The sequence below is a fragment of the Rhineura floridana genome, chromosome 2 (assembly GCF_030035675.1).
Source record: "Rhineura floridana isolate rRhiFlo1 chromosome 2, rRhiFlo1.hap2, whole genome shotgun sequence".
Classification (NCBI taxonomy): domain Eukaryota; kingdom Metazoa; phylum Chordata; class Lepidosauria; order Squamata; family Rhineuridae; genus Rhineura; species Rhineura floridana.
The window spans coordinates 106,275,015-106,417,039 of record NC_084481.1 but is presented as its reverse complement, the minus strand read 5'-3'; the positions used below and the strand labels follow the sequence as shown (position 1 = coordinate 106,417,039).

At 43.0% G+C, this 142,025-nt stretch overlaps 2 protein-coding genes across 10 annotated transcripts; one reads left to right on the top strand and one right to left on the bottom strand.

Moving 5' to 3' along the window:
• The first annotated feature begins 67,129 nt into the window (after window positions 1–67,129).
• IRF7 (interferon regulatory factor 7) lies at window positions 67,130–114,590 on the top strand. Of its 6 annotated transcripts, none has more exons than XM_061610006.1 (12): window positions 67,134–67,387; window positions 72,306–72,414; window positions 76,222–76,384; window positions 76,859–77,054; window positions 81,403–81,494; window positions 89,501–89,609; window positions 100,007–100,147; window positions 100,495–100,713; window positions 101,685–101,885; window positions 102,522–102,905; window positions 106,278–106,396; window positions 107,496–114,590. In XM_061610006.1, the coding sequence occupies exons 2-12, from the start codon at window positions 72,392–72,394 to the stop codon at window positions 107,646–107,648; spliced, it is 1,800 nt and encodes a 599-aa protein (XP_061465990.1). In that variant the 5' UTR covers window positions 67,134–67,387; window positions 72,306–72,391; the 3' UTR covers window positions 107,649–114,590. The 6 variants fall into 6 exon arrangements, with proteins under 6 accessions (XP_061465995.1, XP_061465990.1, XP_061465993.1 ...); XM_061610008.1 differs by having other exon boundaries at window positions 67,143–67,387; window positions 89,501–89,552; XM_061610007.1 differs by lacking the exon at window positions 67,134–67,387 and adding an exon at window positions 67,511–68,041.
• Window positions 112,702–141,737, bottom strand: LOC133376959 (malignant fibrous histiocytoma-amplified sequence 1 homolog). 4 transcript variants are annotated; one of them, XM_061610004.1, is made up of 12 exons: window positions 141,670–141,737; window positions 139,401–140,280; window positions 137,691–137,982; window positions 132,948–133,137; window positions 130,951–131,141; window positions 127,742–128,226; window positions 126,728–126,881; window positions 122,374–122,376; window positions 120,369–120,529; window positions 117,524–117,594; window positions 116,527–116,627; window positions 112,702–114,745 (listed from the first exon to the last, which is right to left on the bottom strand). In XM_061610004.1, the coding sequence occupies exons 1-12, from the start codon at window positions 141,686–141,688 to the stop codon at window positions 114,728–114,730; spliced, it is 2,565 nt and encodes an 854-aa protein (XP_061465988.1). In that variant the 5' UTR covers window positions 141,689–141,737; the 3' UTR covers window positions 112,702–114,727. The 4 variants fall into 4 exon arrangements, with proteins under 4 accessions (XP_061465988.1, XP_061465985.1, XP_061465986.1 ...); XM_061610001.1 differs by lacking the exons at window positions 120,369–120,529; window positions 122,374–122,376 and having other exon boundaries at window positions 126,724–126,881; XM_061610002.1 differs by lacking the exons at window positions 120,369–120,529; window positions 122,374–122,376 and having other exon boundaries at window positions 126,750–126,881.
• Window positions 141,738–142,025: the final 288 nt, after the last annotated feature.

Genomic DNA, 142,025 nt, shown 5'->3' with positions numbered 1-142,025 from the left:
AAAATGTGCACAGAGTCTTATGTGATGCGTGCTGCAATATATAGATTCTACACTTTCTGAACTGGCTGCATACTGACACACTAATAGCACTACCAGTCCTCCTATAAATTTCTACTGCGTTCTGAGATATTTTTGTTTTTCATCTTATTTGAAAAAATCTGAAAAACCAGTATATGCCGTAGGGCTATGCAAAATCTGTCCACCATCCAGTCCCAACACACATGGAGGGCTGTAAGGAGGATGGAAGCCAAGGAGAGGCACAAGGGGGATGTGGCAGGGGGTAAGGGATTAGGCCAGCCTGGCTGATCCCCCTGCTTCTTCCCCTCTTTCTCTTGGTGCAAGAAACTTACACAGGCCAAGTTCCTGGGCAGTGTAGTAATCAGATCCCCAGGAGGAGAGTCTTAAAACCAAAATAAAAATCTGAATATAAAATGGCAATCTATTAGAGAGAGTGAGGGAATTCAGGGGCCTCCGTGGATCTGGCAGGGGGTGGGGGTGAGAAAGTCCCCCTGTCTAGAACGTGGGCATTCCAGTGACCCCTTTACATGGTCTCTTCCTATTTCCTATAATTAAAAATACAAAGAAATTTTGAATGGTAATAATAATTATTGTCATTCAGAACAGCTCAGCCAGCAGCAGCCTACAGGCTTTAACTAAGATAAAAAGAGGAAACAATAAATCGCCATTTAACAAATGCTATCAGCCAATCATGATTGATCTCAGAACTCAAGATGTCCTCTGCTGGGTTGTCTCTTTCTCCATCTTCCCAACATTTTATTTTCTTTCAGACTACGAGAGTAGTATGCTCCTGTGCTCTTCCCTATGGTGCAAAGTATGATGCCAAGTACACACTTAGCTGTATGCCACTTTAGTACGCTATGTGAAAAGCTCTCTGTGTGTGTTGTGTATCTTTGTAATCAATTCTGAATAAAATAAATAAAACATTTGACAATCATCACTCATGCTTTTGAAATCTCTCAGCTTGGCTACAGTAACAGACCATTTGTGGGGCTGACCCTGAAGAGTCTGTAGAGTTTAAGTGGCACTGGACTTACAGTATGTGTATCTGAGTGGAGTCAGGGGTTTCTTGTTGCTGCCTAGTTCTTGTAGGAGAGAGACAATAAAGTTCTTGTCCTGCCTAGTGTGCCTTAAGCCTTCCGTGACTCAGACTGTTCAGAAGCTGCAGCCGGTGCAAAACAAGGAAGCCTGCCCCTTGAGACAATACTCACTGAGTTCCATTAGTTGTCAGTCTCATTTCAGATTAAATTCAGGGTACTAACATTTGAAAGTAAAATAGTCTTGGTCTAATATATTTTAGAGGTCACCCAATGCCCCACAAGTGTCTCCTCCTCCTCCCCTCAACTGATGAAATCAGCTGCTGATGCCCAACTTCTTTTAATCCCCATCTTCAAAGTGCTTTGGCAGTATTGTTGGATTGTACTTTGGATTCTGTGTTTGTTGCCTCATCTGGGTCTCCATGGAGCAGCTCAACTACACACACACACACATACATGGAAACTGCAACCTTGATTTGAATCTGTTATAGCCACAGGAAGAAAATTTCTATCAGAACAATAACAGTTTCCAAGAGCAGTTTCTGTTATCATTTTGCCATCCTCATTGAGTAGCTGTGCCACCGTGTCTTTTCTCTGTCTTTTACTATGGACATACCTGGAGAAAGCTTTTTTGTTGCTTTTAGCATCCCTCACTAACCTCAGTTCATTCTCAGCTTTAGCCTTCCTGACACCATCCTGGCAATTCCGTGATACCTGCCTGTACTCTTCCTTTGTGGCCTGGCCTTCTTTCCACATCCTGTATGTGTCTTTTTTTGTTTTCAGGTCATCTCTAAGCTTTTTGTGAAGCCACATTGGCTTCTTCTGCTGTTTCCCCCTTTTTTCTTTGTTGGAATTACTTGCCATTGCGCTTTTAGAATTTCCTTTTTTAGAAACTCCCACACATCTTGGACTTCTTTTTTCATTAGAGTGGCTTGCCATGGAACTGTACTTACAATGATTCTGAGTTTATTAAAATCAGCTTTCCTGAAGTCCAGGGTGTGCGTATGGCTACTCTCAGCTTTTGCTTCTGTTAAAATCAAGAATTCAAGTATGGTATGGTCACTTTCCCCCAGAGTTCCTGTAACTGCCACTTCATCCACCAAATCATCTCTATTGGTTAGAATCAAGTCAAGGATTGCTGATCCTCTGGTTGCTTCCTCCACTTTCTGGAGGAGAAAGTTATCTCCAACACAAGTCAGAAATTTCTTGGAGGGGCCGTGTTTGGCAGAATTTGTCTCCCAACAGATATTGGGATAATTGAAATCTCCCATTACTACTACATCATGCCTCCTCGAAACATTGGCAATTTGCTTTTCAAAAGTTACATTCTCATCTTCTCCTTGATTGGGTGGTTGGTAGTAGACTCCAAGCACCACATTCCTTTTGTTACTTGCCCCATTAATTTTAATCCAGATACTCTCTGTGGAACTACCAAGCTCATCTTCCTGTATTTCTGTGCAGGGATATATATTTTTAACATATAGCACGACTCCACCTCCCTTTTTATTCCTTCTTCTTGAACAAGTTGTATCCTTCAATTGCTGTATTCCAGTCATGGGAGTCATCCCACCAAGTTTCAGTTATACCTATCAAGTTGTAATTGCCCTCCTGTATTAAGAGTTCAAGTTCGACCTGCTTGTTTCCCATGCTCAGTACATTAGTATACAGACCTCGAAGACCATGTGATTTATGGCTTGGCTTCCTTATTACATTTTTCTGAGGGCTGTTACTGGGCCCTATTAGAGCTGATCTCTTTGGTCCCGCTACTGTACATAAGCCTTCATCAGTCGTTACCACCAAGTTTACATCTCCCTCCCCCTTAGGATTCAGTTTAAAGCCCTTCTGATGAACTTCTCCATGCTGTGGCCAAAAACATTCTTCCCAGTCCTTGTGAGATGCAACCCATCACTTGCCAGCAGTCCATCTTCCAGGAAGCATAGCCCATGGTCCCAGAATCCAAATCTCTCACGTCGGCACCACCTTCGTAGCCATTCATTCACACGGAGTATTTTCCTTTCCCTTTCTACTCCTCTTCTAAGTGCTGGAAGGATGGATGAAAAAACTATCTGGGCCCCAAAGTCCTTGAGTTTCCTTCCGAGAGCTTCAAAGTCTGATGTGATTTCTTCATAGCTCCATTTGCAGTGTCATTTGTTCCCACATGGATGAGGAGAAAGGGATACCTGTCGGTGAGCTTGATGAGTGATGGCAACCTTTCCGTCACATTTCTAATCCATCCTCCTGGTAGACAGCATACCTGGTGAGTCCACAGATCTTCTCGGCATACTTGGGTTTCGATCCCATGCAGTAGAGAGTCTCCCACTACTAGTACTCTTCTCTTCTTGTTGTGGGGCGTTGTTTCATTGTCCCTGCTTGATTGAGCTTCAGCCTCTTGCTCGTTGTCGCACAGGGTTTCCTGTAATTCTTCCTCCACAGGCTGTCCTCCAGTCTCATCCTCGAGTGGTTGAAAGCGGTTCCATAGCTCCACTGGTGAAGGGTGTCTTCTAGTTCTTCTGCTTCTAACTGTCACCCTTTCCCACGGAGCTTCCTCCACTTCATTATTCCTCTCCAAAGCAGTCTCCTCTTCTGCTACCACATGATGTTGCTCTTCCACCTCCACGTCTCTTTGCTGCTGTTGTTCCAGCATTCTGTCTAAGAACTCTTCATCTTCTCTTATAGTCCTCAGTGTGGCCACCCGCTATTCCAGGCCTCTCACCTTTTTTTCCAACAATGCCACAAGCTTGCACTTGTTGCAGGTGTACGCCATGTTGTTCTCAGGCAAGAAAACAAACATGGCACAGACCTTGCAGGTCACAACCACTGGAGAATCCTTCCTGTTCATACTCTCTTCTACCTTTTGTTTCTTTCTAACTATTTGTTTTGGAGTGGCCTGTGCTTTGTCCTGTCCTACTTCAGGGTAAACTTGAGAGTCCCACTAGTATGCAGTGCGCTGTACAAGGAGAATTAGTAATTTGTTTGGCTTGTGTGTTTTTTTATGGACCTCCCCCTTGACCTCCCCTGTGGAACTCCTTTGTCAAACTCCTGTTTGCTCTGCCTGTTCGCTCGCTCTGTTTGCTCGCTCTCTGAAAGCTGGCTTGCTTATATGTCCTCACCTGTAGATCAACTGAGACAGCTTCCTCTGCTCTGCTCTGTTAGGAGTCAGGAAGCAGAATCAGCGCTAGATTTGAAAGATCTCACCCAATCCTCAGCTCTGAAGCTCTGCAATTGTCCTGAAGATGCTAGGGAGCGTTGATAAGAAAAGCAGCTGTTGGAGCCCTCTAGATGAGGAACTGCCGTCCCCTTCAAACCCCTCTTGTTTTATACCTTTTTCTAACTAAACTGACCCCATTGTAAACCCAATGTAAATGTCCCCAGAAAGATGTGGACGTGACAAATAAGAACAATGAAAGAATTTAGGATCATCAGTCAAGGAATTTAGTTTTTTCCAGTAACCATTCCTTGATGAATTCCCAGATAATGACTGCAATCTCCTACCTGTGAATTCCTGATGTTCTGTCTCCTTCTAAAGGTTAAGATTACCATAACAATTATGCAGACCATTTCCTTATGCAGACCATTTCCTTGTTTGAAAGAAGTGCCTGTTCTTACTGGGTGACATTCCCCAAATTTCCATAGGAATCAGGAAGTCTATGCCTTCAGGCTTTCAAGATATGTACTCAGGGGTCACAGAGAGGCTGTCTCTCAAGAATCTTTGCTGTTGCAGGTTTTCCAAACTCTGGTTCACTGAGGTGAATCAAGGATCCCCAATATTTGATTCCTCATTACAACGCTTGTAGGCCAAACTGCAACTCAGAACTGAAACAAAACTGCCACAGCCCAGGGCAGACTCAGCAGTTCCTTGTAGGCAAGCCTGGAGGGCCAATACACAACAGTATACACCCACCCACAAAATCAATGAATAGGTGTGGATATACTCTCCATTGCCAGGAGACTACATTTGTTTTCACTTATTTTCAAATGGACTCACTGCAAGGTAACGCAGAATTAATCTGCAATAAGCTTTTATTTTCAGAATCAAACCAGTTTCTCACAAAGCACTTTTATTAATCTTAAGGTTTTAATTTAATTATTTCAACATTACAATTAGTTCTTTTTACAAATACATGAATCTCTGTGCATACTTTTTCCTGAAATATACATTTTTTGTATGCATTTTTTGTTGGAGGCTAGAATTGCCTTGTAAAATCCAGAGAAGTGTGCATTTCAAATGATACCTGCATTTCAGTTCTTGTATTGGTTTGGAGTCATGAGAGTTTGCAGTATATGAGATGGATTCGTATTGCAAATGGAACAAAAGTCTCCCCCATCCCTAAAGGCATGCCACAAGTTCCTTCCCTGTTCCCCTGCCCCATTCAGAGTGCTTTGTTATCTGAAATAGCTTTTCCCTGAGTTTTGCCTTTCTTGTCCTTTCCTTCTTTGTTCTGTGACTTGCACCTCTTCCTTGACTAAGCACACCTTCTGCAGCAACATGAAAAAGACTTTCAGCTGTCCTCCCCCTTGCATTGTTTCCCTTGGACACAAAATTCGGCTGTTCCTTGCCCTTGCAGGGGAACTGGCCTGGGATTCATTGCATGGGAACTGGGATAGTGTTTGATATGGTTTGTGCTAAGAGAGACAAGCATTGTTACCCCCTCCCTGGAGAAAAGGGCATCCTCAGATGTCTTCACTGATATTGGTATGAAACATTTTGGAGTAAATAACAGAAGACCTAAATTGCTCTAAAATGTGTATCGTTGTTATGTGCCTTCAAGTCAATTATGACTTATGGCGACCCTATGAATCAGTGACCTCCAGTAGCATCTGTCATGAACCACCCTGTTCAGATCTTGTAAGTTCAGGTCTGTGGCTTCCTTTATGGAATTGTTAGGATGGAAATGTATTTGGACTTGATATGATTTTAATATCGGTTTATTTCCCTGTGACCTGACTTGTGACCTTCCAGTGGCTCACGGTTAATAAAAGCCTATTTCAGCTGGATTTCATTTCCTCTCCTATATCAATATGCATAGTAGTAAAATGGCTCATATACAGTTGCCATGCTGTATCACAAAAACATTCTTGTATTTGATTCATATGCTTATAGGCCTTGACACGTATACCCCTGCAAGTGTAAGAGTGATTTAATGGTTCTGCTTGTAGTTATTCCTCCCACATTATCTGTTTCTGTGTTCCTTTAGTTGCATTGCTTATCTCAAGGCCGCATACCTATGCAAACCCCTAACTGAAAAGAAACCAAGATGTGCCTTTCTTTGTTATTCTAAAAGCACCCCTTTCCTGCTATCTACACTGTTACTTTGTCTAGTAGAAAACCGAATGTCTGGAGCTTTCTTATCTTAAGCACCCCATTTCTAATGTTTTGATATTATCATGACCAGCAGTTTTCTTGAATGTAATGACGCATAAACCCCCCAGTTTTATTATCTTTGGGGGAAACTATATAACTCTCTGCCCTTTCAATAAACGGGGTTCCCACTTCTGAATAGCATCTTGCTTGAAGGTACTGGGTCCCCTTTGCAAAGGTAAATATTGTGTGTGTGTATTATTTTAGCCTCTGGTAGTGGATCTTGCACTCAACTCCACACCTCCCCGGGTGTTTGCCGGCTGAGGAGACAGTGACGGCTCGCGTGTTGGGTTTGGACCTAACAGAATCAATCCATCTCTTGTTTGGTCTTCCTCTTTTTCTACTTCTGTTTTTCCCAGTATTATTGTCTTTTATACTGAATCATATCTTTTTATTATGTGTCCAAAGTATGATAACCTCAGTTTCATCATTTTAGCTTCTAATGATAGTTCTAGTTTAATTTGTTCTAACACCCAATTATTGGTCTTTTTCTCGGTCCATGGTATCCGCAAAGCTCTCCTCCAACACCACATTTCAAATTCTATTTATTTATTTTATTTATTATTTAATTTGTATCCCGCCCTTCCTCCCAGCAGGAGCCCAGGGCGGCAAACAAAGCACTAAAAACACTTTAAAACATCATAAAAACAGATCTTAAAATACATTAAAACAAAACAGTGTTAAAAACATTTAAAAAACAACTTTAAAAGGGTTAAAAACATTATTTAAAAGCATATTAAGCAATTCTAACACAGATGCAGTCTGTTGAGTTGATTTTTCTCTTATCGGCTTTTTTCACTGTCCAACTTTCACATCCCTACACAGAGATCAGGAATACCATGGTCAATGATCCTGACTTTAGTGTTCAGTGATACAACTTTGCATTTGAGGACCTTTTCTAGTTCTCTCATGGCTGCCCTCCCCAGTCTTAGCCTTCTTCTGATTTCTTGACTATTGTCTCCATTTTGGTTAATGACTGTTTGATCCTTGACAAGTTCAGTGGCCTCATTGTCAATGTTAAAGCTATATAAATCATCTGTTTTCATTACTTTAGTCTACTTGACGTTTAGCTGTAGTTCTGTTTCTGTGTTTTCCTCTTTAACTTTCAACAGCATTCATTTCAAATCATTACTGGTTTCTGCTAGTAGTATGGTATCGTCTATATATCTTAAACTTTTGATATTTCTCCCTCCAATTTTCACACCTCCTTCATCTTGGTCCAATCCTGCTTTCCGTATGATATGTTCTGCATATAGATTTAAAAAATAGGGTGATAAAATATACCCCTGTCTCACACCCTTTCCACTGGGAACCAATTGGTTTCTCCATATTCTGTCCTTACAGTAGTGTACACACCAGACTCATAAAAGAACAACAGTAATTTCCATCACCCTGTTTCTGACAATACTGGTGAAGTATTTATGATCACATGAAACAATAAAGACTACTCATCTTCACTCTCTACAGTAGCAGGTATTAGACAGTGTCACTATTTGTCTTTTTTTCTAGCTGTAAGTATGACTTCTTACATACTTCAGTTTCAGTAGATCAGCATAGACTCTTGATTAGAACATCTCAAACCATACCCATTTGCATCCATTCATCTAGTCTTTACATGGTAAATTTGTAAGGTCAACACATCAAAGACTGACTACTGTAATGCATTCTACATGGGGCTCCCCTTGCAGACTGTACAGGACCTATAACTACAGAAGCAGTGGGTCTCCTTTCAAGTGCACCACTGGGATCATATAGATCTGGTGCAATAGCAATTACATTGAAATCAATAAACTTTTGGGTACCATTTTGATATTACTTTTAAAGCCCTGTACAGCCTGGCTCTAGCATACCTTTGGGAGCACCCTTCCCCCTATGAAACTTCCATCAACCCATTCAGATCTGTGATCCTGCTCAATGTTTCGTCTTCCTTTGTAAGTCACCTCAATACTTTTTTGTCATACACCTAACAAATGTAATTAATTAATTAATACCATGTGGATTAATCCATTACAGACATGGAACTAGGCCTTTCCAGTAATAGTCCCAGTCCTGGAGAACTCCCTCCCAAGTAAGAGACATTTGAACCATATGCAGTACTGTAATTGCAACAGAAGTGCAGGGTCCCTTCATGATAATCACAGCCATGCCCCTATCTGTTTTTTTGCTGCTGGGTTGAGAATGAGATCCTTGTTAATGCCTTTTCCCACAACAGATGCCCCTAGAAGCCAATAAGTATGAAAGGGGAGAGTCTTCTCAGTGGCTGATTCACCTCCTTTCACTCCGATTGGCTCCAATCAGCAGGAAAGGACAAGGAAGCATGTTAGATGACACTTCTCAGTGGCTAACACACTCCCCTTTCATGCTGATTGCCTCGTGGAATGCTGTCCTGGTGCCCACTTTGTGGGCTTTGGAAGGGTGTGTGGTTTTTAGAAAGAAGAGAGTGGGTGGGTGGCAGTGAAGGATCACCTGCCCTTGCAACTTTCAAATGTGTCTTTTGGATCACAGGGAGATATCCTTCGTAAAACCAGTCTTTCAAAAAACCCTAGCCAGGACACCATCCAACCTCAGGCTCATGCATTCAGCTGGGCTTGCTATCAACCCCCCTTTTACCTAAAGTGCGACCCACTCTTTCTGGGCATTTCTTTCTTCCCATACTGGGAGGCTCCAGAAGGGGGGAGGGTGCTTGGCTCTCTCCAGCCTCTCTCTTACTCTCTCTTTCTCCAGCATCTCTCTCTTTCTCCAGCATCTCTCTCTTACTCTCTCTCTCTCCAGCATCTCTCTCTTTCTCCAGCATCTCTCTTTCTCTCTCTCTCCAGCATCTCTCTCTTTCTCCAGCATCTCTCTCTTTCTCCAGGATCTCTCTCTCCAGCATCTCTCTCTTTCTCTCTCCAGCCTCTCTCTCTTTCTCTCTCTCTCCCCAGCATCTCTCTCTTTCTCCAGCATCTCTCTCTTTCTCCAGCATCTCTCTCTTTCTCTCTCTCTCTCCAGCATCTCTCTCTTTCTCCAGCATCTCTCTCTTTCTCTCTCTCTCCAGCATCTCTCTCTTTCTCTCTCCAGCCTCTGTCTTTCTCCAGCATCTCTCTCTTTCTCCAGCATCTCTCTCTTTCTCCAGCATCTCTCTCTTTCTCCAGCATCTCTCTCTTTCTCTCTCCAGCATCTCTCTCTTTCTCCAGCATCTCTCTAGCCTCTCTCTCTTTCTCTCTCTCTCTCCAGCCTGCCACCCACAGCAGCAGTGGACGCCGGATGGGGCCAGCTCCTTCTTAGCCCCGAGGACGCCTGGCCACTTCACCCCTCGTGCTGTGGGGGCTGCTGGGTGGCAGCGGCTGCGATGGGCCCCCCAGCCAGAGACGCTGCGGCCGCCACCGCCGCCACCACTGCCGAGCTCCATTGCGGCCACTCCCACCCAGCGGCGCCCACAGCAGGAGGGAGAATGACAGCGCCACGCTTGCCCGACCGGCCTTTTAAGCAGCGCTCGCCTCGCGCGCCTGGGGCCAGCCCCTCGTTGCCGCTCCCGCCCGCCCCTGTCCAAGACAGGCTGCACCTCTGGCCTCGGCCGCAGGGCTTCTCTGGGCACATGCAGAGTGTCCTGGCCTTGCCGCCCAGGAAGACAGAGCCTGGCCCCGGCGGCACCAGCTCTCCCTGCCTCAATGACAAAGGGCGGGAAGGCAGCCAGCCACACCCGTCACGCATGTGTGTCAATCACGCATGCTTGGCTGAGGGGGCCAATGAAAAGCCGGAGATCATCCAGTTTAAACAAAGTATTGCCAGAGGCCGGAGACAGCCCCCTTTTGCCGGAGACTCCTGCAGAAAACCGGAGACCTGGCAACTCTACTCTTCAAGTACTTGAAAGGTTGTCACACAGAGCAAAGCTTGGAAAAGTTACTTTTTTGAACTACAACTGCCATCAGCCCAGTCCAGTGGCCATGCTGGCTGGGGCTGATGGGAGTTGTAGTTCAAATAAAATAACTTTTCCAAGCTCTGACACAGAGGAGGGTCAGGATCTCTTCTCAATCGTCCCAGAGTGCAGGACACTGAATAATGAGCTCAAGTTACAGGAAGCCAGATTTCGACTGAACATCAGGAAAAACTTCCTGTCAGAGCCATAAGACAATGGAACTAATTTATTAGGAAGGACACTGGAGGCATTCAAGAGGCCGCAGGACAGCCACCTGTTGGGTATGCTTTAACGTGGATTCTTGCATTGAGCATGGAGTTGGACCCATCGCCGTATAGGCCCCTTTCAACTCTACTGTTCTATGATTCTAAGGCTCTAGCCCAGAAAGGTTTATGCCACACCAAATCCATTACAGCACAATCCTATGCATATCTGCTCAGAAGTAAGCCTCATTGAGATCATTGAGGTACAGGATTGCAGTCATGGGATGGTATTCAGTATTAGTCAGAGTAGACACATTGAAGTTAACAGACATGCCTAATTTAGGCTTATTAATTTCAATGGGTCTACTTTGAGTAGGACGTAGCTGAATACAATCCTTAGTCTTTAAAACTAGTCATTCTTTTTACAATATGGGCAGGCATTGAAAGAAGCAAATAAATGTCACATGAGTATTGTACAAGCAAGCATTGCAAAATTATTTAAACTGAACTTTATGTTTTGAGGTTCCATCTTATTTACAAAGAGTTGAGATGAAGGTTCATTCCCTGCATGTTCATCGTTTTACATACACAATTTCAAAAAAAGATTGGCTCATAAGGATATGAGCGCCACCTAGTGGTGGAAGCAGGAATTTCCACATGTCATAAAATAGTTTTGTATTAAGGAGGTTTAACTTTCTTCAATAATTAGGCCAGCGCATTTCAAAACTTGAATTCTCATGTAGAAGTCTTAGCTCTATTCTCAGTGCCACTTAATTTCATTGTGAATCTTTTGCTATGTCACTCAACCACTTCCAAACAAGCAATTTCTGTCAACAGAAGTTTTCTCATTTTATAGGAGTGAGAAAATATATGCTGTTATGTGATGTCGTAGAGAACATTGCTCAACAGTGTATTTTTTTTAAGAATTCATTTGCTGAACCTGAAAATTGTATTAGCCTAACAAATGGCAGGATTTAACTACACAGAATGGAAAAATCAGTTCCATTGATAGTATTGTGAATAATGAATACCTCACTTTCTTTGGATTGTGCCTCTAGGTGGTGTTAGAGTCTTCCAAGGCATATGGATAACTCTAGATTGAAGTGGAGGACACTGAACAATCAAAGTTAATAAGGGAAGTCAGTTTACCAAGCAGGTGGACAAGTTAACCTAGAGATGTGTTTCCCTGCAAACTGGTGATTTGCCTGTCAACTGTGTTCCTGATGTCACTAGTGTGATGCATTTTGGAAACTGTAGCAAGCCTCCTCCAACTCAGGAGCTGCATGTTCACATGCATATTCTACAAACATCTGCATGGATCAATGCACAAATCATTGTGTGCATGAAATCAGATTACACATGCATTCAGACTATGCACTGGAATGCCCAAAACTTTTCAGGATTACTTTTTAACAATTACTTTTATCCTCTAAAGTTGCTACCTATATCAAGCACAATATCTACAATAAACCACCAATAGGGATAAAGCATAAATTGCATTTAATTTGATTTGATTGTGTATATGCTTCTGAAGTTGTCAAGAGATTTATAACCCCATCTGGCCCAGAACAGTAAGATTATCTCTGGTGATAGCCAGAGACACAGGAGTTTATACTTGAGGAGATACAACAGTAATTGACCATTTGTGTATATGGAGTTGTTATCCACCAGAGACAGTAAATTAGCAAAACCTTGTTCTCCCATGAACCACAATAGTTAACTATGGGTCGTTTCAGACATGGATGATTTAGCAACACCCAGTCATTGGACTGGAGAGAACCCTTCATCTGTTTACAATGAATGATATTAAAAAGCCAAAGCAATATTAAATTTGCCCAACCAATGCCTCTAGCTGATGTGGAAATACAACTGAGACCCGCTTGGAGTGAATGGTCGATGACCTGCTCAAGAGCACTGCTTTGATAACAGCACACATGCCCACACCAGTTTATTATTTTATTTATTTATTACATTTATATACCGCCCCATAGCCGAAGCTCTCTGGGAGGTTGACAGTTGTGTTCTGACATAGTCTGGGGATCCTCCAGACATCTTTTTTATTATGCATTCATGATTATTTGTGCTGGTGATGGTATCCGGGGGGTTACATGCAATGCTGCTTTCAATACAGTTTGTGCCTGCAAAAGTTTTGGGGCAGACATACTGGCTTGTTTCCAACCAGTGAATGTCTCATAGCGTCCTGCTGAAATCCTGTAACTTTTCATACCACAAATGTTCTTGGTTTGGGTTGTGTTTGATCCTGTTTTTGTTGCACTGTAGCGCAAGCGTGCCCCACCAGACGGCAATAATGTGGTCACACTGAGGAAGCATTGCAGAACAACTATTAAAGAGGAACTATGTGTGGACAGCCCAGTATAAAGTCACCGCATTATTACATTAGGGCCATGTTACGGAAAAACCTCACCAGTCTGGAAGGGGCCCTGGCTTGGTAGTACTTAGCTCACAAATAATGCAATATGAAAGGATAATGGGTGATATCCAACATTAAGTCATACTCATAGTAGACCATTAAAATCAGTTGGCCTCTTCAGAGTATGTCTTAGTTGGATATCACCTTATGACTTTTCAGAATGTTGAGTAGTATACTACATGACAAGAAAAACTAGAAATGCAAAATAGAACTGCTTCCTTGCCCAGTAAACAAACATGGATATAATCCTACAGGAATCACAGTGACATCTATAGGTCAGAAAGCATAAGCAAGAATACACTTTAAGAAAAGCATAACAGCTGAAATAGAGCAACAGGGAACAAGTAGAGGAGGAAAATGATAGGTTGGAGGAATATGCTGAAAACATTTACCCCTAAAAGAGGAACTCTTTTCCTACATACTGCCTTCTTGCTTGGCTGAGACTGGCTCGCTGGGTGACCTTAGGCAAGTCACAATCTCTCAGCCTAACTTACCTCACACGGTTGTTGGGAGGATAAAATGAGGAGAGGGAGAACCATGTATGCCACCTTGCGCTCTTTGAGGAAAAGGTGGGATATAAATATAAAATAAATAACATCCAGCCATTCATACATTTCCCAAGAAAAGTGGGATTTCCTATTGACTTGCATTCCAGTAAAGCTACCTAAGAAGCCTGATGAAGCCATGCTGATACTGATAAGGCCTAAATACACTGTAACATCTATGGAAATGAGATAAAACAGAGAACAATTGTGGTTATTATTTATTTATTTATTCAATTTGTATGCCCCTTTTCCACATAGATGTGCTCAAAGCAGCTCAACACACAACAGAAAAAAATGTATCAATATATTATTACAATAACAGTCCAATGGCAAGGCAAACACAATATAACAATCCAAACAAAGAATTCATTCTAATAATACAAATGTTGTAGCATATAAAATACATTATAAAGTAAGTTATCAGAACATATGAACCAGAGTCAAACATGAAAAACATTTCCAGTACAGTCAAATATCAAGCCTGAAGCAGAATGTTTTCAACCTTTTCCACCAGGGCACTGTTGCCAATTTGGTGATTTCCCACTAAATCTAGTGTTTTTAGCTTTGTCTGGCGGCGAACTTTTGTTCTAGTGGCTAATGGGAAATCTAGTAGATGTCAAACATTTTATGGTCAGAATCTGGTGGTTTTTACAAATACTTCAATTTCATTCTCTCCCCCCACCCCCCGCTATTATGTATTTCATGAAACTGTCTAACTCTAGCCAAAAATCTAGCCTTTATAAAAAAAAATCTACTTTTGGATATTTTCATGTATTTTTCATTGTTTGCATTTCTGTTCCTATGTACATTCTCTAAAGTGCTGCTTGACTGTTGTTTCATTTCTGCTGTAAGCCATGGCTACCCCTTTGATTGAAAGGATACTAGAGAAATTTACCCAACACAACACAATGAGCTAGTGACAGAGAGGAGGATCTTGTGGTCTGCTTGTTTTTTAGGTTGTTAATGGGTCTCTCAGGTGCCCAGCAACTGGTGAATGGACCAGGGAGATCCTTTTGTCATTAAAACTCTTCAGGAGAGCCTTCCCCCCCCCCCCGCGCCTCCTGGTGGCTAGGAGAGGTTTGTGTTTTTAGTGTGTGTAGTGGTGTGTCTAGACTAGAGAATGGCTGGGGACTGGAGGCAGGGAGAGAGGCTGTCTCTCTGCACCATGGCTTTAGGATGCCTCCTGTAACACTGATGGAAAAGCTGGATGTTGGACTGCTGATGCCTTGGGGAAAAAAACCATCCTAAGCTCAGTTGGAATGTGTGTAAATAAACCATATTTCATAAAGACACCACAGTCTCCACTGACCTTCTTCCCAAGGAAACCAAGCCTAGGACGAGCGCAGGGACCCCTGGAATCTCACCACTTGGAGATTGGGGAGGTGCGCAACAGTATAAAGACAAGGAGGTTCTTGCCAATTGGCTGACTGAGAAGGAAAATGTGCAGGCAATTTTCTACCCAATCAACATGTGATATGCAGCCTAAGCACCACCAAAGGAGACATGATTATTAGGAACCACAAGCCTCAGAAATAAATGGCCTGAGCATGCACAGAGTGCGCTTGCCTCACATTGTATTTAATGTGATTCCACAACATGTATCCTTGTACATCTTACAACCATCACAGGAACAGCCTGCTGGATCAGGCAAAGGTCCATTTAGTCCATCATCCTATTCTCAGAGTAGCCAACCAAACACACACAGAGCATTTTTTAAATGTAAAAAACCCAGGAATGTAAAACCTCCATACTTCTCTCAGATCTAAAACACATACACACACATATTTAAATCTGCCGTTCCAAACTTAGATACAACACACCAATGGTTGCTGGTACTGTTAAATTCTATTATCCACCTTGTGAAGCAATTCCTCATAACAGTGTTTCACAATAATGCAAAAATGTTATCAAACACAGGCTCTGGTGGGTTAAGGTCAGAATTTGGTGGATTTGGGGGATGGGTCTGGTGGGGAAAAAAAATCTTGTTGGTAGTACTGATATCCCCCTCCCCTGTAGTGCTCAGGCAGCCTCTGTAGGTGGGGGGTGCTAGTAGTGCATCTGGCCCATGTGCCTAGGCTTTTGGGTCTAGTCCAGGGCAGGACCTGAGAAGAAGCAGAGAGGTGAGTAAGCTTGCTCACCAAGACCCAGGAAGCATAATGAGACCTTACTAACATAGCCCAGGCAACGGGGAGCTAGAATATTGTGTGTGCGTGTGCATGTACGCACACGTGCGTGTCTGGGGGGCATTTCTTCCCTAGTATGGTAAAAAAGTTGAAAAAATACCCTTTCAATCTGGTTCCATTTCAAAATGGTTTTGAAGTAGGGTTGCCAGGTCAGAAGCATCCCAAACCCTGAGGTTTCAGGGCCAGACCCTAGTGATGTCATTGGGGTGGGCCCTATTGATGTCATAGTGGGCAGCCCTCATGATGTCACAGAGGGTGGCCCTAGTGATGTCATTAAGTATGATACATGAAGCATCAACCACAGTTGCTTGGAGCATACCACTCAAACAAAAAAAATCTGATTGGAAATTAAGATAGAAATCTTAGCTAAATGAGGGTGTTTCTAGATCCAGCTGAAGTGACAGGATCATTCCTTCTCACCTGCTTAGAGAGCCTGGGTAAGGAACACTGCATCTAGCCTACTTGCTTATGGCAAGAAGGTTTAAGTGCCCTCAGGCCAGGTCACTCACCAGAAAGCCGTTGTAGGAAGCAGGGAGCCTAATCTTGTGGAGATGTTAGATGGGAGCACTCAGGAGTAAAGACGGATGCCCCTAAAGGCTGCAGTTCTAGACATACTTACTAAGAGACTAAGCCCTATAGAACTCAACAGGACATACTTCTGAGTAGATACTGTTAGGATTGTGCTGTTGGTAAGGCTTGACTAGGGATCCTCTGCAATGATATCCATATCAAAGCAGGGTTGGCAACCCCCTGCCTGGAATGCCCTGCCTGCTTTTTAACATGGCTGCTCCAAACGTCTTTACAGACTTGACCCTTCACTGCAAAGAGAGATTTGAGAAATGAGTAAAGTTAAGAAGATCCTCTACTCTTTCCTGCCTACTCTGTGGACTGCTATAAACTCCCTCTGACAGCCGACCCAATTCCAATGAGTAAAAATTGGCAGAGAGAAAACACACATGGTTTGGCTACCTTCATAGGCAGTAGATTGGGAACAAAAGCAATTGAAGCCACACTTCCCAGTATGTGAACTACTATTGGTCAAGAAACAAACCATCATGCAAATAACAAGGTGCATCATCAGTGGGTTTAAGGGGGTTGAGCTGACCACATGGAACCACTGTTGTTGCCTCTGTAGATGTAAAGGAACAAGGGTTAGAGGTAACTGAAATGCAAATAGAAAAAGAAAAACAAAAAGACAGTGATGATTTCATGAATGCAATACCATACAGACCACAACAAGATTCCTAATGAGTAAGACAGAAAACTCAGCATCCCACAGCCAGTCAGGGTTCCTAATGAAAACTAAAAAAATCCTGGGAGCTGGTCAGCCAACGTCACAGAAATCCCCATGCAGCACAACCTGACCCAGGAGTTGTTGTTAGTAAAGAATGCTGCGGCACAATTGCTAACATGAGTGAGACTCTATCAGCACTTAATACCTCTGCTCTGAAATCTGGACTGGTTGCCAATTTGCTACCAGGCCAAGTTCAAGGTGTACTTTCCATGTAATGGGTTCCACATAGTACTTGTTCTGCTCTTGTAAGAAATTGATGCTTTAGTATGGCAGTACCTACACTTTGGAACTCCCTGCCTATTGACATTAGGCAGGCACCTTCATTGTACTCATTTTGGCACCTGCTAAAAACATTTTTGTTTAGGCAAGTCTGCCCAGGCATGTAGAAGCTATTGCAGTTTTTTATATCTGTTTTTAAATCATTGTTGGTTTTATTATTTTCAATATTTTTAAATACCTGTCTTTAACTGTTTTTGCTAATAATTTTATTGTTTTAATTCCTTCTCATAAATTGTATTAGTTGTTTTTTTTACAATAAAGCAGTATATAAATGTTGTAAATAAAATACATAAATTCCGGAGTCACTGTGGCCCTTGGGTCTCTTTCCTCTTTTGTACCGAGTCAGGCCATTTGGTTGCTTCTAACTTGACTGGATGGCCAGGACTAGCATTGGCTCTCCAGGATTCCAGGCAATAATCTCTTCCAGAGATTGAATTTTGGACCTTTCCATGCAAAGCATGTGCCCTACCACTGAGCTACAGCCCTGTTTAAAAAAGTATCTTTTAAAATTGTTCTTTTCAATTCACTAATGAGTGCACAGCATACTAGGGTAGATCCACACATTGCATTTAAAGCACATTCAACATTACATTTGAAGCACATGAAGCACAAGAATCCTTGGAACTGTAGTTTGTTAAGGGTGATGGGAACTATAACTGTGAGGGGAAAACTTCACTTCCCAGGATTTTTAAGGGAAGTCATGTGCTTTAAATGTATTATGTGGATCTGCATTACTTCATAAATTTTGCCTACGTATAAATCATTTTAATTAAATTTTAAAATGGAAATAAGCTACAAGGTGTTCTGGGTGACTATGGGCTACACACCATCTCTCAGCCTAATCTGCTCCTCAGGGTGAAAACAAAGGGGGACCATGACCACCCCAAGGAAGACGGGCACACTTAAAATGTAGTGTAGAGGAAATAATTTGTAAATAGTAATTTACAACCATAGTGTGAAATTAGATACATATTAAGACATAGTATGAAGAAATATTTATATAAGCATGAATGTCAAAGATGTTTATTATTTACACAACCTGTAAAGATATTTATAGTGCAATCCTAAATAAATAAATAAATCCTATGCAGAAGCAAGTCCCAATGTATTCAATGGGGCTTACTCAGACAGGGAAGCATGCACGGGACTGCAATTCAGTGATAAGGAACTTCATTCACCCAATCCAAAATTCAGAATCATGCCACTTTAAGCTGTTTTGCAATGGTTTTATATTTCCTTTACAATTATTGGGTTTTAAATGGCTTTATTTCTTGTTGTGAGGTGCCTTGGTTTCCAACCCTACCTCACAGGGTTGTAGGAAATATTCCATATACATACACACTGGAGATGTAAAAATACATACACCCCATATAATAGTTTATTGCCAAAACCAGTTGGTCATTGCAAAACATTTTTTTAAATCAGTATTAGTTTCTAACCAAATAAAAGCAGTGACACCTAAGTAAGCCCTGCCTAATTGCTTAAAAAAAAGGATTGGAGGGAGAGAGAAAGATTTACAACACAATACTTTTCTATATTCACTCAAAAGTCTCACTGATTTTCAGCACAATCCTAACCATGTCTACTCAAAATAAGTCCTACTGAAATCAACGGGGTTAACTCTCAGGTATGTGGGATTAGCATTGCAGCTTTACTCCCAGAAAAAATTCATATTGGGAAGGTTTTCAAAACAGGTTATGAATAAGACAAATAAGCTACCCTCTTCAACAGTCCAATAAAATTTAAACTTGTTTGACTCCTTCATTAGAAAAGCATCACTGCAGCATGTACACTTTTTTAAACTTCTGTTCAAAAAATTATTTGAAAGATAAAAAGTATAATATACCACTTTTGCAAGTAATTAAAAAAACCCTGCATGTACACTTTTATGCCTATCAAGTTCCTGCTGTGAACTTTTTTTAAAAAATTGTTTTTATTAAATTTCCATTTTCCAAAAGGTAATATAACATGGAACAAAATGGTAAAAGAAAAGAAAAAAAACACTTGGGAATAGCAGTCAGTAAGCAAAATTAGATACTTCATGCAATAGACTCATAATACATACTCAGACAGATAAAAAGGGATATAAGTATATTTAAGAGTCACCAAGAACCATGTAACAAGAGCTGATAGCATGGGAGATGATCTGACCAAAGTGGTAAGTGATCTGGTGGATGTACTGTGCAACCTGGAGACATAAGGTAAGTTAGAAAAGGCCACCAGCTAGCTTCAAAATTGTCAGCTTTTATCACTCCTCTATTTACTCTACTACACTGTGTCAACTTTTCTTGTAATACAATTGGCCCAAACTTTACACCACCAACCATCCATGGTAAAAATAGAGCTGTGGTTCCAAAGGTGAGCAATTTCCATTTTAGCAGCTGCTAAAAGAAAAACAATGAGAGTTTTATGCAATAATTTTCGCATATCTTCTGGGAAAATGGACAATAAAGCTACACAGGGATTAGGTGGAATAATTTGGCAGACAATGGAGGAAAATTCTTGGAAAATATTAGTCCAGAAAGATTGTACCACTGGACAATCCCACCACATATGGAAAAATGTACCTACTTCTTTGCATCCTTTCCAGCTGTGGTTAGATTGCCCAGGGGTAATTCTTGCCAATTTCACTGGTGTAAAGTACCATACAACTTTATATAGAGATTTTTTAATTTTTTGCAGAAGTACAGTAATCTTGATGGGGTGGGTGGGTTTGAGCCACATTGCTTTCCAAGATTGGTCAGTAATGTTAACTCCTAGGTCTGCTTCCCACAACTCCTTCAGGCTTGCACTGGATCCCATACAACAACTTAAGAGGCCCCTATCAATATGAGATATTCCACCTTTAAAGTTAGCAGATGTTGATTTACGATAATGCTCAAAGAATGTAAAAGGACACAGAGGACCTTTGTTCATTAGCAAAGAAGTAGTAAATGTTTGTACTTGGAGCATCTGAAACCAACTTGTATTAATGCTGCCCAACTTTTCCAATAGTCGTTCTTTGGGAAATGGGGCTTCACCCTCAAACAAATCACATAATCTGTAGATACCAGCTCTCTCCCATTTACCAAAGTGTATTTACTTAAATGGCTTTTGAAAGTGTGTGTGCTCCACAAAAGGCATTAATGGGGATATTGGTGGATCTAAATATTTTCCCCATCTTTTCCAAATCCTCAAGGTAGTTTTTAGAAATGGATTAACTGATTTATTTATAAGACCATAAGAGAGTTTTCCAAAAGGGATAATTCTATTTAAGGGTGTGTTGGTCTCTATTTCTATCTTTACCCATTCAATTTTTGGGGTATTCCAAGCAAAATAAAACAGTTGTTTGAGATTGCAGGCATCATAGCACAACCTTAGATTAGGAATGCCCAAACCACCATCATTATGTCTGTAACTGACCCTGTCAGTTAGTCTAGCCCTTTTCCCACTGTGTATGAATTTGTTGATAAGTCTTTGCCGGCGGGCTAGCTCTGGTATATCGATCCAAATGGGCAAGGTTTGAAATAAGTAGAGAAACCTGGCAGAACATTCATTTTCACTGCTGAGATATGTCCAAACCAAGTTAGATAAGTTCCTGCCCATCTTTTTAAATCTTTCTTTATTTGCTTAATTAATGGGCCAAAGTTATGTCTTTTTAATTGCAGTAAATCTTTGGAAATAATTACTCCAAGGTATTTAACGCTACTGGGTTGAAAAGTCAAGCCTGCTATCTCTGCTATCCTCTGCTGTAGATTCAAAGGAGTAGACACACGCAGTACATTAGCTTTTTGAAAGTTAAGCTCTAAAATGTAAAATGGCCGCTGCAGGGAGAGGAGTGTTTGCGTCATCTCTCCTCTTCTAAATTTATCAGTCCAATTACTTAAGATGACTGTTGCAATCTGAGGTTTGAGACTTGAGGCTTGAGGTTTGAAGACTGAAGGCGGAAGATTGTAGCCCCTGTTCTTTGTTTTATGTTATGGGCATGTAGCAATTAAAGATTACTCATTTTTTCCCCTCAAACACAACTGAGGTGCAATCTGATATGTTAACCTCCCCGGCTGCTGGCTCAAAAATAAAAGACAATGTTCATCTAGTTGACCTGTCTCATAATATCGAAGCTAGTATCCCTACTAGGGCTATTTTGGACTGGTCTGTGGATTCGAAAATTTTGAGCGGACTCCCGGTCTCTCATCTTTCTCCTGTGCAAAATTTGGCCATGGAACTAGAGCAGGCATACAATTTCTTACCTGCTTCCCCTTGTAACTCATTGGCAGTTTTAGATCCTACTGGGTTTACTCATGAGATTTTAAACTCCTCTGGCTTACTTGATTCTCCTCGGCTGTGTTTTTTTGGTTCCCCTCTGGGAAAGATTGCCAATCTCCATAGCCATCTTTTTGATGGACTACAATGGAATCAATCTCAGCTGGCGATAATCTCAGGAGAGATTGTTTGTATTAAAAACTTTATTAGGGAGGCCAACAATCTTTTAACGACCCTCACTGATGAATTAAAAAAATTACACCTATATTTTAAGAAGGATGATTTTACAGATATTCAACCTATACACCTACTTTTTAAGAAGGATGATTCTACAGATATTCAACCTATAACTCAGCTACGTAAACGTCGTCTTAAACCTAAAGTGGCTTTAAAAGTGAAAAAATCCAAAAATATTAAGCACTACAAACTACCAAGAACTAGAAAAATGAACTATTTTAAACGGTTTAAAATTCTGGAGATGCTATCTAAGCCTAACAGCTCTCCTAAAGAAAGTTCACGGACTTCTCTTAGAGAAGATTCGCAGTCCCAGGAGCACTATGGCTCACCTTCTATGCCTTGTCCTGAGATAATTCCTTCTCCTGTGGATCCGTTATCATTAGCTTGTGAAAACGTATCGTGTATGCAGCACTCAGAGCTGAGAATCTTCTCGGAACAGAGAAAGCATTGGATTTTACAGTACAGCCAAAATAAAATAGTTTTGCTTAATTATCGTGGGATCAACTTCAGAGACTCTTATGCTATGTGGAAGTTACATATTTTTAATTTTTTGCAATCACTTGATCAGGTCCAGATAAAGACGTCAGACATTGTTAAGGTGGAACATCTTTGTAATACCTCGACAAGATCAATGGTTTTACTTACCTTTAGGAATTCAGAGCCAGTAAGCCTTCTACGTATGAAATGGCATCTCTTATATAGGCAGGGCATAGTTTTACAAAGACACTTCCGAAATATAGCGGACCCACAGCCTTTATTTCCACCTCGGAAGCCATTTCCCTTAACATCAGATGTTCATACTGTTGACTTTGGTGCAAAAGTCCCAGACGAAGGATCATTTGCTACACCTATCAAGCCCCCCCAAAAGACTAATACAGCTGACTCTTCCTCTTTACTTCAGGCTTTGACACCCATGGGAGACGTGAACTTGGCCTCTACTCCTTCTTTTACTAGGAGGAGATTCAGCTCAACCCAAGGGATTGTATCTTATATTGATATTAGTGAAAAACAGATTAGCTCCTTTTGTGAGGAAGAGGAATTCCTTCTCACTAATTTTGCTGCTTTTCCAGTATATACCCAACGGGATGTCATTTCTAGACTGTATACTCTGTCCAACCACTGACAAGCATTGATGACTTCAGCTGACCCTGTTCTGTATGTGAGGATGGAATCTCAAATTCCTTTAGATGTGAAGGATACCTCCTCTCTTCCACATGACCATTATATTGAGACTGTTTATTCCACTCCTACCCTGTCTAGTGCTTGTTCTTACAGGGTATCTTTGAACACCAGTTTCGACTCATCTTGGTCTGACTTAGAGAATACAGCACAGGGGTCACCAGCTAGATGTCAAGGACCGACCCCATTAACTTTGCTAGCTTCTCTGAAGAGTTCTCCCCCTAATGTTTGTAGGCTGACACATACTTTTCCTTCTCCCTGACTGCCTCTGTCTCACTTCCCTAGTGCAGAATGGTCATTTAAGTCTGTGGATGAGTGGGCAAAGGAGGGGATCCAAGGGGTAAAGGAGGGGATCCAAGGGGCCACCATTAATGTTGTTGAAGGCAGAGGGAGATACGAAGTAGGGAGACAGCTATGCTATCGAGGAAGGGTAGAGTGTAACCGATTGTTGATAACCCCCAAGCTGTCTTCCCCCTCAAATAACCTGGATGGTCTCAGTGACAGTGCCTCTGGGTTGAAACTGCTGCTGGTGAATGCCAGGTCAGTGAACGGAAAATTGATGCTCATTCAGGATTTGGTCCTCGATGAGCATGCTGACCTGGCCTGTATTACAGACACCTAGTTGGATGAAGCTGGGGGGGGGTTAATCTCTCCCAGCTTTGTCCACCTGGTTTCTCAGTACAGCAGCAGGTGAGACGTGGGGGACGGGGAGGTGGGGTCGCAGCGATCTATCGCGACACCATTCCCCTGACCAGGTGCCCTCTCCCACAGTTCTCAGGGTTCGAGTGTGTGTATTTGAAGTTAGGTGGCCAGGACAGAATAGGGATTCTGTTGGTGTACCGCCCACCCTGCTGCTCCACAGTCTCCCTACCTGAGCTAGCCAGGGTAGTCTTGGGGTTGGTGTTGGAGTCCCCTCGGCTTGTGGTACTGGGGGACTTCAACATCCACGCTGAGACTGCTCTGTCGGGGGTGGCTCAGGACTTCATGGCCTCCATGACAACCATGGGTCTGTCCCAAGTATTATCTGGCCCCACTCATGTTGCTGGTCACACCCTCGACCTTGTTTTCTGTGTTGGTCGGGATGACGGTGATCTTGGTGTGGAAGAACTTGCGGTGGTTCTGCTGTCATGGACAGATCACTACCTGGTAGGGTTTAGACTCACTCGGACTCAAAACCTCTGCAGGGGTGGGGGACCGATTAGAATGGTCCGTCCCAGGAGGCTGATGGATCCAGATTGTTTCCTGACGGCCCTTGGAGATTTTCCTGTCACCTTGGCAGGCGATCCTGTCGAAGCCCTGGCTGATCTCTGGAATAGGGAAATGGCCAGGGCGGTGGACACAATCGCTCCCAAGCGTCCCCTCTTTCAGAGTGGAGCCAAACCGGCCACATGGTTTTCCAAGAAGCTGGTGGTGATGAAACGTGTCAGACGGGGACTAGAGCGACATTGGCGGAAGACTCAGAGAGAAGCTGATCGATCTCAGGCTAGAGCCTATCTGAAGGCCTACTCCGAGGCAGTGCGGGCTAAGAAGAAATTGTTCTTCTCGGTCTCCATTGCGTCTGCTGGGAGCCGTCCAGCGGAACTGTTTCGAGTAGTTAGGGGGCTTTTAAGTTCTGGTCCCCGTGAGGGTAATTCTGACAACTCAGCAGACCACTGTCAGGAATTTGCACGGCACTTTGCAGACAAAGTCGCTCAGATTCGCTCCCACTTGGATGCTAAAATTGATACGATCTCTGAGGATGTAACTTTGGTGCCTGTTTGTCCAATTAAAATGGATTCTTTTCAACTTGTTCTGCCCGAGGATGTGGACAAGATCCTTGGAGCGGCGCGTGCCACCACTTGTTCGCTGGACCCTTGCCCTTCCTGGCTCATTAAAAGTACCAGAGGGGGACTGGTCAATTGGGTCAGGGGAGTGGTTAATGCCTCTTTACAACAAGGCAGAATTCCATCATGCTTAAAGGAGGCAGTTATAAGACCACTGCTCAAAAAGCCCTCCCTGGATCCCTCTGTACTGGGTAACTACTGGCCAGTCTCCAATACTTCATTTCTAGGCAAGATAATAGAGCGTGTGGTGGTTGCCCAACTCCAGAGATTCTTGGATGATATGGATTATCTGGATCCGTTTCAATCTGGTTTCAGGCCTGGCTATGGGACAGAGACGGCTTTGGTCGCCTTGGTGGATGACATACGCAGAGAACTAGACAGGGGGAGTGTGTCCCTGTTGGTTCTACTGGACCTCTCAGCGGCTTTCAATACCATCGATCATGGTATCCTTCTGGGCTGCCTTGCAGAGATGGGACTTGGGGGCACTGTGTTACAGTGGCTTCAGTCCTTCCTGGAGGACTGAACCCAGAAGGTGGTACTGGGGGACTTCTGCTTGACCCCTTGGCCATTGACCTATGGGGTCCCTCAGGGTTCAGTTTTGTCCCCCATGTTATTTAACATTTACATGAAACTGCTGGGAGAGGTTGTCCGGGGTTTTGGGGTTCGGTGCGATCAGTATGCCGATGACACTCAACTCTATTTCTCTTTTCCACCTGAAGCCAAGGAAGCCATACAGGTCCTCAACCAGTGCCTGACATCAGTGATGGACTAGATGGGGGCAAACAAGTTGAGATTAAATCCTGATAAAACTTCCTGGTCAGTCAGAGGGCAGATCAGGGAATAGGGATTCAACCGGTGCTGGATGGGGTCACACTCCCCCTGAAGTCTCAAGTTCGCAGTTTAGGTGTACTACTGGACTCAGCTTTGAATTTGGAGGCCAAGATTACTGCTGTGTCCAGGAGCTCATTTGCCCAATTAAAACTGGTGCACCAGCTGCGCCCATTCCTGGACCTGCCTGATCTGACTAGGGTGATGCATGCCTTGGTTACATCCCACTTAGACTACTGTAACGCGGTCTATGTGGGGCTGCCTTTGAAGACCGTTCAGAAACTTAAATTGGTACAAAGAGCTGCAGCCAGAGTGCTAACTGGGGCTGGTTACAGGGACCATACAACTCCCCAGTTACAACAGCTCCACTGGCTGCCAATTTGTTTCCGGTCACAATTCAAAGTGCTGGTTTTGACCTACAAAGCCCTATACGGCTCAGGTCCAGGCTATTTGGCAGATCGTATCACCCTACAAGAATCTGCCTGGGATTTGAGATCTTCAGGTGAGGCCCTTCTTGTGCTCCCCACACCTTTGCAAGTACATATGACAGGGACACGAGATAGGGCCTTTTCAGTGGCTGCCACTAGGCTTTGGAACTCCCTTCCGAGTGAGGTGTGATTAGCTCCCTCTTTGCCGTCTTTCCGGCAACAAGTAAAGACTGTTTTATTTCAACGGGCATTTGGGATAGAGAACGGCCAGGATTAAGTGTCATAGGATGGGTGACTACATTATGATCTTATTATTTTAAATTATCTGCTGTTCTTAAACGTACGTTTTATAGTTTTTAATTTTTCTCATAGTTTAATTCTATTTTTAATCATATACATTTCTATGTTTTAATGGTGTGTTATCTTTTAGCTGTAAGCCGCTCTGAGTCCTACTGGAAAAAGGGCGGGGTAGAAATAAAGTTTATTATTATTATTATTATTGCTGTTGTTGTTGTTGTTAATCCAGAAACTTCTTTAAAAGTTTGTAATAAGTCTTTCAGAACAGGTAAAGAATGCAATAGATCACTCAAAAGCAACAATACATCATCAGCAAATAATCCTATGGTATGCTCTCTTCCCCCCACCCTCACCCCATGAATATCTGGATTTTGTCTAACCAGTTCAGCTAGCACCTCTACTGCCAATACCAACAATATTGTATTGATAGAGGGCAGCCCTGCTTGATTCCTCTGTGGAGGGAGGAGGGAGAGCTCACACCATTGACCCCTATTGCCACTTTAGCTTCAGAGTAGATGCCTTTAACAACATTCATAAAATGAGGACTGAATTTCATATTTTCCAACACTTGAAGGATATAAGGCCGTTCCACACTGTCAAAGGCTTTGAGAACATTGAGTGACACTATTAACACTGACACCTTGCTGGTAGTACTATAAGAGATTGCGTTTAGGGCTCTTCTAATAGCGTCTGCTTCTGCTCCCCCAATTTTTGTCTCTGCTCCCCCCAATGAAAACTGTCTCGCTACACCCCTGGGAATATCCCCCTATAGGTGCATCCCTGGCACCCACCTTAGTGAGATTTAGGCTAAAATCCTTTTCCCACTTACCTGGAAGTAAGCCCCATTGAACTCAATGGGGCTTATTTCTGGATAGACATAGAATCATAAAGCTGGAAGTCATCTTGTCCAAACTCCCTCTCAATGCAGGATCTCCATATGGATTGCACTATAAGGTGCCAGGGCGTTTTACTCAGGCTTTTAATAAACAATACATTTAATGTATTGTTGTGGCTGTGGCTGTTTTAGCTGTTTTATTGGGTGTCTGTGTAATAATTTAATGATGTAATGTTTTGATGATTTTGTTGTATGTTGAAAGCTGCCTTGTGCATTTATTAACTTGAAAGGAAAGGTATAAATACAATGAATGAATGAATGAACTAACAAGTAATGAATGACAATTTACTCTCCAATTCCTTAACTGGCAGAAAAACAATAATGTAAGGTGCTTCTACTTTAACCAGTTTCTCTGGAATTGATGTCAAATTTTCACTCATTTATTAATTAATTAAAAGATTTCTAGACTGCCTTTCAGTTGCCCTCACAGGGCAGTATAGAACCATTAAATCATAACCACATTAGACCTTTTAAAAATGAACAATTGATCCCTATTGAAGCAATTAATAAAATCGAGTTTAATTATTTTAAAAAGGTATTTATATTTTTCTTTAAATCTACTAATGATGAGGGCATGCCTATTTCCTGGGGAGACAATTCAACAAATACAAAGCCCGGGGTAGGAGGCGAAGCCCTGGCCTTGGTGGTACCTATAACTCTGGCACAGATGGGCCTGAGGTGAGCATCAAAGAAGCTGAACTTAATGCCCAGTAGGGCTGTGCACAGACCCCCCCTTTGCCCTGTGTCTCTAGTCTGGATGGGGGCATCAAGCTGACTCACCCTGGGTTGACCTGGGGACCACCAGTCCCAGCTTGGAGCCAGGAGACTGCGCTAATGTTTAATTAGGATTTTAAAAAACCTAATTAAACATACAGTGAGCCCACCCTTTGGACCCAGGGTGGGATTCTGAGCAGGTTCGCTCCCTCAGCTCATCATCTATTGAGTTCAGACCGATCCTGGGGGGGTTGCAAGACAAGGGGGCATCCATGGCACTCAGGTAGGTAGGAGAGGAGTGGCTGCCTTTTCTCCTTGCCTGATGCCCCACCTCCTGACAGCCCTAGGTACCTCTGGGCCATCCAATCCAACCTGTAACCATCTGTGGCTGTCAGAACCCTATTTGGCTGAGGCCCAAAAAAGGTTGGAATGGGCCCGACTGGGTCAGGCCGTGGACGAATTCGGTGCGCAGCCCTAATGCCTGGGCTTATGTAGTTTATGACTACAGCTGTTACAGAGAATCCAGATAACAACACTGCCAAATTGTAGCTAGCCTATCATACATGATGCAAGAAAAAAACAGGATGAAGAAATCCTAAATCACTAAAGTTTGATGTTGCATCATCTTCTATGGATTCATTAACGAATGTCAACTGATTGCCATAGTGGCTGTTGCCATTAGGTGACATTTCGTATGTCAGGCTGGCATTCCAGCACCATGCTGTAACTAGACTGAAACAGAAAATAAAACAAGGAGAGCTCCGGGTGGAGTCCAGGTTACAGCATGAGCTACGCAAGCAGAGGGACTTCCAAAGAAGCTTTGTGCAATCTGGCCAGACCCACCCACTCCTTTTATGAATTCTACATTCTCGTCTTTCAGATTTTCTGCCTTTTGCCATGCTCCAAAAGGAGTAAGAAGATCAGCTTTCTTTCACAAAAGAATAGGTTGTCACTGTAAAGTGTGTGTGTGTGGGGGGGATGTTCTGCATAAACTTCTAGGCTTAATTTGTGACAGAGCTCAGCAGAGTCCAGACTCAGAATCAGTTCTTAGTAACAGTGCTAGGACAGGTGAAATTCAAATAACAAAGGTACCTCTGAGCACATGCGGAATGTTTTTTCTCTGCACATGTTTAGGATTGAGCTGAATTTTCAGAACTGGCAGATTTGAGCCTCAGCACCACTTACTCAAAGCGATGCCTCAGTTGTTTATGAGTTCATGGAAACAGAATCAGTTACCATTATGATTGTCATTTGCAGATGAAGCAGAACTCCTGTCTCATTGCTGCTATTCCCTGACAGAAGTCCCCAGCACAGATGCTAGGATGGCATTTTATGTTCCAAGGGGGAACAGCCAGCATCTGTCTCTGTCTTCCATTGTCACTGATGAGTATTACAGACAGACAAGGAAATGGGGTGGCTCAGATATGCACGTTCAAAACATGTCAGCTACAACAGCAAAGGGGCATGACTTGTGTGTATAAATCAGTCATCACAAGACCAAACACCAGATGTAGAACATGCACATTCTACATACGGTGTCTTTTCAACAGATATTTTCGAACAGAAGCAATGCACACAGTCCCTTGTCACTGTGAGTACAGATGGGCAAAGACAAAAATTTCAGTTTCTCTCCATTTTTTATTTTTCCAGTGCAGTTCTCCACATTTTGCAATTTTTTTAATGTCCTCATGAAAATTCATAAGCATTTTAGTAGAAATGTCTCCCAATAAACCAAATTTTTACAAAGCAATTGTATGTTATTTTTACCTTATATGCATTTCTGTGCACACTTTACTCCACTATCTGCAGTTCTGCACACATTACTTGCCTAGAGAAGTGAACTGCAACTTTTGGAGAAATGCAGATTTCAAAGGTTGGCTGTGTTTGGGTTTGTGTACTGTTTTGGAAAGTGCAGGTGATGTTCCCCTTTAAATGGGAACGGAACTGAATTTCTCCCCCCACCCTACTTCTGAGCCATAGGGCCGGACTCCCATTAGGCGGAATGAGGTGCCTGCCTCAGGTGGCAGATGGTGGACAGTGCGGCAGAGCAATGGGTGGCAGCACCCCTGGCTGTTCCTCCTGAGCCTCCCAGCCGTTCCTCCCTCCTGAAAGGACAGCGCTGGGTGCACAGTCTGGCCAGTGCCTCTAAATTGGCCTCAGCTGTGGTGGGGGAAGTTGTTCCATCTCCAGTGTTGAAATATGATTCAGTTGCCAGTCTGGGAAACCTCTGTATCTGGAATTGGGAAGGAGATGTAACTCCTCTGCCTCAAACAGCAAAATGCTTTCAGCCAGCCCTAGTGAGTCATCCAAGTGTAACCAACTATGAGGAGGAGGGCATGCTTGAAGCTGCTCAAAGAGGACGGGACCAGGCACTTGAGGTCTTTTCACAAGTTGAGATGAGTGACTGGAGGGAGGGGGAAGCTGTGTTAGCCAGGGTGGTGTAATGGTTAGATTGTTGATATTTGACCTGGGAGTTGTTCTTGTTATGTGCCTGCAAGTCAGTTACGACTTATGGCGACACTATGAACCAGTGACCTCCAATAGCATCTGTCATGAACCACCCTGTTAAGATCTTGTAAGTTCAGGTCTGTGGCTTCCTTTATGGAATCAATCATCTCTTGTTTGGCCTTCCTCTTCTTCTACTCCCTTCTGCTTTTCCCAGGATTATTGTCTTCTCTAGTGAATCATGTCTTCTCATGATGTGTCCAAAGTATAACCTCAGTTTCATCATTTTAGCGTCTAGTGACAGTTCTAGTTTAATTTGTTCTAACACCCAATTATTTGTCTTCTTCACAGTCCATGGTATGCGCAAAGCAACACCACATTTCAAATGAGTTGATTTTTCTCTTATCTGCTTTTTTCACTGTCCAACTTTCACATCCATACATAGAGATCGGGAATACCATGGTCTGAATGATCCTGACTTTTGTGTTGAGTGATACATCTTTGCATTTGAGGACCTTTTCTAGTTCTGTCATAGCTGTCCTTGCCAATTCTAGCCTTCTTCTGATTCCTTGACTATTGTCTCCATTTTGGTTAATGACTGTGCCAAGGTATTGATAATCCTTGACAGGTTCAGTGTCCTCATTGTCAGCTTTAAAGTTACATAACTCTTTTGTTGTCATTACTTTAGTCTTTTTGACGTTCAGCTGTAGTCCTGCTTTTGTGCTTTCCTCTTTCACTTTCATCAGCATTTGTTTCAAATCATTACTGACTTCTGTTAGTAGTATGGTATTGTCTGCATATCTTAAATTATTGGTATTTTTCCCTCCAATTTTCACACCTCCTTCATCTTGGTCTAATCCAGCTTTCCGTATGATATCTTCTGCGTACAGATTAAACAAACAGGGTGATAAAATACACCCGTCTCACACCCTTTCTGACTGGGAACCAATCGGTTTCTCCATATTCTGTCCTTACAGTAGCCTCTTGTCCACAGTATAGGGTGCCACTCAGCCATGAAGCTCAGTGGGTGACTTTCTGCCAGACACTGTCTCTCAGCCTAACCTACCTCACAGGGTTGTTATGAAGACAAAATGGGGAGGGGAGAGCCATTGCAAGCAAAAGACCTCAGATTCAGTCCCTGGTAGGGATGGAATGATCTGTCTGTTTCGGTTCTCTCAGTTTCTCATTTTTCCAGTTCTCTACATTTCTACAGCAATCTGCAATTTTTTTAAAAAAAAACCTCATGAAAATTCTCCACCATTTTAGTGTGAATTTCTCCAAATAAACACCCTTTTGTAGGCAGTTTTGACAAGTACATATTTTTGCCACCCATTTCTCATCATTTCATGCCTTTCTGCATGTTATTTTCACTCATATATTCATTTTTATGCAACTTTCTCCTAATATATGCGTTTTTGTAAATATTGTTTAGTTAGTGAACTGCATTCCAAAATTCTAATAAATGTGAATTTCAAAGGATGGCTGTGTTTTGGTACTCATATTGTTTTGGAAATTGCAAATTTGATAAATTCTGCTTGAAATGCGAACTGAATCAAAATTTTCACCCATCCCTAGTCCCTGGTGTCTCAGGGCAGGCCTGGGAAAAGGTTCGTATCTGAAACCCTGGAGAGCTGCTACCAGTCAGAGTAGACAATACTGAGTTGCATGGACCAATCCTCTGGTTCAGTATAAAGTAGCTCCCTATGTTCTTTCCTATGTTCTTCTTATGCAAACTGTAACACAGTTATCTTTCAAAATCTGCACTTACCCGAATTTTGAGATGCAGTTCTCTAATCAAAGTGTAAAAAATGCATATATTAGGCAAAACTGATTTGCAAAAATGTAATAAATTTAATCATCCACCAAAGCCATCTTCATTCTTCTGGTCTGAAGCCAAGGACACTCCCCTCCACAGCCTCAGTATAGGTGCACTTGTTTTGGCTTTTTTCCTTTGGTCAGTATCAGGACTAGTGCATTTTGCTCCTGGAGGACGAACAGCAGCAAACCTCTAGACAGAGGCAGCTCTAAACTGAGTTGATAGTAGGGAGTCCTCCAGCTCAGGGGTGAGTTGTCTTTAGTCTTTCTTGGTCTACCTTTCCTCTTTTTTTGTTTGTACTTCCTTTAAAAACAACAACTAAAATTGCTGGGGTCCAGCAATATGTCTCAACTTACAAAACAAAAGTGCATACTCAGGCTCTCTCTTAACAGTTGACTCATCATAACACATCTTGCTTAAGAACATGAGAAATGCCTTTGCAAGAATCTCAGCAACTTTCAGGTACAGGGTCAGGGATGGGCACCCTGTGATCCAAGGCTTAATTTCATGCCTTGAAAAAAAAGGGGAAAGGGGGGGGGAGTAGAATGGCAAAGAGAGACGGAAGGAGTAACCTGTGTACTTTTGGCTTTAGTGTGCCCACTGCTGGTATGCAGCCCCCAGCAGAGTATCCCGGTCTTCAACAGAAAAAAAGTTTCCCACCCCAGCACTCAGTGATCCACCAAAAAACTAGCTAGCTGTCTTCCTGTAGACTGCACTTAGTTTCCATTGACTGGATGACTGTAAACACGTCTGACAACCAAATGTGAATTAGTGAAATGAGAAAAGGTTGAAACTGTCTCTGTGTTCTTGATAGGGTGGCCATGTGTCCTATTTCACAAAGGACTGTTTGAAAGCATCTTCTCTTTGAAGGGCTGTCTGGTTCAAGGCCAGTTTAAAGATAAAGTTTCCCATGAAGGGCCAGCAGGGGCCAGAAGGTGTCCATCAAGAGATGGCACTTGGACAAGCAGCCTAAGCAGGTACACCAGTCACCTGGGAAGATTGTATAGTGTTTCTATGTAAATTGTTGTCATTATTTCACAATGCATCTGCATCTGTGGACATAAATGAGTGTATATAGCTTTTATGCAATCAGTGTCCTCTTTTGCCCTTTCTTTGAGTAATGCGTTTCCTCTTCTTTTTTTGTCAGTGCTGAAGTGGCCACCCTAGTTTTGAATCTGTGACAGTCCATTCAATTTGCAAGTTGTCACTTAACACTGCAGTCCTCAAGTGAGGACAAAATATATGTGAACCATCCCAGTGATTACAGATATAGGCATGGATCCAGACTTGGGGTTGTATCCAATCCGACAGGACTCCTCTCCCCCCCCACCTCCCAAATCTGCTGCAGAGGGGTGGGGGACCCTTTGGAGCAAATTTTGAGGGTGGAGAGACTCAAAGGAAAAGAGGGGGAAGTTCTGTTGTGCAAGTGGAAATCTGTTGCATGAGTGGAACAGCAGCACTGGATACAACACTGCATTAGTTGCACTTCGGCCTCATGAAAATCAATGGGTCAACTTTATTTTCACTTAGGCCCCACTGAAAGCAATGGGACCTAGGTGCAACTAACTAGCAGCACAATCCAATGCATGTCTCCTCAGAAGTAGTCCCATTGACTTCAGTGTGACATTCCCATGTGTTTATTGGATTGTATAAGCTTTTGTTTACTCTGCATCCAGTGCACTCCCACCATTGGTTTGGGAAGTGGTGTACGCATGACAGAAGCAACAATCCATATCTTATCCTGTATCTAGCCTGTCACTTCTTATCCTGCATTTTGATGCATTTACCCCAAAACTAGCTTCGATCCAAATGGAGAAAAAGAATTACCTTGCTGACTTTTAAGCCAGTAATGTGTACACAACCTTAGTCTCGATCCAGCCACTAGGGCACAGATATAAGGGAACCCCCACTCTCTCTTTCAAGGGCTCTGGTGATTTAAACAGCAGAAATCTGGTTACTGTTTTGGATTGTTGGTTTTTGTTTTTGGCCTTTCCTTTTCAATTCGCTAAATGGTATAAAGCCATCATGACAGAAATGTACCCCTGAAGCCAGCAAGGTTCTTAGGAGCTGCATCTTCTACAACTGCCTGCCACCACCAACAGCAGTAACAAAAGAGGACTTTCCCCCAAATTAAAATCATTCCAAGTCAGAGAGAATTAGAGATAAGGCAGAGCTGAGCAGAGGAGTGTTTACTCTAAGCAGGGGGAAACCCACTGCGTGGGAGCAGGGACATGATTTATGTGTGTGCAATGCATGTAATCTCACCGCCTCTCCTTTGCAGCTGAATTCTCTGCCACCTGGGTATTTCCGTTTCTCCCAAGAGCTCCTCTTGCATCACCTTGGCACTTGTAGAAAGTTCTTGCAATGCAACGCCCAGAACACAGCAAGGACAGATTAAAACACTTTTGCATTCTTTTTGCTGCCTGAAAAGGACTCCTTTCAATTCACTGAAATTTCAATTCATTGCATTTTCTTGCAGCTACAAGTTGGTGAGTGATGCGGGGATGGTCTGAAAGCTCTGTTTGTGAAAAAGCTCTTGGTTATTCTCTTTTGTCTGTATTGAGCCTCTCGCCTTTGTTATGCCAATGTATCTCATGGGGGTGATTATCCTTAAGGAAACAATTGCTGCTCCCTTTTTTGTATATACATTTCTTTTCTTTTAAATAAACTACTCTTTTATAGATGGTGTGTATTGGCTTGAAACTAATGATTCTAAACCTAGTCCTTCATCGCTGAGCACTACTGATTGGTGTTGATTATTGTGGGTTAATACCCTTAGAACTCACATAGCTCTCTGAGATCCCCTCTCCCAGAGAAAGTAACCAGGAAGAGGGGTGGTGGCAGAACTACTGGGAACATAAGAACATAAGAACATAAGAAGAGCCTGCTGGATCAGGCCAGTTGCCCATCTAGTCCAGCATCCTGTTCTCACAGTGGCCAACCAGGTGCCTGGGGGAAGCCCGCAAGCAGGACCCAAGTGCAAGAGTTTAGGTGTGAAAAGGAGAAGGATTTGCCTGGGAAGCAGAGACCCAAAGGAGCTGGGACTGTTCTCGGAAGCAAAGAACCCCCCTTGGGGTGCTGAGGGCAAGGGACCCCAGGGGGACAATTCTTTGACATCTACTTTTTTGTGTGTGGAATGGGAGGGAAATGATCTGTTACTGAAAACAGCATAAAGAGCAGGTGGAATCTGTACCTCATCTCATGTCCTGACATTTGGCCAGGAAACAGGAAGCTGTTAATGTCAAACTATATATGACTTTCCATACATTATACTCAAGGTGGATTACATCAATAGCAACCCCCCCACAAAATCTCAGTATATAACTGAATAAGGCAATGCACTTATGTGCATTAGACCATAAAAAATATAAGCTTCAAGAGCAATCAAGCCAATTATTTCAGTCAATTCATGACTAGATAATATTTTCAAACAACTAAAATTAAATATTAAAAATATATTGTAATGAATAGGCAGTTTTTTCTGCTGGTACATAATGCTCATAGGAACTACATGGCAGGGCAGGGCATCCTGCTGTGAGCACGTTTTACAGTTGGCACATCAGAAATCTCTGTGCATGGCAATAATGCCAATGAAAGAGGAAATAAAGAACATAAGAACACAAAAGAGCCTGCTGGATCAGACCAATGGCCGTCTAGTTATCCTGCTCTCAGTGGCCAAACAGATGTCTATGGGAAACCCGCAAGCAGAACCTGAGCAAAACAGCACTTTCCCCTCCTGCAGTTTCCAGCAACTGGTATTCAGACGTATACTGCCTCTGACTATGGAGGCAGAGCATAACCATCATAGCTAGTAGCCATTGATAGCCCTGTCCTCCATGAATTTGTCTAATCCTCTTGTAAAGCCATCCAAGTTGGTGGCCATTGCTGCTTCTTGAGGGAGCAAATTCCATAGGCAAACTACATGCTGCATGAAGAAGTACTTTCTTTTGTCTGTCATGAATCTTCATTCAGAAAAGTAAAGTGGGATGATCATCTGGACACAAGCTGAGGAACATGCTGTTGCTATGTGAGGCCCAAATTCCAGGTGAGCAAGGCATGATAGTGCCAATACAGACCAATACCTTTTTAGGTGTATGAACTACAGTTCAGATGAGTGCAAACCATCGCACTATTGCTTTTCCATTCATCTGCTGACCATCGGACCAGGGGAAACCCTCCTGTTGTTTGTTTTGACATAGTATTTGCTCATACAATTCTGTCTTCTCTTGAAGATGCTCACCACAGAAATGGCTGAGAAGGACTTCACTTTCTAGTGAACACATCTTTCTTTTGTTTCACTTAGCTTCTGGTCAAACAGGTTTTTGGAAGGCAGGAGTGTTGCTCAGGGACAGCTAAGCTGATGACAGATGATAGTGTTCAACACCGATAAAAGCTGTTTGAAAGAGGACTCATTGCTTGTGGTGGCATATGCTCATTCCACTTTCCCCTCTGGTAATGTACACATCACAAGTGTTGGGTATGGAAATATTATTGATTTTGATATAACAGGGTTTGGACCTAACACAAGCAATTAATCCTTTTTTAAACAGCCCAACAATGGAGGCGGGGGGGGGGAAATAACCTGTCACCAGCCTGACAGTCCTGGAGCGGCACTCAGGTTGCTGATTCCTTTGTGTGAAAGCGAGCTCTTTTTGAAGGAGGTGCTAACCCTTCCTGTGATTTGTTTGGACAGACAAGTTGTCTTTGCAATGTCTCTCAACCCAGCAGTTGTTCCCTTTCCAACAATATTTTCAAATAACTGTTTTTACACACCTACCACTTTCTGTAGACACCTTGCTAACTTATTCTGATGGTGGAAAGAAAAGATGTTTGGAAATTCAGCCACCACCCTGACCCCTGGTGCACCCTGGAAATTAAATCTCACACCTTTATTTCACCATAAGCAGCCTTTGCCAAGCCTCTACATTTTGGGCTACAACTCTCAGCAACCCTAGCCAGCACCCTCATGCACCATGTTGGCAAAGGCTGATATAACAGTCACTGATGTGCACTGAAAAACCCCAAGCCATAATGCATCCTTGGTTTGCCAGATTAAGGCCATAATCCCATTCACACTTTACTGAAATAAGGGACATTGAACACAGTTGGGACTTTGTCTGTGTAGATGTACATAAGATCGTGCTACAAAAGTTGACATCAAATCTGGGAAATGAAAGGAGTGATTTAAGTATTATTCTTGCAGCTAATAGCAGCAAATGATAGCTTCAAGCAGGGAGATCCTGTGATCAAGGCTTTCTGCTATGTGGAGCTATACTCTGCAGAGAGACCTTGTTGTACTCCGGACAGACCTGTCGCTTCCTTCCTTGTTTCTCTTCCTTGTTATTTTTCCTCTCCAAAACAAAGTTTAAGAGGATAATTGAAACTGCTATGGCAGATAAGGCTGCTCACTTCTGCATTTTATTATTTGAAAGAAAAGAGAAACTCTAACCTAGAATAGCCATTCACAATCTATTTCAAATCCTGAGTCAGCTGGAAGATGGCTTGAAATAAACTTAGCCTGGCACATGATAATAGCAAATTAGGGCATTTCCAGGGGGGAAAAACCCAACCAACAGTGGTATCCTTTTTTATTTGCCAGGCTGTCCCCATCCAGATGGGGCCAAGGCTAGGCTACCAGCTGAAACTGATAGAAAGTGCTGTGTGCCATGCAGGCCACTACTGCCTCTAATGACAAAGATGGCTCCAAGAATAATCCCCCAACCTGCATACCTAAACCTTCAGGGAGAGTGTGTGACCCCATCCAGAACAAGCTGCACACCACTTACTTGAACTGAGGGAGATAGTAACCAAGCAGGATTGAACTCCCCACGCATCAGCTGATGGGCAGGAAGGTTTAATCCTTTTCCCAGAGTTCTCATGTGCGAGACAGTTCCCCGCAGGGAATACATTCATGCCCCCGAACCAAGCAAGATTGAACTCCTCACGCATCAGCTGATAGGCAGAGCGTTCAATTCTGCTTTCTTCAGGATTTGGGTTTGCAAGAGCAGTGCTGAACTCCCTGTCCATCAGCTGGCATGAGGTGCAGAGCAGGTGGGCGTGGATTGTAGACAACAACCTCACATGTTAAATGGGGAGGCCTGGTGGGCCAATTTTGGCCTATAGGCCAGAGGTTCCCCACTCCTGAGTTCATCACATGAGGCAACTGATAAATACATCAAACAAGCAAAACCTGCATGCAGGGGAAGGTATAATCAGGAGTGGGGGAACTCCCATGTCTTGCAGAAGTTCCAAAAAAGGTGGGGAGATCCATGGGGGAAATCCAAAGGAGAGCCTAATGAGGTTTGAGCATGCCCAGTGCCTAGGGAATGCTGAGTTGATTGACTGGGGTGGAATGAAATGGAGTATCCTGGAAAAGAGCTGTGCATTTTTCCCAACCAGCCACCATGAACAAGAGAACTCCAAAAAGCAACATTTTGTTGCAGGCCCTGCTTATATTCTGTTCCTTGAAGCCTTCCCATAGCAGAGGGCTACCAAAACTTTTAGCTAAGAAAAGCCTTGGTTTTATGTAGGTTTAACTACAAGCTCTGTTAAATGTCTCTTGTGGGAGTTTTGGCAAATGACGTACTGCCTGTCTGCACTGCAGATTACTTTGCCACATGATTGTCATACTATTGGTGGTTTGACTCGCTAGTTTTTTTATGGGGGCAGGATGTATTCTGCTCCCATTTCAACTGCACTTTTTTTTTTCTCGCTTTAAAAACTGGGAAAGGAAGCTGTTTGAGCCTTTGTCTGCAGCCACAGGAATGTCTTTGTTTACAAATTGTGTGCAGAAAGGCCAGGAGCCAGAGGCTAATTTCTGAAGAAATAGCTCCCCTACCAAACAAAGGTTTCTCTCTAGTGAGCAATTTAGATAGTGCTAGTAGTTTCACCAGTCTGTTTCCGTCAGAGCTTGGAAAAGTTACTTTTTTGAACTACAACTCCCATCAGCCCCAGCCAGCTCCATGCTGGCTGGGGCTGATGGGAGTTGTAGTTCAAAAAAGTGTTGCCACAGATGGATGGGTATGCGCAGCCAAGGTCAGCTCATTCAGGCTTCACTACAGCCTTTCACTGCATCTTTTCCCAAATGAAGATATCAGCAAAGTTTCAAATCTGTTTAGAGCCAAGTAAGGATAAGGCAGCCGGGGATGTTTCCTCACAGCTTAACACTGTTTTGTTAACATTCCCCACTTCTCTGAGTTGTGAGAAGGTCAGGGTAGCGCTACAAACTTGGTTTTCTTTAGATAAGAAAAGGCTGATCTTTGGATGAGAAAGCAACAAGGACTTATTTCTATTGTCAGAGGCACTATGTCTCAATACCTGTTGCTGGTAATCACAGGTAGGGAGAGTGCTGTTGCCCTGCTTTTGGGCTTCCCATAGGAATCTGGTTGGCCACTCTGAGAACAGGATGCTGGGCTAGATGGGCCTTTGGTAGAGTTGCCATATTGTCTGGTTAGTCGGGTTTTATCCGGATTCTAGCCATGCTATCTGGTGCTCGCTTAGGTCATTAGGTGGCCCAGATTCCCAGCTTTCATTAAAAAAAAAAAGAGCAAGTCTTTTATGCTGGATTTTTATACTGCTGCATTGACTTGTTTTATGTTTGTTTCTCTTTTGTGTTTTATTATGTTTTTATATTGATAGTGTATTTTTATTGTTTTTAGTATGTTTGTGACCTGCCCGAGCTCTGTTTTTAACAGTGGAAGGGCAAGATATAAATCATCTTAATAAATAAATATTCCATAGTGTTGGAAACGACAGTCTAGGCATTTACGGCTGAAAATATAAGTTTTTTTTAAAAAAAGAAAAAAAGATGCCTCACATTCTACTCCGGTTTTTGGTGGTAATTACTAGGCACAAAAATAATACAACTGGACAATGCAACCATTAATATGTTTAATTTGCATAATTAGAAAATAATTTGCATAATCTGCAAATTAGCATGCCTGGATTTGTGGAACTGGAATATGGCAACCCTAGTAGCCTTTGGTCTGATCCACCAGGGCAGTTCTTATATCCTAAAGATTTATATTCTATATGAAGCCATTGGTGTCAAAGACCCCTCAGGTCCATGACCCCTGGACTTTACGTCTGAGACGTATCACCAAACCCCTGGGCAATTGTTCCCAGGCAGACACTCTCCGTGCCTCTCCTTACCAGGGTTAGCTTACAACCAACACCAGCCTAATAAGGTAGGTACACTGCCACCACCCCTTAACCTGGCTTCCCACTCTGAATAAGGGGAACTCATGGAAATAGACTGCCTTCAAGTCGGCTACCCTATGAATAGGGATTTCATGGTAAGTGGTATTCAGAAGGGGTTTACCATTGCCTCCCTCTGAGGCTAGTCGTCCCTAGCCGGCCAGGGCCTGCTCAGCTTGCCACAGCTGCACAAGCCAGCCCCTTCCTTATTCGCAACTGCCAGCTGGGGGGCAACTGGGCTCCATTATGCAGCTTGCCCACGGCTGCACAGGTGGCAGGGCACATAACCCCTGAGCCACTCACTGTGGGGTAATCTTTAGCTGGCCCTTGACATCCAGGAGACACGAGCGGGGATTTGAACTCACAGACTCTGGACTCCCAGCCAGTACCAGCTGTACAAGGGGAACTCAGAGCACCAATAAGAATGATAGAGATTCCCAAGAGCAAGAGCTATGGTTACACTGGAGCCTTTTAGCCAAACCCAAAACAGTAATCAGTAGCATTGTGGTCAAGGTACTGGATTCAGAGCCAAAGCTCCAAAGGAACACACACCAAGTAATATGAGGAGGTTTATTAAATATATCAAAGTGCATATAAAAAGAGCAGCATACAAATTCCCTTAAGCCCAAACACCCCTAGCAGGACTAGGCATAGTCAACACTTACATAAAACACAGTGAGAGATTCAAACTGACAAAACACAACAAAGCTTGCTAGCCTAAACTAATATTTCAGAAAATATAAGAGCCTGGTTCCCTTTGGCTCCATATACCACAGAACATCCCATACATGAGTCAAGACAGCATAAGCCAGCAATCACCCTTCTTTTTATGGGGTTTTGCTTGGAAACAGCAAGAGGGCCAGTTAGCCAATCCTGACACCTCCTGATGATGGAATCACCTAGAAAGTTCATAGCAAGGGCAGGACTACTAATTTACGACAACTTAGGCCTCCTGACCTTGGTACCAGGCTGATAGATAAGGTTCAGCTGCCTCCCTTTAGAATAACAATCTGCAGTTGGCTGGTACGAGACACCCTAGATTCATAGAATCACAGAATCATAGAATAGTAGAGTGGGAAGGGGCCTATAAGGCCATCAAGTCCAACCCCCTGTGCAATGCAGGAATCCAAATCAAAGCATTCCCAACAGATGGCTGTCCAACTGCCTCTTGCATGCCTCCAGTGCTGGGGAGCACACTACCTCTCTAGGTAATTGACTCCATTGTTGTATGGCTCTAACAGTTAGGAAGTTTTTCCTGATGTCCAGTCGAAATCTGGCTTCCTGCAACTTGAGCCCGTTATTCTGTGTCCTCCACTCTGGGACAATCAAGAAGAGATCCTGGCCCTCTTCTATGTGACAACCTTTAAGTACTTGAAGAGTGCTATCATATCTCCCCTCAGTCTTCTCTTCTCCAAGCTAAACATGCCCAGTTCTTTCAGTCTCTCTTCACAGGCCTTTGTTTCCAGTCCCCTCATCATCCTTGTTGCCCTCCTCTGAACCTGTTCCAGTTTGTCGGCATCCTTCTTGATGTGCGGAGACCAGAATTGGACGCTGTATTCAAGATGAGGCCTAACCAGCGCCGAATAGAGGCGAACTAATACTTCACGTGATTTGGAAACTATACTTCTGTTAATGCAACCTGATATAGCATTTGCCTTTTTTGCAGCCACATCGCACTGTTGGCTCATATTTAGCTTGTGATCAATGACAATTCCAAGATCCTTCTCACATGTTGTATTGCTGAGCCAAGTATCCCCCATCTTATAACTGTACATTTGGTTTATTTTTCCTAAGTGTAGAACTTTGCATATATCCCTGTTGAATTTCATTCTGTTGTTTTCAGCCCAATGCTCCAGCCTATCAAGGTCCCTCTGAATTTTGTTTCTGTCTTCCACGGTATTAGCTATGCCCCCCATTTTGTATCATCTGTAAATTTGATAAGCATGCTCTGTACCTCCTCATCCAAGTTGTTAATAAAAATGTTGAAGAGCACTGGTCCCAGGACCGAGCCCTGTGGTACCCCACTCGTCACTTCTGCCCAGTTTGAGAAGGAACCATTGATAAGTACTCTTTGAGTACGATTCTGGAGCCAACTGTGGATCCACCTGATAGTTGTTCCATCCAGCCCACAGTTAGCTAGCTTGCTAATCAGAATAGCATGGGGCACTTTGTCAAAAGCTTTGCTGAAATCGGGGTATATTATGTCCACAGCATTCCCACAGTCTAAAAAGGAGGTTACCCGGTCAAAAAAATGAGATAAGATTGGTTTGGCAGGATTTGTTCTTCATAAATGCATGTTGGCTCCTTGTAATCACTGCATTGTTTTCAAGGTGCTTACAGATTGACTGCTTTATAATCTGCTCCAGAGTTTTTCCAGGGATTGATGTTAGGCTGACTGGTCTGTAGTTCCCCGGTTCCTCCTTTTTGCCTTTTTTGAAGATAGGGACAACATTAGCTCTCCTCCAGTCATCCGGCACTTCACCAGTCCTCCCTGATTTCGCAAAGATAATAGACAGCGGTTCTGAGAGTTCTTTAGCCAGTTCCTTCAACACTCTAGGATGCAGTTTATCAGGCCCTGCTGATTTGAACTCATTCAAAGTGATTAGATATTCCTTAACAATTTGTCTATCAATCTCAAGCTCCAATCCTGCCCCTTCTACTTCATGTTTCCCGGGAACGTCACAGATCCTTTTTTGGGAGAAGACTGAGCCAAAGTAGAAATTGAGGACTTCTGCCTTTTCTTTGTCATCTGTTATCATTTTGCCATCCTCATTGAGTAGCTGTGCCACCGTTTCTTGTCTTTTACTATGGACATACCTGAAGAAAGCTTTTTTGTTGCTTTTAGCATCCCTCGCTAACCTCAGCTCATTCTCAGCTTTAGCCTCCCTGACACCATCCTGGCCATTCCGTGATACCTGCCTGTACTCTTCCTTCTTTCCACTTCTTGTATATGTCCTTTTTTGTTTTCAGGTCATCTCTAAGCTTTTTGTGAAGCCACATTGGCTTCTTCTGTTGTTTCCCCTCTATTTTCCTTGTTGGAATTGCTTGCCATTGCGCTTTTAGAATTTCCTTTTTTAGAAACTCCCACCCATCTTGGACTTCTTTTTTCATTAGAGTGGCTTGCCATGGAACTGTACTTACAATGATTCTGAGTTTATTAAAATCAGCTTTCCTGAAGTCCAGGGTGTGCGTATGGCTACTCTCAGCTTTTGCTTCTGGTAAAATCAAGAATTCAAAAGTATGGTGTGGTCACTTTCTCCCAGACTTCCCATAACTGCCACTTCATCCACCAAATCATCTCTATTGGTTAGAATCAAGTCCAGGATAGCTGATCCTCTGGTTGCTTCCTCCACTTTCTGGAGGAGAAAGTTATCTCCAACACAAGTCAGAAATTACTTGGAGGGGCCATATTTGGCAGAATTTTCCTCCCAACAGATATCAGGATAATTGAAATCCTTCATTACTACTACATCATGCCTCCTCAAAACATTGGCAATCTGCTTTTCAAAAGTTACATTTTTGTCTTCTCCTTGACTGGGTGGTTGGTAATAGACTCCAAGCACCACATTCCTTTTATTACTTGCCCATTAATTTTAATCCAGATACTCTCTGTGGAACTACCAAGCTCATCTTCCTGTATTTCTGTGCAGGGATATATATTTTTAACATATAGCGCGACTCCACCTCCCTTTTTATTCCTTCTGTTCTTTTTGAACAAGTTGTATCCTTCAATTGCTGTATTCCAGTCATGGGAGTCATCCCACCAAGTTTCAGTTATACCTATCAAGTTGTAATTGCCCTCCTGTATTAAGAGTTCAAGTTCGTCCTGCTTGTTTCCCATTCTCTGCGCATTAGTATACAGACATTGAAGACCATGTGATTTATGGCTTGGCTTCCTTACTACATTTTTCTGAGGACTGTCACTGGTCCCTATATCAGCCGATCTCTCTGCTCCCGTTACTGTGCACAAGCCTTCATCAGTCGTTACCACCAAGGTTACGTCTCCCTCCCACTTAGGATTCAGTTTAAAGCCCCCTGATGAACTTCTCCATGCTGTGGCCAAACACATTCTTCCCAGTCCTTGTGAGATGCAACCCGTCACTTGCCAGCAGTCCATCTTCCAGGAAGCATAGCCCATGGTCCCAGAATCCAAATCTCTCACGTCGGCACCACCTTCGTAGCCATTCATTCACACGGAGTATTTTCCTTTCTCTTTCTACTCCTCTTCTAAGTACTGGAAGGATGGATGAAAAAACTATCTGGGCCCCAAAGTCCTTGAGTTTCCTTTCCAGAGCTTCAAAGTCTGATGCGATTTCTTCATAGCTCCGTTTGGCAGTATCATTTGTTCCTACATGGATGAGGAGAAAGGGATACCTGTCGGTGGGCTTGATGAGTGATGGCAACCGTTCCGTCACATTTCTAATCCGTCCTCATGGTAGACAGCATACCTGGCGAGTCCACGGATCTTCTCGGCATACTTGGGTTTCAATCCCATGCAGTAGGGAGTCTCCCACTACTAGTACTCTTCTCTTTTTGTTGTGGAGCAAGGTTTCATTGTCCCTGCCTGATTGAGCTTCAGCCTCTTGCTCATTCTCGCACGGGGTCTCCTGTAATTCTTCCTCCACAGGCTGTCCTCCAGTCTCATCCTCAAGTGGTTGAAAGCGGTTCCATAGCTCCACTGGTGAAGGGTGTCTTCTAGCTCTTCTGCTCCTAACTGTCACCCTTTTCCACAGAGTTTCCTCCACTTCATTATTCCTCTCCAAAGCAGTCTCCTCTTCTGCTACCACATGATGTTGCTCTTCCACCTCCACTTCTCTTTGCTGCTGTTGTTCCAGCATTCTGTCTAAGAACTCTTCATCTTCTCTTATAGTCCTCAGTGTGGCCACCCGCTATTCCAGGCCTCTCACCTTTTCTTCCAAGAGTGCCACAAGCTTGCACTTGTTGCAGGTGTACGCCATGTTGTTCTCAGGCAAGAAAACAAACATGGCACAGACCTTGCAGGTCACAACCACTGGAGTATCCTTCCTGTTCATACTCTCTTCTACCTTTCGTTTCTTTCTAACTACTTGTTTTGGAGTGGCCTGGGCTTTGTCCTGTCCTACTACATGGTAAACTTGAGAGTCCCACTAGTATGCAGTGTGCTGTAGAAGGAGAATTAGTAATTTGTTTGGTTTTTTTTTTTAGGGACCTCCCTCTTGACCTCCCCTGTGGAACTCCTTTGTCAAACTCCTGTTTGCCCTCCCTGTTTGCTTGCTCTCTGAATGCTGGCTTGCTTATATGTCCTCACCTGTAGACCTACTGAGACAACTCCCTCTGCTCTGCTAGGAGTCAGGAAACATAATGATTTTTCTCAGCACAGAGCACTCCAGGAACCTATGCAAAATATTCCCCATAATTCTCTTTGGCTGAACTATTTTACTTTGGTCACCCTTGGCTCAGCCTTAGCAGAGCTTGGAAGATTACTTTAAAAAGTAATAAATTACAGTTACAATTACATGGCCCAAATTACTGTTACAATTGGAATTGCTCTGAAAGTAACTGATTACTTTTTCTCAAAGGTAATCACTACAATTACATTTCAGTTACTTTTTTTAAAAAAAAGGCCTACAAGGTGCTTGCCTTGGCTGCTACACATCTAAGTAGCCTAAAACAGCATTAAAAATAAACACACACATACAGAGGTAGTAGAATAATTCTTTTTATCCGTAAGATAGCAATGGCGGTCTCTCCTCTGGTAAGGGAGGTGGGGAGGGAGGCAGACGCGTCTACTCAGATCTTTGCATGTCAAACTTAATGCAACCTCCCCCACACAGCCAGCAAGCATAATCTCTCTCACTTAATCACCTCCCAGACCCTGCCCTGCCACCAACTAAGGGACACTCACCCAGGCAAACATTTTCCCCTGAATGCAAAAGTGTTAAAATACTGCAAATGCAGCACAGTAGCCAGAGAAGGTGGTAGAGGCCACTTTGTGTGCCCAGTGCAAACAGTAATCACACACACATACACACATTGTCATCTTTCACCTCCACAGTTCGGGATCACCACCTCCACCACCCTTCCCTGTGGGACTTCTGCCTGGCAGACCTGCATCCTGCAGGACCAGGCCCCAGGTACCCAGCCAGCTGGGACTGACTGCTACCACCTGTCCCTCTTTGGAGGGATACATAAGCTGGCTGGCTGGGATAGCCTGGGAGACCCAGGGCCTGCAGGAAGAGAACATTGCCGCCCAGGGAAGGAGAGGCTGCTGCTGCTGCTGCTGCTGCTGCTGCTGCTGCTGCTGCTGCTGCTGCTGCTGCTGCTGCTGCTGCTGCTGCGGGATCACCACCTCCACCACCCTTCCCTGTGGGACTTCTGCCTGGCAGACCAGCATCCTGCAGAACCAGGCCCCAGGTACCCAGCCAGCTGGAACTGATTGCTACCACCTGTCCCTCTTTGGAGGGATACACAAGCCGGCTGGCTGGGGTGGCCTGGGTGGTTGTTTGTTTTTTGTGTGCTGCTTTTTTTTTTTTTGTGGGATTAAGGAGGATTAATTTTATGATGTTTTAATTGGAAATTGGTTTTAAATTGTTTAGGACTATGGTTTGTTTTTGTATATGTATATTATGTATAGCTTTTTGTTATTGTAAGTCGCCTAGAGTGTCCACTAACCTGGACAGATAGGCGACCAATAAATAAATTATTATTATTATTATTATTATTATTATTATTATTATTATTATCTCCATTCTGCTGCTGCCTCCTTCTCCTCCTTTATCCATGTTCTTGACCTCTGGATCCTTTTTCCCTCCACTCCATTCTTCACCACCACTATCCATTTTTTTAAACAATTGTGTTCTCCACTCCATCCCATCTCACTCTCCACCTCCTTCCTCGTTGCTTCCTACCCACCCACAGAGCATGAGGGAAGAGCGATGCTGCACAGAAGCCCAGTTTGAGGCACATTATTTTCATCCACCAATCAGAGGAGCAGAAGATTTCCCCTGCTTTCCCCCCCCAAAGTAATGCCCAAAAGTAATGCTGGAAACATTACAATTGCTCCACAAAAGTAATAAAATAACTCCTAGTTCTATTACAATGAAAATGAAAAGGAATTACCCACTCGTCCCTCAGAAAAGTAATGAATTACTTCCACGCTCTGAGCCTTAGCTATTCTTGACAACTGGTAGCAGTGATGATATGCTGATGACATCCAGCTCTATCTCTCTGTTCTATCTGTACCAAGAGAGGTTGTGCAGCTCCTAAATCAGGGTATGGAGGCAGTAATTGGCTAGATGTGGGCCAATACACTGAAGCTAAATCTAAAGAACATGGAGGTGCTGTGGTCAGTTCCTGCATCCTGAATTGGCAGAATGGCCTGTTCTTGATGAGATTGTGTTCCCCTTGAAAGAGCAGATGTGTAGTTTGGGAGTACTCCACAGGAAAGGCCAAATAACCATCACTCACTTGAGGCCCAGGTGACCTTGGTGGCTAGGAGTGCCTACACCTGGATTTGGCTGGTGTGCCAACTATGGCCTTTCCTGGATAGGGATAGCATGGCTACAGTCACTCATGCTCTGGTAACCTTCAGGGTGGACTATGTGGGGTCAATCATGAAGATGGACTGGAAATGGCAACTAGTGCAAAATGTGGCAGCTGGAGTGCTCATGGGAGTGGCAAGCCAAGTGCATATAACTCCCATTTTAAAACAACTACACTGGTTGCCTTTTTTTCTGGATCCAATTCAAGGCATACTTAGGTTTAAAGACCTGAATGGCCTGGGATCCAAATAGCTAAGAGAACAATCCACTTCTGCACCCATTTTTGCACTGGTTTTCACTGGTTCCAGAGACATTGCACCAGGCCCCTAGCTGCTTTTCCTTATCCCAATGGAGCTCAGTTAAAATCATTATATTGTGACAAGAAGGCATCCTTCCATTTTTGTGATGCCTTCCAAAGACAAACCAGATTTGCAAACCAGACTGCGACATTACTACTCCCCATTTCCCTATCTGGAACTACTATACCTGGGCCTCCTGTTATTATTTTTAAAAAACCCTTGAATTGGCTAGATTAAATCAACCCACATCTGTAGATTAACTAAATAAATTGTGTTCAGAACAAATGCTATTTTTAACATTGATATGGTTACTATGCATAGATGTGAAACATACACATTGTCATATTAATATAATCTAGGTTTTAATAATAAAATAGCAATTGTTTGTATTTGATGTAGTTCTTTAGATGTGCCTACAGTTATTTCTTTGATGATAGATGATGTTTAGTAAAAATTGTTGCCAAAGTTGCAATGCATATTTAATCAAAATTGTTGTCAAAGTTGCAATGTATGTTACTTCAGCATATGATTTATCAAAGTCTTAAATTTCTGTGTACTAAAGAGGAGGGAGGCTAACCTCTTAATGTGGCATGTTGCAGAAGGAACACTTAGAATTTCACTCTGCACAAAGCAAATTTGCTATATCATACCAACCTGCACGTACCTTAAGGTCAACAGATGAGACCCAGCTGGGGGTCTCTGTGCAGCATAAGTTAGGTAGTGCTGCAACCTGTAGAAGAATTGTGGAACCTGTGGAAGAGCCTTTTCAATGGTGTCTCCACATCTGTGGACCTCTCTCACCCAATGAAGTGCACCTAGCCACATCATTGTTTTCTTTTAGGAAACTGATGAAAACGTATCTCTTCAGCAGGCTTTTGGATGAGGGGAACTGTGACTGTAGTAATTTGCAAATAGTTTGACACTGCTGCTTATATCAAGTATTGAAATATTTTTTGTATATGTTGTATTGTTATGCTGTTTTTATGTTGTAAATCACCCTGTGGCCTTTCAATGAAGGGTAGTATATACATTTCTTAATAAAGAATAAATATGCATTTTATTTATATATATGAAGCAGAGTCTAAGTGAAGGGAAATAAACTGCTTCAGCAGGCAGCATAGTCACCGGTCCTGCACAAGACCCTCAAAGAGAAGTACTCCAACAAATCTTCAGCCAACTGAATGCAGAGAGAATCAGACAAACTGCAAACCTGGCTTTAGAATGTTCATCTGCCCCTCCCAGGGTGCAAACTCTGATGGGCATGACTTTCCCATCAGAAACCATGGGAATAATATTCTTTTGTTAAATCCTGAGCAACCCAATGGACAATGCTTTAGGCAAAGCCATAGCCCTAGACCAATTCAAGATGGCCAAATTCACAACAATATATTTTACAAGCCTAATCAAGGCCATTTTTTGGTTGTTGCTGTTGTTGTATCCTCAACAAATACTTGGTGATGGGGTAACTCTGTCCATAGTAGCTTATGCATAAAATGATGAACCAACAGGCAAGTAGGGAATTAGGAATGCAGAAGAGACATAATAATTTGACCAGTGTCACATAGTAAATTATTGACAATCAGCAGCAGACCTCCAAAATCCTTCAAAATGCTCACTTCCACGCTAGCTGTCAGGCAGAGGTTATTATTTTAAATAGGCTATAGAGCAATTAAAGCTTCCAAGGGATGCTGTTACAAGAGCCTTAGAGCCACCATGTTGTTAGGATCACTTACAACTTTGTGGGATGCTTCAAGACAAGCGGCTTCATCCATGATGACTTGCAGGAGCTCCATCATGGTCCATTCTATCACTTTGCCCCAGCATGCAACATCTGTGAGCAGAGCTTGGAAAAGTTACTTGTTTGAACTACAACTCCCATCAGCCCCAGCCAGAAGGCCACTGGATTGGGCTGATGGGAGTTGTGGTTCAAAAAAGTAACTTTTCCAAGCTCTGCCTACGAGGCCTTGTACCCAAGGGGAGACTTTTGAAAGAAAAGGAACCTCAGAAGTATGCTCTATGAGAAAGGACCTCTGATTGACTTAATATATTAAGCAGATGCCCAGTTGAGAAGAAAGCTATAATGCATACCAGAACTATTGGCAAAATCCTTGAAATGAGCAAATAAAGGGAGGGGCTTTTTTTATTATAGTAGGAATAGTAAAAGATATGGAAGTGTTTAGTGAGTTATAGTAAAGTGAAATGTGATCTGAGAATACTGAAATAGTATAAGATAGGACATAGACAAATGTCATAGCAAGAATATTATGATAAAGCTAGGTTGTCGGCTATACATCTGGAAGTAGAGATTATGAGTATGAGATGAGGGTGGGAAATCATAAACTGATGACAAGCTTTAGGGGTGCTGTTATATACATCACACACACACACCCAATTTTGGCAGGGAATTGTAATTAAAATGCTATAAAAAGCCCAATGATAGCTGAATGAGACACACATTTAGGGCAGGACCAACAGGGACCCACTTTTTATCAGAGAACCATACCTCACTACAGGTTGGGTAAGAATCTCACCTGATAGTTGGTCTGATCAACCAGCCTAGTAAGGTTTATGGTATGTTGGGATAGTGTGGGCAGTAAGTTAGCTGTAGGCTTCTAGTGCACCAGATGTGACTCAAGGTGTAAGACTGGAGAGACACCTTGATGGATTCTTGGACTCAGATATGTACTTCACATAAAAAAACTACTTTTACTATTAGAGCTATCAGTATAAAAGTCATCCAGCTGCAATGCAACTACTCAGGATAATTTAAGAGCTTTTGGGTTACATTGAAACTAGGAGGAGCTGTTTTTGGCAGCACTTCTCATTTCCACCGGTAATCCCCAACCAGAAAAACAAGTATAGTTGATATTCAAAACCCCACAAGATTTGACATTTAGAGTTTTGAATGAAAGTTAGAAGTAGATGTTATGCAATAAGAGAGTGATCCACTATTGAATCAGCCACTGTAGCTGCATCTTTCAGAGGGGTGGTTAGATGTTTATCTCCATGTCTGGAAGAGTAGCTAAATATCAGGTTGCTGTGAAGGAGACAAAAACAGACCAGGTCCATTACTCCCTCCCCATTAGTTGGCAGTTCTATAGGCATTTCTTTTGATCATCAGACTACCTGCCCCAGTCCACATTAGGGTGGCCAGATGCAGAAAAGGAGAGGGGCTCCTGCACCTTTAGTAATTGTGTAGAAAAGCAGTTTGTCATGTAAGCTACACCTGCTGAAATTCTCTCTTTTACAAAAGTATTAAAGCCCCTCTCCTCCTTTGCATCTCACCACCCTAGGCCATATTTTACTTTGTTTACTTTTTTAATGTTTACTTAAAAAAAAAACCTGTACAAGGCTTTAACCCCAATGTATTTTGGCTCACATTTACAGATGAAGAAATGTTTTACAAGCATATCCAGTCTGTCAAAGAACTACCATATTATAGCAAATGGCAGCCTGGTCCCTGCCACTTGTGGTTTAACAATCAGTACCACGAACTCTGGAAATTGTAGCTCTGTGAGGGGAACAGGAGTCTCCTAACAACTTTCAGAACCTTTAACAAACAAGAGTTCCCAGGATTCTTTGGAGGAAGCTAGCTATGACTTTTAAAGTGGAATGATCCTGCTTTAAATGCATAGTATAGATGGGCATCATCTTGCCGACAGACCAGAGGAAATGGCCTGGTCTGCAGTTTCCAACTGGCCACTGTATGTATGGTTTGAAGAGCAGCTTGGTGTGGGGATGTTTACATCCATAGCTATAAAAAACTTTACCTGCTGATTTTTGCACAGTCAGCTGCTGTTATAAGAGCAGATTGTATCATTTTTCCCAGTGAACTGCCAAGCCAGTACGTGTGTGTATAAAAACAGTCAAGGAATCTTGGAAGACTTTTATATGTCCCAGGTCTGGGTACTTGATACACACACAACCATACATTTAAAGCATATCCCCTCCCCCCCCACACACACACACCTCAGCACCGTTAACAAACCAAACTTCCCAGGATTCTTGGGAAAGGGGGATGTGCTTTAAATGTATGGTGTGTACACAGCCACAAGGGAGTGGTGGGCTGTCAAGCCTTTTGTGTGTGTTTCTTGTCCGAGTTCTTGTAAGTTTCTTTGTGTTCCTTGACCACAAAGCCTTTAGGTGGTCCAGGTTATCCATTTGGGTTTCTGTCCTAGAAGAAAATTTCCTTCTTGGAAACGTATACAGTGACTTTCACAAGAAGCTGAGAAGTTAACGAAAGATGCATACCCAATTAGCTGGAAGCAAGATTGATTGTTCTGATAATTTTGCCTCCAGCTGACCTAGTACATATTATGAATCAACTGCAGTCTAAGAATTATCCTTACCCGATCTACTGGGCAAGTACCAGGTAGGTGCATTTCATCATCATCACCCCAGCCAGTGTGTCAGGTTATGAGTCAGCCAGGTTATTCCTGGGTATGTTGTTGTCACTGCCCTTCTTCTTATGCTTTCAACAACAGCCTAACATTCAGAAACGAAGTAGGGGAATGTTTTCTTGGTGTGGGGAAGAATTTTGCCTGCCTAATGTATGCATCTGAGGCAACTATGAAAGGCAGAGGAGCAGAGATGGATTTAAAAGTTGCCAATCCTAGCTACTGGATTACAGTGCAAAACTCACTTCAGTTTCAGTATAATAGAAACATTCTAGGGAATAAGAGTCAAATTAAATATTTTAAATGACCAATCATACTGGCATAACTTTAAAGTTGTGTGAGTGTGTTTTAAAGTAGCACTTGTGAGGGAAATCAGATCTGGATTGGAACCATGGTATGCTGAAGGAAGAGGTTAACCCCTTTCCTGCTGTACAGTTTTCCAATAAAAATCCCCCCCAAGCTGCCCCTGAAGGGGAATCGCTGTTGGCACCCAGAGCAGCGTCCTCATGGGGCAATAGGGCATTGAAGAAATGGTGTGGTAGGAAAAGTTAACTTCCATACCACAGTCCTGATCAAGATTGGGGTCCTACAGCTGTTTTCTTTATTAAATAAAGAAAGATGGATAATCAAATATGTTCATTTGAGTGGGACTTTAGTTCTTGTTCTGCCAGCTGCCTGGCAGAGTTTTGCAAGGATTCGGACAAGGCAATGAACATGCTGAAAAGTTTCTCTATAACTTATTTTATTAGAGGATAGGCCATACAATATAAGAGGAGAGAAAACAGATATACAGACTCACATCCCTTCTGTCACTGAAGAACCCCTGGGATCAGCATGCTGCGGCCCACATCACAGTCCTGGCCCACAGAGAGGTTCCTCTTTGAAAGTGGCTGTCAAGGGTATATACATTCCCACCACCGTTGGCCATATACAGACTCATGGTTACATAACTAATCATACCTGACACTGACAAGCCCATCTCTCTTGGCTCTAAACACCTGGCCTTACCATCCACACTCCCTAAATTCCTATGCAAGATTAAAAGCAAAGAAATGGAACAGCAAAGACTTAGGCAAAAGGAAGGATTACTGTATGCATCCATTTCTAACCTCCTGGCCATATCTTCTGTGTGGTCCCCACACACTTCTTAATAAATGCCCATAGAACTGTCCTTAAGAGAGGCCAGCTGCAAAAGAGGAGAAGGAGCTCCTGCGCCTTTAACAGTGGTGTTGAAGAGGGGATGTCAGCAGATGTAGCTTTTCATGGTGTCTTCTTTTCATCTCCCCCCCCCCATTGTGCCTGCCTCTCTCTCTCCCTCAGCATCTTCCCAATTGCTGCCTTTCCACTCCCACGTTAGCAGATTTGATGACCTTCACATCTTTTCCTGGAAGATGTTTTGGCAAAGGCACAGAGTTCAGGCAAGTTTCATTTCCTTTCATCAGTCTCAGAGCAGCAGGCTCTGTTGAGCAGCATAACAGACAAAGGTGCCACCAAGAGCCGTTTTATCCATCCTGTATCTAGGGCTGTGTACACACAACACTTTATTTCTAGAATCAGTGGCGACTAAGTTCTTGTTTTTTTCTATCTAGTCCACACACAGTCTAGACCTATTGCATCTTCCCCCTCCCCCCAAAAAAGTGCTTCTTGACAAACTGGTTTTATTCTGAAAAAAGCTCACTGGAGATTGATTTGGCATACCCCATAGTGTGTCCGTCTGAGGACAGATGTAGGCAGTAGGGGGGGTGTATCCACATCTTCCCAATAACACTGTGGGTGGGTGACATATATCAAGATTGTAAGGGGAGGGTTTTCAAACACATATCAAAAGCGCTACCTGTTTGGACAGCAGGATCTACAATCAATCTTGACTGAAAGCAGCATGTTGGGGCTGAGCATGAATGATTCCATATTGAGAAAAACTGCATTTATGTGCTACAAATGGGTAAGTGTATATGCAGCCTATGTAAGTCTATGGCTTTGGGTAGCAAAATTCAGACACACAGCAACTGGGAAAGGATTGCTCCCCTGCCCAGTGTGTGTATTGCTAGCAAAAGCCGTGACTACATAACGCTATGGATATATATTTAATAAAATAGCACTGTGCACCAAGAAATAGTTCCCTAGCACAAAATATCACGTGCCCAGGTGGCCCTGAGAACAAGTAAATATTTCCCAAGCAGCTCACCCAATTACTTGTTGATCATTTCATTTTGGTCCACCAAAATGACCAATTCCAACAATGTCCCCCTCTCCTCCCTACCTCCAAGGGGCATATATTAACAACTAAAAATTGATGATGTCTTTGACAATGGAACCAATTGCCTAGAGAAGTAGTGGGCTCTCTGACACTGGAGGCATTCAAGAGGCAGCTGGACAGCCATCTGTTGGGAATGCTTTGATTTGGATTCCTGCATTGAGCAGGGGGTTGGACTTGATGGCCTTGTAGGCCCCTTCCAACTCTACTATTCTATGATTCTATGACTTAGGTAGCATGATGATGATGATTTGATTTATATCCCACCCTTCCTCCCAGCAGGAGCCCAGGGTGGCAAACAAAAGCACTAAAAACATTAAAACATCATAAAAACAAACTTAAAACAAACACATTAAAACAAAGCATCTTCAAAAACATCACTTAAAAAAAGCTTTCAAAACATCTTAGATTAAAAACATTTTAAAGAAGAAGGTTGAAGAACATATTAAAAAGCAATTCCAACACAGCCACAGACTGGGATAGGTCTCAACTTAAAAGGCTTGCTGAAAGAGGAGTCTTCAATAGGCACCGAAAAGATAACAGAGATGGTGCCTATCTAATATTTAAGGGGATGAAATTCCACAGGTACAAAAGAACTTGGGGTGGCTCCCATGCCTTTAATATCTGCATATAAGGGGTATGTTTGCAGTCACTATTTCTCTCCCTCAGAAGGTCAAGCTGCGCCTGTCCTTTCTGTGAAAGATTTTTAAAAAGCCTGTCCTCCTTGGCCTCTGATCACTGTACCTGAAACCACCATCTTAAGGGCTATTTCACACATTGCACAGAGCTAAGTCCAGATTTGCAGTTGTACTCAGAAGAGCTGCAGCCAGTTGCAAACCTATGATATATGTATTTGCAAACGCACAAGTGCACCCTTCAAAATATATGTTGTGAAATGACCCTTGCACGAGGGCAAGATTATTAGGAACTGGTGCTTCTCCTTAAAGTGTGGCTGAAAGTGGATGACATAGCACAGCAGAGTACGGATCACGCCAGATCCCTTCAAAGCTGGAGGGGAAAGACTTAAAATGCAACAAGAGCAGGTAACACACACACAAAGCCATTTTGAAGCCCCTTTTCTTTCCTGGAATGGGTTGCTTTTGGTCAAGGACCTTACAGTGAGGAAACCAGCTTTAACAATGATGGTGATGAGGAAATATGGAGGGTTCAGCTTTCCCCTGTTGCCCACCCACGTTGCTCTTTAAACCTCTCCCCCAATTCTATTGCATAGGGTTTTTAGCAATGGCCTGATTCTGACACAGGAGTGTTTCTGTTGTTCTGATACATACCTTTCAGATTCTAGTAAGATCATGAGATACCACTGAAAGAGAAGATTGTGGGTACCTTCTCAGTGTGCGTGTATTATGTTTTAGCACATTACAGAAATCAGTCAAAAGTGATTTTTTTGGACATTGCAAAACGGATGCAAAACCAGCTGTACTCATAGAAATGCTTCCTCTTTCTAGTACATTCATGTGTTCCGATGAAAAGGATGGTTGTGATGGCCACAAATTCCCCTCCTGCATGCGCACACATACACACACCCTATTGCTTTCAGACAGTGAGTGGGGGGAGGAGGTTGCTGGGTTCTTCTCTGCAGTATCTATTAGATGATGGCTCAATATATAGCTTGTTCTGGCCAAATAATATACCACAAACCAGCCCTGATTTCTTACTGCCATAACAGGCCGTTTAGCCTTATGACTGCCTTTGTGATCTAGGCTGATTTGTGGGGAGACACCTGCTTGTTCCCTTCCATCTCTGCCCGTCAGCCAAAACCAGTATGACCTCTTGGGGAACTGAGCAATAGTTTCCTTCTGAAAAAAGTCTACCCTCTTTGCCTACTTAGAATTTCCAGCTATGAAACAATACTCTCCTCCAGAAACCCTTCTTTCTCCCCATATTAACTAAACCATACATTGATGTGGTCACACTACCTTGTATGTAGAGTGGTCTCCATCTGTAGCTCAAATTGTTCTACAGACACAAAGCACTTTGCTTCTCAGATCAAATCATGATAAGTCAGCATATTTCAGCTTTCAAACTAAATTGAGAAAAAAAACCACAGAAATTTGTGGAACCTTAAAGGCCGAGGGCCCCTCCCAGAGATATTCTGCAAAATGCCATTGGCACAACAATAGTGCATTCGCAGAGGATTTATACTGAACCATCCATACATTATTCCGCTTTATTAGTTGTTCTGCAATGCTTACTGTATTATTGCTGGCTGGAGGGGGACTCTTGTGCTATAGCGCAACAAAAGAGGGACAAACATTACAAGTTACAGGTTTTCAGCAGGAAGCTACAGGACATGCACCAATAGGAAATGAAACAGTATGTCTGCCCTGAAACTTTTGCAGGCAAAAACAGTGTTGAAAACGGGATCGCATATAACTGCCCTAGCACTATCATGAGCATAAATCCCAATAAAAATCCCAATAAAAAGGACATCTGGAGGGGCCCTGACAAATTTATTGCGGCATAAGCTTTTCTAGAATAGAGCTCACTTCATCTAAGGCATGAGGTGTAATCCTCACTTGCATGTGATGTGCATATATTATACACATGAGAGAGGAGGGGGAGTCGACAGCAGTGAAGTCAGAAGGAAATGATGAAGATGAGCATGAAGCACATGCTCAGACCTCCCCTGAACCATCCAGCTAACTGTTGATAATCGAATAGTGTGCTGTTACCATTTTCTGTTCATCTCTATTACTACTTGTGCCTCCTCCTCTAGGTATAATCAACAGGGTTGTAGTGGGAAGGACCAAAGAATAAATGTTTGGAGAAACAAGATGGACAGGACACAAAAATACAGAAGAATATCTTACATCTTTATCTTTAGTTCAAAGGGCTTTGAAAGCCTTCTTCAAATTTCATGTGATGCATCTCAAGGAGGATATGCCTCCTAGTTTGAGTTGTCGCCCGTTTCCTGATATGCCTATGACAACTTCATGACCAGCAGAAATTCAACAGATGTAGAATCATAGGGAAATTCAAACCTGCTGAATTTTGCCTGCCAGGTAGCTGCTACACCCATTGCTTAACTTCCCTGTGGTTCTTTGTATCACCAGTAATGCTGGGATAAAATTAATTTCTATTTTATAGAGCAATTCAGGAAGCACACTGGAGACCTGAGTGAGCTAAAAGGCAGGAAATTAATCGCTGGTAAAATGAGGGCCTCGATTAATATTTTATGTAGTATGTAGTATTCATGTTGTGGTGGTTGTTGGTGATTTGATTGTTTTAATAGAATTGTTAGCCACTTTGGGCTTTTCTTAATTGGAGCAGAAAACGTTGACACAAATATTATAATTATTCACTAATAGGTAAAAAACCTTGCGGTTTGAGAATGTACTTATAGCCAACAGATATTTCTATCAAACTTTAAAAAGCAGGGAAATTGGGCAGCTATAGTGAATGCACCAGGGGAGCAGGAGACCTGACCTCCTCTCTGAGATATTGGACTGCCCTACAAATTTGTAAAAATGCAAACACAATTTGGGTTGGTCTTTCACAGTCCAATCCACTTTCTGTGTAGCTTGGAAGAATTTGGTAACATGTGCCTCTGAGCATATGGTGAGTGGTGGCAACACCTGCCATCTCCAAAGATAGAGAATTATATTTTTCTATGTTTGTTGGTGTTCTTACTTTGCTTCTTTCCTGTGTTACTAATGTTTCTACAGAGAATCTAAACTAGAAAATTTTATTTCCCTCATTATTCATCCTAGAAATCTGTGTCAAATTTATTTTTATTAATTTCAATGCCTTTTATTGGTCAATGCCATATGATGGTGAAGACAGCATTTTGTATTTCAAATTGTTGGTTATGTTCTATTTCTATTTTGAGTGCATTAACAGTTGAATCTGAAACTGCAGTTTGGTGTAAAATACTGATTACAATATGTTGCTACTTCAGCAATGACTCTAGCTGTTGGAAAAAAGAGGATGCATGTTTTCAGCCTGCTATGTTTAAACCACTTCATTTAAGGCAACATGGGCACAGTCAAAAACATACAGCACACCTAGAATTTTGCTAGAATATATTTCACCTCCCACTGTTTTATCTTGTGCAAATTGAGACACTCCTGAGGTCTACTGGAGACTATTCTGCAGAAGTCAGTGCCATTATTCCACAATTATGTTTGGAGGTTTTTTTAGTGTAAATCTTGCAAGGTGTTGCTTGTACTTCACATATTCACAGAAATAGAAACAAAAGAAAATGATTTCCTATAGGAAACTTCACTAAAATTGCAAAGTGAATCAGACATATTTAAAGTGACCATCTGAACTATATCAACTGAATAATGTTGCTTCCTCCCTGCTAAAACAAGATCAGCACAGCACGTTTTCTTTCTATTATTTGGGCTGATTGCAAGTGTTGCCACCACTCACCATATGCTCAGAGGCACGTTACCAAATTCTTCCAAGCTACACAGGAAGTGGATTGAACTGTGAAAGACCAAACCAAATTGTGTTTGTATTTTGACAAATTTGTAGGGCAGTCCAATATCTCAGAGATGAGGTCAGGTCTCCTGCTGCCCTGGTGCATTCACTATAGCTGCCCAATTTCCCTGCTTTTAAAAGTTTGATAGAAATATCTATGGGCTATAGGTACATTCTGAAACCGCAAGGTTTTTTGCCTATTAGTGACTTTCCCTGCTTTTTAATCCGGGAGGTAAGAAATGGGATCCTGTGCAAGCTTGCTGAGAATGGATTGATCATTTGCATGCTTATTGAGTTCAGTGGGATTTACTCCCCTGCAATCATGCTTAGGATAGGTGAAACTGACCACAGGGGATGGGGAGGGCAGGAGGAAGAGGAGGATGGGGAGGAAAGGCAGAGGGGAGGACTGGGATGGGAGCATGCAGGAGGGGGAGGGGAGGACAGGTTTGATCATTTGCATGTTTATTGAGTTCAGTGTGATTTACTCCTGTGCAATCATGCTTAGGATAGGTAAAACTGACTGGGGGGAAGGAGGGAGGGCTGGAGTGGGCAGGGGAGGAGGAAGAAGGAAGATGGGGGAGGAGGAAGGGAGAAGAGAGGGGAAGGAGGGGGAAAGCAGGTCTGATCATTTGCAGGCTTATTGGGTTCAATGGGATTTACTCCTATGCAATCATGGTTAGAATAGGAAAAACTGGCCATGGGGGAGGAGCGGGGGAAGGGGAAGGAGCATATTGGAGGGGGACAAAGGAAGGGGGAGGGGAGGGCAGGTTTGATCATTTGCATGCTTATAGAGTTCAATGGTATTGTTGCGCGCCTCTCCCAGTCACCGAGCGGTAAGATTTCCAGGGTCCCTGCGCTCCTCCAGGGTTTGGTTTCCTTTGGGAAAGAAGGTCAGCAGAGACTATGGTGTCTTTATGAAATATGGTTTATTTATTTCACACATTCCAACCTGAGCTTCAGAATGGAGGGGTTCAAGGCATCAGCAGTCCAATATCCAGCTTTTCCAACTGGGTTGTAGGAGGCACCCCAAAGGCCATGGTGCAGAGAGCCAGTCTCTCTGCCTGCCTTCCAGTTCCCAGCAAGGGGGAAGGAAGGGGCAAGAGGGAGGGGATAGGAGGGAGAAGGGAGGGTGGGTTTGATCTAGGGTTGCCAGGCTCAGGGCCTGAGAATGATTCTGTATCTTTAAGAGAAGAGAAAATTCAGCCAAGTGCAGGCTTTCTTGCAACACTGTCATGGGAAATACCACAAGGTGAAATTCTCCCTTCTCCTGCACAACTTTTAAAGATATAGAAGACCTCTTGGAGGCTGGGCCTGGCAACCCTAGTTTGATCATCTGCATACTTTTTGAGTTCAATGGGATTTATTTATGTGCAATCATGTTTGAAAATGGAAATGGATTGCCTTCAAGTCAACCAAACTTATGGCCACCCTTTGAATATGGGTTTCATGGTAAATGGTATTCAGGGGTGGCCTTCCTCTGAGGGTGAGAGGCAGTGACTGGCCCAAGGTCACCCAGTGAGCTTCATGGCTGTGTGGGGATTTGAACCCTCATCTCCCAGGTCATAGTCCAACACTGACCTGGGAGAGGGGAGGGGGAGGAGATTGGGTGGGTGGGCACTGGGCAGAGGGGAAGCCCCTTTCCTTTCCAAAAGGAAAACATTGTGAACAGTATCATTGTTTTTCAGTGTTTCCCTCACCTTTTTATTGTACATCAGGCACATGTAGCCTCCCAACCAAATTTAAACCAAAGCTGTCCCAGTCCACATCCACACCAGGCATTTATTTCACTTTGGACAGTCATGGCTTCTCTCAAAGAATCCTGGGAAGTGTACTTAGTGAAGGGTGCTGAGAGTTGCTAGGAGACGCCCTGTTCCCCTCACAGACCTTCAATCGGAGCTTCTGACTGTTAAACCACTCTGGCCGCTGGAGCTCTCTCAGTGGAACAGGAGTCTCCTCTCAGCACCCTTCACAAACTACACTTCCCAGGATTCTCTGAGGGAAGCCATGATTGTCTCCAGTGAAATCAAAGTCTGGTGTGGGTGTGGCCCCCTGATTAGCCAAGCCCAGCAGCTGTGAGGCTTTTAGAATTCTCATTTGGTTCTTTTTGAGCATGCCTGCCCTTATCATTGGCTTCCAGGCAAAATTTCTTAAATTAATTAAAAATCAGCCAGGCATATCTTTAACTTTTAAACTGCAGAAGATGAAGGTCAGAGTATGGGGCAAGGTCAGTATTAGGATTACAGGTACTCTGTGAACATGGCTGATTTTTAATGAATTTCAACAGATTATGAGAACTCTCAGAAAAAAGTCCAAAAGGGCTCTCGGGGTTTTTTCTCTTTTTAGACTTTGAACTCTCTGTTCTCTCTGACTGTTTTGTGTATCGCCATGAAAATTGAGAGTGTTGTTAAGCAAGCGTTTGAGTTCAGACTATAAGTCTTGTAAGATTTTGTTTTGAAATGAGCTTATGGGAAGCATCAGAATGGCATGGTTGTTTTTTTTTTCAATTTAACATTGCGGAATGTGAAAAATCCACGCTGGCAATAGTATACAGCCACTCTTGTGGCTGTATAATTAAGATATAAACAATTCCAGGATTTTTATTGATACCATTGGAGCCAATGGGTTTTTGAAGCCCAACTGTGGCAGCCACAGAGAAGTAACTTTTTGTGTGTATTTGTATGAGTGTGAGAATGTGTTGTATGTTCATGGTGTGTGCATGCATATGGGTGTGTGTGAGTGAATATATGACTTTCTTGCTTTGGCTCCAACAACTTTTGGCATGTGCCTCCCTGAGACCAAAATAGGTTCCCCATCCCTGACCTATAACATATAGAGTTGAGACAAACAGAAACCTATCCCCACTTTTGTAAAGGCAATTTCACATATTGGGTGGCAGCAAATGTAGGTTTGCCACAAATGTATACTTGACAGGGAGCTACAGCCAATCCTGTGTCTCTGCCAAGGATAATGTGCAAATGTGTTTTGTTTAATTCATGTTCTAAGGTACATGCTTATAACATAATATGGCTCTGAAACTATGCTGAACATGTATGCAGGCATCTCCATTGTGAAGGCAACCAGCATTTATCAAAGACCCAGTGACTGTTTTCTAGTCAAGGGAACTAAGAAGTTTGTCTCTGCAAGGCTAGTAAGGGTGGGAAGAATAGCGGGGGGGGGGGGATGAAGGGCCTGAGGGCAAGTCTCCTGAAGTCAAGTGCCTATCTAGGTTAATGACATGTTGCACAGAAACTCTGTTTCCAGTTCTTAGAAATCACTGGTCAGTATGCTCAATGGCACTGAGATGACTGCTCTAGTTAGCAAAAAGCCTAATTCTTTGTTTTCAGGCTTAAATCAGACGGTCACCTGATGTGATGGCTAACCGCAAAAGGGACAAAATGGAGGAAATAAGACCGAGGAATGGGTAATCCCATCTATGTAAAAATTAGAAGTCACCTGATAAAAGACTGTAGTCAGCTTTCCTACAGTTTCACTTAATCCTCATTCATGCGTGAAGCTGTGAATGTGTGGGCACAAACTGCAGACTTGGTGAATGGAACTTGTTGCTTTGAATGAAGGTTGCTGACTTTTTTTAAATGGCTCTACTCCAGTGCCTTTATCAGCACCAAAGGCTAGTGGCAAATAAATATCTGATCTGATCTAACAGCAGCTTAGCATGCAGAAACAGAATAAGTGGAGATTTTTTGTGGCATATAACAAATAATGGGGAAAAGTTTCACCATCATGGGGCCCCTCCAGACATCCTATTTTATTGTGCATTCATAATGATTTGGGCTCATGATGGTATCGAGGCAGTTATGTGCAATTCTGTTTTCAATACTGTTTGCAATTGCTGAAATTCTTGCTGAAATTCTGTAACTTTTCATGCCACAAATGTTCTGGGTTGTTTTTTGTCCAGCATACCCAGACTGTGATAATGTCACACCATTGGGGAAGCACTGCAAAACAATACAGTAAAATTGTGTGGACAGTCCAGTATAAACCCAGCACTAATGCATCAATGTCATGCTGCAGAATACACCCTCCAAAAACACCAGTCTGGATGGCCCCCTAACTTCTGTGTGTTGTGCTGCTGTTAAAGCACAGGAGTAGGGCTAGTAAAAAGATTAGCAGCTGCTTCTGGTGACAGCGGAGGCCATTGCTGCTAATCAGGGAACACATAAAAGGCATGACAAGAGCAAAGAGAATAAGATGCTGTCAGCTAGGTCACACGAACACAACAAGAGTATGATTTTCTGAAATTTTGTTTTTGAAATGCTTTTGACAATGCATTTTGCGTGTCAGTGAAAACTTCCACAGATCATCTGTCTACACTGTAACCTGTACCACAAATATTAGTTGCTCAGTTTGGTGATAGTATTATGCATGAAAGAGGAAGATATCCACATCAGGAAAGACAGAATGCTGCCCACATTAGAAAAGGAACCCAAACTGGAAGAACATAGGAAGCTGCCTTGTACTGAATCAGACCAATGGCTGATGTAGCTCATTATAATCTACAGTAACTGAGAGTAGCTCTCCAGGGTTTCAGGCAAGGGTCTCTCCCAGTACTACCTGGAGATGCCAGGGATTGAATCTGGGACCTTCTCCATGCAAGGCAGATAATCCACCATCCATCTAAAACATTTGCTCCCAGTAGTTCTCCTCTGTATAAATTACTTTCAAAGGCAATTTGATCACTCCTGCAATAGCTTAGTTTGTTCAGTAATTGCTTTCTTCCACTTTACTCCATCACAGAAAGAGAAAGTGAGCCACCAGACAGGGACCTGCATCCAAGACAATGCACACATCGGTTACAAAATCCTCTTCAGAGCCCATAGTGAAAGACACATTTCCTGTAGTAACTGATAGTGTTCTTCATTCACAAAACAGTTTTTACTAAGTCAGAGGGGAATCCCAGCAGACAACTGGTATTAGAATAAAGGCCAGAAGGCAAAAATGTGGCTGGAAAAAGTGCTTTAATTAGCTAAGGTACAGTTTAGCAACTGAGTGCATACCAAGGTATTAGCAAGAAGGAAAGCCATTCTGAGTTGTTTCATCCTTCCATGCCAACTGAGGATAACCTCTTATGGCTTCAATAATTCAGAAAATGGCCTGGAGCTATGTATGGATAGTCTGAATTAAGTCATGCCACGTTCAATGGGGCTTACCTGCAGGCAAATGGGCAGAGGTTTGGGGCCAATGCGACAAGCCATGACAACTTAATCATGAAATGGGCTGGGGGCCTGCCAAGAGACTGGATGTATTTGGAGAGTAACTTAGTGGCCGAAAAGTTGGGACAAATTTTGTTTAGCAACATTAATATTGCTTTTCTCACTGAAGTAACTCAAAGTGACTTACATTTTAAAAAAGATAAAAACACATAGTCAATAAAATCTAGAACTTATCACTACATTAAAAGCCAAACAAAGATAGGCATAATAATCAACAAAAACTTACTGAACTTGCTGAAAGCTTAAACCCCAACAAATACAGAAAGAATAGCTGGGATGTCATTGGGTATAAATTTGTGCTACTGAAGGATATTGTTATTTAGTGAACAAGCAAGAGTCTTGGAAAGGGCTGTCAAGCAAATTAAAAAGCAGTCTAGTTTGGGGCTTTCTTTTCAGACTAGAATGTGGTTTTCTGTGGTTCACAAATTCAGCTTATTCACAAATTGGGCTCTAATTCAGATCCTGCAGGGAGTGGGAGAGATAAGAACATAAGAAGAGCCTCCTGGATCAGCCCAGTGGCCCATCTAGTCCAGCATCCTGTTCTCACAGTGGCCAACCAGGTGCCTGGGGGAAACCCGCAAGCAGGACCCAAGTGCAAGAACACTCTCCCCTCCTGAGGCTTCCGGCAACTGGTTTTCAGAAGCATGCTGTCTCTGACTAGGGTAGCAGAGCACAGCCATCACGGCTAGTAGACACTGATAGCCCTGTCCTCCATGAATTTGTCTAATCTTCTTTTAAAGCCATCCAAGCTGGTGGCCATTACTGCATCTTGTGGGAGCAAATTCCATAGTTTAACTATGCGCTGAGTAAAGAAGTACTTCCTTTTGTCTGTCCTGAATCTTCCAACATTCAGCTTCTTTGAATGTCCACGAGTTCTAGTATTATGAGAGAGGGAGAAGAACTTTTCTCTATCCACTTTCTCAATGCCATGCATAATTTTATACACTTCTATCATGTCTCCTCTGACCCACCTTTTCTCTAAACCAAAAAGCCCCAAATGCTGCAACCTTTCCTCGTAAGGGAGTCGCTCCATCCCCTTGATCATTCTGGTTGCCCTCTTCTGAACCTTTTCCAACTCTATAATATCCTTTTTGAGATGAGGCGACCAGAACTGTACACAGTATTCCAAATGCGGCCGCACCATAGATTTATACAACGGCATGATGATATCAGCTGTTTTATTTTCAATACCTTTCCTAATTATCCCTAGCATGGAATTTGCCTTCTACTGCATCACTTAGTCTCTAAATATGCAGGTAACAACGGTGGTGCATTATACACTGCATTTATAGATTTAAAAAATGCCTTCGATACGATAGATAGATCTAGACTGTGGATAAAATTAACCAATTTAGGAATAGATAAGCGTTTATTAATTTTGATACAAGGTCTACAGTCATGACAAAGAAGACTGTATCCAAGATTCAAGGCTGTGCTTAGGGACCACCAGCACCCTCAAAGCCTATTAGGACTCTTTCATATCTGATACAAACAGACTTATACAGCTGGTATAGCACAGTGGGGAGGAGAGCCTGGCTGGGAGTCCAGAGTCCAAATTCCCACTCATGTCTCCTGGGTGTAAAGGGCCAGCTAAAGATCACCCCCACAGTGAGTGGCTCAGGGGTTACATGCCCTGCCACCTGTGCAGCTGTGGGCAAGCTGCATAGTCCCAAGGAGCCCAGTTGCCCCCCAGCTGGCAGTTGCAGACAAGGAAGGGGCTGGCTTGTGCAGCTGTGGCAAGCTGAGCAGGCCCTAGCCAGCTGGGGAGGACTAGCCTCAGAGGGAGGCAATGGTAAACCCCCTCTGAATACCTCTTACCATGAAAACCCTCTTCATAGGGTTAGCCATAAATCGGGATTGACTTGAAGGCAGTCCATTTCCATTTTTTCAAGCCTCACTGAATACAACGGGCCTTTATTCTGAGTAACCACAGAATTGGGCTGTAAATCGTATGTTTACTCAGAAGTAAAACGTATTTAGTCCTATTCCATGGATTAAAGACTTGCATCATCTTGTGCACATTTACTCAGGAGTTAAGTTCTACTAAATTCAGGCTGCAATTCTGTAAAACGTACTTGGGAGCAAGTCCCATTGAACTCCATGGGGCTTACGCCTGAGTAGATATCATAGGATTGCACCTGTGGTCCTTTAAGAAAAATGTAGAAAATTCTTGCTAGTACAGGTCGATGTATTTTGTTAGTCAAATTGCGTATGTCTGGCAGTCTTGCTCTTAAGAGTTCTTCTGCAACTAGACTTATTTTTAAATGCTTATACTTGCAGAAAGGTTGCAGGTCGTCTAACCGCGCGCTTGAGCAGCAGTCGTTACAGCACCATCGGCGTGGGTGATTTCAGTCGTGTTAGGGATTGTACGCACTCACATTTACCCGGTATTTACTCAGATCTTTTAAGGCAGCTCCTGCTTCCGCTCTCACTTCCCAAAAGAACCTGGCGGCTTTCCAGAGGAAAGCTAGCTGGTGCGTGTAATGTAAATTTAGCTCCCCGCGGTTGGACAGGGCGAGCCACGGGTTATAGAGGAGCTCGATAGAAAGGAAACTTAAATGTTCGTCGAGATCACGTGATTTACGGGCACGGAACTACCATACATGGCCGGGCACGACAAAAGGCACGGCTTGCATCATCAGGAGCTCGGGGAAGAAAAATGCTTCAACGAGGTTTGGAACGTGTTTGGAAGGAAAGAAAAACACCCCACCGGCGCGCGGACCGGTTCGAACGGTGGCTGCCTCTGATTGGCTGACGAGTTGCCCTTAAAACCATTCCAAGCCAATGCGATGCGCCCCGGCTTTTCAATATAAGCCCTTGCAGGGTGTGTGTGAGCGTATTGGTATCTTTAATTCTCCACCCATCGAGCAATAGCAAACACCTGGTAGTGAGAAAGGTAATGGAGTTTTTCTCCTTCTGTTGGCTGTCTTGAAGGGAGGGGGGTTAGGGTTATTGAGCTGGAGCAGCTTCAAGGCAGAGCGAGGAAAAGTAACTTGCATTCATCAGTGTGTTTGACAGAATGCTATTTTTAATCTTCCTCGGTTTAACCATACATCTACCTGACAGTAATTCCCATTGAGGTCAATGGGATTTACTTTTGAGTAGATACGTGTAGGATTGAGCTGTTGGACGCGGTAGCGAGGACATCGATGCCTGGCGTCTTGAGCAGGCTTTCTTGTGTGCTTACGCAAACGGTCCCTCACTTTTAAAAACTAAGTTTTAGTCTGTCTAGTAATCCTCTCCTGTGGAAGCCTCCCTGGTTGATTCTTGTGCCGACGTGGTCTTTCATTATTTTTTTGCTTTTGCACGTCTGGGCTGGGTAGTGGTAGGTGGAGCGTGTGCAAAGTTGAACTGTGTGCGCGCTGTCAAATGCCGTACATGGGCTATGTGGCCAGAGTCTACGTGTGTACGCAACTTCTGAGCAGCACGTGTTAGTCGGACGCGCGCACAGTGGACGTAAGGCGAGCTGCCGCCGCGCTCGTTTTCTCCCGCTCCCGCCCCCACCCCCCGTCCAAGGTGCAAGAAAAAGAATATCTGCACACACAGACATGTATGTGGATGGTAAGATAGGTACCGGGAGTGGAGGGGGACACCTTACGTATGTTCGGAGAAAACTTACACAGGGCTAGCTAACCTGGTGCCCTCCAGTTGGTGTTGTAGTACCGCTCTTATCAGACCCAGCCAGTATGGTCAATGATAGGAGTTGTAATCTAATAACATCTGGGGGTCAATATATTAGCTACGCCTGAGATCTTATTCTGTGTCTCAGCCCTGGCACAGGACAAATTGTGGGACTGAGCATCGCTGGCACAAATTAAGCCTTGCGTCGCGTGTAGCAGCATAGATGCTCAACCTTTGAATATGTTAGACATCAGTTTCCGTATCAAAGTGCCGTGCTAGACGGCTGGGTTGCTTCTGCACTTTTACAAGAGGGATAATACCCTCAAGAACGGAATTGCCACTGAATTGAGGTGTCAGTAATTGGAAGAAAAAACTGCAACAGAAGCTACAGTTTTATTTTAAGGAGGATTCTAGTCTTTGGTGTCCTGGAGATGCAGATCTTGACTGATTGTTTTTCTGTAGTTACATGTTGATAGACGGAATGCTTGGTCATTTTTATGTAGAATAGTTAAATATTATTATACTCTCATTTTTACCAATGGGCAGTTACTGCATAGATGGGCTTTTATCAATGCTACCCAAAAATTCAATCATTTGTAATGCTGTTAAGTCAAAATCAGTGTAATTGTAGTCATTTTGAATGGCAGTGCTATTCTGTTTAGTACAGCAGGCTGATGGTAAACACAGCCCAATATCTACTCAGAAATGTCTCTGACTGAGTTCAGTGGGACTTTTTCCCAGGTAAGTGAATATAGAATTGCAGGCTGAGCTATCTTGCCTGCAGGCAGGGTGAGCTGCCAGGTTCTGTCCCAGAAATGGCACCTGCATCTTTTCAGTACACTGAGCCTCAGGCCCAGGGGCCGGATGCAGCTCTCCAGGCCTGTCTGTCTGGCCCTCATGATACTTCCTGGGCCACTCCCTCACTGCCCTGGCTTTGCACCCTCCTTGGGTGTTGGTGCCTGACTGTAGTGAGTCCTTGAACTCTGCTCATGCTTCTTGCTTGCCTGGATGGAGGGGTGTGCAAGGGTGCATAGACACTAGGCTACTGTAGAAAGGCAAATTTCACATGTGTTGCTCTGCTTGCTTTTGCCTCTGGTCGTTCCGCCCACTACTGGTATGTGCCTGGAATCGAATGTGGTCCTCAGGCTCAAAAAAAAAAAAAAGAAGTCATCTGTACTAAGGCATCAAGTAAAGCTGCAACCAGTGCATCTCCTGCCCTGCTGCTGCTGCTCCTCCTCTTGGCTATTGTAGGGCAAAATTAGATCTTGGAAAGGAGGCTGGGCAAGAGAACTGGGCCACATTCACACCAGACATTTATTCCAGTATTATTCCACTTGAAATAGTCATGACTTCCCCCAAAGAATCATGGGAAATGTAGTTTGTGAAGGGTGTGGAGATTTGTTAGGAGACCCCTATTCTCCTGACAGAGCTACAGTTTGCCATAATGGTTTAACAATTATTTCCTCTTCCCAGAAAACTCTTGAGAATTTAAGCTCTGAGCTGTCTTCTAACAGCTTTCAGCACCCTTCACAAACTACATTTCCCAGGATTCTTTGGGGGAATCTATGACTACAGTATTCAAAGTGGAATAATAGCAGAATAAATGTCTGGTGTGAATGTGGCCCTGATTGAGGGTAGAGTTGGAGGCACAGTGGAAGCTGCACACCTTGGCATCCTCTGCAGGGTGGATAAGTTCCTTCCTAGACACCCATCAGGCTTACTGTTCATAAGTGGAAAACATTTACCTTCTCTTGCTGTATTTCTTTCTGTGAAAACGATATTCTGTGAAAAACATGAAATGCTTTGCCTGTTACTACATCTTTTAATGCCATACCTGGTTTTCCAATCAAAAGTGGGGAGAGATCTTGTAATCATCAAAGCTTCACCTGTAAGAACAGGTTGGGCAACAAATCTGTCTCTGAAGAATATGGGGTGCTGGTGAACAGTTGTAAAGTGGTGAGGTGGGTGGTGTGGAGTAGAAGGGTGGTGGGTGGGGAAAGCAGGGGGCTGAGCTGTTTCCTAATAGCTCTCATGCGGCTACTCTTCAGTGAATAAGAACATATTACTGTGATTGTAAGTTTCTGTCATATACAACAGAGGAAATTCCATCTGCCTTGAGCATGTTTTATATATTCATTCATGAATTTATTTCTTCCCTTTTGAAACACTTTTCCAGGTCTGCCTTCAGATAAGTGAAATAATAAAAATATGGTAATGTAATCAAATCAGTAAAACCTAAAGATAGCAGTTAAGGATACCAGCATTTAAAAAGTCAGAAAAGGATTACAATTTCACATTTCAAAGACATGGGTGGGAAAACATCATCAGGGTAGATGACAAGCGAGTATTCCTGGGGAGAGCATTCCACCAAAGGGACAGGACCACCAAGGCAGCCCCCTCTCTAGTTGTCCCCTTTTGTGCCTCAGACAGTAGGGGTACCCGGAGGAGGAACCAGTCTTTGGTTGTTATGATCTCGGTGTACAGGCAGGCTGGAACTGTACTGATGAGGATGTAACAGAAGCTTGGCTAATGGGCAGTTAACTGCAGCAAGAAACCTTTCCCCTAAGCCACTGAAAATGTAGTTAGGAAATATATCTATATGTAGCACATGGGGCTGAAATGTTTGGTTGGGGCTGATTGGAAAATTGCTATAGATTTATGGCAGGGGGGATAGTTTAGATTTTTGTTCTAGAGGAAGCTGTATTAGGCAGTACGTTAGTCAATAAAATGATTATCACAGAGATGTTGAGAGTCCAGCCCTAACACTAAATTGTGACTTAATGTTTTAAGCAGGTGCAAGCCTTGTCCTTGGCTGCTCCCTTATCCTCTCTTATGCAGTAGTTTGAAAATTCCCATTTGTGGTTGAATGGCAAACCTTTTGTCATGAAACCAGGAGCAGAAGTTTCATGTTTTGAAAATTTGGTTGACCATGATAGCCAAACCAAAACCTATGATCACCAGAACAATCTGGCCCACAGTATATGGTTATAATTTGAGTTTGTTGACAAAAGTGAACAATATTTGGATCTGTTAATGCCAGAATAGTGACTCGTCTATTTTGACTCAGTTGTCTATTGTGGCAAGTATTAAAAGCTGGGAGAAGCTGGCAGCCTTGTTTTTTATATAATAAATCCTTATTTAAGAAAGGCTTTTGTTCTGTCTATCCTGAAAAGGTTACTTAAAATCACAGTTGAAGTAGCCTTGTCTTGATTCTCCTGGATTGAGAAATTGTGGCCTGGTATTCAGTGTTGTTTTTCAGACGAAGATTTCAAGTAGGGTCTGGCTGAGCAAGTCTAGATACTTCTGGCTGATACTGATTCCTGTTAAATTGATAAACAAACCCTCCTTTCATTAAGGAGGTAAGGGTTGTTGTATATAATTCTTCCCACCCTTTCACAACTGCCCTGTATGGCAGGTTAAACTGAAAAGCAGTCATTGGTCAATGATCACCCAGTGAGCTTTGTGTGTGTGTGTGTGTGTGTGTGTGTGTACTGCCTTCAAGTCATAGCTGAATAGAAATTTGAACACGTTTTTGAACACATTTCATTGTGGCTCTAGCTGTAGTCTGGGACTTGCAGCAGTTTATGACCTTTGCTGGGAGAGAGACATGAGGAATATAGCCCTGTTTATTCTCTTTGACCTCTCTGCAGTTTTGATGCCATATTGACCATTCTGTCCTCCATTATCAGCTGTATGAGTTGGGACTAGGGGAAGCACTTTTGTAGTGGTAGCTCTTTTGTAGTGGTTCTGCTCCTATATTTCTGGGCGACTAGTTTGGGATCTTCTATCTCTTCAAAGCTGCATGAAACGGATAAAAAAGGTAGTTAGGGTATGGAGAACAGCCAGTTCTATTTCTCCTTTCCGTCTGAACCAGCTTTGGTGGCTTTTCTGCAGCTGAAATGTGGCTGTGTGAGGTCAAATAAATGGAAACACATTCTGGACAAGAGAGCTGCTGGCCTGTGTTTCTAAAAAATAAATGGAGATTTCATAATTGCTGGAGGTTCATGCTGCTGCTGCATTTAGCCTGATGTAGAAGCCTCTGATTTTGCACAAGCTAGCGAATATATGCTTTGCTCATTTGGTAGCAGTTCAACCCTGCAGTAACTTTGTTTTCTAGCATGTAATAAAAGCTATCCAGTCCACCAAGTCTGCTAACGCGGCTCACGCCTGCTGGTTTTCTCTGGTCTGTGCAGGTTCTGCCTCAGGATCTTCCATTAATCCACAAGACATTAAATAGTACAAGGCTTGGGGTGTGTGGACCAACTGGCCCCAAGGCACAATGGCTGCACCAACAAATGAGAGGTGAGTGTTCCTATGGCAACTGGATGTGTGTAAGCATGGAGGTGAGAGTGGGAGGAAGAGAACTGAACATGCATGCATGCATGCACGCACGCACATTTCCTTCTGCACCTGTACTGATCCTAGCTAGTTTGTGCGCATATTGAGTTTGTCAGCAAAGGCAGATACTGCTGTCTTTGGTATAGAAATGCATTTCACACACATTGCATTTTTTTTAAGTAGCAACCCAAAAATATCCGTCCTACACATGTTTACTTATAAGTAAACTTCTGGATTCAGTAGGGCTTACGTCTAGTAAACCTGTTTTAGGATTGCCATTTCATTTATTGAAGTCTGCAGTAGCCAAACATTAGGTCAGGTCAGCAACACAAGATAATACTGAATTTGAGTAGGTAAAAGTTGAGATAATACAGGTCCCATGTGTGTTACTGTGCACTTCTTGAAGATGTATTCTTGGTTTCTTGCTCCAATTGAATTTTGTTTATCTGGGGGTCAAAATAATAATAATAATATTTTATTTATTGGTCGCCTATCTGTCCACGTTAGTGGACACTCTAGGCGACTTACAATAACAAAAAGCTATACATAATATACATATACAAAAACAAACCACAGTCCTAAACAATTTAAAACTAATTTCCAATTAAAACATCATAAAATTAATCCTCCTTAATCCCACAAAAAAAAAATCCACTTTATGGTATGTGCTTTCATGTGTGGGCTTACATAACTACAACCTCTTTTGCAAAAAGCAGCTGTGGTCCTCCAGATCCCAGTGCAGAGAGAGGAAGCCTTAACTTTTTCTCCCCCCTCCTTTTTTTTTCCTTTTGAAAATCAATCACTGCTTATTTGCCCTGAAGGTATTGTTTGTAGCAAATGGCACCTCTTAAGGGCAAATAGAGTTGGGAAAACAGCATGGGAAGGAAGAGGTTAAGTCCTCCTTCCCCATGCTATGCTTCCAGTCCCTATACAGAGTCCAATGGCTGCTTTTTGTGAAAAAAATAGAGGTTGTAGCTTTAAAACACATGTTTCCCGTGATGTGCATTTTGACCTCGAAAAGTATACTGTCATATGTACATGGTGAGGAGGAGTAAACTGATCCTAGCCGGGACATAATATTCTAAAGGAGCTTGTTGGCTCTGCATCCCAAAGTGATGTGGTCCTGCAGAGAATATGTCTATCCCTCCCTTTCTGGTGGATGTACAGGAGGCTCCTTTGTGACACTGCTGATATCTTACAGCCACTTTCGCTCATCCCCACTGCTCCTCTTGCCCGTCCCTGTTCTCGTTCATATTCCATAGACAGCTGGAAGACCGCTGTGAACCCAAAGAAGTATGGTGTGCAAAGTCAAACCTAAATATCACAACTGTGTTGAAAGTAAACTAGTGATGCTACCAAGGTGTTGTAATCATCTGCACAAACTTGTCATGCTTATAATGGTGGGCTGCATTACAAAAGAGAGCACCATCTGACCCCCAAATTCCTCTCTGGTCCCCATTTTACTCTGAACCAGAACACACCTGTGCCCCCCAGGCAAGCCTCCCACCCTGGCCCCTGGGCAGCCCTCTTCCCGCTGGCAGCTGGTGCACTGTCATGGCATGTGCAACATACACCATATGCATTGTTTTGCCCTGACTTTTTAAAGCAAAGACATTGCTAAGGACTAGGCATTGTAGAGGCAAAAATCATATGGTGAAGAACCACTTATTTATTTATAAAAATATTTGTATACCACTATTTTGTTAAAAACATCAAAGCAGTTTACAACATGTAAAAAAAAACCCACCATAGGATAAAATCATTAAATACAATAAAAACAAAGGTCAGCTGTTGCAAAAAAGAGCATATTTTTAATTGCCTGCATAAGGCTAGCGGAACAGAAAAGTTTTCAGCAAACGCTTAAAAGTTAAAGCAGAAAGCGCCTGCTAAACCTCTGTTCACAGAGCATTCCAGAGAACTGGGCCAATGACAGTGAAGGCTCGATTTTGTGTTAATGATAAATGAGCCTTGCCAATTTGGGGGATGACCAGAGCTGCTCCTGCAGATTATCTCAGTGATCGAGCTGAGATATAAAGGTTCAGGTGGTCCCTAAGATACCCTGGACCAAAGTTGTATTAATTTACAAAGCCCTGAACAAGGACCTTGAACTTGGCTCAGTAGTGGATGGGCAGCCGGTGCAGATGTCTTAAAGTTGTGTCATATGTTGTTGACCATGTGCTCCCATCAGCAATCTGGCTGCCGCATTTGGCACCAAATGGAACTTCCAAACCAGGGCCAAGGGTAGCCCCACATAGAGCACACTGCAGTGATACAGCTTTGAGATTACCAACGCATGGACTACAGAGGTCATGCTATTTCTGTTCAGGAATGGCCGTATCTGACAAACCAGACAAAGCTGGTAAAAGGCACTCCTAGCCACAGAGGATACTTGGGCCACTAGTGACAAAGATGAATCCAGGAGCACCCCTAGGCTATGAACAGGGTCATTCAGAGGGATTGTCATTCAGAGGGATTGTCATTCAGAGGGAGCATGATCCCATCCAGAACAGGTAACCTACCTGTCTCCCAGACATGGGAACCACCTACCCAAAGAGCCTCCCCCTTCCCAGGATTCAACCACAGTTTTGGGCCCTCATCCAGTCCATTACAGCATTCAGACACCGATACAGAGCTTTCATAGCCTCTCCTGATTCAGATGTTATGGAGAAATGGAGCTGTGTGTCATCAGCATATTGCTGACATCTTGCTCCAAAACTCCTAATGACTGCTCCCAACAGCTTCATATAGATGTTGAATAGCACTGAGGAGAGAATAGTACCCTACGGAACCCCATAACACAAGTGCCAGGGGGCTGAGGAACACTCACCCAGTGTTACTGTCTGGACACAACCCTGAAGGTAAGAGCAGAACCACCATAATACGGTGCCTCCAATACCTATCCCACTGAGTCGGTCCAGGAGGATACCATGGTCAGTAGTATCAAACGCCGCTGTGAGATTTAGCAGAAGTTGCAGGGTCGCAGTCCGCCTGTTTCTCTCATGATAAAGGTCATCCATCAGGGCGACCAAGGCTGATTCTGTTCCAAAACCAGATTGTGATGAATCTAGATATGCATTATTTGAGTTAGTCTAGCAGTCCCAAAAGATCACCTTTAATATAGTGGGGAGGGGGGCTAGTAGATGAAGAGCAGAGGGGTTCATCCATCTCTTCTCTGCCAACCCACTCGCTTACTGGCAAGAAATTCCATACACTTGCCTATTGTGAGCAGCTAAATACAAGTCTGAAGTTTCATAATTCCTGTACTAGAAGTAAAGTAATCCTGTTCCTCCAAGTGCACCTTCTTTACCATAACCATGTGACAATAATTAGTCTAGGTAGCTTTGTCAACAAGGCAAACAGCCATCAGCCATCATTTTCCTGAGTCAAACAGCAAACTTCAAGCTTAGTTTTAGACTGACATCCACACCCAGCTCAACTGCAGCCCTGCAACTGTTGGTGTGTTGACCCTTTTCAATCTCACTTCTCTTAATGGGTTGCTTATATTGATGGGGCTTTTCTGTTCTAGTGGCGTCCCTGAGGCTACTTTATCAAAAGTATTTTTGACTTTTAGATAAGAAAAAAGGTTCAAATGGTTGGGACAATCTGTTTCATTAACAAGTTGCTATGGTAATTGGGAGCTATTATTTTAGGTCGGGTTTCTGAGGTCATGAGTGATTTGTGGGACCACACTGTATGTGCCGTCTGTGCTTGTTCTGATGACATCTAGGCTATGTTCCTCCAGAAGTGAAGCATTTCTCTTTGCTATTTCAGGGGCACTCAAAAGCTCCGCTTCCTTGACTGGCTGATCAATCAGATCAACAGTGGAAGATATGAAGGACTGTACTGGCTGGATGAGAACCACACAACCTTTTGCATCCCTTGGAAGCACAATTCAAGGAAGAACCTTGTAGAGAACGATTACAGGATTTTCCAGGTCTGAGCCTGTGTGGCTTCTTTCATGTACTTTCCATAGCAAATAAGCACATTCTCTGGTGTAAACAAGCATTTTCTGGCACCTTAAAAAGACTTAACACATTTGTTATGGTATAAGCTTTCACAGACTAGAGTCTGGTTCACCAGATGTTGCAGCAGAATAATAAGGCTACCCCTCGAAGTTCTTTGATATGTGTGCAAAGCACCCATTTCTGGCACCAGGCAAAGTGCCCTTTCTCTGAATAACATCCTGCAGGTGGCATAAGGATGTGGAGTGCTGCAGGGCCACAAGGGAACATGAGGGCGCCCTAATGAGTGCAATCCTGTGTAGAGGGCTCCTTGGAAATTCAGTCTTACTGTAAAGTGTGCATAGGGTTATACCTTTAGGGCCAAACTAAGGAGTTCAACCAATATGGTCTGACATTGTCAGAACAGTTCTTTCATTTCTTGTTTTCCTGTGTTTCTGTGTGGAAAGGAGTGGGCTGTGGTTAGCAGAAAGTACAATGAAGATGTACCAGACCCAGCCAGATGGAAAACCAACTTCCGCTGTGCCTTGAGGAGTACAAAAAGATTTGAAGAAGTGAAGTCAGGTGACTCTGACTATCATGTATACCGAATTATTCCCTGCGATCCTAGTGCTGCACCACCTGCTAATCCTCCTGCTGATGCAAGTAAGGACAGCAAAGGGATCCGGGCTTAGGCTTTGTAGGTGTTTATGTTCTTGTATCTTGCCTGTAATAGGATAGAAAGAGATTATTCTCTTGAGGGAAAAGAGAAGAGGGTCTAAAATTTTACAAGAAGCATCCTTTTAAAGTGTGCCACTGACATTTGCGTTGCCCCACATCTCCTGTGTAAAACGTTCTTAGCCTTGGAGCACTTGACAAATTCCAGAAGGAGTGGGTATCCACCATGGGCTAGCACTTCTGATCATGTTTCAAGGGTATGCCAGTGTCTGAAATTGTAATGGAGTACGGTTGAGATGCTGACCAGTTGATTGGTCAAATATTGGCTAATTAGGATGATCATATCTTGGTTCACCTACACATGCCTTCTTGCCCCTTCACTTCTCCCCTTGTAGTGTAAGCAATCAAATCAGGAATAGTCCAACCAATAGTGGCCCATGTGATGGGCAGAGCCGCCCTCCCAACGTTGGCACTTACCTGGATTGGCTGGGACAAGGCAGCAAGATTAGGGCAGCACAAGTACACCCAAAGGAACACCTGATTGATTTGGTCAGTGCCCCCAAGCAGCTCCATCCTCACCACTGCCCAGGCCCCAGCCCCATTCAGATAAGCTGCAGAGACATCAGAGTTGGAAGGATAGGTCTGCCCACTGCATCGGCAACTGCTGTTTCTAACCATGGTATCTCACTTTTGTCTGAACCAGGCAACTATGGTTGCCCACTTTGAAACAGGCTAGAATTTTAAACCACAGTTTGTAGGTGGTTTAATATTAATATCCTGGCTTGTTCCAAAGTTGGGAACTGTACTTTCCCAGTTGAGAGGAAATGGTAAACGGGTTATTTAGAGGCTTCCTGATTTGCTCATACTGCAAAAGGAAGAAGTAAAGGGGCTTTCTGCATCTGCAGAAGGTTTATTTGTCACTGCAACCTGAGGATCAGGCCCTGTTAACTGAACCATATCCAGCAGGCATACATCTTACAGTGGTGCAGAGAATGGCCATCTCTGTGGGTGGTGCCTTCATTGTGGAAATATCATAGAAGAGTAGAGTTGGAAGGGGCCTATAAGGCCATCAAGTCCAACCCCCTGCTCGAAGCAGGAATCCAAATTATAGTATACCTGACAAGTGGCTGTCCAACTGTCTCTTGAATGCCTCCAGTGTTGGAGAGCCCATCACCTCTCTTGGTAATTGGTTCACAGGGAATTACCAATTCCTAGGTAATATCTCCCCATGAAGACCAGGCAGGTTCCACCTGGGTTTTTTTGCCAACACTTGGAAGCCTGCCTGTTTCTGCAAGCGTTTTCCTGACTATTAATGCTGGTTCACCTCCATTCCTGGTTAATGTGACTGGTATTTTGATGCTGTTTTATTCTGATTGCTGTATTGTTTGGATTTTTAACTTTGTTTAATTGGTTTTATTGTGATTTGCTGTTGGATTTTTTTGTGTGAATCACCTTGGTGTTCTCAAAATGAAAGGCATTGTGTACATTCTTTTCAAAAGTATATAAATAAGATTTGTATCTCTGCTTCCTAGCCAAGGATACAACCACAGTTGACTATATGGTAGTGCTCAAGGTCCTGCTCTTCATTTTAGGAGCAGCTCTCTCCTTCCAATTAAGCTACAAAAGGCTGCAGACACCATTCTCCTCATGGCCTTGGGGTTAGGTGATGAAACCCAAAAATATCAATGTTTTCTCTTAACTGTTTACATATGCTTATAGAAGCATAACATAATTGGCTATAGATTCATTAGAATAATTTCAAAATTACTTTGGGGGGCGAGTGTTCTGTAATTAGTGTAGTGTGTCTTTAGGTGTGTTCCCGTAAAGCCCCCATCCACATGATTCTGTCCGTTGAGAATGTGGAATTCCTTCCCAAAAGCAGAACATAACTAGGGGATAGATACTGTACACCCAGCAAAGGCCCATTGGGTCTTTTGCAATCTGATTCTTGATCCTTATCTGTCTCCCTGGTGCCTAACGTTCCTTGGGAATTTATTTATTTATTAAAGTATTTATAAGCTGCACTTTTCATAGAAGTACATCAAGGTGTCTAACAATATAGAAAAACAATAAAATTAAAATATCAATAAAAGCAATAATAAAAGCACCAATAAATACTGGGTTGGTTAGAGAGACATTCATGTTACAAAGGCTTGTCTAAAAAATTCAGTTTTCAGGAGACGCCTGAAAGAAAGAAGGGATAGTTCCAACCGAACCTCTATCGGTAGGGAGTTCCACAGGGCAGGGCCTGCCACACTAAAGGCTCAGTCCCTGGTGGAGACCAACCAAATCTCAGGGGTATGGGTAGCCACCAAAAGTGGCCCATCAGAAGATCTCAGTGATCCATCGAGATGGAACATAAGAAGTCAGGCGGTCCTTCAGATACTTTGACCCTAAGTTGTTTAGGGCTTTGTGAATTAATGCAAGTACCTTGAATTGGGAGGGAGAAGAGCAAGGAAGTAGGAGGAGAAGCCAGAGCTCAACGATAGAGTGCATGCTTAACATGCAGATGGTCCAAGATTCACTTCCTGGTATCCCCAATTAAAAAGTCTCTGGATAGCAGGTCTGGAAAAAGACGTCTATGTGAAGGTGCTTCCAAACAAGTGTTAGTTGTAGGGTTGCTATTCCTCAGGCATGCAAGTTTTGTTTTTGTTTTCATTGAAGTGCCCACGTGACATTGTGGGCATCTAAATGCCAGCCTGCATTTTTCCTTATTCAATCTGGACTTACACATCTGGGGAAATCTTGTAAGTGTTTTTAAAAACTATCCCATGTGTTTAGAGCAGGAAAGAAGAAGGGTGAACCAGCTAGTTATCAGTGGTTTCTCTGTGAGAGTTCCACTTGAGTAAAGGAGGCCAAAATCACATGTTGACAAAATAATCCTCCTGCAGATATGAGGTTAGCCGCAGAAGTAAAGGTAGAAATTGCATAAAATAACTTCTAATATGACTAATATAATTAAATATAAATATAAATCCTAATTTAAAAACAAAACTCTCAACTCCAATAAAATATGAAGATGGAAAGCCAGTAGAGGTGTCAGCAGTACGATGACGATACCCAGATCTATTTCTCTGTAACATCTGAATTGGGAGAGGCCGTGCAAGCCCTGGACCACTGTCTGGACGGTCGGTGGTGGGCTGGATGAGGGCCAGTAAACTCTCTGAATCCTAGCAAGACGGAGGCACTGTGGGTTGGTGGTTCCCAAGTTCAGATAATTGGTCAGTTGCTTACTTTGGATGGGTTGTAGTCCCTCTAAAAGAGCAGGTCCGTAGTTTGGGGGTGCTCCTGGATCCATCTTTGTCACTATAGGCCCAGGTGACCTCAGTGGCTAGGAGTGCCTTTTACCAGCTTTGGCTGATAAGACAGCTGCGGCCGTTTCTGGACTGGGATAGTCTGACCACGGTTGTCCATGCACTGGTAACCTCCAGGCTGCATTACTGTAATGTGCTCTATGTGGTGCTGCCCTTGAGGTTGGTCCGGAAGCTGCAGCTGGTGCAAACACTGCGGCAAGACTGTTTACTAGGGCAGGGTATTGCCAACCTGTCACCCTGTTGCTGAAAGAATTGCACTGGCTGCCCGTTTGCTACCGGGCCAAGTTCAAGGTTCTAGTTTTGGTGTACAAAGCCCTATACAGCTTGAGACCAGGATACCTGAAAGACCGTCTTATCCCTTATATACTCAGTTGATCACTGCTCTCTGTAGGTGAGGGCCTCCTGCAGATACCATCTTATCAGGAGGTCTGTTCTGTACAACATAGGAAATGGACCTTTAGCGTGGCAGCATCTACCCTGTGCAATTCCCTCCCCTTAAATATCAGACAGGCGCCATCTGTTATCTTTTTATTGAAGACCTTCCTCTTTGAACAAGCCTTTTAATTTGAGACCTTATCCCAGTCTGCATCTGTGTTGGAATACCTTTTTAATATGTTTTTTAAACCTTTTTTTAAACAGTATGTTTTTAACCTTTTTTTTTCAAAGATGTCTTGAAAGCTTTTTAAAAATGTTTTTAAAGGTGTTTTGTTTTAATATATTTTAAAGTCTGTTTTAAAGTGTTTTAGTGCTTTTCTTTGCTGCCCTGGGCTCCTGCTGAGAGGAAGGGCGGCATATAAATCAAATAATAAATAAATAATAGATGAGAGAGGGTACTACTGTCCAGTATCTTGCAGAATCTGGACAACAAACGTTCAGTATATTTAAAAACTGAGAAGTTTGCATTCAATGGTGATGCGCCCAAATATAGTTCTTCATAATCAGGTCATGAAATTATTAGATTTTCACCCTAGAAATGTTGTTTTTGTTGTGCGTTTTTCCTGTGTCGTCTCACTATCACCAAGACAAAGAGAGTGACCTTGAAGATGATCAGTTGCGGATCAGCCCCTACAATGAAAGACCCCTAGCTCTGCACAAGCCTGCACCACTGAAACAGGTACAAAACAGCTGGACCTGATAGGTCTGAGATGGCTGTGGAGTAATTCAAAATCTATTAAGCTTGGCAGTGGTCGACATCTACTTGTGTATTATCTTGAAAATCATTAAAGGTGTAGCTGACATAACAAGAACTCCACTCCGGGGAATTGGCTTGTAATAAATATGTGAACAATTTTTAAAAGTCATTTGAATGCATAGATTGGGGGGGCATTCCTGTTCTGGTTTAAACAACTCCTTTACTTTAGTAAGGGATGGGTTGTGAAACAATAACTTGGATATGTTGGTGAAGAAGTAGTAGAAGGACAGGTATCTCGAGTGGCAGACACTTGGGGTTGTGTTCAACATAGCACTAAGTAAGTAGTTCTGTCAGCATCAGGCGTTCTGCTTGTGCAAAGGAATTTCCTCCCCTCATGTGCTCCCTAAAACTTTTCTAGGGGCTCCCATAACCCTCCAAAGTTGATTTGGGGAGGACTGGAGACACACTGGTAGAGAAGGGGGAAGTTCCTTACGCTAGCGGTAATCCTTGCGCTGATGGCACAAGTTAATAGAATACTATTCATGAAGAATTCCTGTCCTTAGAGAGTCTGTTAGAGGTAGCTTTTCAGTCAACTAAAAGGTTTTCAAATTAATTAATCAAGTTGCAGATTATTCTGTGTGTGTGTGTGTGCATTAATTTAACCTTCCAAATTATATATACAAAGGAGATTGTCTAGCAGCGTCAAGAAATGGGTGCTCCCACATTCATTGTATTGCTCATGTTCACGGTATGTTCTTGGGAAGTGTATTGCTGCAAAGTGTGTGCAGCTGCCCTGGGCTCCTTTTGGGACAAAGGGCAGGATATAAATTTAGTAAATAATTTATTTTTATATTTAGATTTCTTACCTGCCCTGCACCGTGAGGTCCCAGGGTGGGTTACAACAACTGCTTAAAAATACAATATTAAAATCGGTTTTAAAAAGTCACAGTCAAGAAAATAGGGTGGGTCTTAAAATGTGTATTATACAGCAACGAGAGTGACTGTATACTATAGCCAGCATGGATTTTTCACATTCCACCATGTTAAATTGAAAATACCCCCATGCCATTCTGCTGCTTCCCATGAGCTCATATCAAAACAAAATCTTAAAAAACTTATAGTCCTGAACTCAGAAATGCTTGCTTAACAACCACCTAAGTTTTCATGGTGACGCACAAAACACTCAAGAGAATCCAGAGTCTAAAACAAGAGTAAAAGACACTCCTGAGGTCCACTGGAGACTATTCTGCAGAAGTCAGTGCCGTTATTCCACAATTATGTTTGGAGTTTGTTTAGTGTAAATTTTGCAAAGTGTTGCTGTATTTCACATATTCACAGAAATAGAAAAAAAGAAAATGATTTCCTATAGGAAACTTCACTAAAATTGCAAAGGAAATCAGACATATTCAAAGTGACCATCTGAACTATATCAACTGTCTTAATAATGTTGCTTCCTCCCTGCTAAAACAAGATCAGCACAGCACATCTTTCTATTATTTGGGCTGATTGCAGGTGTTGCCACCATTCACTATATGCTCAGAGGCACATGTTACCAAATTCTTCAAAACTACACAGGAAGTGGATTGGACTGTGAAAGACCAACCCAAATTGTGTTTGCATTTTGACCAATTTGTAGGGCAGTACCATAGCTGAGAGAGGAGTTCAGGTCTCCTGCTCCCCTGGTGCATTCACTATAGCTACCCAATTTCCCTGCTTTTTAAAGTTTGATAGAAATATCTGTTGGCTATAGGTACATTCTTAAACCGCAAGGTTTTGCCTATTAGTGAATTTCCCTGCTTTTTAATCCAGGAGGTAAGAAATGGGATCCTGTGCAAGCTTGCTGAAAATGGATTGATCATTTGCATGCTTATTGAGTTCAGTGGGATTTACCCCCCTGCAATCATGCTTAGGATAGGTGAAACTGACCACAGAGGATGGGGAGGGGAGGAGGAGGAGGAAGAGGGAGGGGAGGAAAGGCAGAGGGGAGGACTGGGATGGGATCATGCAGGAGGGGGAGGGGTAGAGAAGGACAGGTTTGATCATTTGCATGTTTATTGAATTCAGTGCGATTTACTCCCGTGCAATCATGCTTAGAATAGGTAAAACTGACCGGGGGGAAGGAAGGGAGGACTGGAGTGGGCAGGGGAGGAGGAAGAAGGAAGATGGGAGGGGAGGAGGAGGGGAAGGAGGGGAAAAGCAGGTCTGAGAGGTAAGAAATGGGATCCTGTGCAAGTTTGCTGAGAATGGATTGATCATTTGCATGCTTATTGAGTTCAATGGGATTTACTCCTATGCAATCTTGGTTAGGATAGGAAAAACTGACCATGGGGGAGGAGGAGTGGGAGTGGGAAGGGGAAGGAGTGTATTGGAGGGGGGCAAAGGAAGGGGGAGGGAAGGGCAGGTTTGATCATTTGCATGCTTATAGAGTTCAGTGGTATTTACTTCCGTGCAATAATGCTTAAGATAGGTAAAACTGACCATGGGGAGGAGGAAGAGGAGGGGGAAGGGGAAGGAGGGGATTGGAAGGGGATGGGGATGGAAGGGAGGGGATAGGAGGAAGGAAGAAGGGAAGGTTTGATCATTTGCATACTTTTTGAGTTCAGTGGGATTTATTTCTATGCAATCATGTTTGGAAATGGACTGCCTTCAAGTCAATCCCCACCTATAGTGACTCTTTGAATAGGGTTTTCATGGTAAACGGTATTCAGAGGTGGTTTCACCATTGCCTTCCTCTGAGGCTGAGAGGCAGTGACTGGCCCAAGGTCACCCAGTGAGCTTCATGGCTGTGTGGGGATTCAAACCCTGGTCTACCAGGTCATAATCCCACACTGACCCAGGGAGGGGAGGGGGAGGAAATTGGGTGGGTGGGCACTGGGCAGAAGGGAAGCCCCTTTCCTTTCCAAAAGGAAAACATTGTGAACAGTATCATTACTTTTCAGGCTTTCCCCCACCTTTTTATTCTACAGCAGGCACATGTAGCCTCCCACCTAAATTTAAACCAAAGCTTTCCCTGGCCACATCCACACCAGGCCTTTATTTCACTTTGGACAGTCATGGCTTCTCTCAAAGAATGCTGGCAAGTGTAGTTAGTGAAGGGTGCTGAGAGTTGCCAGGAGACACCTTGTTCCCTTCACAGAGACCTTCAATCAGAGTGGCTGACTGTTAAACCACTCTGGCCGCTGGAGCTCTCTCAGTGGGACAGGTGTCTCCTCTCAGCACCCTTCACAAACTACACTTCCCAGGATTCTCTGAGGGAAGCCATGACTGTCTCAAGTGAAATCAAAGTCTGGTGTGAGTGTGGCCCCCTGATTAAGCAAGCCCAGCAGCTGTGAGTCTCGCTTTTAGAATTCTGACAGTTGGTTCTTACTGAGCATGCCCCGTGTTATCATAGGCTGTCAGCCAGAATTTCTTAAATTAATTAAAAACCAGCCAGGCATTTTTTTAACTTTTAAACTGCAGAAGATAAAGGTCAGAGTATAGGGCAAGGTCAGTATTAGGATTACAGGTACTCTGTGAATAGGGCTGATTTTTAATGAATTTCAACGGATTATGAGAACTCTCAGAGAAAAAAGTCCAAAAGGGCTCTGGGGTTTTTTTTTCTCTTTTTAGACTTTGAACTCTCTATTCTCTCTGACTGTTTTGTGTATTGCCATGAAAATCGAGAGGGTTGTTAAGCAAGCGTTTCTGAGTTCAGAACCATAAGTTTTGTAAGGTTTTGTTTTCAAATGAGCTTATGGGAGGCATCAGAATGGCATGGGAGTATTTTCAATTTAACATTGCGGAATGTGAAAAACCCACGCTGGCTATAGTACACAGCCACTTTTGTGGCTGTATAATAAATTAAATTTGGATTGAGAGTGAAAGGAAAGGCATCTTATGGGGGGACAGTTAAGAGAAGCTTTGAAAGGATCTGTTACTAGTTTTGTACAGAATGTGGGAGTCTAAAAGTATTGAGAAGTTTGGTAAGGGATGTGGAGGTGGGGGGAGGAATCTGTGTAATGTCTCCCCGGAGAAGGAAGGAAAGTTCCAGGGTGAGCAACAGAGAAGATGCTATTCCTAGCCAGCCTCTGGTCATTGCCACTTCTCAGCAAGGATCCTTAGGGTGATGAGTCATCAAATCCTCAGCTGACCCCAATAGCTTTTTGTGACCAAATCATGTGAGTTATTAGAATAATCACAATAGCTGGGTGATTGCTATGGGGTGTTGTAAAAGCTTGTCTTCATTGGTGCCAGCCAGGAAGAGCTTGCTTTAAGCCTCCAAAGTGAAAAGGCTTCTGCAGTGCGACATCTTCATCTGGCTCGCCAGATGGGCAAGTGGGGAAACAGACTGGTATATCCTTTTGGCCTCTTCTGGCAGGGTCCTTGGGTCATTCTTTTTTTTTTTTTTTCAATAATTTTTATTCAAATTTTCATAAAACATACAAAACAAAATCATAAAACATTCAAAGACAAAAAACAAAATCAAAAATAGTTAAACAAAAAGAAAAAAAAAAAAGAAAAAAAAAAAAGAAAAATAAAAAAAATAAAGAGTAAAATATTGACTTCCCATTTGTCAAAGATCAAATCAGTTATAAGTCTATAATATATAGCAATCCTGTCTCTTAAGTCATATTATAAAATCACTTTCCTCCAGTAGTTATCTTACTTAATCATCAAATCTCATAAACATTACTTTATTCTTTCCACAAAAAGTCAAAGAGAGATTTCAATTCTTTAAGAAATATATCTATCAATTTTTTTTCCAGATAAGCATATCGATTAATCCATCTCATTACTAATTATGATAATCTTATTGTCATAACCATAGTCAAAATAAACATTTCAATTAATCCATCACATCAGAATCTGTTAGGTTCAGTAATTTCAGTAGCCATTGTTCTATTATCTCTATTAGTTCCATTTTCCATCTTCCATCTTCAGTAGTCTTGTTAAGTCCAGTAATTTCAATATCCAGTCTTCCATTATCAGTATTCCATAATAATCTTGCTGTCAAAGCCATAGTCATATAGTAAGAGTCTGATGGGAATTACCTCTATCCCAAATATTTTCTTGCCATCCATTCTGAATAGGTTGCTGAAATACTGCTGTAAAATCATATCTCTGTTCTTTTTTTCAAAACACACTGGGTCATCTCTTAAAAGTTTTTCCATTGTCACATGGCTGCAGTTAATTCCATAGATTTTCTCTATATTGGGCTCCATCACATCATTCCAGTCCAGAAGATAATCCATGCCATTGATAACTTTATCTCTAGAATCTTCATTAATTTCTTCAGAGATAACATTGAGTTCCAAACAATAGATTTTATTTCTAAAGTCCATAGACTCCAAATCTTGTTCCTGTTCCACGTTTGTTCCAATCTCCGGGATCTCCTCTCTCACAGGGACCCCTATTCCAGTCTCCAGGGTCTCCTCTCTCACAGGGACCCCTGTTCCAATCTCCGGGGTCTCCTCTCTCACAGGGACCCCTTCCAGGGTCACCTCTCTCACAGGGACCCTTATATCTTTAATCTCCTGCTTCATTTTACTCAATTCAATTTTCGTTATCTCAATCTCATCCATTATTTTCTGAAACATAGTTATTTCCAGATTCTCAGCCACTTTCTTAATTGCCATTTTAAAAGAAAAATATAGGAAAACCACTTCTTATTTCAGCAACAATTGGGTTAATACTCCAAACTTGGTGACATCACAGTATAAACAGAGCAGACAGCCTTATCTCTCCAATAGTTAAGTAAACAAAATGCAGTTCCCAGGATCGAAACAATTAATGGCAATCGTCAAGAAACAGATTCGTCAAAATAAAATAGACCAAAAAGAGAGTAGTCTCAAAACAGTATAATATTTTTCAAAATAAAAATCTGGAATAGAAATCCCTCTTCTGTGTGTATCTTTAGAATGCAAATCCAGGACAGCTTTTTGCAACAAAAACAGAGATAAGCTATTAATTAGTGCGTAGCAGAGAGAAGTTACGGCTCCCCAGTGAGATGTCAAAAACCGATCAATCTGGCAAATCTCTTTTAAACAGCAACAATTTAAGTCAAGTAAAAGAAAAATATAGAAAGAAGGGTGCTTGCCTGTTAATGCGTTCTCTCTTAGAAGATAAGATGAACGTTCGCTTTAACAGATAGAGCTTGCTGTTGAAAATCCGTCCCACCTTCGTCGGCTGGACCTCGTCCCATAAATTAATGAGATCTGGTCGTCCCAACAAAAATAGGCTTTGAGGTTAATCTCTTCGTTTCTCCCTACCCGGGAGAAGTTTAATCAGTCAAAAAAAAAAGAAAAAACTGACTGATATATCTGAATAAGCTTCTTTTGAGGCAGGAGCCCGTCTCAAAAGCAGGCACAGGCTAAGTCACCCTTCCCGGAAGTCAGGGTCCTTGGGTCATTCAAATGCCTTGAGTAGTTGCTGTGGGAAGGAAGAAAGGAGAGGTTTTTCATTAACATCTTAAGCTGGCTTTTCCCTCCTGGCTTTCATTTATTATTGTTTGTTCAATTTATATCCCTCCCTTCCTACCAAAGGAGCCCAGGGTGGAAGACACATCAGTGATAATTTTTTTAAAAAAAAAAACATTATCACGCTGCCAGGAACAGTGTCATTCAGTCATCAAATGCCTAGATAAACAGGAATGTTTTTCAATTCCTCCTGAAAGTCAGAATGAGGGACACATATCCACCTCACCAGGGAGGGCATTCCACAAATGGGGAACCACCACTGAAAAGAAAGGTCCTGTCATGGATCAAGGATAACTGGGCAGCCCCCAGTGCCAGCACCATCACCAAGGCCTCACCAGCTGATTGTAGAGTCCTAGATGATTGATATTGGGGAAGATGCTTTTTTAGGTATTTGGGCCCCAAGCCATTTAGGACTTTATATGCTGCTACTAACAACTTGAATTAAGGCTTCCAGGAGGGGACATCGGTCTGATACCCTTTTACCTTCTGCATTTTACGAATGAACGGGGGATGGCAAACACTTGCACAAAGGAGACAGAAGTTGACAGATTTAGTCAGGAGGAGTTGCAAGCAGTCACATACAGCAGTATTTGCTGCCTGCCTTCCATAAAACAGATGCTTTCTTTGCTCCTCTGGGCTGAGATGGGGCTTTCTTCTTGAGTGCAGGCTACCAGCAAAGTTGGATTTGGGGGTACTTGTAACACACCCATTGATTTTAATGGATTTCTTACACATGAGGCCAAAGCAGCTCCTGCTTCAATTGGGTTTGCAATAATGAATGTCAAACCTGCCTTGCCCATAATATTGATTCACTTTATAAATGTCTCTCTTCAGCAATGTCGTCTATATTACCACAGCTAGGCATTTTCATAGAACATAATTCTGCTGCCTTTCATCATCTTTTGTTTTTGTTAACAGAAGAGAATGCAAATGAACATTCTGGCCAATGTAGGTTTCAATGCACTCTACACACTGGATTTAAATACAAGCTACTTTAACTGTGTAATCCCATGCAGGCATATGTAGGATTGCATCCCAAGTCTTGTATGTGAAAATTTCTGTTTCTTTAAATGTATGTGAAAGACTCAAATGATTATAAACCTCGCAATGTGAAAAATAAGCTCTGAGCATTATGCATGTAAAGCAGGTGTGGGGAACATTTGGGCTTCCAAATGTTGCAGAACTACAACTCCCATCATCAATAGCCATTGGCCATGCTTTCTAGGACTGATGGGAGCTGAAGTTCAGCAACATCTGGAGGGCCAAACGTTCCCCCACCCTTGGATCTAAAGCAATTTGGAAGATCAGACTAGTTTTCTTTGTTTTGTCCAACTTGTGTTTTAGCAAATTAAAACGCATGCTTGTTGCTCTGAACACAAGAGTTGAAAAATAGCTGATTACGAGAAATTGTGAAAGATCATGGGCTAAGCTACAATAGCACTAGCTAAAGATGTTGAAAACAGCATGTCATGGGATATTTTGTGTGCATCTGCTCAGTGTATGACAACAATGTCTTATTTGTCTGGTTTACAGCAGGAGATCGATGTTGTTTTTGACAATCTGTCATTGGAAAATTCAGTCCCAGGTACGCTGTCAAAACTTGAACGCCCACTTCTGGCTTGCGAACTAATGTCAATTTGGGGTAGATATTATTTATTTTTATTTAATTGATTATTTGATTTATATCCCACCCTCCCTCCCAGCAGGAACCCAGGGTGGCAAAAACACTAAAAATACTTTAAAACATCATAAAAACAGACTTTAAAATACATTAAAACAAAACATCTTTAAAAACATTTTTCTTTAAAAAAAAGCTTTTGAGACATCTTTTTTTAAAAAAGGTTAAAAACATACTTTTAAAAAAGAGTTAAAAACATATTAAAAAGCAATTCCAACACAGACACAGACTAGGATAAGGCCTCAAATTAAAAGGCTTGTTCAAAGAGGAAGGTCTTCAATAAAAAGATAACAGATGGCGCCTGTCTAATATTTAAGGGGAGGGAATTGCACAGGGTAGATGCTGCCATGCTAAAGGTCCATTTCCTATGTTGTACAGAACAGACCTCCTGATAAGATGGTATCCTAAAACAGTGCCTCCAGTATCCATCTCGCCAAATCAGCCCAGAAGGATACCATGGTTGATGTTATCAAAAGCCACTGAGTGATCAAGTAAAAGTAACAGGAAACACCACCACTCCATCATTCTCCCAATAAAGGTGAGGGCAACCAAGGCTGATTCAGTCCTGTAACCAGGCCTGAACCCGGACTGGAATGGGTGAAGATAATCTGTTTCATCCAAGAGTACTTGCAATTGCTGTGCCACAACACTCGCAATCACCTTCCCTAAGAAGGGGGTATTTGCTACCAGTCAGCAATTGTCGCAGACCAATGGGTCCAGGGTGGGCTTTTTCAGGAGAGGTCAAATCACCGCATCTTTCAGGGTGGCTGGAACCATTCTCTCCCGCAGTGATGCGTTGACCACACCCTGGATCCACTCGGTCAAACCCCCTCGGCAAGCTTTAATAAGCCAAGAAGGTCAAGGTTCTTGAAGACACTTGCTGGCCACATCATCGCAAGCACCTTGTCTACGTCACCAGGCTGCATCAACTGAAACCATTCCCAAGAAGTTGCAGCAGATGTTGCACTGGACACCTCATTGGGGACTACAATAAATGTGGATGGGGCATCAAGACTGCTACGGAGGCAAGCGGCTTTACCCTCAAAGTGCCTTGCAAACAATTCACAGTGGGCTTCCAAAGGGTTTAAAACTCCATTTCCTGGAGTTGATGTCAACAGACCTATGATGATAAGGAGAAGCTCCACTGGATGGCTACTTGAGGATGCGATGGAGGCAGAGAAGTGGGCCTTCTTCACCACCCTCACCGTCACACGGTAGGCAGGTTATATTTTACTCGTGCCTGATCAGCCTCACAGCATGTCTTTCAACACTTGCACTCTAGCCGTCGTCCAGCCTGTTTCATTGCCCTTAGCTCACTGGTGTACCAAGGTGCTCACTGGGCTCCACAATGCCAGAGAGAGTGCTCGGGGGCAACCGTGTCAAGAGGCTCACGCACCTCACTGTTCCACAGCGTGACACTATCTGCTGGAACTCTCCCAGGGCATTCAGGAATCTAGTGGATTCCATTAGTCTCTGGGGGTGGACCATCTTAATCTGTCCACCACCCATGCAGGGAAGGATCGGAGCCATAAGTCTAAAATTCACCAGGAAGTGGTCTGACCATGACAATGGGGTGACATACACCCCCCATCTCCAGACCACCCTTTCCTCCATCTGGAGCAAAAACCAAGTCGGGTGTGCCCTGCCCTATGCGTCAGGCCAGTGACAACTTGAGACAGCCCCATGGTCGTCATGGAGGCCATGAAGTCCCCAGCCGGAACACTAGAGGCAGCATCAGCTTGGACATTGAAATCACCCAGGACTATTGTTCTGGGCTCCTCCAATGCCACAGCCAAGATGACCTCCGCCAGCTCAGTCAAAGAAGCTGCCGGGCAGCAGAGTGGGCGGTACATCAGCAGCAACCCTAGTTTACTGTCTCCTTGGCTTGACACTAGGCGCAAGCCCTCACATATTTGGAACATATTAATATAGACTGGCATGAAAGATGTATAACAAAGAGCATTCTTCTAAACAGGGTCCATTTGCACAATCACTTTTCTGACAGAGCTAACTATTGGAGGCATGCTTATACCTGTAAGATTGCTGCACATCCAGTCACTGAAAGATAAATCCACTCTAGGTAATGTTCCCCTTTAGGATGCACACCTTAATGTGGTGAGGCGGTTTGAGAGTGTTGAAGAAGCTGAGAGCAATGCTGTCAGGAGTCTAGACCAAGAGGCTAGACTCCTAGCAGGGGCACCCATGGCGGAATGGTCAAAGCTGAGACACCAGACTAAGATGCATCCAAACTCACAGGAAGGCAATGGTAAACCACCTCTGAATACCTCTTACCATGAAAACCCTATGAACAGAGTATCCAAAATGCAATACAAGATAGTGCTGGAAGATGAGACCCCCAGGTCAGAAGGCACTCACCGAGCTACTGAGGAAGAACAAAGGACAAGTACGAGTAGCGCTGTGACTAATGACGCAGCTGGGTCAAAGCCGAAAGGAAGCCCAGAGGCTGATGCGCACAGATGCGAAAGGAGAGTCCAGAGTTGCACGACGCACATAATAGGAACATGGAATGTGAGAAGCATGAACCAGGGAAAGTTAGAAATTGTCAAGCAAGAAATGGAGCGTATCAACATTACAATACTTGGCGTGAGTGAATTAAAATGGACTGGAATGGGACATTTTCAATCAGGCAACTACAAAATATTTTATGCAGGAAATGAGAAATCAAGAAGAAACAGGGTTGCTTTAATAGCGAGAAGTGATGTAGCTCTTAATTGCTTTTGTTACAACGCAAGGTCTGAATGAGTGATATCAATGGGATTAAATGGGAAACCTATTAAAATAACCATTAACCAAGTCTACACTCCAACATCAAACGCAGAAGAAGAGGAATTGGAGAGATTTTACGCAGAAGTACAGGAGGAAATTGATCACACACCAAAACAAGATACGATGATAATCATGGGGGACTGGAATGCAAAAGTAGGGAACAGAGAAGAACTAGGAATTGTGGGGAAATGGGGCTTAGGTGACAGAAATGAAGCAGGAGTAAGACTTATTGAATTCTGTGAAGCCAATGATTTGTTTCTTGCCAACACAGTTTTTGAGCAACCAAAAAGACGACTGTACACTTGGACATCACTAGATGGGCAATATAGGAATCAAATTGATTATATAATTGGAAACAGAAGATGGAGAAGTTCCATACTTTCTGCAAAAACAAGACCAGGAGCAGACTGCGGTACAGATCATGAACTGATTGTATCGAAAATCAGAGTAAAACTAAAGAACAACAACAAAGCACTCATAATGCCAAAATACAATTTAAATAACATCCCAGAAGCATATAAGGATCAAATAAGGAATGGGTTTGAGTCTTTAAAATTATTTGTCAGAGAACCGGAAGAACTATGGACTGAAGTCAGACTCATGATCAGGGAAGAATGCAAAAAGACAATACCTCTTGTTAAACAGAGAAAGACCTCAATGGATGACTGAAGAAACTCTTAAAATGGTTAAAGAGAGAAGGAAATCAAAAGCAAAAGGAGACAGAAACATGGTCAGAACCCTAAATGCAATAATACAGGGGCTACTACATAGGGACAAAGAACTATTACAATAGTTATTGTATAGAAATAGAAAAGGACAACAAAATTGGAAGAACAAGAGCCCTATTCCAAAAGATTAGAGAAATGCAAGGGAAATTTAAACCATGAGCAGGGATGTTGAATAATGAACACACTGACTGACCGAGATGAAATAAAAGGAAGATAGAAGCAATACACTGAAGAACTCTATAAAAGAGATGACAGATTCATTCACGGAGGAACCATATGATGAAGAACCAGAAATTTTAGAATGTGAGGTGAAAGCTGCTCTTAAAATTCTTGGAAGAAACAAATCACCAGGAATAGACAGCATACCAATAGAGTTGCTACAAGCTACTGAGACTGAATCTGTCCAAATTTTGACAAGAATTTGTCAAGAAATATGGAAAACTAAACAATGGCCCACAGACTGGAAGCGTTCAATATATATCCCACTTCCAAAGAAAGGGGATCCCAGAGAATGCAGTAATTACCGAACTATTGCCTTAATATCCCATGCAATGCTCAAGATTCTACAACAAAGGCTCTTACCATATATGGAGCGAGAAATGCCAGACGTCCAAGCTGGATTTAGAAAGGGAGGAGGCACCAGATATCATATTGCAAACATACGTTGGATAATGGAACGGAGCAAGGAATTTCAGAAGAAAATCACCCTGTGCTTTATAGACTACAGCAAAGCCTTTGACTGTGTAGATCATGAAAAACTATGGAATGCTTTATTTATTTTTATTTATTTATTTTATTACATTTTTAGACCGCCCTATAGCAATAAGCTTCCATAAAGCTTCCTGCTTTAAAGGAAATGGGGGTGCCACAGCATCTGATTGTCCTGATGTGCAACCTATACTCTGGACAAGAGGCTACTATAAGGACAGAATATGGAGAAACCGATTGGTTCCCCATCGGAAAGGGTGTGAAACGGGTGTATTTTATCACCCTAATTGTTTAATCTGTACGCAGAACATATCATACGGAAAGCGGGATTGGACCAAGATGAAGGAGGTATGAAAATTGGAGGAAGGAACATCAATAATTTAAGATATGCAGACGATACCATACTCTTAGCAGAAACCAGTAATGATTTGAAACGAATGCTGATTAAAGTTAAAGAGGAAAGCACAAAAGTAGGACTACAGCTGAACGTCAAGAAGACTAAAGTAATGACAACAGAAGATTTATGTAACTTTACAGTTGACAATAAGGACATTGAACTTGTCGAGGATTATAAATACCTCGGCAGAGTCATTAACCAAAATGGAGACAATAGTCAAGAAATCAGAAGAAGGCTAGGACTGGGTAGGGCAGCTGTGAGAGAACTGGAAAAGATCCTCAAATGCAAAGATGTATCACTGAACACCAAAGTCAAGATCATTCAGACCATGGTATTCCCGATCTTTATGTATGGAAGTGAAGGTTGGACGGTGAAAAAGGCAGATAAGTGAAAAATCAACTCATTTGAAATGTGGTGCTGGAGGAGAGCTTGCGCATACCATGGATTGCAAAAAAGACAAATAATTGGGTGTTAGTTCAAATTAAACCAGAACCATCACTTGAAGCTAAAATGTTGAAACTGAGGTTATCATACTTTGGACACATCATGAGAAGACATGATTCACTAGAAAAGACAATAATGCTGGGAGAAACAGCAGGGAGTAGAAAAAGAGGAAGGCCAAACAAGAGATGGATTGATTCCATAAAGGAAGCCACAGACCTGAACTTACAAGATCTGAGCAGGGTGGTTCATGACAGATGCTCTTGGAGGTTGCTGATTCATAGGGTTGCCATAAGTCGTAATCAACTTGAAGGCACATAACAACAAGAAGATAATGTTGGAAGATCCTCCTAAAGTTCTAAAAAATGCATACACACACAGAGGAATCTAATTCAAAGATCTGGAGTTAGGGGTGCCGACACAAAGTTCTAATGATATATGGTTTGTGTCCAACCATATTGCCCTTCCTGATTTAAAATATAAATAGTCTGAATCTTTGTTACAAATGGGTGACCTGAGACTGACTTGCCCAATACTATTTCATGCATCAAGATTAACTTTTAAAAATACATTTTACCATTTAAATTTAAGCTTTTTCAACAGAAAGATTTTGCGCATACATACACTTCAAGCTTTAACATGAATACTAAAGCAAACCCCCCCCCCGGTCAACTTATAGCATCTCTTCTTTTCTTGGTACAATATATTGAACAATGGTCTGTATTTGGAAGTGATGAGTATTGAGCATGATGCAAGTTTCTGTTGTGAACTGCCCTTTAGATATTGTTTTTGAAAAGCTTAGGTAAATTCACAAATACAGTACTGTGAAAAAGTATTTGCTCCCGTCTGACATTCTGCATTGTTGCATGTTTTTGGCACTGAATGTTGTCAGATCTTGAACCAAAACCTAATATTGGAAAAAAGGGAACGTGACTGAACAAACACAAAATGTTGATACTTATTTCATTTAGTTATTAAAGAAAATTAAGCAACACCCAATGCCCCGTCTGAAAAAATAATTGCCCCCTTAGACTCAAAACCTGGTTATAGCAGCAATGACTGCAACTGAACTCTTCCTCTAATTCCTGATCAGTCTCTCACAGCGCAGTGGTGGACTTTTGGCCCACTCCTCCATGCAGAACTGCTTTAACTCAGTGACATTTGTGGGGTTTTGAGCATGAACTGCTCCTTTCAGGTCCTGCCACAACATCTCAGTGGGGTTTAGGTCTCAACTTTGACTAGGCCATTCCAAAACTTTAAATTTCTTGTTCCTCAACCATTCTGATGTAGGCTTGCTTGTGTGTTTTGGATCATTGTCTTGCTGCATGACCCAGCTGTGCTTCAGCTGATGGACAGGTGGCCTGACATTCGCCTGTAGATTTCTCTGAGACAAAGCAGAATTCATGATTCCTTCAGTGATGGCAAGTCGTCCAGGTCCTGATACAGCAAAGCATCCCCAAACCATGACTCTGCCACCACCATGTTTGGCCGTTGGTATGAGGTTCTTCATGTGGAATGTAGTGTTTGGTTTCACCAGACATAACCGGGCTGATGTCGCCCAAATCGTTCCATCTTTCACACATCTGTCCATAGAACATTGTTCTACAACCCATGAGGATCATCCAGGTGCTTTTTGGCAAACTAAATGAGCATTCATGTTGTTCTTAGTGAGCAGTCATAAATCCCATGTTTGCACAGTGTCTTTCTGATGGTAGAGTCATGAACACTGACCTTGGCTGAGGCAAGAGGTGTGCAGATCCCTGGATGTTGTTCTGGGGTCCTTCGTGACTTCCTGGATGATTTTATGTCTTGCTCTTGGAGGGATTTTGGCAGGATGGCCACTCCTGGGAACATTCACTACTGTCCCAAACCTCCTCCATTTGGTCAATATGGCTCTGACTGTGGTTCGGTGGAGCCCCAGAGCCTTAGAACAATTCTTTTCCAGAGATGTTCAGGAAATTCTTTTGATCATGGCATGATGTGGCTTTGGAACCTGTGTGCTGGCAACTTCAATCTGATGGCAAGGGCCACAGTCAGATTTATATTGGGCAGGGCTGGCCCAAAGCAGGCCTTATTGTTTACCAAGGTATTCAAACCTCTGCCCCTAATAATCCCTTTCATTGGGTTGAGTTAATAGGGGGGCAGTTACTTTTTCACACAGGGGTATTGGGTATTGCCTAACTTTCTTTAATAAATAAATGAAATAAGTATCAAAATTTTGTGTTTGTTCAATCAGGTTCCCTTTTCTCTAACATTACGTTTTGGTTCAAGATCTGACAACATTCAGTGCCAAAAAGAGCAACAATGCAGAAAATCAGACAGGGGGGCAAATACTTTTTCATGGCACTGTAGTACTTCTTAGCCATGGCAGCTAAAAAATCAAGACATCTCCTTGCACATCCCAGTTGCTTCTGAGAAATGGGTAATGGCTATCTCCAACATGGCCAGATTGGTGTTTTCCAGAGGCATTTGGCTGGCAGTTGCTGGGGGTGATGTTGTACTGGGTGTGCCTCTGATTGGATTCAGAAAGGCAGTGCTGGCTGGCTGAAAACATGTCATGGTGGTTCTTGTAATGATGACCTTGAGATTTGATTATAGGCTGGCCCTGCTTATGTGGCAGGTTCCGTTCCGGACTGCCGCCAAAAAGCAGAAACCGCTGAAAATAATGGTGCGCGGTGCGCGAAAATGACATGAAAATGGTGCGCGATGAAAAAAACCGCTGTAAAAGCTGAACAAGCGCCTTAAAGCGGGGACTTTCCGGAATTGAAAGCTGCCACATTAGCGCAACTCCAAAAGACGAAACGCCGTAAAGCGGGGTCCTTCTGTACTGTAATGCACTCTGGGCGGGGCTGCCCTTAAGCTTGGACCAGAACATGCTTGCTTAAGGGTGCAATCCAATTCAGAGGGGGCTGGTGGTAGTGGAGCCAGTAGAAGGGGCTGCCACATCCAACCACCACTGGGGGGGGAGGACGCTGGCTGTGCCAGCAGGGTGCAGCGAAAGGAAACAAAATGTATGTTTCCTTCCACCACCCCTTTCCCTGGCATACTGGCTGCTGGGACAGAAGGGCACAGCACTGAACTGAATGGGCTTAAGTTGTGGTGTAAGTCCCTCTCTCCTCAGTTCTGCCCCAACATACCCCCAGAATGCCCCTTTTCTGGACCTTCCACTGGCTCCACTTATGCCACTCTCGGTTGAGCCAGCGGGGCCCCAGCTTTGCCCTGGTGGTGGTGGAGTTTCACAGCAGCGCCCAGGAGGAGGGATTTCTGCCAGCAGAGTCCAGTGACCCCTTCCTCTGCCACAGCTCCACCGCATACTACCAGATGGATTGCACCCTAAGCTGCTAACTGGAGCTACCTATTGCCAGTACACAACACCTGTGCTGAGGGATGTACACTGACTGCCAATATGCTAGGAGGCCAGGTTTGAAGTTTTAGCATTGGTCTATAGAGCCATACCCCTACATACAGATGAGGTCATCGGGGGAGGCACTACTTGTAGTGCCTTATGCCCCCAAGGTCTGCTCTGTGATGACACAGAGCAGGGCTTTTAGTGTAGCAGCGACTTCGCATGGATATCAGACAGGCACCCACCCATTTGGGATTTCAACCCGTTTGAAAACATTTTTATTCTACCAGGCCTGCTCGGAAGGATAACCCTAGCCTGGTCACTCACTGTCAATTTTTCGAGTAGGGCATATCTGATTATTTATGTATTGGGATGATCTCTATTTCATATATTGCTTTGAGTTTATTTATTTATTTATTGGATTTCTTAGCCGCGCATCTGGCTGGCTAACCAGTCACTCTTGTGAATATAAGCAACTTAAGACATTTTCTAAATAAACAAGTGTGCATCATCTAGTTGAGGATAGCTATGCTGTCCTCTGTGTCGGTTTGCTATAAGAAAAGAAATAGGCTGAAATGGCAGTTGGGTGCCAGGAAGATTATTCTTATCCTATCTTTCAGAAATAAAACCACTACAAAGAAGCAGCCATCTTGGATGTCTTCACACTTAAGACATCTCTGGCTTTCAGCAGCTGCCCCATTACAGCTTGGGGCAAAAAAGTGTGAGGCAGGAAAAGAGGAGTCACACCAAAGACATCAATACCAGAGATGAGACTATCAACAAAAATTCATGTAGGCCAGTTAGGGGGTCCTGTTCAAAATCAGGGGAACTTGTGATCATAATTTTGAATTATTAATTTGCTGTTTAGTCATTAAAAAGTTACCCAAGAAATAGTCAAGCAGCTGCATCTAAACCTACCAAAAGAGGCCACTCTGAGATACCACCAAAACCAGTTGTACATTAGTAATTTTGAACATCCTTGGCCTGGCTAATATAAATTGTTAGGTTTGATAGCAATAAGTATTTCTAATCTGTCTAGAATCATTGTTTCTTATTCTTCTTAGGTTATTTAAGTGTATGAACAGCTTTCATTCTTAAACTGATACTACTTTTCCAAGATTTATTTTTCTAATGATTGTGTGATTATTTTGTACCTTTGTTCACACAGAAAAATCACTTTGTTCTGTTGAGTTACTGTAAAATTTTCTACGTGATTTGATTTTTTTATGAGTTGGAGGGTTCAAGGAGCAACTGGCATTCTGGAGAATAAGCAGCACACTCTAAACTTGGGGGTGGGAATGATAGATTACAGGCTGATCCAAAAGGGTGGAAGGTTATTCATTACATTCTTCCACTGGCTTTTGTTTGGGGAGCTGTATCTGCCTATCCTGCTTCTCTGAACTTGCAAGAAAGGAGAAGAAAAGTTTGAGATTTTAATCCTTCAAAATCATGTAGCACCTACACCAATACCACCCTGAACCAGTGTGGATGTCATCTGCCCAAATGTAGCACCAGTCATGCTTCTATACCATCTAGATGAGATGTGGGGAACCTTTAGCCCTCCAGATGTTGCTGAACTCAAAGTTGCATTATCAGTGGCCATTGGCCATGTTTGTTGGGGATGATGGGAGTTGTAGTTCAGCAGAGAGCCACAAGTTCCCCACACCTGATTTCGATGTTTCATTTTGTGATGCTTATTAGCACAGAGTAGGTAACCAATGCAACTGAAAGTTGGTGCAGCCTGGATAGGTCATAGGCATAGCTGGTGCTCAGTCAGCTTGCTAAGTTTCATGCTAGCATATTTTCCATTTTACTACAGAGGAATCAGGACAAAACCTAACCTCTTAGTCCAGGTAGGTAGAGACTGTCCCTGTATATAAAAGCTAGTGGCCCAAGATATAGTAGAATAAAATCATGTTAACGGTGTGTCCTAATGTGCCTATGTGTTCTACAGTGCCAGATCAGAATGCAGCAGAAAACTTCTACCCATGCAGTGGTGATGTGGTGCCCTGGGTTATGCAGCAAGTTGTGCTGAATGAAATGCAGGAGGTCTCATGGGCCCCTGTGCCAGCTGTAGCACCAGATCTTCCTCTAGGTAGGTCTGGATGCATGTTTGACAAAACTGCCTTGTGCCTCAGCCTCTGAACTCTAAAAGATGGCCACTCATTTATGTTTACAGCTGCTGCTCAGCTTCTTTAAATTCTTCATGTGATCTCATGTTTAGAAGTTTGTATCTACAGTATTTAGAGTGTGTGCATGTGCGCATGTTAGAATGAGAGAGTGCCTATATATCCCTAGATCTATTGACATTTATTCAGGAGGTATGATATGTAGATCTCACATTGTTGTTTTGTGTGCTATCCGCTATAAAGGCTACTGTGTTCTCTTGAGTTGCATTTCCCTACTAGTGATTTGTATTTTTCTTCCTCCTCAATACACCAGGGGCAGGTACATGTACAACCCCTGTTATCAACCAAAATGGCTGCTTGCCTCTAGGAAATGGAGTAGTGAATGAACTGATAGCAAATAACTATTGTGAAGGAGCATCCAGGTGGCTGGCTGCAAATCCACCAAATGTGAATTCCCAGCCAGTTGCCACTCATCTGCTGCAGCATGCTCAGCAGAACTCTCCTCCTGGGATAAATCAAGCTAACAGTGATGGTGAGTAGTCTACATCTATGAATTTTCTCTCAAATGGAAAATTGTGCTAAAAAGGACCGTACCAGGTTTCACAGTAGGTAGCAGCATTGGAGAGATTGTTCATCATTTGATTCCCAGAACATACGTATGACAAACTGTTTAAAAGTTATCAAAAATATTAAAAAATATCAAATGTTCAAAGCAAATATTGTAGTACTAACAAACAAAAATCCCAAACAGGCAAGGTATACCCAGGTTCCTGTTTTGCTTTAGCAGCAGACCGTTGTCGCCTCTAGACTGTCGGTGTTTTGCTTGAGGGATTTCAACTACATACCACAAATTTAAGTTTGTGTGATTAAAGTGAATTAAAATGCTCTGGCTCAACAAATCCACTTTAAAACAACAACTGCTACCTGACTTTTTATAATTGGGAAATTGATGAGGAAATACATTGAAAAGTGTGGGATGAATGATGGATTGATGGGGAGATGTAGAGCCTCTGCACAAGCAAGTTGGAATGAATGCTTGTTGTCACAAACAAATCTGAATGAATGCTCAATGAAGAGTGGATATTGTATAAGCTCCCCGTAAGCTTTGTGCAAGCAAATCAGAATGAACCATAAGCAGGCTGTCTGGAGGAGCCCTGTGATCAACCTGTATGTAGTGTCTGTAGAAATTAGTTGGATGTTTAGATTAGAGGCTTGAATACCCAATCCAGCAGCAATGATTTTAAAAGAAGGAAGATTCTGCAGGAGAGGCCCTTTATTCCTAGCCCTGCTTAGCAGGCTAAAACAGCCTTTGCTAACCTGGTGTGTCTTGAACTACAACCTCCATCAGCTACACCCATTCTGGCTATGCTGGCTGGGGCTGATGAGAGTTGGAGTCCAAAACATCTGGAGGGGAAGGCTTGGGCTAAAAGAGCCCCGGTTGGCAGAGGCTGGGCTAAAGCAGAAACAGCTCTGAATTTCCAAGGTGTTCTTCTTCTGTACTAGGAGAAGCCTTGTGCGATAACAACCACTTCATTGAAAATGTGTTCATGAATGAAGAACATGGAGTGATGAGCAATGTGCCAAGAAATCAGCTGCTAACAAACCAGCAAGCCATGACGGAACAGAACACATTTGCACCTCCAGTTGTCCCCTCCCCACCAGAACAGCCCCCTCTTAATGCTGCTGCAGTGCAGAACAATGTAGGTCAGTGAATGCATCTTGCTTTGAATAGGTCCAGAACAATGTGGGGTCATGAGGGCAACAGGTGCAGGTGTCTGGACAGTGAGGGCTGAAGAAGAAATGTTGTTTATACTTCTGACTCTGGGCAGAGCGTGCCAAACCTTCTCTGCTCCAAAGGAAAGAATATGTGCAGCTTATTTAGCTATGGCTTGCCACTCTGTGTTAACCAGAGCTGTATCGCTAATGGACTATGGCTGTGTCCAGACTCCCATTTACTCTGAACCCAGTGCACTGCCACCGCTGGCTTGGGAAGCAGTGTACACACATTAGCTACAGTTTGTATCTATCCTATAGTTTCTGATGGGGTTTCCCCATAACCAGCTTCAATCCGAATTGAGAAAAAGAATGACCTAGCTGCGTTTTAAGCTGGTAATGCGTGCACAGCTTTACTTTAGCCATGCAGATGAGAATGTAATGTTCTCTGTGTTGGATAGGATGGTTCTGTGAACGAGTCCTCCCCCCCCCCCCCAAAAAATGGCATTTCTCTGTGTTGGTGTAAATGCCACACTGCTACTGCCTTGTCATTGTGCTGCACCCCTTAACAGGTGTGGAGTTTGTGCTTAATCTACTTGGGAAAGCTCATTATCTTGTCTCTTGCAGGATCTCAGTCTCTTAATCTGAATGTCTCCATCTACTACCGAGGGAAGCTGATGCATGAAGGAGGTGTGGAATTGAGCAGCTGTTGGTTTACCTACAACCAACACTACCACACCCTAGGCAATCCACAGATGATACCGTTTCCATTTCCAGACCCAGAGATCCTACCTGATCGTAAGCAAGTTCGGCACACCTTGACACTGCTGAACAATGCAGATCTGCTGCTGTATCAGAAGAATAAGATGATCTGTGCCCGACGACTTGGTCGATGCAGGGTCTTCTGGGCCTTCTCCAAGGAGTTGGACAACATGGCTGAGCGCCCTCAACCCAAATTGTTGCAACGGGACGTAGACACCGAGATCTTCAACTATGAAAAATTCTATCAAGGTGATTCTCTAGGAATGTAGTGTTTCCTCCATGGTTGCTAAGTAGACTACATGTGCTGAAGTTCATGTTGCATGGCTGTTCACTTTTTAAAAAAAAAAAATGATGGTAGTGTTCTGTAGCTGCTTTTGTTGAGTTGTTTTTGCAGTGCCCTCTGCCTGAAGAAAACAGCTGGAATATGGGTCAGGCAGGCCAGAAGGCTCTGTGTTTAAATCTTGATGCACATTAAAACATTCCCAAACCCTGGAACTATGGCATAAAAGCCCCTCTCATGGGGAGTATAACGTTTTGTTGAGCTCTGTGATTTGGCCGTAATACACAATTTCCGAAGTGTTTTGTGCAAGTGAATGGTGTTGGGTATCATCGATAGGCTGTAACTTTCATGCAACCCAGGTCTTGTGGTTTCAGTGCTTTTGTGGGTTGGGTATGAGTGAGACAGATGAGGCTGGTATTTGGTGGAGAATTTATCACTCTGAGAATGTGCTTCAGAGCAATGTGGGCAGTAACAGATACGTATGATGGGTTGAGCAGCAGATCCAATCACCATTTGGAGTGGCATGGGTGACCTGAAGAATTATTTTGCTTTCCCCATGATTAGCAAAGCAAGCAATGCCTAAAAAGCCAACATATGCATAACTCATATAGTTTTGTAAATGTCTGGTTTATTTGCAGAGTTACCTTGGAGCCAAGTTTTGACTCTTTAGTGTGGGGTACATATAGCACTAATTGTGCCCGTCATGTAAGCTATTGCCTTGCTGGCAGTTTTAAGTCTGCCTGTCAAGCTTGTGACAACGCAGAGACAGTGGGAGGAACAATAATACTATTAAATATTTCTGTACTGTTTAGAGCAGAGGTTACCATTCTCTTTGGACTAGAGGGTACATTTCAAATTTTGAATGCGTGCTGAGGGCATGGCATAACACAAAATCAGAGAGTAGTCATGATGAAGCTTTTCCCCTAATTATATTTCCATACTGGAAAACGCTTGACCTGTGGACTTTCTGCCTGTCATATAGCTATTAAAGGCACAAGAACCTTGGTTTTCCCTAATGCCAACCCTAAACCAAACCCTAGGACGCCATCCTGTACCCACTTACCTAGAAGTAAGCCCCATTGAACCTACATCTGAGTAGACATGTATACAGTGAATTTGTAATGAGTCCCTGGTCTTCAGCCCCTGCAAAGCTGGGCACATGCCTAATCCTCTCTGCAAAGTTTTCACATTTGACTTTTTTGGGGGGAAGGGGGTTCTTTAACATTCATCCACACTTTCTGTGTAATTGTATTTGCAGAAAATAATTCCTAGGCACTACCTGATCTCAGCACAGGAAAGCTAGGTTGCTAGGGAAAAAGAAAGGCAAATTATGGAGATTCCAAGGATTAATAAAAATGACAGAAGCAGGAAAAGTGCACTAAAAGGGGGGGGGGCAAAGCAGTGGCTCTTTAGGACCCCAGGGATTAGTATTGACTGTTGTCCAAACAGTTCACTGATCAGTCCCAGCTCTGTCTTCACTCATTGGCTAATAGCATGGGCAGACAGAAGCAGCCAGCCTGGTTCATTTCACAGAAATTGCTTAGAAGGGGGGCTGCACATTTTCTGCTCCATAACTTTATTTCTAGGAGAGCTAGAGACTTGCTTTAAAAAACACATGAAAGCTCAGATTGTGGGCTACCTGCTGGGGGCACCACTAAAGGCCTCTGCCCACAGGCAATGGGTTGGTGACCCCTGCATTAGAGAATATGAATCAGCTTGCATACTATTTCAGTAATCCTTAGAAAAACCCAGTAAGGGAGATCAGTATTTTCCTTGCTGTGTAAATGTGGGTGAAGGGCTAATTGGCTTCCCCTTAGGCCACCTACTGGCTGAATTATTTCCAGCTCACCATTCAGTCTGTTTGCTACTTTTGTTACTAAACTCCACTAATAGTTACACAGCAGCAGTGTGCAGACTCAGTTGTCACTTGATACAAAATGCATACATAAAAGTCTAACGCTAGACATTAAATCTCCTTGTGTCATTGCAGTTGCAAATTGGCATTTGCAGACTTGGTGAAGAGCTTATTGATGACTGCAAATCGTTTTGGCCTATATTCTAAAGTTGTTTTCACATAGGAGGCTTAGATCAATTTGTTCTTAAATTGGCCTATAATGCAAATATGTCTAACCCTATAATGCCTACTGCAGGGGTAGCCAACATGATGCCTTCCAGGTGTTGCTGGACTACAACTTATTTCTTTAGTTATTACATTTATACTCCACCTTTTCTCCAAGAAGCTCAAGGTGACATACAAAAACAGTTCTCCCTCTCTCAATTTTAGCCTTACAACAACCCTGTGAGGGTTAAATGTTAGGCCCAGTGACTGGCCCAAGGTCACCCAAAGAGCTTCATGGCCAAGCAGGGATTTGAATTTCCTTCATCCCTGACTATTGGCTGTGCTGGCTGGGGCTGCTGGAATTTGGGAGTCCAGTAACATTTAGAGGGCACCAAGATGGCTACCCTTGGTCTAGACCACTGTACAACTTTGGGTCTCCAGATGTTTGTTTGTTTGTGTATTTATTTGATTTCTATCCCGCCCTTCCAGCAGGAGCCCAGGACGGCAAACAGAAGCGCTAAAAGCACTTTAAAACATCATAAAAACACCCCAAAATGTTGTTGGACTACAACTCCCATCATCCTTGGCCATTGGTTAAGCTGACTGAGGTGATGGGAGGTGTAGTCTGACAACATCTAGGACCCAAGATTGAAGAACACTGGTCTAGAATGTGTGTGTTATCCTGCATTTAACCTTCACACATGGCACAAATTATTTTATAATGCTCCTAGGGACTCTTCCCCTGCTCTGTTTGCTCACCAACCCCCCTACAGTCCCCAAAGTCCCCCTTTCCCCATGTCAACAAAGCTCCCTCCCCCTTCCTTCCCCCACATAGTTTGTTGAAGCTGTACCCCCTTCCCCCCATGGATTGCCACACCTCCCCCCTCTTCTCCCCACAGGTTGCCAGACTTGCCCTCCCTTCTCCCCTCACCCCCACGAATCATCAAGGTGAGCCTCTCGCCCAGCTGATGAGGCACATTCCTGGGCCACACCAATCGCCGGGCTTCTCTCACTGCTGAGCACTGGACCCTTCTTGGTGCTGCCACCGGCACCAAACACCAGGCCTTGCACCACTGCCTCTTCCTCCCCATTGCCATCTTTTTTCATTAGATGCTTTGCCATACGTCATGACGGTGTAACATCTTACAAAAATATAATATAGAGAGACAAATGAAAACACCTTTAGATTTGATTGGATTTATTTTTGCCCTGTCTTTCTGTTCATGGGCATGCAAAGTGACTTACAAAATGTAGAGCTTTGGATCTTTCTTTCTTGTAACAGAACTGATGGCTTTCTGTGATGGCCGAAAATGTTCCTCTCCTGACTACACCATCTACCTCTGTTTTGGCCAGTCCCTTTCAGCTGAGAAACCCAAAGAATCCAAGCTAATCTTGGTGAAGGTGAGCAAAGAGGGAGGGGTCCTCTGAAGATAACAGTGCAAAATGCTATCTTGTGGAAGGAAAGCACTTGCTATCCAGCTTGTGCAAATCTTCAGGCAGTTTCACCACTCGCATGATAGCAAACCTGACTTGCTGCCCACAGGTGAGAACCACAGTGAATTCTTGGCTTCCTGAGTGTACCTGTATGATGCACATGCTCACAAGCACTTTTCAAAGGCAGTTATACTCCAAGCAGCTTAGAGGGGTGTGCAGAGTAGTTTCTTTCTCCCCTCTCCCTTTGTTCTATTCTTGCGGTAACCTTGTGAAGCAGCTTAGGCTGAGAGTGTGACTGGGCCAAGGTTGCCCAGTGAACTTTGGAATATTGTATTCTGCCCAACTTTTGTCCTTTTTAAGACCAAAGACAGGCTCTGCGTGCTCCCTATAAAGGAGTAGATAGTGTTTTGCCAGCCCCCCTACCCCATATCAATCAAACATACAAACAGCCTTTCTCCTTGCTAGCCAGAGAGCTTTACCTGTTGGCCTCGTGAGCCTTTATTGACTTAACTCAAGGTCCAGTGCATGTACTGGCCTGCATTGTTTGTGCAGCAGAGCATTGTTGAGAAGGGATTATTCTCCCGGGGCAGAGGCAGCTGCATCATGCTGGAAGGCGTTCCTTGCTGCTTTGTCCATCACTCCTTTTTGACCTTCTCCTTCCAGTTCTACATATTTCCTTTATATCTATTGGAACACAGCACTGGATTCCTTGACTCGTGTTCTGAGGAGTGCCTAGTAGGCAGCAAAGCCAGATTGCCATTTCTCCTCTGTGTTTGGTTTAGCTCCTTATTGACTGTTTTTGAGAGGGCTGGAGGTGGTATAGGAGTGCCATCCTTCCTCTCAGTCTCCTTTGGCCGAGCAGAGTACCAGAGATGGCTGTGGGAGGAGTGTAGGCATTGCTTTCCTATAACCTTTGACTCTTTAAAGACTAGCAGACAGTCTGTCACTGTTTGTTTGGTGTTGGATGTGCATATCTTTTGGTAGTTTTGAGGGCAGCCACATAGGAAGACTAAATCTCTGGGTAAGCAGACAGCTAAGACTTAAATGGCTTCTGTATGTCTTGCAGTTGGTGCCAGTGGCTTGCAGACAGTACCATGAAGTTGTGCTGAGGGAAGGTGTCTCATCCTTGAACAGCGACATAAGCCTGCAACTCTCCAACAGCCTGTTTGATTTGATAGAAAGATATATTCAAAGTCCTAACTCTATGCAGACTGATTAGATGTTGACAACAGAAAAGAACATTTAATACATCTCAAGTTGAAAGACCAGTATGTATGTATGTGCATTCACGAAGGGCAGTGGCAGCGGCAGCTGTTCCCATTTGGCTTGGGTGAGGAACTACAATAAAACCCATCTTTGGGGTCTCTATACAGTATTCTGTCACCCTGCACAAGTTGTGCTGATAGGACAACCGTTTATCTGAGGCTGGAAATAACATGTTAACCTCACCCTAGGAATCCACAATGAAAGCTGCACCCCAGTAAGTTGTGAGACCACTTACCCTCTCATAAGATCTTGAAACAAAACATCAAAATAATAAAAGCCAAAATTACAGTCCAGTTCTCAACCAATTCCGTACACCTGATTAAACAAATGCATGGTGTGTACTCCACACTGAAACTAAGGCTGTTGTGTAGTCCATGCTAAAAAAAATCTGCACCATGCAATGCAAATTCTATGATCTATAGAAACGATGCAAATTAATCAAATTAGCACAACTTGTTCAGGTTTTGCTAGTCTTCATGCGTGAAGCAAGAATGTTGCAGCCCTGCTCTCAACCCCTACAAAATCCTAACCCAGCCACATCTCTGGCTTCTGAGATTTCTGCAGGCACCCTTCCAACCTACAGCAAAAAATAAAAGCAAACATTCTCAGGAAGCAGAGTTCTGTGCTCAGACTTCATTCTGCAGCATTTCTCTTGCTGGATGACTTCATGACATACACACCACTCTGTTTATGATCTATCTTCTAGAGAAGGAAAATATTTCTTTATGCTGATGTCTAGCCCCATTTCAAGGCAGTCCACTGCTTCTATTGCCATTTTTACCCTTCTCAAGCCTCTTCTCCCCACCCCAAACCTATGGCACAGAATACACAAAGGATTTGCAAAAATATATGGTAGCTGAGGTGGGCTTCTCCATTTTAAATCAGGCTAATCCAGTCACTTGGGGCTGCTGGGATTGGCAAGTGCTCACTATGTGCATCTAGAGGGTCAGTCTGGGCTTTTTCTGTATAAGGGCCAAATGAATGGAAAGGATGTATTTAGGTTTTATCTGGCATTATGATGCAGCCAATACTGGTTCAGTTGTCAGGAGACAAGCTACTGAGATAACAGCCCAAATCCACTTCTGCAGCCAACCAGAATAAGCAAGTAAACCAAGCAGTCATGAGATATTTGGCTTTTGGTTTGGCTGTTTGGGAAGGTGTTTTGGGGGGAGACTGGATGTTTTGCCTGTTTTTGAGGGAGGCAGGTTCTGAGCATCACCAGTTTTTCTTCTATGTGATGGCTAATTTGTGGTTCCCATGACAGTTTCTTAGATTTCCAAGTATGCTCCCCCCAAGCCCAGAAAGATTGGGGATCCTTATTTAAGGGGTAGCAGTGGGGTCTGAGAAGTGAGCCCCGGGTTCCCTTGGAGTCTTGCTGTGATATAGACTTGGAGAGGTGCTGCCAGCACTCTCTGTGACACTAAAAGGCATCCTGTGGAGCAGCCTGTTTAAGTGGCATAATGACCACTGTCTGCCCAGCCAGTCACAAGCCTAGAGAAGCAAAGCAGCACATCTGTCCAATTAAGTTTGTGTCCACAAAGGAAATGAGAGTGTCTTCTAGTGGGCAGTTGTTGAGGCAGGATATTTGCTCAGAGAGCTTTATCTTGTATAGGCTTGATTATGAGAGTTGGAAGTCTGCTCATTGGCATCTATGTAGGACAGGGAGGGGGACCCTTTGCCAATCAGGGCCCCCAAGGTGTCCGATTTGGCCAGTGAGGCCATTTTTCCTAAATCATGCCCACCAACTGACATCACTAGTGATGTCAGTTAATGGGTGGGAGGATAGGGCTTAGTCCTACCTTGGATGTGGGATCCTGTTCCCAGCAGGAAACAAGATTGTGCAGCCCTGGCAGCCATATTTAATCCCCGCTTGCTAGCTGAGCAGGGATTACAGCCCTGTGCAAAAGCACCCTTTGAAGCAGCTCAAGCACATGCAGTTCCAGAGGGTTGAAAGTATATCTTCAAAGAGGTACAAGTGGGGCCCTGCAACAAAGTGTTGCAGTGTAGAGGACTCCTGTTCAGGATGCCCACCAGCACATCCTGCCCTCTCCCAGCATGCAGTCCTCACTGAGATGTCTTTGTGGGGTTTCCCCTTAAGATTTTTCTCCCATTGTTTTGTTTCTGCAAACCTTGGGCTTCCCTCAAGCCTGCTGCTATCTGACTCTTCTACACGGCTGGAATCCACACTTGGAGGATGAATTCGCTATTGGTATATAGGATTCCCATTCTTGCTCTTTCGCTCATTTGCACCCACAAATGCACAGATGCCTCTTAAGGTAGTGCTTGCAATCTGTGTTTTTTTAAAGCTTACTTGTATTATAAAAAAATTTAAAAATTACCAATAGATTGGGAGCACTTCTTACTCCATTAACTGGTTGAAAGATGTTTAATGGACTAAACAGTGCCATAACAGCACAGCATGGGAAGTGACACAGCAGAAATGTAGGCAACCTACAGTTCTGTAGCACCCTTCACACTTGCCGTAGGAAGTTCTCTAGAGAGATGTCAAAGCAGCAAATGGTATTTCGGTTATTCCCATCTGCTGGGTAAACTGCAGTGATCAGATTTGCTTATACAGAGGCACATATAACTCCCCTGAATGAAAGCTAGGGCTGTGTACAGCCCTCCCTATCTATCTCATGGCCCTGATCTGTGGGCCACGAGGAGGCCCAGTCCGCCCTGTCCTGAGGATGGGGCTACCCACTCTGCCCTGGATCCATCCCTGAAGTATTGAGGGAGATAGTGCTAAGAGTTTTTAAAATTAAAAATATGGTTGGTGGGGGGGAAGGAGACATTATGACTCCTCCCCCACCTGAGGGTAACTGGTGCAAGCAGCGCAGGATGGAATTATTTTGCTTATCAGCTGGCAAGGAAGACAGCTTCTCTGCATGTAGGGAAGCCACCTGTGAATGAACAGCAACCAGCACCACACAGAATGAATCCTCCTGCTTACTAACTGATAAGCAAGAGGATTCCCTACTTGCGGGGTGATGCTCCTTGGTGGGAGGAAGGGCTTTGGTGCACGGGGCTTTGGGAGGCCTGACAGGAAGGAGAGATTTGGCGGGAAAGGCAGGCACCTACCTTCACCTGGGAAGAGGCGCCTTTCCTGTCAGACCTTCTCCTTTCTGCCCACACCTGCGTCTTCTCCCTTCCCTGCCCCCTGATAGCCCTGCATAGCTCTGGGCTGCCATACCTGACCCCTAGGCATCTGGGGCTATCTCAGCCCAGCATGGCCAAGGCCCAAATGCCTCTGAAGAGACCCAATTTGCCAAATGTGGAGCATAGCCCTAATACAAGCCATGTGCATTTGCCCCAGGACAAGCAACATGGTCAATGAGATGGAGTCATGACTTGTGGCTCCTCCTAAAACTGACCCTGGGGAAATGGTCGGGCTCTGATAGCACTCGTGATTTCTTACCTATGCTGCATCTTTCTAAGGCATTCATCACCTTAGTTTGTGAGGGCTAAGGGGTGTGGCAAGTGGTGCTGCAGTGAGATATTAAAGAAAATATGGAGGGGGGAAAGCTTTCTTTCAGTTGCTCTTAAGACAAGTTGCTGGCATGGTCTCATCATATAAGTTTTATGGGAAAGAAGATACTGATCCTTGCCCGCCTGCCTATTGGAGATCTAATGTCCAAAGGGGTAGCTATGTTTTGTTGGTTTACATAAAAAATGAGGCATGTAACTTCTAAAAACACTAAGACTTATTATAGTATAAGCTTATCCCACAACACATCTCTTCCTGTGCAATTCTGTGCATGTTTACTCAGAAGTAAGGCCCATTGTGTTCAGGGAAGCATACTGCTGAGTGAGTTTAAGATTGTGGTTTAAAACATGCCTGGAGGCATAATTTTGCCTATTTTTACATCCATTGTATAGTTCTCTGGACTCTCTCTAGATGCATAAGTGGTTCACAGAAATATTTGTTTTACATAGTAAGCATGCAATATTACATACAATCAGGCAACAAAAAATAACTAATCATAGGGAGAGAGCAGGCATGCACGACTGATTTGGATAATGCAGACTGTGTGTCTGAGTGTGTGTATGGCTTAACGGACTTTACTAAAGGGGGCACACTCCTCTGTCCTAAATTAGGCTCTCTAATTTAAAGCAGTCAAAATCAGTGGCATGCTGCATCCTTTATCTTCAGCCACGAAAGCAGATTGGAGGCTATGGAAATGGCCAAAGGCTGGTTTTTCCCCTTTCCCTCCAATATGCAAAAGCTGTCGAGAAATCCACTTCCCGAAAGGATTGGGCTGATGGCAGATTACTCTCAAAATGGAAGTTAGGTAGCCTGTTTGTTCTCGCTTGATGAAAACGGGGTTGGACAATAACACTTGCAGAGTGCATTCAGCTGCTGCATGGCCTCTGCTTTCTTTACTTTAAAAGTTTTACTTTAAAACAACAACTAGTGTTCATAATGCAGGACGTTCCCTGAAATGAAGGCAAATTACACAGTCCAAGTGTTTAAGCAAAGGGCTGTGACGCCCTCCCCTGGTTCTCCCTGTCAGGTTCCCACCTGCTTGTGGCTACTGCCTTTCACTAGGCACCACCAGGGATACCACCAGTCCGGACCATCCTTTATATGTTTTCTCACTCTGCTCTAGCACAGATCTCACTAGATCCCCCTGCTAGGCAGCACCACCAGTCACGTCCTATAACCAATACTCCCAGAGACTTTGCCTGAGTCTCTCTCTAGCTGGTTACTTTTGTGACTGCGTGCTTATGCTGTTCCCAGCCCCCTTGTATCTTTATAGATAACGCATACAACTCTGGGTTGCTCTGGATACTTGAATTGTTATTATTCCTCCCTGCACCGCTAACACCATTAGATACTATTTCTGTTCAGCCTTGGTAATTACCTTGCCCTCCCTTCTGGTATGTATATCCCCCAGCCAAGGATCAGGCCTTTGGTAAACTAAATAAGTATTTATTAAATATCAGAAATAACAAGATTAGTTTTAGAATGTTTCACAAGCATATGGTTTCATCTATTCCTGTTTTGTACTTGACTTATTATTAATCAGAACTCCAGCTCCCTCTTTCTCCACACTCCTGACCTCCACACTCCCAACATCCACCCAGATTCAACTGTCATTCTTCCATTTATACTCCCAGCCATTCAAACGCTCAGCCAATCATCCAGCATTCTACTGCTCATGTACTCCCCCTCCTCTTTCACTCCACTTACCATATGTCTTCTATATAAACAGCACTTACCATATTTACACTATAAGCAGGAACATCACAAGGGCATCTAGCCTTGAGCGGTGGCTGGATGCGAGATGTCTGAGAACTCATCTGTAAACTGCTCTGAGCAGCTTTGAAGGAAATGCTAATGAATTGAAGGGCATATAAACAGAAGCTCTGTAACGCTTGTCTTCAAAATTATACATATGGAATGCAATCTTCGTATTTGACGTTGAAATTTGAAGTTTGTCCATATAGTCAATTTGATGACGAAAAACAAAAAAGCTATTGTTTTGACAACCAGTGTCATTTCACCTGCTCAGGAACCTGATTGTTATTCCTGCTTCACATTAAACATAGATTCAGTAAAAATATGTGCATATACAATCAGTGCTGAATGTTGACCCCATAACTAGCAAGCAGTTGCTTTTATGGGTCAGATTTATGGACAAGTAAAATGAGAAGACTGTAGCGCTTTCTTCACTCCTCAGCTTTGGAAGTAGGCTCCAAGCAGAAGCAGAATATAGTACTAGTAACTAAACCATGCACAAAACCACACTTATTTTACAGAATCCTAAGTGTAACCTGCTAGCTGCAGTGCCTAACTCAATCAGTCTGCATGCAATCTCCATCTTAAAACAGAATGTAAACATAGACCTTGTGGCTACAACACCAATCTTTTTCGTTGTTGTTTTCTGTCTCTCCCCAACCCAACTCTGCATAACATCCAGTCTGATGAAGAGTTCTGGAGAACTCAGAAGCTTACTCACTATCTTGTGACAGTTTGGATGGTCCTAATGTAGATATTGCCCAGCTGGGTTTCAGTTTGTTTTTAATAAATCAACATGACTTTATTTTGCTTTTTTATGATTTCTTGCAGAGCACTCTTAAGGCCAGGCGGCAGCAGGACATGTCAGAATAGCATAGTCACTGCCACAGTCCCGTCACTACACCAGCCAGGGCTGAAGGCAGACAAAACCCTGTTCCACGCTAAGCAGCTGGGGCCGATTTTGTCAAATGACAGTAGTGGGGCTAGCTCAGTCCCTACTCCTGGAACATCCCATTTGGGGGTTTCCCCAGGGGAGCTCTGCACCAGAGGAGAGATGCCAGTGTCACTCCACAGGCAGAGGCTGGCAGAGCTATTTTGGGCTGATTGGAGGGAGACCTCTGCCCATCTAATTCTCCCCACCCCAGTGCATCACATTGGTGGTTTGGATTGCAGCCTTGCCCTCTTCCAGACTGGTGAAGCAGCAGCTTGGTAAATTCAATTGGACTCAAAAGTGTCCTCTCTAATTTTTTTTTGGTGGTAAGGGAGTAGCAGTTAGGACTTTATGTACCTTTTTTTTACTTGCTACCTATCCTGATCCTTTTAGAAAGGGCAACTCAAAGAATTCAACTATTTGCTTATGAACATTCCAGAACTTTTTCTGTTAAACATCCTATTTGAAAATCCAACTTGATTGAATTGTGTCTGATACCTTAATTGCAGTTCTTAATGTTGTCTCAGCTCAAGATTTCTGTATGTGGGATCTCCTTGGGCATATTTAATTTTCTTTAACTGTGTCCATTCCACTTAATGCAAACTTGTGTTCAGCATGAACACAATTTTGTAAATTCTGTAACTTATGGGGGAAGCTCACTGGATTGCAGCTTACCAAATGCAGTTGAATCTCTGCAAATAAACAGACATTCTACCATAGAATTGTGTTGTATTTTCATGTCTACAGTGTTCAAACAGACAGCCTGGAATGAAACGTTTGAACTGTTCAGCATGGACCAGAATGCCTGCACAACTCTGTGAATTATTCTTGGCCAGCTAGTGGTCTTGCATGGCTCTTGTCATTTGTCCAGAATGTTCTGCAAGAAAATAGGTCATGGAATAAAATTACAGAAGTGGCAATTTTGTTAATAGGAAGTCAGATTAAATTAAAATGTACATATAATTATTTGAAGTTTCAGCCTAGATTGTCAGTACTGCCCAGTGTTTTCATTGCAAAGTCTTCTGAATGTTGGAGAAGATTTGTAGGAAAAACTCTCCATCTCTCTTAGTCTAACATGTAAAGGACTTTATAATCAGTCACATTTGGTCTTGCAAATTTTCTCCCCTTGATTCATTTCCTGATTTACAGATAGAGTGAGAAATGTAGGCCAGCGTTCAACAAGGATTTGGACCCAGCTCTCTGTGAACAATACCAAACTCTCCCTGGCAATTAGGTTGGAGTGATTTCTTTTTTTAAAAAGGCCCCTGTTCCAGGTAAAGCCTTTGTACACCGACAGAGTCACTGGAGTACTGAATTGCTGCCACTGAAATGATGACAGCATTGGTAAAATGATGAGTCCTTGACTTGCAGGGACAGGGAACCTATTTCAGCCCAAGGACCACATGGAAACTTGCCAAACCTTCCAGGGGCAAGTTTCTAATTGTGGGCAAACCCCTAAAAGAAAAACATTTTTTAAAAATGCATGTACCTCTGCTCTCCCCCTCCCCACGTGGTCACCAACAATCAGGGATACAGCACTCTCCCTCTCTCATACATACACACCAGACGTGTCAGCAGGCAATACACAATCAGTATTTCCAGCCTTCTCCACTTCCTCTTTGAGAAGCTCTCTAAAGAGAAGGCAGAGGGATTTTATCTTCTAGCTTTAGCACTAAACCCCTCTGCCTGCTCCTTAAATGTAAAAGGCAGCATTTTTACCACCCCAGTACTAGAGTTGGGAGAAATTCTGCCTTTTACTGTTAAAGAGGAAATTTAAATCTACTTAAGAGTCATTGAAATAAACAGGACACAAGTATGTTCTTGTTTGTGAGGCATACTCAGTACACCTGAGTTCCTCTAAATTAGGTCCAGAGGGCTACTGTGTTTATGTTAAGGCTGACAACATGGGGTGCTAAATCAAATACTTTCTACCATTGAGATCAGCTTTGATATGGGCCGCACTAAATCTGATCCAGAGAAAGTTGTTAAGTCTCTGAATGGGAATGAAGCACAATGAAGTCGCTACTTTTTCCAGTTGCTACTGAGTCTTCCAGAGCAGAACTGGCACTCCTAGACCTAGCTACTGATGCTGTGGGGAGATTCCAGATGATGGGTACAGTCTGGCTGCCACATGGAAAAGAACCATTTCTAAGGGCTTTTGACCAGCAATGTGGGATGGAAAATTTTCCATTTCATACATTCATTAGTAGCAATGAATGGATGCCAATTGCAAATAAATACTAGGCAAGCATAGCAGTTTCAAAGTGTTTAGCTTTGCCCACTAAATTCAAGTAAAACCAACATGCTATATTCGATAACTCTCTTCCATAGCAGAGGTAGCCAACTGGGTGCCTTCCAGATGTTGCTGAACTCCAATTTCCATCAGCAGCAACCAGCAAGGCCAATTATCAGGGATGATGGTAGTTGAAGTCCAAAAACATCTGGAGTGCACCACACTGGCTACTCCTGCTCTAGAGCATAAAAAAAATCCAGAAAACCTCCCATCACTTTTTTTGACACAGCAATTAAAATATAATCAGTTCTTTAAGGCTGCATAGTACATTCCTGTAGGACTTAAACCAGTCTGCCAAGCCAAAACTATAAATCCCCCATCAGACAACAGCGCACAATCATTGGAAAACTTCAGTCAAAACATACCTGTGTCTCCACATGGATAGTGCTGGATCCAAAGGTGGCATTCCCATAACTGGTGACATAATACTGTGCAGGTGCCTGGGCGATGCTTGGTTCGCTTGGGACTAAAACAGTAACATGTTTAGTTATCTGGTTAGTTAATACACCCCCCAGGCTGTAGTTATCACTTTTATTTTCAAGTTTATATTCCAGTTTATGATTCTTTGAACAAGTATAGGAGGCCACCAAGGCACAACTCTGGACAGACGCACAGTAAGTTACAATGGGAACTGCAACTAATTTAATGACGGCATGAGGGGAGGTAGCAAGTGCACCCACTAGGCTATGCACAGGAGTCAAGAGGTGGAAAGCTTCCTCCACCAATCACTTCTCTACTCCAAAGCTCTGTTGTCTGGGGTCTTGGGGGGGTCTTAGTTCCTTTACTTTTTTGGGAGCAGAATCCCAGCAGGGTCCCAACGTCTCTAGCATCTTATGAGCCAATCAGCATGAAAGGGAAGTCTGAGAAGAGCCTTCTAACATGGTTCCTTCTCCGTGCCTGCCAACTGGAGCCAATCAGAGTGAAAGGAGGTGTGTGGGTGTGTGTTGTTGTGGAAAAAGGCATTAACAAGGATCTCATTCTCAACCCTGGAGCAAAAAAAGGAGGGGGCATGTGACTATCCTGAAGAACCCTGCATGTCTGAATTTGCCACTATGCTACTGCTGTTGTCTAATCCCAACAGCTGCCCTTTAGCAGGATGCACTGACTCAAACACCCCTACAATGATACTGCAATAGGTACAATTACAGGAGTTCATAGCAGCTGTGCTGTGGCCATTATCCAATGTAGAGGTAAATGTGCTTAAACCAACTGAAACCAACAGCCTTGACTCTTGATTGCTTTACACATAATCCCCAACCCATTTACAGAATGAAACAGAAGAAACAATGGAAGTAGCTTGGGAGGGCAATATAGGTTCAAATGTATCTGCACCTGAACAAAGTTTAAAAGCTCCAGACTCACCTTTGGGTAGGAGTAGTTCAGTTTCAAACTGAAAGGCGCAAATTCCACATGTTTTAATTTCTTCTGTGGTCCTTTGGAAAAAGGAGAGGGCAGAGGTAAAATGAAAAGTACCAAGGCAACACTAAACAGATTTCCAGCCAAAATATTTTTCCATTGTTTTGTAACCCCTTAGCTGGAAGGATGGAAACACTAAGGCAAGAGAAGTGACCTGCGTTCCTGCAGATATTGTGGCTCTACAGTTCCCATCATTCCAGTGCACTGGCCATGCTGGATGGCACTGATAGGAGTTGGGAGTCCAACAGCATCTGAAGGTCTAAAGTTTCCCAACTAGGGGTTGTATCCAGTGATAGTCATACTCAGGGTAGACCCATTGAAATTTATGCACATGACTAACTTCGGTCCATTAATTTAACCTCACAGGGTGGAGTCTGGAGTTTTTCAACATTGTTCAGCTGCAGATACATTAGAACCTATATTGCTCTCCCAAGCTACTTCCATTGTTTCTTCGGATTCATTTTGTAAATGGGTTGGGGAAGATGTAAAATGCAATCAAGAGTCAAATCTGTCCATTTCAGTGGATTTAAGCACATTTACCTCTGCATTGGATAGTGGCCAGAGCATAGCCGTGATGAACTACTTTAATTGTTTGAGAGGATAAAATGGAGAGGGAGGAGAATCATGTACACCAGCTTGAGCTCGGTGGAGGAAAGGTGAGATACAAGTGTAATAATAAATAATTTCAATGCTAAGAAATACAAGCCTATTTAAATATCATCAGGCCATGCAGAGCTCTTGAGGGGAGAAAGCACAGAGTGATTGGGCTAACTGGAGAAACCTGCCTGTTAAAAAACACATGATCTGCTATCAATTGCTATTGCTAAGGTGACAGAGATTCACCAGAAATCATATGCATTAAGTCTACTTACATCCACCCTTTTTGCATTACACATTGAGCTTGGACTGGGGATTAGGGAGGAGATCTGGGTCTGAATCCTCAGCCTGCCACGAAGCTCACTATCTAGCCTTAGGCAGCAGGAACAGAGTGCAAAGGAAGAGATGCAACATCATCCCCCCTCCCCCCCAACCGTCTCTGTTGAAGGCCTTTAAGAATCACACCAGAATATGAGAGAAGGGGGAAAGGAAGGAAGAGGGGCATGTGAGAGAAATCACTTCCTGTTGCCTCTGAGAAATCTGGTTGCTATTTCTGGCACTTGCCACTTTTGAGGAACTTGCTGCTGGTTATATTATTTATAAAAACCTAACTGCACTGGAGACTTTTAGCATATGTGGTTTATATATGCCAGCGTGTTGTAGTAGTTAAGGTGTTGGACTATGACATGGGAGACCAGGGTTTGAATCCCCACACAGCCATGAAGTTCACTGGGTGACCCTGGGCCAGTCACTGCCTCTCAGCCTCATGAAAACCCTATTCATAGGGTCGCCATAAGTTGGAATCAACTTGAAGGCAGTACACACACGTGTTATATATGATTTGGATATTGAAAACATTATGAATTGGTATCTGTTTTAATGATCAATATTGCCTGTTTTATAATGAACTGAAAGTCTTATAATGTTAGTACTATCAAAATGAATTGTTTATTTGGATGCCCTGTTTTGAAATGAATTGGTATTAGACTGTTGATTGTAATGATGTATTGATACGTATTTTGCTGTCGTGATCTAGTTTGGGCATATTTTTGTGTAATGGAATGGAATGGACTGCCTTCAAGTCGATTCCGACTTATGGCGACCCTATGAATAAGGTTTTCATGGTAAGCGGTATTCAGAGGTGGTTTACCATTGCCTTCCTCAGAGGCTGAGGGGCAGTGACTGGCCCAAGGTCACCCAGTGAGCTTCATGGCTGTGTGGGGATTCGAACCCTGGTCTGCCAGGTTGTAGTCCAACACCTTAACCACTACACCACACTGGCTACAAATTGAAATAACAACAACATTTTTGGGCCTGGCCAATTTCATAGGGTTATTGTGCAGATTATATCCCTTAGGGCTGCATACACACCAGCCCTTAAAGCACATTCAAAGCACATTTTTTCTCCCCAAAAATTCTGGTTGGAGTGAACACAGCCTAGGTTAAGCTGGATAGAGGAATAGGACTAATGTGAAGCCTGAAGGGAAAGGAAGAATTAACCCTAATAGAAACTGATGGCTCCAATGTCAGTGCGGCAGTGAGTCCGCAACAGCTTTTAGTCTGCTCTTTCGAGGAGCTGTCCAAGGTACTTTGCACTTTGGACAGCTCATTGAAAGTTCAGACTAAAACCCAGATTGTATTCACTGCCTCACTGATTGGAGCCACCAGTCTCCATTTATCGAAACTACATATACCCGAAGTGAAAGAGGATGATAACCCTGGGAGGATGGATGGTAGTTTTCAGTTAATTTGCTTCTTGATATCCCTAGTGGAATACAGTCAAGCAAGCACCTAAATCAAAACAAAATGGCCCAATCTGAAATATTTCAAGGTTGTTTTTTTAACTGACTTCAGTGGATACAGATCCATCATTCTAGTTGCTTTGAATTGAGAGCACTTTGCCTCTCGGCCAACATCAGGGCTCGGTTTGTTATAGAGACATGTACTACGCATCCTCAGGTTAAGAACAAAGCTACTGTAGCTGTAATTTAAACATTATGCAAATAATAAAAAGGTAGCAGTGCTGGCCCATGAGCAAAATTCCAAAATCCATATTAAGGCATTACCCTTTATTAGGCCAACCAAAATGTCATCAGTGTGCAAGCTTTCAAGTTCACCAAACGTCTCCAGCAAGTTAGACGGAATTTGCTGGATTTGCTGCTAAAAAGTTGGGGGAGGGGGATGAGATACATACACTGTGCTCTTGTCATCCACGTCTGGCCAGACAAGCTCTGCAGGACAGCCAGCTGTCCGACAAGGCACCTTCACACAAAGGTGGAGACCGGGCCACTCCTCCAAGAGCTTGTAGTTGATGGAGATTATTGTCATGATGAAGTCCCACACCAACTGGAATCCCTATTGAATTGAGTTTTATTTCAGGAGGACTTTGTTTCTCTGCTGTTTAAAAATGTTCTGATGTTCTTTGTTTAACCTTCATCCTGACTGTTTAAAAAATCACACTTGTCTGACTTGGGGGTATATTTGGATCCCAGTGACATTTCCAATGGAAGAATGGAGTCACTTTGTACCCCAGGTTATTGTTGTTGTTGTTAAGTGCCTTCAAGTCAATTACGACTTATGGCGACCCTATGAATCAGCAACCTCCAAGAGCATCTGTCATGAACCACCCTGTTCAGGTCTTGTAAGTTCAGGTCTGTGGCTTCCGTTATGGAATTAATCCATCTCTTGTTTGGCCTCCCTCTTTTTCTTATCCCTGCTGTTTTTCCCAGCATTATTGTCTTTTCTAGTGAATCATGTCTTCTCATGATGTGTCCAAAGTATGATAACCTCAGTTTCATCATTGTCGCTTCTAGTGACAGTTCTGGTTTAATTTGTTCTAACACCCAATTCTTTATCTTTTTCGCAGTCCATGGTATGCGCAAAGCTCTCCTCCAACACCACATTTCAAATGAGTCGATTTTTCTCTTATCCGCCTTTTTCACTGTCCAACTTTCACATCCATACAAAAAGATTGGGAATACCATGATCTGAATTATCCTGACTTTGGTGTTCAATGATACATCTTTGCATTTGAGGACCTTTTCTAGTTCTTTCACAGCTGTCCTCCCAGTCCTAGCCTTCTTCTGATTTCTTGACTATTGTCTCCATTTTGGTTAATGACTGGCCGAGGTATTGATAATCCTTGACAGGTTCAGCGTCCTCATTGTCAACTTTAAAGTTACATAAATCTTCTGTTGTCATTACTTTAGTCTTTTTGACATTCAGCTGTAGTCCTGCTTTTGTGCTTTCCTTTTTTAACTTTAATCAGCATTCCTTTCAAATCATTACTGGTTTCTGCTAAGAGTATGGTATCTTCTGCATATCTTAAATTATTAATGTTTCTCCCTCCAATTTTCACACCTCCTTCATCTTGGTCCAATCCCACTTTCTGTATGATATGTTCTGCATACAGATTAAACAAATAGGGTGATAAAATACACCCCTGTCTCACACCCTTTCCCATGGGGAACCAATCGGTTTCTCCATATTCTGTCCTTACAGTAGCCTCTTGTGCAGAGTATAGGTTGCGCATCAGGACAATCAGATGCTGTGGCACCCCCATTTCCTTTAAAGCATTCCATAGTTTTTCATGATCTACACAGTCAAAGGTTTTGCTGTAGTCTATAAAGCACAGGGTGATTTTCTTCTGAAATTCCTTGCTCCGTTCCATTATCCAACGTATGTTTGCAATATGATATCTGGTGCTTCTTCCCTTTCTAAATCCAGCTTGGACGTCTGGCATTTCTCGCTCCATATATGGTAAGAGCCCTTGTTGTAGAATCTTGAGCATTACTTTACTTGCATGGGATATTAAGGCAATAGTTCGGTAATTACTGCATTCTCTGGGATCCCCTTTCTTTGGAAGTGGGATATATATTGAACGCTTCCAGTCTGTGGGCCATTGTTTAGTTTTCCATATTTCTTGACAAATTTTTGTCAAAATTTGGACAGATTCAGTCTCAGTAGCTTGTAGCAACTCTATTGGTATGCCCTCTATTCCTGGTGATTTGTTTCTTCCAAGTATTTGAAGAGCAGCTTTCACCTCACATTCTAAAATTTCTGGTCCTTCATCATACGGTTCCTCCGTGAATGAATCTGTCATCCTGTCATCTCTTTTATAGAGTTCTTCAGTCTATTGCTTCCATCTTCCTTTTATTTCATCTCGGTCAGTCAGTGTGTTCCCCTGTTGATTATTCAACATCCTTACTCATGGTTTAAATTTCCCTTTCATTTCTCTAATCTTTTGGAATAGGGCTCTTGTTCTTCCCATTTTGTTGTCCTTTTCTATTTCTATACAATAAGTATTGTAATAGTTTTCTTTGTCCCTACGTACTAGTCATTGTATAGTTGCATTTAGGGTTCTGACCGTGTTTCTATCTCCTTTTGCTTTTGCTTTCCTTCTCTCTTTAACCATTTTAAGAGTTTCTTCAGTCATCCATTGAGGTCTTTCTCTCTTTTTAACAAGAGGTATTGTCTTTTTGCATTCTTCCCTGATAATGTCCCTGACTTCAGTCCATCGTTCTTCTGGTTCTCTGTCAACTAAGTTTAAAGCCTCAAACCTGTTCCTTATTTGATCTTTATATTCTTCTGGGATGTTATTTAAATTGTATTTTGGCATTATGAGTGCTTTGTTGTTCTTCTTTAGCTTTACTCTGATTTTCGATACAACTAGTGCATGATCTGTACCGCAGTCTGCTCCTGGTCTTGTTTTTGCAGAAAGTATGGAACTTCTCCATCTTCTGCTACCAATTATATAATCAATTTGATTCCTATATTGCCCATCTGGTGATGTCCACGTGTACAGTCGTCTTTTTGGTTGCTCAAAAACTATGTTGGCAAGAAACAAATCATTGGCTTCACAGAATTCAATAAGTCTTTCTCCTGCTTCATTTCTGTCACCTAAGCCCCATTTCCCCACAATTCCTAATTCTTCTCTGTTCCCTACTTTTGCATTCCAGTCCCCCATGATTATTATCATATCTTGTTTTGGTGTGTGATCAATTTTCTGCTGTACTTCTGCGTAAAATCTCTCCAATTCCTCTTCTTCTGCGTTTGATATTGGAGCGTAGACTTGGATGATGGTTATGTTAATAGGTTTCCCATTTAATCTCATTGATATAACTCGCTCAGACCTTGCGTTGTAGCTCTTAATTGCTTTTGCTACATCACTTCTCACTATTAAAGCAACTCCGTTTCTTCTTGATTTCTCATTTCATGCATAAAATATTTTGTAGTTGCGTGACTGAAAATGTCTCACTCCAGTCCATTTTAATTCACTCACGCCAAGTATTGTAATGTTGATACGCTCCATTTCTTGCTTGACAATTTCTAACTTTCCCTGGTTCATGCTTCTCACATTCCATGTTCCTATTATGTGCGTCGTGCAACTCTGGACTCTCCTTTCGCATCTGTGCGCATCAGCCTCTGGGCTTCCTTTCGGCTTTGACCCAGCTGCGTCATTAGTCACAGCGCTACTCGTACTTGTCCTTTGTTCTTCCTCAGTAGCTCGGTGAGTGCCTTCTGACCTGGGGGTCTCATCTTCCAGCACTATCTCGTGTTGCATTTTGGATACTCTGTTCATAGGGTTTTCATGGTAAGAGGTATTCAGAGGTGGTTTACCATTGCCTTCCTGTGAGTTTGGATGCATCTTAGTCTGGTGTCTCAGCTTTGACCATTCTGCCATGGGTGCCCCTGCTAGGAGTCTAGCCTCTTGGTCTCAGCTTCTTCAACACTCTCAAACCCCTTCACCACGTTAAGGTGTGCATCCTAAAGGAATGAGACCCCTCTTTTTTGTCACAATTGTGCTTGACATTACAAAAGCATCTTGAGCAAAAAGAAGAAGAAGCTTATTCAGAGGAGGTAAAAATTTTCTGAGCAGTATACATTGGCTCCTTCTCCATGCATATTGAATAAACGGGGGTAATTTTGGACCCTAGTGGGGTTGTTTGTTTTTTGCTTCCAGAAGGAAAACAGTAAGTGGTAACTGACTGAAATTTGGGGATGTTGTACAGGTGACCATTTGTGACAAGGTCTGAGAAGGACAACCCTGTAGGTATACCATGTGTAAATTACACAATAAAAGGCAGAAAATTGCCCCTGGGCTTTTTGCTGGGATATTTTTGGATCCCAGTGGCTTTTTGTTTCGAGAAGGAAAACAGTAAATGACAACTGGCTGAAATTTGGGGACGTTGTACAGGTAAAAAATTGTGACTATGTCCTAGAAGGACACTTCTGTAAGTCTACATATGTGTCAATCACACAATGAAAAGTGCACCTGGGGGTTCAAATGGACCCCGGAAGTCAGGATGAAGGATAAACTTCTGAGATTCCAAATTTTGGAGGTTTTCAATTTTGGAGGTTTAATTTTATGTTTTAAATTTCATATATGTATATTTATATACGTATATTTTTATTGTTGTAAGTTATTTGGGTAACAGTGGGTGAGACCAGAAGCAAAAACTGGCAGAGAAACAGATATGACCCTTTCCTTTGCAAAGGAGGCTACATTCCAGGCAAAATACATCGGTTTCTACATGAAATGGAAATAGACTGCCTTCAAGTCGATCCCGACTTATGGCGACCCTATGAATAGGGTTATCATGATAAGCGGTATTCAGAGGGGGTTTACCATTGCGGGAGGGAGTGGTTCTAGCTGCCCTGAAAGAGGTGGTGATCCAACCACTCCTGAAAAAGCCCACTCTGGTCCCACTGGTTTACGACAATTACCAACTGGTTGCAAATACTCCCTTCATAGAGAAGGTGATTGAGAGGGTTGTGGTGCATCAACTGCAAGTACTTCTGGATGAAACAGATTATCTTGACCTGTTCCAGTCTGGGTTCAGGCCTGGTTATGGGACTGAATTGGCCTTGGTTGTCTTGATGGATGGCCTTTATTGGGAGAAGGACAGGGGGAACGTGACCTTGTTACTCTTACTTGATGTCTCAGCAGCTTTTGATACCATTGACTTGTTTGGTGAGATGGGTATTGGAGGCACTGTTTTACAGTGGTTCTGATCCTATCTCCAAGGTCATTTTCAGAGAATAGCATTGGGTGATTGTCTTTCGGCCCCCTGGCAGTTGTGCTATTGGGTGCCGCAGAGTACCCTCTTGTCCCCAATGCTGTATAACATCTATATGAAGCCCTTGGGAGCAGTCATCAGGAGATTTGGGGCGAGGTGTCAGCAGTACGCTGACAACACCCAGCGCTATTTCTCTGTAACATCTGAATCAGGAGAAGCCGTGCAAGCACTGGACAGCTGCCTGGACTTGGTGGTGGGCTGGATGAGGGCCAATAAACTGAGTCTGGATCCTAGCAAGACGGAGACGCTGTGGGTTGGTGGTTCCCGAGTTCGGATAATTGGTCAGTTGCCTGCTTTGGATGGGGTCGTACTCCCTCTGGAAGAGCAGGTCCATAGTTTGAGGGTGCTCCTGGATCCATCTTTGTTGCTAGAGGCTCAGGTAACCTCCGTGGCTAGGAGTGCCTTTTACCAGCTTCGGCTGGTAAGACAGCTGTGGCCATTTCTGGACTGGAATAGCCTGACCACTGTTGTCCACACACTGGTAACCTCCAGGCTGGATTACTGTAATGCGCTCTATGTGGTGCTGCCCCTAAGGTTGGTCCAGTAGCTTCACCTGGTGCAAATGCGGCTGCGAGACAGCTCACTGGGGCAGGGTATCATTAACATGTCACCCCACTGCTGAAAGAATTGCACTGGCTGCCCATTTGCTACTGGGCCAGGTTCAAGGTTCTACTTTTGTTGTACAAAGCCCTATACAGCTTGGGACCAGGACACCTGAAAGACCGTCTTATCCCTTATTGACCCAGTTGATCACTGCGCTCTGCAGGTGAGGGCCTACTGCAGCTACGATCTTATCAGAAGGTCCATTCCACACAACATAGGAAACAGACCTTTAGTGTGATGGCACCTACCCTTTGGAATCCCCTCCCCTTAAATATTAGACAGGCACCATCTGTTATCTTTTCGGCACCTACTGAAGACCCTTCTGTTTCAACAAGCCTTTTAAGTTGAGACCTTATCCCAGTCTGAACCTATGTTGGAACTGCTTTTTAATATGTTTTTAAAGCTTTTTTTAAAAAAAGATGTTTTAAAGCTTTTTTTAAAAAATGTTTTTAAAGATGTTTTGTTTTAATATATTTTAAAGTCTGTTTTTATGATGTTTTCAAGTGTTTTTGAAAACACTTTTGTTTGCCACCCTGGGCTCCTACTGGGAGGAAGGGCAGGATATAAATCAGATAATCAATCAATAAATAATAAATACATCTGGTGGGCATTTGGGAAACGGAATGCAAAACTATATTGGTTTGGTGTGATCCAGTGGGTTCTTCTTATGTTATATGGAATGTATGAAGCTGCTTTATACTGAGTCAGACCATTGATCCATCTAGATCAGTACTGTCTACACTGGTTGGTAGCAGCTCTCCAGGGTTTCAGGCATGAGTTCTTTGTTGGACAATAGCATAGAGAAAACTTAAAGAAAAACAAAGGATATTATTTTTAACGTTCAACAAATAAGTCCTTCAGTGGTACCTGCCCTCTCTGCTGGTTTTCTGCACCTGAGTTCAATATAGCTGTATCCTTTCTGGTTGTTGGCTTTGATCAGTAAAGGTTTGCCACTGCAGATGAGCAAGCAGATTGCTTTTGCAACCCAGTGGGTTGAAAAGAAGGAGCAAGCTTTCACCATGAGCCTGGAAAGAGAGGAATATCAACCATGCCTTCAGATCCCATATTGTCCCCCATATCCTTTTTCAAGTGTGATAGTTTCTGTTTAAGATCACTCACATCTCCTTGGGAAAGTAATCAATCTAGCATGGAACTAAACAGTCTTAAAACTCAGAGCTAACCCTGCCCTACATGTGGAAGTCCTCCCCTCCACCTTTTTCCCAACACACAGGTATGGATACCTCCTACTAGTTATCAACCCACTTTGCCCACACCACACTTCTTCAGCAGATATGCCCTGATTTGATACCTACAGGTAGCAGCAGTTATACACACGGTGTAAGGGCAGCTTGTACCCTCTTCCCATGTGCCTGTCGGGTATATGGGGTTCATACTAGTTGGCTCATCCTTGCACATGATTACAAATTATTGCCAGAGGTTGCCAACCTTTTTAGGCTTGTGGACACATTTGGATCTTGGGGCAAGTGTCATGGAGGTTACCTTCTCTGGTCTCTTCTCTCTCCCCTCCCCTGACCCACCACACAGAGAGAGAGAGAGTCAGAAAGAGAGAAAACAAGCAGACACAAACTTCACTTTTCCAAGGGATATGCGTAAAAGTTGGATCCGGCAGAATTAATCTGAGCCACTGAAAGAGGAAACTGGGAAGAGCATCCCCCTTCCAACTTCCTCCTTCAACTCTATGTACTTTTCAAGGGAAAAAAAGGTAACCACCCTCACCATGTCATAACCAAAGGGGCTCCAAATCAGCCACTTTCCATGACTGCAGCCCCTAGTTAAAGCAGTACTGCAAACAACAGAAACTGGTCACATTTCAGGCTATCAGTTTATATGACCTGAACATAAACAGTAGTCTCCATTTAATTACCTTTGGAAGAAGCCCTCTGGGATCTCTGGGGAAAAGTAGACACGGATATGAAGGTCCTCTGCATGATCTCCTCCCCACGTTGCTGAAACCTCCTTACTCTGGTTGAGGTAGGTGGGAAATAAGTAGTGAGTATCCTCCTCATGGCCTTGCACAGTTTCCCACGGCTCTCCAGGCACAAAGACTTGGGCCCTTGGATTTAACCCCTCTGTATTTCTGACCTCCAGGCAGATTTCAAAGTGCTCCAACAGGCTAAAGAGTTTTCCTTTCTGTGATCTGCTGCCCACCATTTCCTCAAAGACATCCCTCATGCCGTCCAAGTAGAGCTGGTGCTTGAGCAAAGCTCTCATGGCTTTCTGGCACAGCATGGCCTTTGACTTGAGTGTCCACACCCAGTTGGTCCGGTCTCGGATGGTGGTATGTTCTGCTATCAAGATGTCCACAGCAATGCTCTCCAGCTGCTGCATCAGGCCATACCGGACAAGAGTCTGGAAGAGCAGAATCATTTTTTTTAAAGGCACAGAAATATGAAGTCCTAAACACATACCAGGGAGGCTCACACTGGGGCTGATGGAAGTTGTGGTCCAAAACATCTGGAGGGCACCAGGTTGGGGAAGGCTTCCCTAGAGCAGTGTTTTTCAACCTTGGGTTGCCAGATGTTGATGGACTACAACTCACATCATCCCTGACCACTGACCATGCCATAAATATCCCAGTCTGCGTCTGTGTTGGAACAGCTTTCTGAGATGTTTTTAAAGCTTTTAAAAAAATGTTTTTAAAGATGTTTTAATATATTTTAAAGTCTGTTTTTATGATATTTTAGAGTGTTTTTGTTTGCTACCCTGGGCTCCTACTGGGAGGAAGGGTGGGATATTTATTTATTTATTTATAAATAAATAAATAAATAAATAAATGCATGTATGTATGTATGTATGTATGTATGGACAGTAATGCAGGGAAAAACAGAGACGAGTAGAAAAAAAGGAAGGCCAAACAAGAGATGGATTGATTCCATAAAGGAAGCCACAGATCTGAGCTTGCAGGATCTGAACGGGGTGGTTCATGACAGATGCTTTTGGAGGTTGCTGATTCATAGGATCGCCATGGGTCGTGATCAACTTGAAGGCACATAACAACAACATGTTCATCAACATCTGGGGACCCAAGGTTGAAGAACAATGCCCTAGAGCACTCTACTGACTTTTAGCACATGCCTCAGCTATTCAAGTCAGTGAAGGCAACATGGTTTCCAGCAAAGATTCAGGAGGGAAAAGGGACCTCAAAAACTGATCTCTCTCTGTAGCTGATAATGCATCGCTGAGTTAGGGCACATGCTTGGCTTGTCCATTCTGCAACATAATTTGCCATCCTGTTTTGAAATTCTATGTTGTAGTAGCTTTGGCCTTTATAATTCAGCGATTCCACTGATGCAGTGCTACAAACAAGAGAGTAGGTAAGGGAAATGTTCCTTGCTATCCCTTCATAATCTGTTCATAACATCTTTCCAAAAAGCAAACAAACAGAGGTTTCATTCAGACAGTAATCTCATCATTGTGTTAATTTAGAACACAACCAGGACAGCCTGTACAAGTAGCAAAATTCCTATATGTAGCCCAATCTATTCGAAAAACCCAAGTAGTATCCCCTGGCCCCATTGAGGAAATTACTTTAGATTCCTTGTGATTTTAAATTATTCTTTTGTATGTATGTGGATCTATGATTGTACAGTAATAAACTTTGAACTTTGACAGCCTAAAGGTCCTGGGGGAAAGCATATATCTTTTTCCCATGAGTCAACTGTGTGCTCAGCTCAGGAAGCCAGCACTGCAGACCCGGAGGACACCCCTGCCTTTGGAACCCAAGGGATCAGAAGCACTGAAGTCACACTCCAAATTCCCTAAATCAGGTTCAAAGTAGGTCCAGTTAGCAGCAAGAACAGAGAAAAGCTGAAATGAGGACTTCATAGAACCACAAAAAAAGTATGTCTTTCTTAGATAAGAGTATTACATTTGTAGGGCAAGGCAAATATTTTGAGCAAAAAGTAGCTTACACTCAAACTGAATAAACTGAAGTAGCACTGTTCTGCTGCTATTGTTATCATCATAATCAATAATATTAATATTAACAACAACAACGGGAACGGAACTGACACAGGAGCTATTAAGAAGCTATACAAAAAGCAAGTAAGAGGCTATTCATCACAGATTCCCAGCCAGTGCTCGACAGGAAGCAAGCAAGCAAACTGAACCTACAAGGAGGAAACTTTTGATTAACATTGTTGGGAACCTTTGCTGAATGGGATTCGATTGTGAGTAAACATTCTAGCACAATATTGGCCATAGGGAAGGACATTGGTGAACTAGTACAAGATCAGTATATAATTAAAAGGCACAGAACCTCTGTTCTTAAAATAGCTGGCAACCTTCAGCTGAGCCTTAGTTCTTAAAAGTATGTTTTCTGCTTATTATCCAGAGAGCTTCCTGTTATGGGATGATTAATAACGTTATAAGATTGTGGGGTGGGTTGGATGATATCTGTGAGACCGTTTCTAGTGTATAATTGTGTGCCTGTAAGAGAGACAACCTGCAAAATAAGAAACCTGCTCCACTGGTCAGACTAGTTTCCTTTGTTGATCTAATTGAGTGGCTAATGGGTCTATCAAGTGCTCCCATTTACAAGTGTAAGAATCTGCCAGAGAGGTAATGTGGGCCATTTAGAATTCTTTCAGGGGAGATGCCTTCCTCCCCCCATCACCTGGCTGGAGGCTTCCCCCATCCTGGATCCACAGAGAGGCTTGTGTTTTTAGTCTAGTCTGGAGAAGTGAGGAACTAAGGAGACACAGAGAGGCTTGCTTTCTGCACCATGGCTTTGGGGTACCTCCCTACAAGCCTGATGGAAAGCAAGATCTATTGGACTGCTAATGCTATGAACCCTCCATCTTAAGCTCAGGTTGCAAACATGTGTAAATAAAAACCATATATCCTATAAGACACCATAGTCTCAGCTGACCTTCTTTCTATGGAAACCAAACCCTGGGTAAGCACAAGAACCCCTGGAAGTCTCACATCATTCAGAGATTGGGGTGATGCACAACAATAAATATAATAAATACACGTTACACACTGGTGTATTACCTCAATTTTCATTCCCCTTCTAAGCTAATTACAGAGAAGCAGTATCTCCACAGCAGCCAAGGGCACCTGGGGACTCACTTTGAATATGTCGATGAGAAAGGCTGGACGTAGAAACACGGTGCTCTCCAGCTGCTTGACCTCTTCATACCACACAATTAGTCCTATGCGGTGAAGGAATCTCAGGATGTCCTGTAGAAGTTCTCCATCTAGGTCAGTTAGGTGATACTGGCAGGAAAGCTCACTATGTAAGAGACGGAGATCCATAATACCTAAAGGATCATTAGAACAAGACTTGTTGATAGTGACTGCAAGAGATTCAATTTAGGCATACCTTCTAAGAAGCAAGCTCTCCCAAACACAATGTGATTTACTTCTGAATAAGCATGCTTGGAATCAGGCTATCTGTACTGTGAGTGACTGAAATGCTTTAGAGCATTGTTCTTCAACCTTGGGACCCAGATGTTGGACTACAACTCCCATCATCCCTAGACAGCATGGTCAATGGTCAGGGATGATAGGAGTTGTAGTCAATCTGGGGACCCAAGGTTGAAGAACACTCCTTTAGAATGCTAATTGATAATCACATCCTAAATTAAGTTGGCTCCCTCCAGCAGGTTAAAAACTACTTTAGTCTCCAGAATTTGATTGTAGAATGTGATAATGCTCCCATGGTTTAATGCTTCCAGCATTCTCTCAACATTTGAAATGTGTCCTCTGGTCCAAAAAGACAGGCAAAATCTGTTCATTTCCCAGTTCAAAATCTGAACATTTGGGATAAGGTTCTGTCTCTGCAGCCTTGCTGCAATTGAGGTTTTCTGCCTTTGGGGGGCAGTGTGGGATAGTTCCCCAGTAATAATGTCTCTGTGATATTTTGGAACAATAGGTAAGTGAGAGGAGTGGGCTTACAGATTTAATCTATTGCACAACACACCTACTTATGTTGTAGGTTCCTGAAATGGGGGTGGTCTCCTCACAATAGAAACTACATTAAAAGGGATCAGGGGCTATCAACATTCTCTGACACTTCCCCTTTTCTCCCTACCTCTGGATATTTATAGAACACAATGTAAGTGGTATTAACTATCACATAACTCAAAGTAAGCCCTGACAGCAAGAACCAGTTTGTTCCCCACTCCACCTCCCAGAAAATCAACCTAAATTTGCTTTTATAAAACAGCATATACAAAGTTGATGCAAATTTGTGCCATGTGCCTGTGCTGCCAAGTCTTTTAAATTACTGAGCAACACTTCTGAAAGGGATCCTTCCCACCCTGACTTTCTAACAACTTAAGCCTAGCCAGTGAAATTTTTGTTTTACTTTATTTAAAATGTTTTATTATTGGTCCAAATGTTATCCTGCTTCCATTGGATTTTTATATTTTCATTGAATTTTTATGATTTTTAAATGGGTGCCTGCCCTAATTTTCAGGATGAATAGGCTATACATCTAAGCAAACGTGAACACAGAAGAGAAGCCAGAATGGGAAGATCAACCTGCCCATTATTGCCACAGCTGCTTCTAAAACCCAAGACTGGGATTCAAATTGACTTCAGTTCTCCTTAAGCAATTTAGAGGCCACCCCCTGTTCATGAGTTGGATGTGGTTATTGCAAGTTCTGTGAAATACACTCCCCACCAGCCTTTCCCAACCTTTGCATCCCCAGATATTGTTGGACTACAACTCCCATCAACTGCAACTAGCATGGCCAATTTTCAGGAATGGTGCAAATTGTAGTTCAACAACATCTGGGGACCCAAAGGTTGGGAAAGGCTGCTTACACATAGGGACATAGGAAGATGCTGTGTACCAAGTCAGATCACTGGTCCATCTAGCTTAGTATCATCTACACTGACTGGCAGCAGCTGTCCAAAATTTTAGACCTACCTGGAGACGCTACTGGGGATTGAACCTGGGACCTAGATGCCGTACCACTGAGCTATGGTCCTTCCCAAATGTTCAGAAAGATTCTGTTCTGCCTCATTCCTTAACCTATTCAAGGACCAGGTTCCTGCTGTTTAAAAGGGGAATGGGGAAGAGAGGAGCTACAAAATGCCCACTGATAACATTTACTTGCCATGTTCTGCTAACTCTTCATTTGTTTGCACAATATTCACAATTGCAGCTTCTACTTGCTTGTAGATCGGAGGAAGCACTTGGATGACATTAGGGAATACTTCTTCATTCTGGACATGCTCAAGAATTGTGCCTTCAAGTGCTTTGATGTCCTGGTAATCCATGCAATTGACAGGAACAAGGTCTAAAATCTGGAGCAGAAAATACACACGTCTCACAAAAAAAAATAAACACAACCCACTTCAAAGAGTTTACAAGCAAGCAGAAGATGCAAACTACTAAAGACTTTGTCAAGAATAGCTAAGTTTGGTCAAGCTAAAATGGCTCAACCAGAGGAAATTCTGGGGGGCTTTGTTGCAAAGACCTCCAGGATACTCTGTGCGGGGGGGACGGGACCCAAGTGTTTTAGTGCCAGACAACTGCAAATTGCTAATGTCAAGAAGATGCAGCTGAGTCTTATCTGTTATCTCTTGTCTGCTTCCTCTGATCAAAGTCAGGAGTTTGGGTATTGCAGATCAGCGACCGCTTGGTGTGAACTGTCTAGCCCTCCTTATCTTCAAAGAAGGTGATCATGGAAGTAGAGCCTAGGAGGTTAATTGGCCCCCTCCCTGTTGCCAGCTAAACCCCCCAAAATGAAGAGTGATTCTTCAGTTGCTTGTTCCCCCATTTCATCTATCTCAATTTGTCTATGGATTTCAGTAAAAGCCTTCGGGAACCAGGCTATCAGATTACGAAGTGAGTATTAGCTAGGATAGGTAAGCTTTGTTATTTTATTTGTCTGTTTGAATCTCTCACAGTGTTATGTAAATGTATCTCTTGCTCAGCCCAGTTGTGGGGTAATTGGCTTTAAAGGAAAGTAATGGTGCTCTCTTTTCTACATGTATCTGTCTTTCTTTTTAAATAAACTACCTTCTCTATTTGGTGTGTATTACCTGGAGTTAATGACTCTAAATCCAGTTCTTGACCACGAAGCTACTGACTACTGATGGTTAATTTAGGTTAATGTTCCAGAGCAAAGAGTTTAACACTCGGTCTGCTCTAGGATTTAAATTAGTGCTCTGAGTTTCCCCTTACTCAGAGTGGAAAACTAGTTAAAAGGGATGATGGCAGCCTACCTTCTCCCAGGGTTGGCACTGGGTGTAACTTGGCCCTGGGAAGGTGAGAGTTTGCCTGGGAAGCAGGGGCCTGGGAAGCAAAGACCCCCCTTGGGTTGCTGAGATCAAAGGACCCAAGGGGCAATCTTTGACAGACTGGCATCTTGTTATTCTGGAGGCCTACATTTGAGAAGGGAATGGGATGGGCATGGCAGGCAAAGGGTTATGTAAGGTGTGGAGAGAGAGAAAGAGGGTTTTCTTCTATCTCATAGAACTTGGGACTATTCTAATTAAATCAGTGAAATTAATGAACTCCCATCAAGCCACAGCCATCATACCCAGGGTTGATGGGAGTTGTAGTCCAACAAGACCTGGAGGGCCACAAGTTCCCCAGACCTATTGTAGGACATTTTACATACTCAAAATTAGGGTTGCCAGGTCAGAAGTATCCCAAAACCTGAGATTTCAGGGGTAATGATGTCATGGGTGGGGTCTTAGAGATATCACAGGGGCAGAGCTCTATTGATGTCATTAAGCATGATACATTAAGCATCAACCACAGTTGCTTGGAGCATACCATTCAAACAAAAAAAATCTGATTGGGAATTAAGATAGTAATCTTAACTAAATGTGGGTGATCCCGGGTCCAGCTGAAGTGATGGGATCATTCCTTCTCACCTGCTTAGGGAGCCTGGGTAGGGAACATTTAATCTAGCCTACTTGATTCTGGCAAGAAGGGTTTAAGTGCCCTCAGGCCAGGCCAGTCACCAGAAGGCCATTGTAGGAAGAAGGGAGCCTAATCTTGTGGAGATGTTAGATGGGAGCACTCAGGAGGAAAGATGGATGTCCCTAAGGCTGCAATTCTAAACACACTTACTAAGGGACTAAGTCCCATAGAACTCAGCAGGACTTACTTCTGAGTAGATATTGTTAGGATTGTGCTGTTGGTAAGGCTTGACTATGGATTATCTGCAGTGATATCAATATCAAAGCAGGGTTGGCAACCCCCTGCCTGGAATGCCCTGCCTGCTCCAAACTTCTTTATAGACTTGACTCTTCACTGCAGAGAGATGTTTGAGAAATGAGTAAGAGTTAAGAAGATTCTCTACCCTTTTTCTGCTTTGGGCTGCTATAAACTCACTTTGACAACCAACACAATTCCAGTGAGTAATAACTGATCGAGAGAAAACAAACATGGTTTGGTCTACCTTCAGAGGCAGTAGATTGGGAACAACAGCAATTGAAGCCACACTTCCCAGTATGTGAATTCTCTTTTACCACTATTGGGCAAGAAACAAACCATCGTGCAAACAAGGTGCCTCATCAGGGGGTTGAGCATGGAACCGCTGTTGTTGCTTCTATGGATGTAAGGAAGTGAGGTCAGAGGTAAATGAAATACGAATAGAAAAAGAAAACCAAGACTGTGATGATTTCCTAAATGCAATACCATACCAACCAAAAGAATATTCCTACAAGTAAGGCAGAAAACTCCGCATCCCACAACCAGTCAGGGTTTCTAACCAAAAGCCAAAACTAAAAAAACTTGGCAGCCAGTCAGCCAAGGTCACAGAATTCCCCATGCAGCACAACCTGAGGCGGGGGCTGCAGTTAGAGCAGAATGGGCAGCAGGGTTGCTAACATGAGTGAGACCCTATCACAGCCTTTCCCAACCAGTGTGCCTCCAGATGTTGTTGGACCACAACTCCCATCTTTCCTGACCATTGGCAATGCTGGCTGAGGCTGATGGGAGCTGTGGTCCAACAACATCGGGAGGCACACTGGTTGAAAAAGGCTGTCCTATCAGTACATGATACCTCTGCTCTGAAATCTGCACTGGTTGCCAATTTGCTGCCAAGCAAAGTTCAAGGTGCACTTTCCATGTTGCCACGTTCCAAGGTGCCACATAGTACTTGTTCAGCTCTGGTAAGAAATCAATGCTTTAGTGTGGCAGCACCTATGCTTTGGAACTCCCTGCCTACTGACATTAGGCAGGCACCTTCATTGTACTCTTTCTGACACCTGCTAAAAACATTTTTTGTTAGGAAAGTCTACACGGTCATGTAGAAGCTAGTATATTTTTAATCTATTTTTAATTCATTGTTGGTTTTATTATTTTGAATGTTTTAAATACCTGTTTTTAACTGTTTTGGCCAATAATTGTATTGTTTTAATTCCTTCTGTAAACTTTTTATTGAGGTTTTTTACAATAAAACTGTATATCAATATTCCCAGTAAAATACATAAATAAATTTCAGAGCCACTGTGGCGCTTGGGTCTCTTTCCTCTTTTAGGAACAAAGGAATCTGCCTTATACCAACTCAGGCCATTTGGTACTACCTAGCTCAGTACTAATAACATGGACTGGCATTGGCTCTCCGGGATTCCAGGGAATAGTCTTTTCCACATTGAATTTTGGATCTTTGCAAGCAAAACACGTAGAGCTACAGCCCTTCCCCATTTAAAAAAATCTTTTAAAATTGTTCTTTTCAGTTCACTAATGAATGCACAGGGACAGATCCACACCATGCATTTGAAGCACATTCAACATACATTTGAAGCACTTGAATCCCACCACAGAATCATGGGAACTGTAGTTTGTTAAGGGCGGTGGGAACTATAAATGTGAGGGGGAAACTACACTTCCCTTGATTCTTCGGGGGAAGTCACGAACTTTAAATGTGAGTTGGATGTGCTGTAAATGTACTGTGTGGATCTGTATTACTTCATGAACTGTGCCTACATACAGATGATTTTAATTTTTTTTTTAATGAAATGAGCTATAAAGTTTACTGAGTGACCATGGGCTACTTACCATCTCTCAGCCTAAACTGCCCCTCAGAGTGAAAACAACAGAGGGGGACCATGACCACCCCAAGGAAGAAGGGCACACTTAAAATGTAGAGGAAACAATAACATTCAACCATAGTGTGAAATCAGAGACATATTGAGACATAGTATGAAGAAATATTTATGTAAGGAAGAATGTCTAAGATGTTTATTATTTACACAATATGTAAAGATATTTATAATGCAATCCTATGCATGTTTACTCAGAAGCAAGTTCCATTGGGGCTTACTCAAAAGGGGAAGAGTGCACAGGACTGCAATTCAGTAATAAGGAACTTCACTTACCCATCCCAAAATTCAGAATCATGCCACTATAAGCTGTTTTGTAATCCTATCCATGTTTAATCAGAAGCAAGTCCCAATGTATTCAGATCTCCTGCACAGAGAAAGTACTCTTGATACTGCTGAAAGCTAAACATTTACTGAATTCCTGATGTGCCAACAAGCAGTAAAAGGAAACTGTTTTTAGAACTTACAAAGGGATTTAGCTATTGCCTGGAGGTCAACAAGTCCCTTGTTAATCAAAACCCTGACTTCACTTACTGGCTAAAAACCTGAAAGGGTGGGGGGGTTGAGCAGTTGGTACTAACAGAAGTTTTTTGGGGGGGACAGCTGACATTTTGGTGTATATCTCTTGTACCAGACCACCTAGAAACTTATTTGTTTAAAAAATGAAAGCTAAGAGTCCTGAGATTGGGGTGACTCACCCAGAGACCCAGAGAGGACCCCCCCAGAAGCTGGAGTCTCCAGGCAAAAACCAGAGACCTGGCAACCCTATCCAAAATACATTACATTTTCCTCACCGTAAGGCTGCAATTCTCCATTTCTTTCAACCTATTCCACTGGTCCACATAGAACTCCGATTCTTCATTAGCCTCCAGATTGGCAATGAGGTGGGCTAAGGTGGTCTTTCTCTCCTCCAGCATGTCCCGGATCTTGCTCATTATATCCTTTTTCTTTTCTTGAACCTCCTGCTCACAGCAGACATCTATGTGAGTTCCAACAGGAAGGACCACAGAGTTGGGCACTCGCATAATGAGGTTGTTAATCCAAAATCCAACAAGCTCCTTGAAGGAATCATTGCTAAGCTGATACCTGAAAAAGAGAAGCTCCACGTCACTCAGAAACTCAACCAGCTGCCCTAGCTCTAGGTGAATAAGCAAATTTGTCTAGAGCAGCCTCTCTCAACCTTTGGGTCCCCAGATGTTGCTGGACTACAATTCCCATAATTCTTGACCATTTGCCATGCTTGGCTGGGGCTGATGGGAATTGTGGACCAACAACATCTGGGGACCCAAAGGTTAGGAAAGGCTAGTCTAAGTACTCTGGATGGCCAACTAATCCTCCCTTTCCTAACACCAGTAGTTCACAAAGATGTGACCTCTGCAGTGGGGAAATTCTACTATTCCTAGTTTGCAAATAGGGCAAATTATATATATATATATAATAGTGATTATCAATAAAAGTAATATGACGTGATTGATGGTGGCAAAGCATAAGGAGAAGAATTATGGTTTCACCCAGTGAATGATGGATGGGCACTCTGCACATGCTCAGATGCATTTTTATTTTTATTTTACTTTGAAAGGATGCAATGATGAGTAGTGTACCTGATTGTCCTCCTGGTTTGGTTAGATTTCTCACTGAGAGCTGAATTCAGTTCACCACTAAAAAGTTGAGATTGGTGTATGACCTCTCATTGCCACAAGCACCAGACCCATAGGGTCGGCAACACAAAGAGGTCTCTCTCACTCTGCATTTTTCTGGCAAAGCACCTTTGGCACATTTTGGAGCCTGAGTTATGCATCAGAATACCATCTATTAATGAAAGCTGTAGTCTGGTGATATATTCGATTTTGATCAGGGGTGGCTACCCTCTTTTGGGCCAGAGGGCTGTATTTACCATTGGCCAACCCTCGGCGCTGCACACCAGCAGTGAGAGTGGCATGCACACCCACACAAAGAGACACCCCACCCCAGCTGATCCATTCAATCTGACGACAGGGACAGGGAATTTGCATCCGTCACTGGGCTCCACCCACTCCAGCACAGTGACTACTTAATCATTTTTTCTTTTTACCACTGCTGCCAAAACCAGCAGGGTCTTGAGGAGAAAAATGTGCTCAGGGAACAGATCAGCCCCCCAAAATAGGTGTTAGCTACCCCTGATTTAGAAGATACCTGTAGTGCAATCCTGTGCATGCTTAACTTGGGAGGAAGACCCACTATTGGAGCTTAATTCCATGTAAATGTGCACAGGATTGCAGCCTTAGATACTATGCCCATCAGAGAACAGTAAGCTAGCAGGAAAAAAATGTAATTAGCTTTTCTTGTAAGCCAGAAACTAACATCATGCACAAGCGTACAAATCCAGCCAAAGACAAAACATTTAACTCCCATTCATTTATAAACTGGAATGTGAAACACATATGTAATTTTACCCCACTGATACCAGTGGGACTGGCTGGATGGATCATGCGCTAGGCTCACATGGTAAGCAAGGTAACACTTACTTCTGAAAGTTAATGACCAAGATGACAAGTGCATGTGGGGTTATGAACATATGGTGAGTCATATAGTACTCCAATTGGCCAGCAAAGTCCCAAAAAAGAAAGGAAAAGCCTTGGATCTGGAATTTACTGATCTCGATCACAACAGTCCGCTCTTCTTCTGACACTCGAATAACTTGCCTTTGCTTCAGGCTTTTGCAAATTGTGGACTTCCCTGCTAAGGACATTCCCAGGAACATAGTTTTGACTCGCCTGTCCTTTTCAGCTTGGCAGTTTTGCAGCTGGTTGAAGTAGCTAATGATCTGCCTGAGGCCTCCTGCACAGACTTCATAGGGAGGCTCCTGCAGTGGGTTCCCACTGACCTTGAACATTTTAAGTGGCACCTCCTGGAACATCTTCATGGGAAGCCGGCGCAGCATATTGTTATGCACATAGAACTCTTGCAAGCATTTAAGCTCCAAGACCACCAGAGGGATGGCTTGGAACAAGTTGTTAGACAGGTTGAGATACTGGAGGCTCCCACAACAGGCAGACAGGTCCTTGGGCAGGCTATCTAAACGGTTGTTATTCAGTCGGAGATGTTTCAACTTTGGCAAACAGGAAAAGATTTCTTCTGGAATAACCCGGATTTGGTTCTGATTTAGTTCCAGCTTCTCCAGATGGACCAAGTTCCTGATTTCCTCTGGGAAGTCCGTAATAGCATTTTTAGACAAAATCAGCTTTTTCAGGTTGCAAAGGTTTGAAATCCCAGTGAGATGTTTCAGCTTGTTTCGGTCCAAATTCAAGCTCCGTATGCTGCTATTTTGCAGGACTTCAAGCGGAACCACTCGGAGCCTAAGTCTGGAGAGAGTAACTTCATTGGTGTAGTCTTCTTGTCCTTGATCTGATGAACAGAGGGCATGAGATGTTATAATTTGTCATTAAGAAAGAAGACCACTTGTGTTACAAACTGAAACAACATTCTATGTAATCACTTGGCAACAACAAATAACCATCATTTCTAAGTTAGTAGCTTTCCAGGTATGCTGCTCAAATTACTTCATGCCAAGTACACAAAAGTAACGCTCCAACTCAACAGTACAATACAAAACACCCTTATTAGGGACAAAGCCTAATTTCAGAGGGACTTGCTTCATGCAGAGAAATGTAATGCATATCCATTCATCTGGATTTAAGCTTTTACTACTATTTTGCTGCCTGGTTCTGAGCATGAGAGGGTGGTTAAATGATAACTAGGATGCTATATATGCTCATAAATGCCAGGGATGTTGGCACAATTTTTAGGAGTGGGTTCAAAAAACTTACAAGGTACATTTGATGTATAATTTATTGGCAGCAAATACGCATATCAGTAATACCCACTTGCTAATATAATGAACCAAGACAACTTTATGCCGAGTGCTATATAACAACAGTTCTACAAGTTTTTATGACTCATCTTCTTCTCTAGAATCTAGACAACAGATGTTTTATTCTAGATTTTTCTCTGCTTTCCTACACATTGATCAGGTGGAGAATAGCGCTGGTCTGTTTTGCTTCATAGCTGAGGCTCTACAAATGCTAGAAATGTAATTTTTTAAAAGAAAGCTGGGAATCTGGGTATTATCCTTCACCGGGAGGGGGAAAACCACCATAGACAATGATGTCAATATTACAGGTGGGATGGGGGAGTGCTAAGAGAATAGTGATACACTTAAGGTCCTATGCCACCCCATCCTATGACTTTTCAGTCATGCCCCTCTGTCAGCTCTTACTTGAATTCAAATCATCTAATATCAGTCAGGCCTAATTTTAAACATGCTGTTTGGAAGAAAGATCCATTGAGTTCAACATAAAGGACATAATTCAAAGGGAATAAAGACAGGAGCAGGGCATGCTGTTAGGGCCTACCTCTCTCTCTCTCTCTCTCTCTCTCTCTCATCTTTTCACTGCCACAGCTCCCACAGCTCCCACAGCTGAAGAGCCAAGCCACTCTAGCTCAAGAGAGAAGCCTTACAAACAGCTTACCTCTCTGGTTGTCATGCAATACTGCAACAAGAAAGTCAGAGATAGTTCTGATTCTACACACAGCCTGTCCCCAAGCTTGAATGTAGTTCCCTTGGCTCATTATTAATATTTTAAAGATGGAGATTTCTCTGACTCAACCAATTTTATTAACAATTCCAGAGAGGTGCAGCACCCCAGTGGGGCCCTCTCTAACACTGCCCTTCCACTAGTTTCCTCCTCCATGCCAAATGGCAGCAACCAGTAGGAATCAAAGACCGGTACTCACTAGATGCATGCTGGCCCATCTTTTTATCCCGCTGCTCCCTGTTTCACAAGCTGCAGCTGTATCCTTCTGCAACAGACATCTGCTTTCGTTTCCTCAATTCTCTGCTTTTTGAAAAGCCTTTAACTCCACCTTCTTCCCACAATCAGTTTCAAAATCCCACACCACCACATTACCATCCTTTTGCAACCCATCATATGAAAAGGAACTGGGTCCTCGGTGGGAAGCAAAACGGAAGGCTCGGTACAGTTACAGTTGCTTTAGCCATTTCCCGGAATACAATGCACGTGAAATAGTTCGGGGGGAAAATATGTTTCTCCACACCCCCAGATATGGCACTGCCTTTCTTACAGGGCTGG

What these genes read in the sequence shown, in the direction of transcription:
- IRF7 (XM_061610006.1), top strand. Translation starts at nt 72,392, where the DNA reads ATGGCTGCACCAACAAATGAGAG. An exon ending in GCTGCACCAACAAATGAGAG is followed by an intron (nt 72,415 to 76,221) that starts GTGAGTGTTCCT and finishes TTGCTATTTCAG; the next exon opens with GGGCACTCAAAAGCTCCGCT. An exon ending in CCAAGCTAATCTTGGTGAAG is followed by an intron (nt 106,397 to 107,495) that starts GTGAGCAAAGAG and finishes TATGTCTTGCAG; the next exon opens with TTGGTGCCAGTGGCTTGCAG.
- LOC133376959 (XM_061610004.1), bottom strand. An exon ending in TTCTCATCGACATATTCAAA is followed by an intron (nt 128,227 to 130,950) that starts GTGAGTCCCCAG and finishes CTGCTCTTCCAG; the next exon opens with ACTCTTGTCCGGTATGGCCT. An exon ending in CCAGAGGGCTTCTTCCAAAG is followed by an intron (nt 126,882 to 127,741) that starts GTAATTAAATGG and finishes CTCTCTTTCCAG; the next exon opens with GCTCATGGTGAAAGCTTGCT.